The following is a 120,985-nucleotide window of genomic DNA, read 5'->3' as shown; positions in this document are numbered from 1 at the left end:
CGGAAGTCGGAAGGGTCGGGCGGAAGCAGAACTTGAGAAGGCCCCAGGCCGGGCGGGACACGTGAGGAGCTGGCGCTGCGCTGCGTTCGCGGGGGTCGGGTGAGGGCTCGGCGCCCGGCCCTGCCCCAGTCGAGGCGGGTCTGCCCTTCGGAGAGGGCGTGTCAGTCTTCGCCTGCGGGGACGACCTAACCTAGAGGACGTGAGGGGAGCCTTTCTTCCTGCACGAGGTGCCTTCTGCGTCCGCAGACTTCTAGGAGAGGACCTTGTCTGCCCCCACCTGATGCAACCTAGAAAATGAACTTCCAGTGTCTTCGGGCAGAGACGATGTCTTGCTACGCATAAAGCGCCTAGAACGTTACCAGACTCAAGGAATTTGGCATCCTGTAGTTTTCTTTGTACCCCCCAGCGCCGGGCACACAGTAGGCCCACCTGTGTCACCGAGTGTCTCGAAGCACGCGTTCTTTCTCTCGCTGCCAAAATTGGAATCAAGCCACTACCTGAAGACACCCCCATCTAATTAACTTTTCCCCACTTTTTCCACCCCAGCAACACAATAACCAGAAAACTCTTGGATATCTGACCTTGATTTGAACCTGTTTTCCCTCACTTGAACTTTTTTCCTTATTCATGAGACTCTAAAGGAAATGTACATGATTGATAGAACTATGGATAATGGGGGTTTTCTTTTGTGGAAATAAAACAGACATCACAAGAATGTGAACTTCAAACCTTGACCTCTTTAGAAGTTTTATTTTAACTAAGGCAGCCAGCACAGTAGTCTTTTTTTTTTTTTTTTTTTTTTTTTTTTTTTTTAATATGTTGCAATTAAACTGGAAGCAAGTCAATCAATACCTTTTTTGTTGTTTTGTTAGCAGTACATCTGGTTGGGGTTTTTGGTTTGGTTTGATTTGGTTTGGTTTGGGCACCATGGATTGAACCCAGAGAGGTTTATCCACCGAGCCACATCCCCTGCGCCCCCTCCTTTTTTTTTGGTTGTTGTTGTTCTTGTTGTTTCTTTTTTAAAGGTCTCCTAAATTGCTTAGGGCTTCCCTTAATTGCTGAGGGGAGCTTTGAATTTGTGATCCTTTCACCTCAACTTCCCAAGATGCTGGGCCAGCATTACAACTAGTTTTTAAGGAAATTATAGGAGAAATAAACACCGAAATTACCCATAATCTGCTCAAATTGTTCACATGAAGGGTAAACACCTAGGAAAACTTGGAGAATGATTAAACCAGGAGTCTCCAATAGCCTAATTGAAATTACACTACATTAATTTACTAGTCTAGGCAAAAATGGTCCTTGGCAAACACTTGGAAATTAAGAAATCCGAGATCAGTTAAAGAGATTGAGGAAATGTGATATTCTTTTAAATCCACAGTTGTAAGTCCCTTTAAAAATTAACTCAAAGGAGTTGGCTGCACCATAGCAAATGCCTATAATCCCAACAACTTGCAGGGCTGAAGCAGGAGGATCCAAAGTTCTAGGCCAGCCTGAGCAACTTAGCAAGACCCTGTCTGAAAATAAAATTGGAAAAAAGGCTGGGGATTGTAGCTTAGTGGTAGAAAACCCTGGGTTCAGTCCTCAGTACTGCGAAAAAATAAAAATTAAGCCAAAGGAATAGCTAGGTTCTGTGGTACATGCCTGTCCCAAAGGGAGTCTGAGGCAGGAGGATTGCAAGTTCTAGGTCAGCCTCAGCAATTTAGTAAGGCCCTATCTCAAATTTTTAAAAAGGATTGGGGATACAGCTTGGTGGTAGAGCATCCCTGGATTCAACAGACAACCCCCCCACCTCCCCACCCACATTAACTCAAGGAAAGAAGGGCCATAATAGAAATACAACCAATCTTCTTTGACTTTAGATGATTTAACATATCTTTTTAAAAAATTTGTTGTTGTAGATGGAAACAATACAATTATTTTTATGTGATACTGATGATGGAACCCAGTGCCTCATGCATGCGAGACGAGTGCTCTTTCCTCTGAGCCACAACCTCAACCCCAACAGTTATATCTTTAACCAAGCTCCCAGAATTCAATCATAGGCCCAAATTCCAGGTAGATGGGAAGAAAAAAAGAGTTAAATATGAAGGCCTGAAGCTGACATGGCTGAATTTGGTTTCATTTAAGGCTGAGAAAGCTCAAGTTTTAATCTAGTATCATTGCAAAAATTGAAGTTTTATTGATACATAATTTACATATCATGAAATTCACCTATTTTGTGTATGACTCAATGATGCTCAGTAAATTTGTAGTCTTACAACCATTGCCACTAATCTCAAAACATATCATCACCCCCAAAGACTCTTCATGCCCATTTGCAGTTTCTCCTGGATTCCATCTTCAGCCCAAGGCAACCACTAATCTGCTTTCTCTATGTATATTCATTTGTGTATTCTAGACATTTCATGAAAATGGAATCTTACAACAAATGGCCTTTGGTGTCTGCTGCCTTTCACTTAGCATCATGTTTTTGAGTTTTAATAACAACATGTCTTATGTGTCATTCCTATCATTGCTGAATAGTATTCTATTACTGGATATATTCAATTCATTTTGTGTCTCTGCTTCCCAGTTGACAGACATTTTGATGGTTTCAGGTTTGGGGCATTTATTCAATGCTGCTGTGAATATCTGTCTTCATGTGGACGTTTTCATTTCTCTTGGATAGGTTCCTACAGATGGAATTACTGACTTCTGGAGCAAACTACTTATTTCTACCTTTTTTTTTTTTTTAATTGGGGAGTGAACACTGAAGTGCTTAACCACTGAGCCACATCCCCGGCCTTTTATTTTTTATTTTGAGACAGGGCCTCACTAAGTTGCTGAGACTAGCTTTGAATTTGCAATCCTCCTGCCTCATCCTCCCAGGTCACTGGGATTATAGGCATGCATCACAGTGCCCAGCTCCCAGTTAACTCTATTTTAAACACTCCCTTCTTCTTCATGGAGAGAGGATCATCAACTAAAAACAATGAATATCTTTTGGTTGTTGATGTTGTTGTTGTTGACAGACCTTTATTTTATAATAATATTTTATTATTTATACTCGCAGTGCTGAGAATCGAACCCTGTACCTTACACATGGTAGGCAAGTGCTCTACCATTGAGCGACCCCAGCCCCAATGAATATCTTTTATTGCAAACTCTTCACCTCAAATCTAGATAGCTGAGAATTATTTAACAGCAACTTTGTATCAAGGGGCTTTAGCTTGGGCTGGGGAGGTGGCTCAAGCAGTAAGCGCTCACCTGGCATGCGCAGGGCGCTGGGTTCCATCCTCAGCACCACATACAAATAAAATAAAGATGTTGTGTCCACCAAAAACTAGAGAATAAATATTTTAAAATTCTCTCTCTCTCTCTCTCTCTCTCTCTCCCTTTAAAAAAAGGGGGGGGGGGCTTTAGCTTTACATTAAAATATCAGAGTGGGCTGAGGTGTATGTAGCTCAATGATAGAGCTTCTGATTAGCATACACAGGCCCTGGGTTCAATCCCAACACCAAGGGAAAAAGAAAGAAAATGTCAGGCTCACATTGTAGCTCAGTGGTAGAGCGCTGCTTGCTTAGCATAGGTCAGGCTCTGGGTTTGATTCTCAGCACTGCATTAAAAAACAAATAAATAAAGGTTAAGTTTTTTAGAAAGGGGGAAAAGGGAGAGAGGAAAATGCCAGAGTAATGCAGCTTAAAATAAATAATGTCGAGGCAATCATCTAAGATAATCCCAAATGCTCCTTGCCTGCTGGTGTTTAGACCCTGTGAAATAATTGCCACTCAAAGAAGAGCTACACATTATGACTCCTTTCTAACTAAAACTTGGGGAAATTATGACTTTCATTTCTAAAATTCAGGCACAAAAAGACTATGGCAACTGTCCTTCCTTAACTCACCTGCTTTAGGGAAAGCAAGCTGCCAAGTTGTGAGCTCACCCAGGGAAAGGCCCACAGGGAACTGAGGTCTCCAACCAAGAGTGAGGACCTGCTGACTACCAACAGCCATGTGAGTGAGCCTAGAAACCAAGCATTCCCCACTCAAGCTTCCATCTGATTACAGCTCTGGCCTACATTTTTTTTTCCCTTAAGACTTTTAGTTGTAGATGGACACAATACCTTTATTTTGTTTATTGAGTGTTTATTTAGTTTTACATGGTGCTGGGGATCGAACCCAGGGCCTCACACATGCTAGGCAAGCACTCTACCACTGAGCTACAACCCCAGCGCCCCAGGCCTACATTTTATTCAGCTTTCTTAGAGACCTTGAGCTACAGACACTCAGTTAAGCCAATAACCCTCATATTGTTTTATGCTGTTAAATTGTGGGGCAATTTATTTTGCAGCAATAGATTACTAATACAATGACCAATAAAAGTGTTTTCCCTTTGATTTCTAAGTATATTTAGAGAGGTTTGGGTTGGGGTTGGGGGGGGACATTAGGGATTGAACCCATATGGGGGTGCTTTATCACTGAGCTATACTGCCAGCTGTTTTCATGTATTTTTTATTATTTTTTTTTTTATTTTGGGGGTACCTGGTATTGAACTAAGGACCATTCAACCACTGAGCCACATCCCCAGCCCTATTTTGTATTTTATTTAGAGACAGGTCTTACTGAGTTGCTTATTGCCTCACATTTTGCTGAGGCTGGCTTTGAACTGGCAATCCTCCTGCCTCAGCCTCCCAAGCCACTGGGATTATAGGCATGCTACTGCACTGGACCCTTTTTATTTCTTATTTTGAGACAGGGTCTTGCTAATTTCCCAAAGCTAGCCTCAAACTTGCAATCTTCCTGCCTCATCCTCCTGAGTCACCGGGAGCACAGGCAAGAGCTATTGTAGCTGACTGCATTTATAGTTCTTTAAGGACAAATACTGGAGTCAGGAATTAATATCATAGAGTTAAAATGGGTTTTCAGGCAACTATTAAAACTAACAAGTAGGGCTGGGGATGTGGCTCAAGTGGTAATGCACTCGCCTGGCATGCGCGGGGCACCAGGTTCGATCCTCAGCACTACATAAAAATAAAAATAAAGATGTTGTATCCACAGAAAACTGAAAAATAAATACTAAAAAATTCTCTCTCTCTTCTCTCTCTCTTTAAAAGAAAAACAACTAACAAGTGTCTTTGAAGAGTTATCATCAAAAAATGATGAATAATGTCCTAAAAGAGTTCTGATATTAAGAAGTATTGCTGGCATTTAAACCTTAATAACAACTATGACCAATCAATATTTCAGAAATGGGAAAAAAGTCTCAAGTGAGAAAGCATATAGAGAAAGACTTTCAGAGTTGGGATTTAGTACTGTGAATTCTTTGCTTGATATGTGATTTTCAGTGACCCTTCAATAAGCCACTGGCCCTTTTATTAGCCTGTTATTTTTTTTCTTTCTCTCTTTTTTCCATCCTTTCTTTCTGTTAGCCTGTTAATTTTCTTCACTTTAATGATTAATCAAGTCTCTAGATTTTGAGATGACAAATGGATGGAGCCACATGCAAGGCAAAATGCAAAGAGTGATTTGCTGTCACTAACTACAATAGCACATGTCACATGACCTGATATTCCCAGCAATTCATTTTTCTGCAATCATTTCTTTTCAACTTGCTTCATTTCATCGTGTTTAATGTATGATGATACATTATTCAGTCAATGCTCTTGATTTCACTTTCAAAAAGCATGAAAATTAATTCAAATCAAAACTAACTTGCACCCCTAAAATTCCATCCTCTTCAAGTTTTTGTAAAGACCAATCCTCATTTAAAAAAAAAAAAAAAAAAAAGAGCAGATGGAATTTTCAAAATGGGACCATAGCCAATTAAACCAATGGATTTTTCTAACCATGGTTTTTCAGAATTCTTAGAGGCTAATCTATTTGTAGACACTCCAGGAATCCCAAAAGGCTGAAAGCAATAAAAAAGAAAGTATATGGGGTGGGGGCTTCCAGGGAGGCATTATTTATACACCTTGTGTGCAAAGTAACAAGTTTCTCAGCTTTGAAAAATCTGAGGGGGTATGGCAAAATAGAATACAGCAACAGTATTTGAAAAGCCTTTAAATGAGCCATTCCCCCCAAATAAGCATATTTCTGGTTGTTAAGTTGCTCGTTTTGTTTTACCTTGTGGGATGGAATAATGATGCAGTGAAATTATTCACAAGGCATAAGCTGGATGCCAGCTGAAATAGACATAGAAGAAAGAATTCTTTATTTTTCATTGGAAATACTTGTGCTGTGCAGAGCCAGAAATTTAAAGAAACTCAGCCTTTTGTTTTTTTCTCCTTCTCCCCTTTTTGTTTTTATTCACTCCCTTTTCTTGGTGAATTTTGTGGACATCAGTTGTTTGAGGGCCACAGATTTATGGAAAGATGAAGATTTGAAGTTCGTACCATTTGGAGAACGCAAGAAGCAATTTAAAATGGATGTGTGCAGCACCAGTGACAGCTGAACTGGCCATGAGCAAGGGATCATGTTTGTTTGCTATAGAATACCATGAGTCTTACAATGGAACCGCAGAGGAGACGGATATAATTAATAGTGACATGGTGATCCTAGAATAGGGACCTGGCTTCTTTTTATGGAGCTGAATCAGATACAGATGTAACAATATTCACTGTCTTACCCCTATTTCCAAAAATATATCTTTTTCCCTAAGGAAGACCAGGGATAGAGAATGATAATAAGAACTGCAGCCTTTATAAAGCATCCACTATGTGCCAACTATATTCTGAGTGCTTTCTACACAATAACTTGGTTGTTTAATCCTCAAAACAACCTGCTGATTCTCACTGGAGAATCATTGTTTCAAGAGGAAAGGAATGCAAATGTCAGATTATGGTTAGCAGCCAGGTATGCTGCTTGTAATAATTGTGAAATATATATAGTCTTTTTCATGATTTCCTGGCATGCAAATCCTGAAATCCTTGGAATCTCCAAAGTGATTAGTGACTTTTTTCTGCAAATGAATGAACTGATCAAATCCCCTGTTCTGGTCTCTTTCATATTCCAAATAGGCTATGGCCTCGAAGACTTGCCTTGTGTCAGCTGGGGTCATAGGACTAGACATAGTTCTCTAATATCCAGTGGACTAGCCTGGGCTTATTTACATGATGGTGGGCCGCCAGTTCCCAAGAGCAGCAAGAAAAGGCAAGCCCCATGCACAGGCACTTTACAGGTCTTTTCTTGTGTCAATTTTTCTAATGTCACATTAACCAAAACAAAACAAATGACCAAGCCCAGAACTGTGGAGTAGGAAAAATAGGATTCTACTCCTTGATGGGTCACAGTTGCAAAATCACTTTTCAAAGGGAGTAAAGACCCAGGCATGGTGGAATACATCTGTAATCCCAGCGGCTCAGGAGCCTGGGGCAGGAGGATTAAGAGTTCAAGGCCAGGGCTGGGGATGTGGCTCAAGTGGTAGCGCACTCGCCTGGCATGCATGTGGCCCGGGTTCGATTCTCAGCACCACGTACAAACAAGGATGTTGTGTCCGCCGATAACTAAAAAATAAATATCAAAAAATTCTCTCTCTCTCTCACTCTCTCTTTAGGGAAAAAAAAAAAAAAGAGTTCAAGGCCAGGGCTGGGGATGTGGCTCAAGCGGTAGCGAGCTTGCCTGGCAGCGTGCGGCCTGGGTTCGATCCTCAGCACCACATACAATCAAAGATGTTGTGTCTGCCAAGAACTAAAAAATAAATATTAAAAAATTCTCTCTCTCAAAAAAAAAAATATAAAAGAGTTCAAGGCCAGCCTCAGCCTTTTAGCAAGGTCATAAGCAACTCAGCAACTCAGCAAGACCCTGTCTCTAAATAAAATATATAAAGAGGCTGGGGATGTGTCTCAGAGTTTAAGCACTCTGGGTTCAATCCCTGGTACCAAAAAAAAAAAAAAAAAAAAAAAAGCGGGGTTGGGGGGGAGTAAAGAATTAGTCATCTTTTTCTATAATCATCACAATTAGAGATGGAGAAGTTGAATATCAGTACCAAAAAAAAAGTTTTTAACAAGATGCCTTGCAAAATCCTGAAGAAAGCTGAGAAATCTCCTTTTAGCTATATGATGACTTCCAAAACTTTTGGTCATTTCATTCAAGGCTACTAGAACCATCTGGTGAAAATGGTATGAGCAAAAGTTTCTGCAGAGCTAGTTGTTCAGAAATGCAAATACATGGGGAGGCAGTTGTAGCTTGGTGGAGTGCTTGCCTAGCACATGTGAGGCACTGGGTTCCATCCTCAGCACCACATGAAAATAGATAAATAAAATGAAGCTATTGTTTCCATCTACAACTAAAAAAACAAAAAAGAAAAAGAAAAACAAGAACGAAAGAAATGCAAATGCATGACCCTGGGAAAGTTGTTCCTCATTGTTCATCAATGGTGAGAACCTAGTTGGATATTCTAAAGGGACCTTTCAGAGGTTACAGGAACATGAAAGAACTGGGCAAATGCTGGATGGCCCATGCCCTGCTTGTAAAGGTAAGATAAAGAAGATGGCTGGGCTGTATCTCGGTGGTGGTGGTAGAGTATGTGCTTATCCTGTGCAAGACCCTGCATTCAGTCACTAGCACTGCCAAACAAAAGATTAGGAAACAGAGATGAAAAGGTATAGAGAGCTTTCATCCAGATTTTGGCCTGGTCTGTGAATCTATGGTTTTCACTTTTGTTCCTCAGAGTCCTGAGCATACCCTTTGATCTCGTTTTATGGGGCAATATTATTACACCACTTTACAAATACACCATTGATTTCAGGCTGACCTTAAATCTTTCCTTTCCCCAACTCCTTGAAGGGCATTCATGGTTAGCAGAATGCTCAGCAATACTAGATTTGAAGAGGGAGGGAATCTTATAAGGTGCTTGAAAATATTCAAATAAATGAAGGTCTAAAAGAGAGGAAGGAGAGAAAATAAGGCAAATGAATGAAAAGAAGATATTTCCTAAGTATGACTTTTTTTCTTATTCTTTCTTTCTTTCTTTCTTTTTTTTTTGGAGCTTTCTTTGCTCATATTAAGTAAGTGCTCTACCACTGAACTACATCCCCAGCCCTTTTTATTTTTTTGTTTTGAAACCAGGTTTCAAAAGTTGCACAGACTGGGCTGGGGATATAGCACAGATGGTTGGGTGCTTGCCTTGCATGCAGAAGGTCCTGGGCTCAATCTCCAGCACCACAAAAAAAAAAAAAAAAAAAAGTTGCATGGACTGGCCTTGAACTTGTGATCCTCCTGCCTCCTGCCTCAGTCCCTGGAGTTGCTGGAATTACAGTCATACACATCACACCCAGCTAACTAATTTTTTTTTTTAAGTAAAACTAGCAATAGGACTTGGGTGTGGCTCAGTAGTAGAGCATTTGGGTAGCCTGAATGGGGCCCTTGGTCACAGAAGCACATTTTTTTTTTCTTTTTCTTTCTTTCTTTCTTTCTTTTTTTTTTTTTTTTTTTTTGTGTGTGTGTGTGTGTGTGGTGCAGGGGTTTGAACCTATGGCCTTGTGAATGCAAGGGAAGCACTCTACCAACTCCCCAGCCCCAGAAGCACATTTTTTTAAAAAACAACAATTAAAATCACATTGTGTTTATCTATTGTGTGAATTATTGAATAGATATAATACAATATTATACAGCCTTAAAAAAAGAAAATTCTGACACATGCTACATCATGGATTTGCCTTTCAGACATCATGCTAAGTGAAATAAACCAGAAACAAAAGGACAAATATTCTGATTCTGCTCATATGAGGTCCTTAGAGTAGTTGAATCCATAGCCATAAAGTTTAATGATGGTTACAGAGGTAAGAGAAAGGGGAGAGTGGGGAAATAGAGTTTAATGGGTACAATTTCTGTTTAGGGTGATGTCAGAGTTTTGGAAATAGTCATAATGCAACCCATTAGGAGTTGCACAACATTGTGCTTGTCACTGAACTGTACATTTAACTATGTCTGGGTTGATGAGGAAGCTTAGATGGTGGAGCACTTCCCCAGCATGCAGAAAGTCTGGGTTCAATCCCCAGAACCACAATAAGTTTAAAATGATCAATTTTCTGAATACCACAATAGGAAGGTAGCAATCAAAATAAACTCCTAACAGATGCCCTTGGAAAGAAGATGGCTGGGCTGTATCTCAGTGGTGGTGGTAGAGTATATGCTTATCCTGTGCAAGACCCTGCGTTCAGTCACTAGCACTGCCAAACAAAAGATTAGGAGATTAGATTAGATTCTTTATCAAGCCCTAAGGGGTTCAGATTCACAGAAATGGACTTCATATGAAAGTTGTTGATGTTTGTACACATGCTCACAGGACTTATTTACTATCTATATCCTGTCATGTCTCTTCTACCAAAGGACACCCCTAGTGCCCCTCTTCTCTAATGGGTCACTCTCCCTAGCCAAGCAACATGCTATATAGCTCTCATTGTTACAGGTGTCATCCTGTCTCCTGTCCACCCCACCTTCTGTACCACCACTTCCTTTCCCATGATGTCCTCCATAGAGCAGAGACTTTTCTGCCCCATCTCCCCTTCCTCCAAGCCCATTCTCACCTGGATCCCCACCACTTCAAGGAAATAACTTCATGTAGTGGCTGCCCCGCTGAAAAATCCAGTTGCCAATTCTCAGTTGTCATCTTGCTGGATTTATCAGCAGCCTCTGTGCATGTTGATCATTGCCTCCTCTGGAGATACTTTCAGCACCTGGTTCCCTGGCCATATCTCCTTTCTTAGTCCCCTTACTAGTTTCTCCTCTCCCTGACCTCTTGGGGTGAGCACCCTCCTCATGTGCACTCCATCTATATTCCCTGGATAGTCTCCCTCTCAATCCCATGGCTTCCAGAACTACACATTCCCTGAAAACTCCCCATCATTTCCTCCAGCTCTGACTCCTGGTGGACTCTCAGATGCCTAGTTGGCATCTTCCATTGAAATTGATAACAGATCTCTCAAACTTACTGTGTGACCAGAGCTCAACTCTATAGTCTTTCCAGCTTCCCCTACTTCAGAACATTCAACCTCCAGTCTTCCATTTGCTCAATCAAACAACACCTAGACTTGCACTGGTCTCTCTCTCTCACTCCCCACCTACACAATCAGCAAGTACAATTGGCTTGACCTTCAACTATATCTAGAATGAGCTACTGCTCACCTCCATGACCATCAGCCCAATCCAAGCCACCACTGTCTCCTAACACCTCTCCCTGCTTCCAGTCTTACCCCCCAGTAAGTCTATTTTTTAAACAGTATGCAGAGCAATCCTTTTCAATACAAGTCAGCATTTCAGGTTCCTCTCCTGAAAACCTTTGAATGGCTCTCATGTCAGAATAAATGTCACACATCTTAACATGCATAACTGAATATCAGGCCCTTCCCTACTCCACTCTTCTTGCTTCTTTCACCTCAGACACCCTGGTTTTCTCAATTCCCTTTTCCAACATACCTAGAACAATCCCAACTCAGGGCCTTTGCACTTGCTTCTCCCTCTGCCTACAATGCCCTTTCCCCAGGTATTCACATACTTACTACTTCACTTCTGCCAGGTCTTTGGTCTCATTTTAGATGCCTCTTACTGGGCAGTCATCCCTGAGTACATACTATATACAATAGCATCCTCCTCACCACTCCATATCCCATAACCTCTTTCTTCTTCTGCCTCCTCCTCCTCCTCCTCCTCTTCAGGCTGGGGATTGATCTCAGGGCCTTATACATGCTAAACACACATTCTACCACTAAGCCACCCCCCAGCTGCATCAATCTTCTTAATACTATTTATCACTATGAAGTATGTGGTAGTTTCTTTGTTTATTGCCTGTAAGAACCACAAGGGCAGGAACTTTATTGTTTGTAGTTGCAAAGCCTAGAACAGAACAGTGTCTGACACTCAGCTACTTTTTACTTAGAAATGTTTTAAGTAAATTAATGAATATTTAAATTAGCAAATTTTACATGATGTGTATGTGAGGTATGTGTGTGTGTGTGTGTGTGTGTGTGTGTAAGTGTGTGTGTGCGTTTTAAATGCACTCCTGGTAAACAGGGGGAGTGACTGACAAGGTCAAATCTGTGTCTACCTGCCTTTATAAATATAGATAGCACAAAGAGTTTAATGGCAATGGACCCAGAAATATATATCAATGTATTGATATCAATCTATCTTTATGCCTATAGATAGATGTCTATTTATACCTATATAATATAGAGATAGGCAGATAAATACAGATGGAGATAGGTATAAGTCCATTGCCATGAAAATCTTCTGATTATGTTCAAATTAATATGAATACATGTAATAGGCTGGCCTTTGCCTATTTTCCTTTCTTTCTATTTTATTCAGTTGAAACAAGGAGATAAGAAATCTTTTTTTCTTTTTTCTTTTTGTACCAGGATTGAATCCAGGGGCACTTTACCACTTTACCACATCCCCAGCCCTTTTTATTTTTGATTTTGAGATAGGGTCTTACTAAGTCACTTAGAGCTTCCCTAAGTCTGAGGCTAGCCTTGAACTCATGACCCTCCTGCCTCAGCCACCTGAATCATTGGGATTGCAAGCATAGGCCACCATGCCTGGTGAGATCACAGTTCTTTTTACTTCCTGATAGTGATTTAGGTACCTGGCTCAACATTGTCAGTAAGGATTTCCACTGTCTACCAGTATATGGAGAAACTGGAACTTTCCTTCATTGCTGGTGGAAATATAAAATGGTATAGCCCTTGTGGAAAATAGTTTGGCATTTCCTCAAAAAGTTAAATGTAGGTGACTAGGGCTATAGCTAAGTAGCAGAGCACTTGCCTAGCATGTGTAAGGCACTGGATTCTATCCTTAGCACCACATAAAAATAAATAAAATAAAGGCATGTTGTCCATCTACAACTACAATAAAATAAAATAAAATAAATGTAGGGCTGGGAGTGTAGCTCAGTGGTAGAGTGCTTCTCTAGCAAGTGGGAGGCCCTGGCTTGATGTCCTACACTATACACATACAGAATTAGCCAGATACATGGCACATACCTATAATTCCAGCAACTCAGGAGACTGAGGCAGGAGGATAACAAGTTGAAAGCCAGCTTCAGCAATTTAGCAAGGCCCTAGGCAACTCAGACTCAAAATAAATCTCACAACAAAAAATAAGAAGGACTGGGATGGGCTGGGTACAGTGGCTCATGCCTATAATCCCAGCAGTTCAGGAGGCTGAAGCCAGAGGATCCTAAGTTGAAAGCCAGCCTCAGCAACTTAGGGAGGCCCCTCACAATTTAGCAAGGCCTTCTCAAAATTAAAAAAAAAAAAAAAAGGGCTGGGTTCAGTCCCTAGTACAAAAAAAAAAAAAAAAGTTAAATCTAGAATTATTACCTTGTGATCCAACAATTTAACTCCTAGTTATATAACCCCCAAATTTAAAACAGGCACTCAAAATAATACTTGTAAGTACATGTTCATAGCAACCCTATTCACAATAGCCAAAAGGTTAAATAAGCCAAATAATAGACATTAATGGATGAATGGGTAAACAAAATATGGTCTACCCATGCAAAAGATTATTATTTAGCCATAGAAGGAATTACTGATAACATATTACCATGGATGAACCTCACATACATAATGCCAAGAAAAAGAAGCCTAACACCAAAAGTTTTATCTTGTGTGATTCCATTTATATACAATATCCAGAACCAACAAATTCATAAAGCCAGAAAGTAGATCGATGGTTGCCAGAGGCTCAGGAGGAGGGGAGGATAGGGAGTGTAGTACATCTCATCATTTCCTTTCAGATGATGAGATATTTAGGGAGTAGATAGAGGCAGCTATACCACATGGTGAATGCACTAAGTGTGGTGGAATTTTTCACTTACAAGTGGTTAATTTTATGTATGTTATATGCATTTTATTTCAATTAAAACAACAACAACTGGGGCTGAGGTTGTGGCTCAGCAGTAGAGCGCTCGCCTAGCATGTGTGAGACCGTGGGTTCGATCCTCAGCACCACATAAGAATAAATAAATAATATAAAGGTATTGTGTCCAACTACAACTAAAAAATAAAAAATATTTTTAAAAAACCCTGTATCTTGGCTTCATGTTAGAGCCTTCTTTAATTAGTATGACCTTGACTTTCATTATGAAATGGCACTTTTTGCAAAGGCTCAATGATAAAAAGGATTATTGTGCCTCTTTGGAGGACACAGTTACAAAATTTCTAGGGAAGAGGGGGACAAAACAACATTTGAAGTCAGAAATGAAACTCCATTATTATTATTATTATTATTATCCTCCTCATCCTCCTCCTTCTTCTTCTTCTTTATATATACTATTAAAAATCTGGGATTTAATTAAGGGTTAAATTTAGCTCCTATTCCTTTGAAGCCTCTTCCCTGCCTGTTGCTGCTCCAGCGTTCACCTCATTGTGGGTTCCTCGCCAGCATCCGGTTTTCCTTTCTCCAGGAACTCCCACTTCATTCAGACATCCCTTTCTCCCACGCAGCCCTGAGCCTCAGCGGAAGCCAAGCCCAGTCCCAGCCCCAGCAGAGGCTGATCCTAGGATAATCCACTCTCTCTATTAGTTCTTGGTTCTGGAGCAGCTACATGCCCCAAATCTGATGAATTGAGGGGAAGGCTCATTTCAAAAAAGATGTCCCTCAGTAACCCCTGGCTTCCATCCTGACCAATTTGGCAATCCAGGTAACAAATGTCATGAGGCAGGGCTCTTTTTTTTTTTTTTTTCCAAATGGAACAAAAGCCAAGGACAAACAAGCTGAGGAATGCTGTGGGGCTCAAACAATGTCCCTCTCTATCTCTTGGCTCTGTTATCATCTGGGTTGACATCACTACAGACGGGTCCTGAAGATGGCTTCAGGCCTTCATTCTGACTGCTTTGGCAATCCCAGGAGATAGAGCTTGAGAGAGTTCTAGGGTTAAAACTATGGAACCAGCCTAGGTGTCCATCAGTGGATGAATGGATAAAGATGTATATACATCATGGAGTTTTATTCAGCAATAAACAATGAAATTATATCATTGGCAGGAAAATGGATGGAACTTGAGAACATTATGTTAAGAAAAATAAGGCAAACTCATAAGGTCAAAAGCTGCCTGTTTTCTTTCATATATGAAAGCTAGAGAGAAAAAAGGAAAAGCAAGGTATGTGTTGAGGGGTATCTCATGAAAATCTAAGGGATATCAATAAAGTAGAGGAAAGGGATGGGAGGTGGGGAGAGGGGACATACTAGGGAATGATACTAGCCAGATTATTTGTTGTATTGTGTGCATGTATGAATATGTAACAACAAATCCCACCATTATGTGTAACTACAATGCACCAGTAAAAAATAGAGGGAAAAAAGTTCTAGACTAATGGTCACTGGGTAAGACTGTGACCCATGATTATTTCCAGAGCAGGAGGCCCTGCAAACCAAGAAACAGGGAAAGGCAATTCCCCAAAGGAAAACTGCACTTAGGAGAAAGGAGGAGAAAGCAATCAGCACTTATCTCTGCTGGATTTCTGTGTCCCTATGAACATGGTCAAGTGTCCCCCAACCAATTAATAAGCCTCCCTTGAGCCCCTGCAGACCATTCTCCTTCCTCCTGCTGCCAATCTCCTGGTCTACAACTGCTGCCCCTGCTGCCCAACTTTTTTGCCTTCTTTTGTCCTGGGTAAGAAGGTGTCCAGCCTGTCACTTCACTCAGAGTGCTCTGGCAGTCGTCACCAATGACCTAAGGCAGGGGCCTTTCTTCTGTTGCTATCCTGGTTAGTCTCTCTGCCCCATGTTGAACCACTGACCACCTGGAGAAGGCCTGCCTGCCAAGGGGAGAGTAAGGCCACACAGGACAACTGTCCCTGAGGTCACCTAGATGAGACTGATCTCATGACCTACTGGCCACATCTCAGGTGGCCTTTTGTCTCTTTTACTCCCACCCCAGCTCCCACCTGAGCCCTCCTGTCATCTAACATCTACACTCTGTTCCTGGATACATGTTGCCTTGACCACACTTTACAGTGATAAATCCCCATATCTTTTCTGGTCTTAGCTCCTGGACCCACCTGCCTGCTGTTCACTCCCACCTGGACATCCTGCAGAACCTTTAGACCCTGTGTGTCCAGAATTTCATCCCTTATCCTCTTCTTAGCCAGGACGACATCCCAAGGTAAGACTGCCCTGGGTTGAATGCCAGTCCTACTCACTGCTAGCGAGCTGACCATGGGCAAGTTACTTCAACAAAGCCTCACTGGTCATCTGGCCTTTGGTTCCCATTTACCCTATCTCCACCTTCCCTACTCCTGACTGCAGCAGGGTTCTCTCTCTTGCTTTTTTTTTTTTGAAACCAGGGATTGAACTTAACCACTGAGCCACAATTCCAGCCTTTTTTTTGTATTTTATTTAGAGACAGGGTCTAACTGAGTTGCTTAGTGTTTCATCATTGCTGAGGCTGGCTTTGAACTTTGGTTCTTCCTGTCTCAGCCTCTGGAGCTGCTGGAATTACAAGTGTATGCTATTGTGCCCAGCTGTACCAGGGTTCTCTAAGACACCCATCAAATTGGGCCACCCATACAGGTGTCTCGCTTCCCTACCCTGCATGGGATGGGACATATGGGGTGAGGAACACAATCTTCATAACCCGACCCTATTTCCTTCCCACACCCTACCTTACCTGTATGAGTTTCCTGTGACTATTGTAACTAATTGTCATGAAGCCGGTGGATTAAATCCACATGAATGCGTTACCATTTTACTCGAACACATGACATCTACATTCAGGAATCCCTGGTCATTCTTGGGTGCTCCAAGGACTTCCTCCTCTCTGCCTTTGCTTTTGTAGTTCCCTCTGCCAGATGACCCACCCCACTCCTTTCAGCCCTTTTTACTCTAACTTAAAAACAGCATAAATCGCCTTTTTCTTTTATATTTTTCCTTGATCCCTACAACAGGGTAGGATTCAGTGTACCCTTTCTTGGGTCCCCAGAGCAGGGAGCTTCATGATATTGAATTCTAGTGACTGGTTTACATTGTGAAGTTTTGGGAGTAGGGATTTGGTAGGGTACATAAAATATTTCCTAAATCCAACAGCAGTTCATGAAATCTAAGTTCTTGTCATTCACTTTTTTTTCCCCCCTGTGCTGGGGATCAGAACCCAGGACCTCGTGCTTACCAGGCAAGTGCCCCACCTCTGAGCTATACCCCTACCCCTTACTAAGACTCTTTTAAGATCCAGTTTGTAGGGGCTGGGGATGTGGCTCAAGCGGTAGCGCGCTCGCCTGGCATGCGTGCGGTCCAGGTTTGATCCTCAGCACCAAATACAAACAAAGATGTTGTTTGTGTCTACCACCAAGAACTAAAAAATAAATATTTAAAAATTCTTAAAAAAAAAAGATCCAGTTTGTAGTGGGATGGGTTTATTGGGGATGTCAGTTGTTTCCTCTGCCTGGCCCAGCATCCCTTATACTTTGTTTGTAGAGCAGCTGTTTTCCTTCTCTGGAGAGCTCCTCAGCCCCACCACAGTTGCCCTAAAGGCCATAGCACTGGCTCTGATTCATGACATAGATCTGGCCAGTCAGAGCCAGAGTGATTGTCCCAGATGAAGACATGGGTTCATCAGACTGGGTTAAGCACAACTATCCTGGGATTGAACGTGGAGGCTAGAGGGAGAAGGTGACAGTGAGCTGGGTTGAGGAGACATGAAGCTCTGTCCCTTCTCTGCACTGACCACCTGGAGAAGGTCTGCCTGCCAAGGGGAGAGTAAGGCCACACAGGAAAAAACATGGAGCTCTGGGGGTTAGTGAATTAGGCAGATATAGGACAACTGTCCCTAAAGTCAGGTCCACCCTGGACATCCCTTTATGAGAGCCGAGTGACACCCTTCCTCTTCTGCCAGTTGAGTTGGATTTCTGATGCTCATACCTGAATGAGTCTTGACTAATACAGGTTTTAACTTTTCAAGAATGTATGGTAGAGGCTGAGATAGAAGGATGATGAGTTCAAAGCCAGCCTCAGCAAAAGGGAGGCACTAGGGCTGGGGATGTGGCTCAGTGGTCAAGTACCCCTGAGTTCAATCTGTGGTACCAAAAATAAGAAAAGAATGTATAGTAGAAGCTAAGCATGGGGCATGCATCTGTAGTCACAGTGACTCTGGAGACTGAGGCAGGAGGAATGTAATTTCAAAGCCAGCCTTAGCAACATAGCAAGACCCTGTCTCAAAATAAAATACAAAAGAGGCTGCAGATATGGCTCAGTGGTTAAACACTCTAGGTTCAATCCCTAGCTCAGTGGTGTGTGCCTGCAGTCCCAGCTACTTGAAGGCTGAGACACAAGGATCGCTTGAACCCAGAAGTTCTTGGCCAGCCTGAGCAACTCAGCAAGATCCTGTATCTTGGGGATAAAAAAAAAGGGGGGGGGGGCGGAATTTATAGTCTAATATTCTGTACATTGTAGAAACCCAGCAATGAAGACTTATTGACTTTCAAATGACATATAAGCTAAGACCTAAAGGAAGATAAGGCCCTGTTCATCCAAAGGAGTCAGGAGGGTTATCCAGGCAAAAAGAACATGCAGCAAGGTCTTGAGACAGGAAAGAGCTTGGAAAGTCAAAACCCGATGTTACCGTTTGCACTTCCACAAAATTCATATGTTATCATCCTATCCCACAGTACCTCAAAATGTGATGTGACTGGAGATAGGGTTTTCACAGTGGCTATTGAGTTAAAATGAGGTTCTTTTTTTTTTTTTTTTTTTTTTTTTTTTTTGTATCAGGGATTGAATTCAAGGGCACTCGACTACTGAGCCAAAATAGGGCTGGGGAACCCTATTTTGTATATTATTTAGAGACAGGGTCTTACTGAGTTGCTTAGTGTCTCACCATTTCTGAGGCTGGCTTTGAACTTGGGATCCTCCTGTCTCAGCCTCCCCAGATGCTGGGATCATAGGCATGTGCCACTGTACCTGACTAAAATGAGGTTCTTAGGATGGGCCCTAACCCAAAGTGACTGGTATCCTTATAAAAAAGGGGAAACAGACATACACACCCAAAGGGACACCATGTGAACACTGAGACAGAAACCAGGGCAATGTGGCCACAAACCAAACACCACCAGAGAGTGGTGGCAAACACCAGAAGGGAAGAAATGCCTGGAACAGATTCTCATTCATAGTCCTCAGAAGGAGCTAACCCTACCAACCTTAATCTCACACTTCTAGTCTCCAGAACCTAAGGGCAATTCATTTCTGTTGTCTGAGCTACCCAGGTTATGCTACTTTGTTACAGCAGCCTGAGCAAACTGATACACCAGGAGAGAGGGAGGGAGTGGAGGATGGGGTTAGAGAGAGGGTCAAGGCCAGTTCACATATGACCTTGCAGGCTGAAGCAAGACTATGGATTTTACTTTCAAGGTCTTGGAAAACTGTTGATTGATTTTATAGCTTTGGTAAGATGGGTCGAGATACCATGTACAGAATGATCTGGAGATGGGAAGAAGTAACAGAAGGACCAGCAAGGACACCACTGCAGTGGTCCAGGTGAGATGAGATGGTGGCTTGGGTTAGGTGGCACCAGTAGAGGGGGAGAAGATAGATTGAGCAACTGGACAGATTAGGATGGTTCTTATTCTGAGGCAGAATACCAGAGCTGAGGGAGGGGGTTAGTTTTGTGGGGACGGATGAAACAATTCCTTTTCATCATATGAAGTTTGGGATGTATGTGATACATCCCAGCAGAAACCTCAAGTGAGCAGATGGGCAGACCTGCGCATCTGGAGCTCAGAGGAGGGCCTCGGCTAAGAGAGGAGCCTGGAGACCTGGCAACTGCAAACTAGACTTTCATTTCCACAGGAATTAGTGATTCACCTGGGAGAGGAGGCCCCGACTGGGCCAGAGAATCTCCTATCTTGGGCCTGTGGAGCTGAGAATGATGCATGATCACTGCTAGATGAGGAAAAACGAGGCCAGTGAGCCAGACTAGTCCAGGAGGAGGGAGCATGCCTGAGGGAGGCGTGCCTGAGGAGGGAGCAGGTTTAGTGGATGAATAGGAGTTGACCAGGGGAAGAGAGCGTCTGTCAGAAAGAAGAGAAGTATGAAGATCACAAGATTAGTTTCCATGGGCTCCATCACAATGAACTGCCAACTGGATGGCCTCAAAGGATAGAAATTTATTTGCTTATAGTTCCAAGGCCCCAAGCAAGGTCCTTGTGGTGCTAGCAATCCTTGTTGTACCTGGTGTATAGATGCATCACTCCAGTTCTGCCTCTGGCACCACACATTCTCCTTGTGTTTGGCTTCTATTCTCAAAAGGATGCCATAATGGATGAAGGGTCCTCCCTATTCCAGTATGGCCTCAAACAATTATAACTGCAACAACCCTATTTCCAAATAAGGTCCCATTCTGAAGTTCTGGGAAGGATGTCAATGGGATGGTTCAATCCAGCATATCCAGAGCGAAGGAAGATGAAGTCTGTACTCCATAAAAGTGCACAAGGCTGGGGAGGTTGAAGCCTAGTCAAGGGGACAATAGACAGGAGAGGGCTCATGGGGAGGCGACCTTCAAAGTCACTTCCAATTCTACACTGAGAGCATCTATGTTCACGGAGCCTTGGAATATTGGTTTCTTAGAAATGACATCTTAAGGGGCTGGGGCTGTGGCTCAGTGGTAGAGGGCCTGCCTTGCACGTGTGAGGCCCTGGGTTCGATCCTCAGCACCACATGAAAATACATATATAAAGATTAGAAAAAAAAGAAAGAAATGACATCTTAAACCAGGTGCAGTTGTAAGTATCTGTAATCCCAGAGACTCAGGAGGTTGAGGCAGGAGGATTGCAAGTTCAAGACTAGCCTCAGGCACTTAGATCTTGTCTCTAAATAAACAATTTAAAAGGGCTGGGGATATAGCTCAGTGTTAGAGTGTCCATGGGTTCATTCCCCAGTACAACAACAGACAAAAAGAAGAAAAGAAATGCCACCTTAGTTTGTGTCACTGAACACGTCCATGTAGATTCTAGAACAAGAACCTGGGCTTTATTCAGTGAGCGACAGGGCAAAGCTGGACCAGAACAAAGAATTGTGCTTGGAAATGGAAAAAATTATTTGTAAGGAACTTGAAACGTGTTGCTTTAAAATGGGGTGGAAAACTGCAGCCTGCTTGAAGGCAGATTGTTTATGTAAATAAAGTTTTATTGGCACACAGCCATGCCTATTTGTTTGCATATTGTCTGTGATTGCTTTTGTGCTACAATGGCTGAGACCATATGGCCTGCAAAGCCTAAAATAATTATTCTGGACCTTTGTCTTAGTTTTTTGTTCAGACTGCTATCATAAAATACCCCAAATTGGGGGTTGGGGATTTAGCTCAGTGGTAGAGTGCTTGACTAGCATGCATGAGCACCACATAAAAATAAACAAATAAAATAAAGGCATTCTGTCCATCTACAACAACAACAACAACTATCTATTATCTATCTATCTATCTATCTATCTATCTATCTATCTATCTATCTATATTTCCATCCCAAATTGGGGAGCTTATAAACAACAGATGTATTGTTCAGAGTTCTGGAGGCTGGGAAGTCTAATATTTGGTACTGCCTAGTTCATAGATGGCACCTTCTTTGTCCTGATGTAGTAGAAGAGGCAAGGCTGTTTTCTGGGGTCTCTTTCGTAAGGGCACAAATCAGTTCCTGAGGGCTCCACTCATGACCAGTCTCCTCCCCAAGGCCCCATCTCCTGATACAATCACTCTGAGGGCTAGGTTTCAACATTTGAGTTCTGTGAGGGCACAAACATTCAGACCATAGCAACCTTTAACAAAATATTTGCTGCTGCATGGAGAAAAGGATGGAGGGTTATTGTTAAATTGGGACTAAATTTTTCAGTATGGAATGTTGAGTACGTCCTAGAGTCAGAAGCCCGAGAATGTACTTAATGTCTCTGAACTATACGCTTCAAAAGGTTAAGACAGTAAATTTTATGTGTTTTATCTCAATAAATATAAAAAATAACAGATAAGTCATCAAGCTATAAACAAAAACAAGGGCTGGGGTTGTGGCTCAGCGGTAGAGCACTCGCCTAGCATGTGCAAGGAGGCCCTGAATTCATTTTCCAGCACCACATAAAAATAAATTTAAAAAATAAAGATATTATGTCCAACTACAACTAAAATATAAATATTAAAAAAAAAAAAAAACAAGTCAAGAAACAACCTGGATGTTTCCACCAACCCCAGACTGTGGTATCAAAATTCTTACAATCTTTTCCAATCCTTTTAAATCCTTTGAAAGATTTGCTTTAAGTTGAACTTCCAATTCACAAGAAACTCTGACCTTACCTTAACAAACACACACAACACACAAAAGATTAAAAGTTTGCCAACTCCACCTTCAAAAGGGCTCGGTTCAGTAGCTCATGCTGGTAATCTCAGCAACTCAGGAGGCCGAGGCAGGAGGATCCCAAATTCAGAGCCAGCCTCAGCAATTTAGCGAGGTCTTAAGCAACTCAGTGAGACCCTCTCTAAATAAAATATAAAAAAGGGATGGGGCTCAATGGTTAAGGCTCCTAGGTTCAATCCATGGTACCAAAAAAAGAAAAAAGAAAGAAAGAAGTAAAAGGCTAAATAAGTTATATCCGAATGGGGACACATGCTTACAAGTAATTTTTAATGCAATAGGGAAAAAAATGTGATGTACTATAAGGTGAAAAAAAAAAAAATCAGGAGACAGTATGTTCGAATATCTGGCAAATCCAAGATCAAGACTCTGGCAGATTTAGTGTCTAGGTAGTGATTACACAGGTATATTCAAAGGTCAAAATTCATCAAACTCAGGGCTGGAATTGTAGTTCAATGATAGAGCACTTGTCTAGCACGTGGGAGGCACTGTGTTTGATCCTCAGTACTACATAAAAATAAACAAATAAAATAAAGGTATTATGTCCATCTACAACTGAAAAAAAAAAAAGCTTTTTTAAAAAAGCAACTCATCAAACTGACTGGGTGCTGTGGCACACACCTATAATCCTAGCAACTATGAGGCTGAGGCAGGAGATTGCAAGTTTGAGGCCAGCCTTAGCAACTTAGTGAGACCCTGACTCAAAATTTTAAACGAGGGGGCTGGGACGTGCCTCAGTGGTTAAGTGCCCTTGGGTTCAATCTCCATTAGTAAAAAAACAAAACAAAACAATAAACCCTGCATGTTATTGTAAATTATATCTCAAAAATAAAAACATCATAAATAACTTCAACTAAAAAAACCAAAAAATCAAAACATAAAACCAAATTATTTTGTACTATTTCTTATAATACTTTAGAATGTATCACTGTAAATAGGATAAATGGAAATCAGTAGAGAAGTACGTGATATAACACGAAATTGGTGTTAAATCATATCATAGTATGATTTGACTTGTTATATTGAAAAAATTCTTGCAACATGTTTGCAAGTAGACACAGCACTGCTTTGCACTAGCCAAATGAATTCTACCTTGTAATATCCCCCAGTTGTTTGTAAGGACTATGTTCTAGGCTGTCTCCGTCCTCTATTTATTCTGTAATAAACTGAAGTCTCAATTAAGCTGATCCCTCCGAATCTGATTTCTAGTTAGCCTGTTTATGTTCTTTTGACCATACCTCTGGGGCAGTAACAGAGTCTACATTCGCAAAGACAGAACTCCTTACAGTCTGGATAGCTTTGTTCTGAAGGAACTCTTCCAGCTGAAGAAGTACCTTGGTTCCTATCAGGTTCTGTAGAAGAGAAAATGACTGCTATGGACTGGGCCCCACATCCCCCAGGGTGTAGGGACCTGAACACCCCATTGAAATGGTGATTTTGCAAAGCCAGCCCCTCCGGTACAGTGGAGGAAGCACTGGGGCTATTTCCTTGTGCCTTATTCATCTTCAGTGCTATCCCAGGCCCTGTTGAAGTGGGAGAGAGGACAGAGAAGTGGGGAAGGTGTATGGGGCCCTCTAACTCCCACAAAAGTGACCTTAACTCAATGCTCTCTGCCTTTTCCAGAGGACAACAAAATAGGAATAGGCTGCATATGCTTTCTCCAGGTGATTATAACCATGAAATCCTCACCTAAGTAAATTCTTAATCACTAATGGGAAGCGTCCTTCCCATTCCTAAGTCCCAGAGTGAGGGGAGGCAATAGAGTGGAGTGGGGCTGAGCCCATGTTTGGGGATCAGATGAGGCTGAGATGAGCACTGCCTTTATCACTTATCAGCTAGGTGACCTGAGTCAGTGCTGGTCACATCAGGCGACCTGTCCCCACTGAGCTTTGGTTTCCTGGTGTTTAAGATGGGATGCCTGTACCAAGTCCATAGGGCCACAAGACTGGATGAATGAGCTGTGCCTAGCACAGTGACTGCGGCTGGTTGAGGAGGAATTCTGCTAACGTGAGCTGGCCTTGGCATTGAACGTACCACAGGATGGGACTTGCTTCCATTTCTACTTATCAGCAAGTGCAAGGTGTTTCTAACTGTCAGCATTGGGGTTCTACAAAATACAGGAGGAATTTGAGGCCTGCCTCTCTGGGTTACCTAGTTAGGGTAACCAGTACTGGGAAAAAAAAGGTCTCTTACAGGAACATGCTAGACTTTTCCACATCACAGGAACTCACAGTAACCCCACAGGGCTCTTTAGTGTTAATTATGTTCCTTCCCACAAGAATCTTATCTCAGAAGGTGAAAAGAAAACTGTTTTTAAGGAGTTAGCCTGTGAACCATAAAAATAAATAAATAAATAAATAGAAAGCTAAAGGAGAAAAGAGTGGGGGCTTGGTGTGGGTTATCTCTTTCAGGATTGTTTTTTTTTTTTTTTCCTCCAAAACTAGTAGGATATTCTTACTGACAACTGTAAGAGGCAGAAGAGCTGTAGGGAGAAGAGAACCCAGGTAACAAAGGAAAGAGGACTGGAACAAGCTTTGGTGTGACTCCCACCAAACAGAGCCAGTGCCAAAGTGCAGAATTGGAAGCAGCAAGAAATCTCTCATAGACTTTTAGGAAAGATTCTGGGCCACAGCACGGGGCCTCCTCTGTCTGGGCCAGGAGAATTCTGGCAGCAGCCCCCGGCCCAGACTTGTTCCTACATAATTGAAGTCGAATGTGCAGGGGGGAGGGTGGACCTAGGAAGCCTTCCTGCTCTTCCAGACTGCAGAATCTTCAGCATCCTGCAGTTGGCCCTGTTTGGGATCAAAGCCAGTTAGTGTTGATTTTTTGCAGCATGGAAACAAATGCAATGAAGCTGTTTTCCTGAGGCCTGCATTTTGCAAGGAGGAGTTTAATTTTTTTCCCTCCCAAGGACAGGTGGAGGGGGGAACAGTGGGGGAACATGACGTGGCTCTTGTATTGCTGGCATTTTTGCAAACCATTTTGGGATTGTAGCTTCCACATGAGCGTAAAGGAATCAGATGTGTGGGTACAGCTTCAGCTAAGCAGTGTCTGTCACCAAAGAAAAATTCTTTAAAAAATGCTGCTGGAAGAGGCCGTGCATGATAAGTTACAATTTGGTTGCTCTCTGTTGGAGTGCTTCCAAGAGAAAACTCTCCATATTCCTCCTAAAATTTTCCGCTGACTCTTCTCCACTTCCAGGCCTTTCTCTGTGATCTGTTCTCCTGCCCCAGAAATTAGTCGGTGCTCCTTCTTTTCAGTCAGCACTCAAGTCCTTTGGTGTTAAGCATTATGTTAATGCTGTAAAGTGACACCCGGTAAATTTCTCAAGTTGTGGGAACACCTCATTCTTTCATAGGGAACTTGACTAATCCAGGGCCCAGGGGAAAGTCTGAACCATGCCTTTTGGGCCATCACCAAAGCCTTGAGAATTTAGAATTGAGAATCCATGCAATTGGGAGGGTGGTGGTGGTGTGTGTGTGTGCACATGCGCGTGTGTTGAGAGGGTGTCTCTGGGCTTTATTGTTTTGTGGGTTGGTTTTTTTTTTTTTTTTTTTTTTTTGATGCTAGGAATCACACACACTCTAGTACTAAGTTACATCCTCAGGCCCAGGGTGCTGTTTTTTTTTTTTTTTCCTGGTGGTACTGGGTATTGAACCCAGGTGCGCTTTACCACTGAACTACATCCTCACTTTTTTTTTTTTTTTTTTTAATTTAACCTTTAGAGCCAGGCCCAGTGGCGCAGGCTGTAATCCCAGTATTGGGAGGCTGAGGCAGGAGGATCACAAGTTCAAAGACAGCTTCAACAATAGCAAGGCGCTAGGGGCTGGGGATGTGGCTAAAGTGGTAGCGAGCTCACCTGGCATGTGCAAGGCACTGGGTTCGATCCTCAGCACCACATAAAAATAAATAAATAAAGATATTGTGTCCACCTTAAACAAAAAAAATAGCAAGGCGCTAAGCAACACAGTGAGACCCTGTCTCTAAATACAATATAGGGCTGGGGATATGGCTCAGTGGTCAAGTACCCCTGAGTTCAATCCCCAATACCTGCCCCCCTCACCAAAGAAAGACTTTAACCTTTATTTTTTTATTTTTATGTGGTGCTGAGGATTGAACCCAAGACCCCACCTGTGCTAGGCAAGTGCTTTACCACTGAGCTACAACCCCAGCCCTCCTCAGCTCTATTTTGAGACAGGGACTCACTAAGTTGCTGAGGCTGGCATTGAACTTGCAATCCTCCTTCTTCAGCTTCCCAAGTAGCTGGGATGACAGGTATGGACCACTGGACCCAGCAGGGCTCTTAATTTTTACATGAGGAAATAAAAGGTACCAAGGATATTTGGTTTGGAAACTGTTGCTTCTGAGCAAGATGTCTCCATGAAGTCAGGTCAAAACTGGTTCTCCTATTCCACATTTATGCTCAATGCTACATGTTTATTTTTATCAACTGGAAAAAAGTGCACCCAGCTGGGGCTGTGGCTGTGGTTCAGCGGTAGCCTACTTGCCTGGCATGTGGAGGCACTGAATTGAATTCTCAGCACCACAGCACCTCGTATAAGTAAATAAAGGTTTATCATCAACTTAAAAAAAAGTGCACCATTGGCTGCATTATACTAGTGTAGATTTATTCTGGGTCTTGTAAGCCTTCATGCTGCAGATTTCACTCTGACTTCCCCACCTGGACTAACCTCCCTGCATTAATTTCCAAGCAATCTCAGGCTGAATCTGAATGGAGTCTTGGGTCAGGGGATTTAGACAAAGTCTGAAAAGAAACAAAGCAGCTTTAGTTCACTTAGTGAGCTTGGTAATTAGCCTTGGAGTAACAAATGTTATCTGTACCAGCGTAGTTCTGTGCCAAGTACCAAATCCCCATTTCCCAAAGACTCCAGTGAGAAGTTTTTGACCTAAAGCAGTTCAACGTTAGGCCCCAAAGACTGTGATCATCTTGTGTGAAAAAGATTGTTCATCTCTTCCTTTCAGGCAGCAAGAGGGCAAAATCCAGATCAAGAATCTACTGCAGAACTGCTTTCATGTTCTCCTGAGCTTCCAGAATTAGAGAGACTACTCAATGTTCATGAAAATAAACTGGTTACGATGATTCTGAAATAGCGTTGGCTATTGAAGGACTTTCAAAATTAATGCCTGATAGAGCCTAAGTATGAGCCTACTGGGCACAGCAATGAAGCTTCAGAGATGTCAGGTGAAGGAGGATTATCCTTGAAAAATGAAGAGGATGGGAAGGAGTTGAATATGATGTTAGTCAGGATAAACAGACCACAACCAGTCTCCCCCAGTGAAAAATAGAAGGTGGCTTATGTAACCTCCCCTAATATACAAGTGCAAATGTTTTTTGCTTGCTCCAGGAATACCCCATATGGAACAGCATTTCAGGAAACCAGGTTCACATTATAGATGGGGAGGAGTCACTTGGCCTTGGCACTAAACTCCTAATTCCTGAAGGGAAGGTCATTCTATCACTGCTTCCCTTTCACTTCACATTTTTAACTTTAAAAAAGTAACATCTGGGGCTGGGGCTTGCCTAGCTTGTGTGAGGCACTGGGTTCAATCCTCAGCACCACATAAAAATAAATAAAGGCATTCTGTCCATCTACAAATATAATTTTTTTTTCTTTTAAAGTCTTCTCTGCTTGGTAGAACCACTAGGCAGATATTCCCATCTTAAGATTTTTTATAGGCAAGATTGAAAGTGGAGCTGGGGTGTAGCTCAGTGGTAGAACATTTGTTTTAGCAATGCAGAAGGTCCCATGTTCTATCTCCAGCAGCGCCACCAAAAAAAAAAAAAAAAAGGAGGGGGGGTCTGGCCAGCAGCAGAAGCCTGCCACAGAATACTCAGTAGCATCCTAAGATTGATGAAAGTAATGGCTAGATATAAGTGACTTAGATGTCCCCCTCCACTATTTTTTATTTATTTTTGATACCAGGGATTGAACCCAGAAGCACTTAACCACTGAGTCATTTCTCCAGCCCTTTTTTATATTTTATTTTTAGACAGGTCTTGAAGAGTTGCTTAGGGCCTTGCTAAGTAGCTGGGGCTGACTTTGAACTTGGGATCTTCCTGCCTCAGCCTCTTAAATCACTGGGATTATAGCCACGCACCACCACACCCGGCTCCCCTGCACTATTAAGAAGCAAAAATTGGCTAAATTTGGTGGTGCATGCCTGTAATCCCAGTGACTCAGGAGGCTGAAGCAGGAAGATTGTAAGTTCCAGGTAAGCCAGGGAAGCTTACCAAGACCCTGTCTCAAAAAGGGGGTGGGGGACTGTGGATATAGCTCAGTGGTGAAGCACTACTGGATTCAATCCCTGGTATCAAAAAATAAAAATATATGTATAAAGTAATAAGAAGCAGAAATTTATTCTCCAGAGTCTTAATTTCCCTTCTGCTGCCAAGAGAGCAGGAATGCAGAAGACCATTAGGCAGTAGTGAATTCAGCTTTTATCCCAGAGAAAATAAAATGGTTTTCTCCAAATGTGAAATGACTCTTTCCTTTTTTATATAAGCCTATAGACTTCATCACACTAGCAAAATACGCCACCAGCCTAAGCAACATGGCACCACGTATCATGGCCAAATCATATATAGTACTTGAGAGTGTGCCTACTAACTGCACCAGAAGAGGATTCCAAACAATGATGGAAGGTTGCTCCTTCATGATTTTCCAGTTCTCACACTCCTGGCTGACTGTCTACCTAAGTTTCTCAGCCCTTTGATTGACAGCAGCTTTGCTTGGAAGTTGTAGTTGCTTCAAGTGCTTTATATTACCCAGTGTCCTAAAGAGTCACATTTGTGAGTGTTTAAAAAAAAAAAAAAAAAAATCTCAGCTTTAAGGCCTGTAAAAGTCTCAGGTTAAAAAATCAATTTCTTTTTGTTTACAAAAGAGTTATGTGTCTGGGTCTTCCCCTACTTCAAGCCTTCAAATTCAGATAATTTCCCCTAATCTATATTTGGTTTGGCTTTTTTATTCTTTTCTTTTTTTCAGGTACTGGAGATTGAACACAGAGGTGCTTTACCACTGAGCTACAACTCAAGCCCTTATTAGAGTCTCATTAAATTGCCCAGGCTGGCTTCAAACTTGTGATCCTCCTGCTTTAGCATTCTGAGTAGCTGGGATGACAGGTGCATGTTACCATGCCAGCTTAGGTTCCTCCTACTTTTTGTTGGTTTGGGGAGCTATAGGAAAGAGGCTGAAAAGATGGATAATCCAGCTGCTCACTATCCTGTCAGAGTTGATTTTTATGCTTATCTCTAAATCCAGGCCATTGACTTTCTTGATTAGATATGTGCTCCTAAGCAAATGTCAGAGACACAAACTTCACACAGCATAATAATTTCAAAGTTTGGTTATTTTAATGCAATTTCACTGTTCAAGGTAGTATGGGTAAATTAAGTCGTTCATTTCTACCCTGAAGAGAACACTAACAGCTCCTGTCTTATCTAATTGTCATAACTCTTCAACCTTCTTTTAAAATAACATTTTCTGTACATATCTTGATAAGATTCCCCCCCACCCTGGAACATTTCTTTTAAACCTTCAAGTAGTTTGGGGACCTTTGCCTGTTTGCTCATTCCTCTGGGCACAGCCTTCCAGAACATTTGTCCCACCTGTGCTGAAAACCCGCAGCTCTCCCAGCTGGAAGCTGGGCCGCGTGATGGAGGCGATCATAATGAAATGAGGAGCAAGCTTTGTAAACTACTTCTTAATTAGTATGCTACAATCCACCCCAGCTTCTGCAAGGTCAGACATGCAAGACAAGTACTTGGCCAAAACAGCAGGATTCTAACTAGTGTAAAAATAGATTTTAAATAAAATAGAATCTCTATAGGAAAGACAATTAGGTTATGCTTTACATTCCCACTCTTGCTTTAAGATATCTGTATATTAATTAAAGTCCAAGAAGGACTTATAGCATTAGCATTGGTCTGCCCTAAGTAAAAATTAAGAATGTTTGACTAAGTACATTCATTTTGCAAAGTTACAGTTAAGGGTTTTTTTTTTTTTTTTGGTGGAGGGGGGAAGAGGGAATGCTGCAGCATATCCCCCAAAATGGATGGTGATTAGCAACACAGCTGATGTATTAACAACACCTAGGACCATTTAAGTCAAAGGGGATGAGGCCCAATCACAGCCTAAAAAATAATTATGCAATGTGACAATTTAAAACCTTTGGCTAATTATAAAGCAGGAAACAAAACCCATCATTTAACAATATGCCTTGTTAACATGTCCAGCTCCCTCTTCTAGAAGCTAAATTCCAACACGGGTCTCGCTTCAGCTTCACTCAATTATGGCATGTCACGAATTATCTTGTTTCTGGTTCTAGAGAAAGTACACAACCCCTCTTCAGTCCATAACAAGCATTACATGACTTTTAAAGGGGGCTCTGTTGAAATTCAAATTTTAGGATTTAGTAACAGCCTTTGGTTATATCTTGAAAGCATAATTGAAAATCTGCCCAAGCTCCCTCTAGCTGCAACCTGAACATGAATTCGGATCTTTTGTAAACATTCAGAAAAAACTGATCCCAGCAAAATACACAATTAGCTAGTCAGAGGCCTCATTCTATGTTTTCACATGGATGATAAATCTCCTCTCTTATTCTTGCTAGATACTAGGAAACCACTCTGAGATTTAGATCTTGAATACTCATTAAGCCTCTTTCTTATTTGAGGTGCATAATGATGTGTGGAGTCACCAGAAATAAACTAAGTGGAACTGCCACCATTTTTCCTACACTATGTCTACTCAATCTGTCCTGGGTTGTTTTTCCTGGCTAGCTGTAGGGCAAGAAGAGATGGCTGCTGGTGACAAGCCACTGCCTGGCTTACAACCCAGCCCATCTTCATATAACATTCAAACAATTCTTCAATTCCCCAGAGGAAGGGAGGGATGGCAATGATATGAGGCTGGAGCTAGGGAATTTTCCTAGCTCCTCAGTAGCCAATGGGAGCCTGCCTTTAAAGCAGCTGCTATCAGCTCTGGGAGGTTTAGCGCTAGGTAACATTACCTTTGAGGTTATGAAAAAACTTCACATCTTAAAACTACCCTACAGCTAAACATCAAATACTCCAACTCAATAAATACAACAGAAAAATGCACAGCAGAGTTGGGGCATCTACCAAGCAGGAAGGCAAAATGGTCATTAGAATGTCTGAGGTTAGTGAACTCTTACCCACCTTTGAAAACACTGTTCAGGTGCATCTGCTCTCTCAGCACCCTCTACATTCACTATGCCACACTAGCAAATGAAAGATCCAAACGACTGTGGCTTGATCCTTACTTGTACTTATTAGGGCCCACCCTCCCATTTAGCCAAAGGTCCCAGCACACCCTTCAGTGCCAGGGAGAACAGTCTCAGGGATGTTGTTTTTCTGAAGATCACTTGCCCCTCTTGCTTCGACCCTTCCTGGAGGGCAGCTTCCCACTGCCCCCTGAAGAGGAGGGGCTGGAGGTGGAGGCCATGGCAATGTTGATCTGTCCTTCCTGTATTTCCTGCCGGGTCTCAGCAGGTAGATGGCTGATCTGCTGCTGAGTCTCAAGGTAGAACATGACATCACGCAGCTGCTCCTGGATCTCGGTGATCTGAAGGTCTTTTTGGTCACAGGTCTCCTTCAACAACCTTTCCTCCTCCTTTAGCTTGTTCTGCAGGAGGACCTGGTTGGCCCGCAAACACTTATTCATTTCCTGCTCCTCCTGGAGCTCAGTTGTGAGTTTGGCCACTTTCGTGTTTAGCTGAGTGCACCTTTTGCAAAACAAAGACAAAAGCACATCTTTTCATTTGCTGACACAGTCGCCTTTTTACTCTGGGATTGAACAGCAGGCCACGACCTCAGAATCCATTTTAGAGCAGTCTCCCCCTCCCTCCTCTGCTGAGGGAGACTGGTTTGCTGCCACTGTAATCAGCTAGGCAAAGAAAGAATTTTGCTCTTGTTAACCCAGGTGTAGCTTCCAGCCAATTTTTAAGCATCTGAAATTTTTCAGTAGCAGAAACTTGTGTGACTCATGGTAAAAATGCTTCTGTCAGTCCATAGTTAAATGGATGCCTCAAAGAGAATAGCTATAATAAAGAAGTTGTGAGGAAAAGTGACATTCTTGGAGAGTCAATTGCTCTGACCTCACTGCATTTCTGGAGGAGAAAAAAAGATGCTTATTCTAACCAAAGGGTTTTCCAGAAATGGGAATTCCCTATTCTTAATGCCCAATCTTACTCATAAGTAAAGAATTACAAATGAAAACACCATTTGAGATACCATTTTTATGTTTCAGAGTGCTAAAGAGCTCACTGGAAAAGAGGCACACCTACCGATGAATGGATAAAGAAAATGTGGTGCACATATATAATGGACTATTACTCAGCCTTAAAGAACAATGAAATTATGACATTTGCAGGTAAATGGATGGAAATAGAGAATATCATGCCAAGTGAAGTAAGGAATCCCAAAAAACCAAAGGCTGAATGTTTTCTCTGATAAGTGGATGCTGATTTGTAGTGGGGGGTGGGTGGTTATGGAAGAATGAAGGAACTTTGGATTGTGCAGAGGGGAATGAGGGGAGTGCTGGGGTAGTGGGGATGGGAAGGAAGGTAGAATGAGAGACATTATTATCCTATATACATGTATGATTACACTACTGGTGTGACTCTGCACCACATACAGCCAGAGGAACGAGAAGTTGTGCTACATTTGTGTACAGTATGTCAAAATGCATTCTACTGCCACGCATAGCTAATTAGAACAAATTAAAAAATTTACAGGGGCTGGGGATGTGGCTCAAGTGGTAGCGCGCTCGCCTGGCATGCGTTCGGCCCGGGTTCGATTCTCAGCACCACATACAAACAAAGATGTTGTGTCCGCCGATAACTAAAAAAAAAAAAAAAAATCAAAAAATTCATTCTCTCTCTCTCTCTCTCTCTCTCTCTCTCTCTCTCTCTCTCTCCTCTCTCAAAAAAAAAAAAAAAATTTACAAAAAAAAAGCACACCAACATGTTGACACTGGAGTGTAAATTGGTATAGACTTTTTGGAAGTCAATTCTCTTAAAAAAAAAAAAAAAAAAAAAGCCGAATGCAGTGGCCCATGCCTGTAATGCCAGGGGCCCACACCAATAATCCCAGTGGCTCAGGAGGCTAAAACAGGAGAATCGAGAGTTCAAAGCCAGCCTCAGCAAAAGGGAGGCACTAAGCAACTCAGTGAGACCCTGTCTCTAAATAAAATACAAAACAGGGCTGGGGATGTGGCTCGGTGTTCGAGTGTCCCTGAGTTTAATCTCTGGTACCAAAAAACAACAACAGAAAGTTACAGCCGAGCACAGTAGTGCTTACCTCTAATTTCAGCAACTTGGGAGGCTGAGGCAGGAAGATCATTAAATTTGAGGCCAGCCTGGACAACTCTATCAATAGGGAACTGGTTAAAATTATTATAGTGTATCCATACAATGTAAATCATGCAACTGTTAACAATGATCAGAATAGATCTAAATATGCTAGTATGAAATGTTTCCAAAAAAGAATATTTCACCAAAGAGAATATCTGCAGTACTGTTTTTATAGAAAAAAGATAATGTGCCAGGCATGGTGGCAAACCCCTATTATCCCAGTGGCTTGGGAGGCTGAGGCACAAGGATTGCAGGTTCAAAGCTGGCCTCAGCAATTTAGCAAGACTGTAAGCAATGTAGAGACCCTGTCTTGAAATAAAAAATAAAAATGTCTGGGGATGTAGCTAAGTGGTAAAGTGCCCTTGGGTTTAATCTCCACTATTAAAAAACAAATACAAACAAACAAGTTACCACTTACTAGGATCCAGGAAGTGAAAAGAGCATCTAGTTTTAACTAATTCTTTTAACTCAGCTCAATTTGTTAGGATATTGAAAGTGGAAGAATATTTAAAAATTTCTATTAATATTGCAGTGTTGTTTTTATAGGGGTTTAAAAAATTTGGTGAGAGAGTTTCTGTTTGGGGTAATGAAAAATTCTGGAAGCATAGGGATGGTAGTGGCTTTGCAACATTGAAAGTACACCTAGTGCTACTGAATTTATACTTAGAAATGTTAAAATGGCACATCCTGTGTTCCATATAAATTTTTCTACAACAAGAAGAAACTATTAGAAAATGTTTTTTAACAGTAGAAGAAAATGGGTGAAGAGTATTAGGAAATCTTGATGCTACTATATTTGCAGTCTTTCTATTATTCTAAAATTATTCCAAAATAATGTTAAAGAAAAAAAATACTTTTTCTCCCTATGGTACTAGGGATTGAATCTAGGACCTTGTGCATGCTAGGCAAGTGCTCTATTGCTGAGCTATATCCCCAGCTTCCCAAACTAACTATCTATCTATCCATCTATCTATCTTATATAATCAGACATTTGGTATTGAGGATTGAACCCAGTGCCTTACACATGCTAGGCAAGAACAGTACCACTGAGCAACAGCCCCAAACCCCCAAACAATACTTTTTTTTTTTTTTTAACATTTATTTTTTTGGTGTAGATGGACACAACACAATGCCTTTATTTTTATGTGGTGCTGAGGATCAAATTCGAGTCCAACCCGTGCTAGGCAAGTGCTCTACCGCTGAGCCACAATCCCAGGCCCAAATAATACTTTTTAAGGACCAATTATCCCCCTTAAATGTATGTTTTATCTATTTGTATGAACACAAAAAATCCATTCACTTCCAAAGTGAATATAACCTAAATCAGAAAGATAATTTTAATCAGTAACAACTATCTTCTTAAATGAGAGTGGCCACACTAGTCATTTGGCTCCTTGCTCTATTTTCAACCTCTTTGGCTAAAGCCAACGACATCTCTGGCTTAGATATAGACTCCTTCCTAACTTCCAGTTTTATCAACCATGGTTCATAGCAGCTGCAGGCCCTGAACCAAGGAAACTCCTTCCTACCAACAAAAATGAAAGCCATCTGCCACGCTGCAAGATGCAGATGGCAGGGGGCCATCCACCTCAGGTGAAACAATGCATTTTTTAGTAAATAAGGAGTCACAGTAAATTTGCTCCACTTATAGGAAAACTCTTGAAAACCTGGTGATGTACACATTTGAAAATGAAGGTGCTCCCAAAAGAATGAAGGGAATCATCTGTTGACAGGGCATGTTACCATAAAGTGGCTAATTTGAATAACAGACCAACTATACCTACTTCCTTTCCACAGACTGCTTTTCTTTCAGGAGATCATTGAGTCTGTGCTCCAGATTATCACACTTCTCAATCGTTTCTTTAAATTTGGTCTTCATGTTGTTAATCTGAAAGAGCAAAGAGGGATCATGCTAAATTGTGTGGTCCTTGGACTACTGCCACAATTTTCCCCAATTATCAGTGTATGATTTTGACACACCAAATCTAGAAAAGGTGAGGTAATCATTTGAAAGCATATCTGGGAGCTAGGGTTGTAGCTCAGTGGTAGAGCACTTGCCTAGCATGTGAAGCACAGGGTTTGATTCTTAGCAATGCTTATAAACAAATAAAATAAAGGTCTGTCAACAACTTAAAAAAAAAGATAAATATATCCATATGTATATATAGAAAGCATTTCTGTAACAAGAATGAAAATTGTGAGAAATTCTTTTTTTGCTTACTGTTCCTCAACACTAATGAAGAAGGGATCAGAAGTTGCTAAATGTCGTGAAACTGTTAGAAGGTGACCAGCAAGTTTCAGGCCCTAGAGTAGGAGTTGGTTCACCAGAGGGCAGAGTAGGCCTCCCATTATTAATCACTCCCCATTATTTTTCCCTCCTGTGCTTACGTTTCAAAAGTTATAATAATCCCCTGGTTCTAATTGTTTGGTCTTATCTCCACCCCCGGCCCCAAACTATTACTTTTCTCACATACCAGGAAGCTCTATGAAACACAAAGTCCATGTTTGAGAGGGTATTTATAAAGACAATATATGTTTAGAGAACTAAGTCATATGACATAGTTTTATTTTTAAAAGAGAATTTAAAAATTTTGGTGTATTAGATAGCAGTAATCCTAGCTAAGAGTGTACTGGAGACCAACTAGACTGGCTCAGCGTAAAGGCCAACAGACCTAGAAACTGCCTCAACTCCACTGTTGAAGGACACTGGGAAAAGAATAGGTGGGAAGGGGAAAGGAGAGGCTGAGTGGACCATGAGGTAATAATAAGATCTGAAAGTGACCGAGATTTGAAATTCTTTGATTTATTTATTGTATATAAACAGACATTTGGTGTTCAGGATTGAACCCAGTGCCTTATACATGCTAGGCAAAAACTGTACCACTGAGCAACAGCCCCAATCCCCCCCAACAATGCTTTTTAAGGACCAATTATCCCCCTTAAATGTGGTCAAGGCACTGGCTATGTGTTCCATAGGTAGTATCTCATTTATTGTTCACAACAAACCAATGCCATAGATAAGGTACCTTTGACAGATACTAAGGCTCAGAGAAAGATGAGGCAATATGCCCAAGGTCACTTAGCTTGATGGTGGTGAATCCAGTCTATGACCAAGCCTGATCCAAAGCCAAGTTCTAAAACTCTTTCTGTACACTAGAGGCCAAAGTTGTACTGCAGAGAAGACATGACCTCTGCGCCATATCTGAATCCTTAGCAGACCCTGCGTTATGATGCATGTGAGATTGATCATGCAGGAGAAATCAACCTTTCTTTCTTTTTTCCTTTTTTTGGTACTGGGGATTGAACCTCTCATGGAAGTTAACCAGTGAGTCACATCCCCAACCCTTTACATACAAATATATATATATTTTTAAAGTCGTCAATGGACCTTTATTTATTTATATGTGGTGCTGAGAATCAAACCTAGTGCCTCACATGTGCTAGGCAAGTGCTCTCTCTACCACTGAGCCACAACCCCTTCTCTCCCCAACCCTTTTTATTTTTTATTTTGAGACAGGGTCCTACTAGTTAAGTAGGGACTCACTAAGTTGCAGACAGAGGCTGCCCTTGAACACTCAATCCTCCTGCCTCAGCTTCTAGAGTTAAGGGGATTACAGGCATATGCTTCTGCATATGCTCTCTTTCTAAACATTTTCATAAGCCTAGTTGGTCTCTAATAGCATTGCCCTTTTAAAAAAATAATTGTTTTGTAGCAATTAACTTTATAGCCAATTTCTTTAATTTAAAAGAATATGGAACAGGGCTGGGGATGTGGCTCAAGCGGCAGCGCGCTCATCTAGCATGCGTGCGGCCCAGGTTCAATCCTCAGCACCACATACAAACAAAGATGTTGGGGCTGGGGATGTGGCTCAAGCGGTAGCGCGCTCGCCTGGCATGCGTGCGGCCCGGGTTCGATCCTCAGCACCACATACAAACAAAGATGTTGTGTCCACCAAATAAATAAATAAATATTAAAAAAAAAAAAAAAAAAAAAAAACCAAAGATGTTGTGCCCGCCGAGAACTGAAAAATAAATATTAAAAAAAAATTCTCTCTCTCTCTCTCTAAAAATAAATAAATAAAAATAAAGACTCTCAGTTGATTGTTAAAAAAAAAAGAATACGGAAGGGGCGGCTGGGGTGTGGCTCAGCAGTAGAGTGCTTGCCTCCCATGTGTGAGGCACTGGGTTCGATCCTCAGCACCACATAAAAGTAAATAAAAAAAAATAAATAAAGATACTGTGTTCATGTATAACTAAAAAATATTTTTAAAAAAATAAAAATAGCTTTAAAATTGCCCTAATTTTATTTTGGTATTAATTTGCTCTTCAATGTTATGTTGAAATCAGAAACTATTACATTGTTTTCCCATTTACTCCTAAACTCACTCTTCAGTGAAGTTGGAAAGGACAAAAATTACTATAGAAAGGAATCAAACTGTATGTTTTGGTCAGAGAAAATGCTTAAGCCAAACACATTTAAATCAAGATGAAAAATGAGGTAAATCTAGCTGGCTGCAGTGGTACACTCCTGTAATCCCTGTAATTCTAGTGACTTGGGGGGCTGAGGCAGAAGAATCACAAGTTCAAGGCCAGCCTCAGCAATTTAGTGAGGCCCTAATCCACTCACAATTTAGTGAGTCCCTATCTCAAGAAATAATAATAATAAATAAAAAGAATTGGGGATGAAAATCAATGTTAAAGCACCCCAGGATTCATTCCTCAGTGCCAAGGGGGGAAAAAAAAAGATAACTCTGAAGAGGCTTTTAATGTTGCTAAAGATGGATGTTCCAAAGGTTTGTTAGTGCCTTTAAACCATTTCCAAGCGCTAGACCACAGTAAGAAACAGTGAATAGATATAGACATGAAACAAAAACGAGTTTCACCAAATAATGTGATATACTCTAAACACTTTATATCTACCATATTCTATGCAATAAAAATGCCAGCTGTGATCCACTATATTCATTTCAGAATCCACAACTGGAAAAATACTGATTTAAATGGAGCTAGAGGTTCAAACAAAAAAGAGTCATCTTTAGGGAATTTGCCTGTACTGCTCACTATTGTGTTTTTCATATGTGAGTCCTTCCTGTGAGTCCATAATGTGACCCCTTGAAAACTAAGAACCTTCAAGTGGATATAAGCTTTATTTTCTAGATTCGGCTCACATGCTATAGTAATGGCACTGCCTCAGGCACTAGGGAAGAAACAGAATTTATTTACTTATTTATTTTTTTGGTACTGAGGATTGAACCCAGGTTGCTTAACCACTGAGCTACATCCTCAGCCCTTTTTTATATTTTATAAAGGGCCTCACTGAATTACTAAGTGCCTCACTAAGTTGCTGAGGCTGGCTTTGAATTTGCAATCCTCCTGTTTCAGCCTCTCAAAGCTGCTGGGATTATAGGTGTGCACCACCATGGCCAGCAAGAAACAATACTTACGACTAAAATCCATGATGAATTTCAACCTCGATCACTCCCTTCTTGACATGGATTTTTTTTTTTCTTTGTAGCACTGGGGATTGAATTCAGACTCTGCCACTGAGATACATTCCCAGCCATTTGTTGTTGTTGTTTGGAGATAGGGTCTCACTAAGTTGCCTAGTCTGGCCTGGAACTTCCAATCCTCCTGCCTCAGCTTCCCAAGTAGCTGGGATGATAAGTGTGCACAACTACACCTGGCAACATGAACATTTTATGAGCCTCCCAAACAAGAATCTGTCAGTGTAGCCCAGAGTCCAGGTCACTGTTCTCACTACATTCTCTAATGCTGAGGGTGCTAATGGATAGAAGAATGGCTAAATAAAGGACAGTGGCAGGACAATAGGCTTGTATTAGCCATGAACTTATGGATAAATGACATTTGTTATCAGAAAACAAAAGTATCCTTCAAGCCCTGTGTACTTTGACTTGGAGTTGCCCTGGCCTCTGTTTACCTAAAAGTAAATTTAAGCAAGTTTCAGTGCTTCCTCTCCCTGCCCCAACCTGCTTTCACTGACATGTTTTAGAAAATGAAGTCAATCCTGAAGAATCTCAAAGGGCAGAGAGATTCCTGAGCTGAGTTCTCAAAGGTCTGCATGAAAGATTTGAGGTGGTCACGCTGCTGCATCCCATAGAAAACCCCATTAGTGAGGCTGCAGAAGCACTGCCAACATGCCTCCCTGTGAGTCCATAATGTGACACCAAGGGCTCTGCCTCCACTCCCACGCGTGCTTCAATCAAGCCCTATTCAGAATTACAAAGTCGAGTGACCTCAAGTGCCTCTGGAAAGGCACTTGCACTGACTGGAAGGTTCTTGTAAGAATTTTGACAATAACTTTAGATCATTTTAAAGTTGGTGTTAAGCATTATTATTATTATTCTAAAAGAACCCTATTTCTCTCATTTATAGGCAGACCCAGAAAGTGGGGCCCACGGGCCTAGCATAACAAGAGCTTAGACCCTGGCCACGGGTCTGCAATCCTAGCCACCAAAGACATGGGCTCCAGGCCTGGCTCTGGAGGCCCAGGTAAGGGTGGTGACTCACCAAGTCACTAAGTAATCATTAGAAATGTCAAAAAAAGTCTTGGGTTGGGGATATAGCTCAGTTGGTAAAGTGCATGACTCACATGCACAAGGTCCTGGGTTCCATCCCAAGCACCACAAAAGAAAAAGAAAAAAGAAAAATGTCAAAGGTCTTTATTTAATACAAAGGGATATACTGAATTACAGACCCTGTCCCTAAGTCCAGAGAATGGTTCCTAGAGCCCTAATTATATAGAAACTCTCATGGTTCTTCAAATTACCTCATTTGAAACTCTCAGGATTCTTTGTACATGCTAGAAATAGAGGGAAAATCAAGCCGGGAGGGGTCTGAGTCCTCTACCCAGCTTTTCACCCAAACCACACCACTTTTCTCTTTCACATCATGAAATAACTGAATGGCATATTTTTTAAAAAATTAATTGCTTTTTTTTAAAAAAACAATTATACTTAATGAATTTAAAAAAAATTTTTTTTAAATTTATTTTTTAGTTTCTCGGCAGACACAATATCTTTATTTGTATGTGGTGCTGAGGATTGAACCCAGGCTGCAGGCATGCCAGGCGAGCTCGCTACTGCCACATCCCCAGCCCATTAATTGCTTTTTGACATGGGATCCTTCTATGTTGCCTAGTCTGGCCTCATGTGACCCTCTTTTCTCAGTCTCCCAAGTAGCTGAGACTACAGGCTTGAGCTGAATGGCATCTTTTTTGATTTTTGTTTTTGCAGTAGTGGAGTTTGAATTCAGGGCTTCACACATGGTAGGCAAGCTCTGAGCTACACGCCTGGTCTTTTTTTTTTTTCAGTTGCTGACAGACCTTTATTTATTTATTAACTTATATGTGGTGCCAAGAATCAAACCCAGTGCCTCACACATGCTAGGCAAGCGCTCTACCACTGAGCCACAACCTCAGCCCAAGACTGGTCTTTTTTGTTTATTTTGAGATAGATCTTGCTAAGCTGCCAATGCAGGCCTCAAATGTACAATCCTTCTGCCTCAGTCTCCCAAGTAGCTGGGTGTGTGCCAGCATGCCTGGTTTGGATGGCATCTTTATTTTGTTAAAATCTGGAAACCACTGACCCAGCCCAATATCCTGCCAGGATGACCCCTGAAACTCTTTAACATCTCTGCCCAATTTTATTTCCTTTAATTTAGAAGAGCTTAATACCATCTTGTAGCCTCAGAAGTTCAAAGCTGCTCTCAAAGACAGCTGTTCCCAAGTTGACAAACCAACTGGCTGACTCAAATTACAAGCCCTCATATACATACCTTATGTTTGTAACAGAACTGCATAAACTGCTTGAAAATTACAATCCTTTAAGCACAAGGTTTCTTTCTTTTCTTTTCTTTTTTTTTTTGTAGTTGTAGATGGACAGCATGCCTTTGTTTTGTTTCATTTTTATGTGGTGCTAAGGATTGAACCCAGTGCCTGACACATACTAGGCAAGTGCTCTGCCACTGAGCTCAGCCTCAGCACCCCCAAGGTTTCTTTTTAGAGGCAAAACTGTTCTCTACCATTTATCAGACTCAGAAGGAAGATTCTAACAACTCCTTTCCCCCTGCCCTCTGCTTCCCACCCACCATAAGACTGCCCTGCCAGATGGCACTTCAGCAGTCACCAAACGAGACAGACTTACTTCCTCTGCTGTGTCCTTCTCTATCCGCACTATCTTGTTTTCCCAATAGATTCGCTGAGATTCCAGCTGGCTTGTTAGTAAATATGAATACTAGAAATAGAGAGTAAACAACAAAATGTAAGTCATTGCTGTCAGTCTCTGAAATCCAATTAAAACCTGACTTTGAATGATCAATAGAATAAAAGTAACCATCAGAATGTAGTGGTTTTGGTTTGTTGTTGAGGTGCTGATAATTGAAGCCAGGGCCTTGCACATACTAGGTAAGTGCTCTACCACTCAATCCCAGTTATACATGGATACTGTGGTGGTGCTGAGGATCGAACCCAGGGTCTCATACGTGTGAGGCGAGCACTCTATCACTGAGCCACAACCCTAGCCCCCCAGCAAGTTTTTTTTTTTTGGTATAGGGATTGAACCCGGGGCACTTTAACATGGAGCCATATGTCACATTCCCAGCCCTTTTAATTTTAAGTTTTGAGCAGAGACTCACTAAGTTACTGAGTCTGGCCTTGAACTTGTGATTCTCCTGCCAGTCTCTCAAGTAGCTGGGATTAAAGGCACATGCCACCATGCCCAGCTTTGTTGTTTGTTTGAAAAAGGTCTTGCTTTGCCACCCAGGCTGTTATCAAACTCATGGCTCAGAGCTCAAGGGATCCTCCCACCTTGGTCTCCCAAGTAGCTGAGGTTACAAGCATATACCACTGTGGCAGGCTCATAAAATGTATATTACTTTTGGTTTCCACTCTTTCCAACAGGTGCTGTACCAGGAGTCACAGAGATGACAATTATACTTTGTTTTCCTGGAACTTGTAACCCAGTTGGGAGAAATGTATATTATAGAAACTTATTCTGGTCCAGCTGACTTTAAGAAGAATCACAATGGGTTTAAATCTACGTACAACTCAGGGATAGGAGTACAGCTCAGTGGCAGAGCATATGCTTAGCATGCATGAGGCCGGGGTTCCATCTCCCATACCACATACACACACACATAAAAATCTATATATAACTCAAAGCAAACCATCCATTAATCAGCCCTTTGGTTAACTGCCTCCACTTGGCTTTCTCAGTGCATGCCTTAGCATTAATAGCTCTTATGACACTAGTATTTAGTCCCCGGTTTACCTGCCTGCTGCCGGACTAGACTATGGACTCTCTCAAAGTAAGAACTATATCTTTTTCTCTAACTCCAGAACCTGGTGCGTGCTGGATGTCAAGAAACATTTGCTACATGATGGCATGAATAAATGAACAGTGCTGTGTAACTACAGGGAAGGGACAGATAGTGTATAACAGTAGCATTTGGTAGGACTTCTGAGAGAAACCAAGATTTTGAGAGGGCTCTTGACAGAAAGGAGACAGATAAATAGAGATCTGATTGCAGAGACCTGCTGGGCCAAGAGAGTGCTGTGGCTGATCAGAGTCTCTTCAGCAATAAAGAAGTGACACCCAGGAGGCTGGAGTACAGAATACAGAGAGATAGGGCCTGTGGAAGCTTGTGGGTATCATGTTGAGAAATATGGGCAAAGGGGACTCTAAGGCCAAGCACTGGCAAAATCAAATCTCCATTTTGGAATACTACTCTAGAATCAGAATGGATCTAAACATGTTTGTAGGCTAGAGAGAAAGGATGATTAAAGAACACCTGTGCCACTAGAATATATGCTCTGTGAAGGCAGGGAGTTGGTTCAGTGCTGCAGTCACAGCATGGGACATAGTGGCTCCAAGGTAGTAGCCTTTGATAAAACAATCTTCCTTTCTTCTCTCTTTTTTTTTTTGAAATTTTATTTTTTTGTGGGGCTAGAGATGGAACCCAGGGCCTCAAGCGTGCAAGGCAAATGTTCTACCATTCAGCTACACCACCTACCCAATAAATATTTCCTGAGTAAACAAAATGTGTGTAACATAGTTAACGTGGAAGAGCCATTCTAAAAACTTAAAGGAGATTTGATCTTTTCTCTATCAGTGTAGTAATTTATTGATAGCAATACTGTTCTTATTTTGGACCATTTTGTTGAAGCCATCAGATCTTTAAAGATCTATAGATAAGTGAGTTTTCAAATGTCCATTTCCTCTGAAGGTTAAGGTATTTGTTTTGTTATTTATTTCTGGGGGCAGGCTGGGGTTGTAGCTCAGTGGTAGGTAGAGTGCTTGCCTAGCATGTGTGAGGCTAGGTAAACTGAGTTTGCTCCTCAGCATCGCATAAAAAAAAATAAAGTCCATCTACGACTAAAAAAATAAAAATAAAAAATGGGGGGGGGGGGGGCTAGGGTTGTGGCTCAGAGGTAGAACACTTGCCTAGCATGCGTGAGGCTCTAGGTTTGATCCTCAGCACCACATAAAAATAAAATAAAGATATTGTGTCTACCTACAACTAAAAAATAAATATCCATTAAAAAAAAAAATCTTTTTTTTTTTTTTGGCATTTACACAAAATGGAACTCATGTTGAAATTTCTCCTAACTTAAAATAGACTTTATACTATAATAACTTTATGGTGGATGGAATTTACTACTATGGAGAAAAACTAGATCGTACTAATTTTGTTATTTCATGTATACGAATACTCAGAAAATGGCTTTAAGCATATCAGCCTCTAATTCATAAAATATATACTTTGAGTCAACATTTAAACATCCAAGCCTCTAAAGCATAAAACCCCAGCCCAATGTGTACAAAAACACTTCTGGGGATGGAAAGATACTAATGGATTATTCTCATTCTGATCAAGTCTGTTCAGTTTCCAGCTGCTACTGTGATGCCAAAAGAACATTCTAATTTTCAGTTTATTGCAGCTACAAAAGATAACCAAGATTGTTTAAATTAACTAACCTGAACTGGAGACAACTAGGAATGTCACTTGAAAATAATAAGGCATAGTGAAGCTTAAACTTTCAATAAAGAAAAACAGATGTGCAGAGCACAGTGTTGCCTGCAATTGTGGAGGCTGAGGGAGGAGGATCACATGTTCAAAGCCAACCTCAGCAACTTGGCAAGGCCCTAGGTAATGTAGCAAGACCCTGTCTCAAAATAATTTCTTTCTTTCCTTTTTTTTAAAAAAAAGGGCTGGGATGTAGCTCAGTGGTTAAGTATCATTGGGTTCAATCCCTGCTACTCAAAACAAGAACAAAAACAGATGGTATAAAAATATTTTAACCCTTCATAGCAATGATAGAAGTTAAAAAAAAAAAAGAAGTTTACATGCAAAATAAACAGCAAAAATTAAAAAGTCAAACAACCCTTCCAGTTGGAATAGTAAGAAGCAGTAGGAATAGGTACTAAGTAGTAGCTGATAGGCATCTTACCTCTAACTGTAAGGCATCTATTTTCTCCTCCTGGCAAGTGTCACCCTCACATTCATACTGTACTATTTTTCCATCTGTTTTACTTGCAACCAGTCGATGGACATAATTATCTAAAGAAAAGAAATTAGTCAACCAATGTGGGTTCCTTCAAAATGAAAAAGGTCTCCATATACTTTTAACTGAAAAAAAATTTTTTTACAAGTCTATGTGAAATGTCTTGTAATATTTTTTAAAAAACTGGATTAAATCATTTGAATTTTAAAAAAAGGGCAAGAGTGGAAGTAGAAACTCCCCTTATAATGTGCAACTGAGGCCACTCCTGAGAAATGGAGCCCACAGGGCACCATGAAGAGTTTTTACAACAGCTGACAGGAAGATGATGCTTCAAGCTGTGAGAGAAAGTGGAGAGATTCTGAAGAAAAATGTCTCCTTAGAGAATAGATCCAAATTAGAAAATCAGAGTGGTGCTCACCTCCAGCATAGTCCCAGACTCGATGGTTAGTGAGCTGCATGGCATATGTGTGCTGTGTCTCTTCAAAGTGCTTATAAGCATGTCGACTGACATATCGCCCACATCCTATGTGCCCGCAAATTAAACAAATCCACAAATTCTGCCAAGGAAGAGGTAAGATCTTAGTTAAATAAAAATACATGAATTAGCCCATTTGGGATGGGAAGGGGCTGATACAGAATGAGATTTAGAGTCATTCCTACAGGAATTTTGGATAAATATGTTTAAAAATGCAACAATCCAGAATGCTTTTATGGGTCAATCATTTTCTCTGATTTCTATGGAATTTTATGTAAACAGCAAAATAAAATTCACAATTTGTCAATAAACGGCCAAGTCTTTTAAAAAAAAAAAACACAATAATAGCATGAAGTATTTTTGCTTAGAAGTCACGTATTTGAGACTCATTTAAATTTTTTGTGTGTGTGTCAAAAAGACTTTAAGCCACACTGGGTAGAAGAAAATTCCAGGCAAATAAAGCTGTATTCATCATTCTTTTCCATAATCCATTACTTACTTCCTGAACACCACACTCAAAACACTTATTTTCTTCTACTGGCTCTGGTGTTTGACAGTACCGGCAAACAGGACACCTATCCGGGATGCAGAAAGATAATGGTACAGATTAGACACAAAAGATGGCAGTAACAAAAGTCAAGAACTGGATTATGTCTTCCTCACTGAGATGCTAAATTATCACTTTCCTGTTATTATTTTTATTATTTGTACATTTATATATGACTTTTTAAAAATATTTATTTTTTTAGTTTTAGGTGGATACAATATTTTTATATTTTGTGGTGCTGAGGACCGAACCCAGGCCTCACAGATGCTAGGTGAGGACTCTACCACTTGAGCCACAACCCCAGCCCCTATATATGACTTTTTTAAAAGTATTTTTTTAGTGTAGACAGACATAATATCTTTATTTACTTATATATTATGTGGTGCTGAGGATTGAACACAGTGCCTCACATGTGTGAGGCAAGCTCTGCCCCTGAGCTACAGCCACAGCCCCTGTATATGACTTTATTATTCTTTAAAAAAAATTTTTTTTTTGTAATTGTAGGTAGACAGCATGTCTTTATTTTATTTTTTGGGTGGGGTGGGGTGCTGGGGATCGAACCAAGGGCCTTATGCTGTGAGGCAAGCACTTTAGCAACTGAGCTATATCCCCAGCCCTTACATGTCTTTATTTTATGTGCTTCTCTTTGTATGTGGTGCTGAGGACTGAACCCAGAGCCTTACACATGCTAGGCAAGTGCTCTGCCACTGAGCCGCAGCCCCAGCCCCAGCCCCATGATATTATTTACAAGTCCTTTTTTTTTTTTAATACACTTTTTTTAGTTGTCAATGGATCTTTATTTTACTTATATGCAGTGCTGAAATTGAACCCAGTACCTCCCACATGCTAGGCAAGTGCTCTGTCACTGAGCCACAACCCCAGCCTTAACAAATCCTTGTCATCTTATGACACTTAACTCACCAAATCTTCAAGACCACAAGGTCAATGTTATTATTATCATCAATGTTTCACAGACAAGTAAGCTGAAATTTAGAGAGGTTGAGTAACTTGTCCCAAAACCATAAAAAATGAAGGAACAGAAAAACAAACCCCAAAGACATCACTTAAAAATAACCATATTTTGAGCTATTCTCAATCAAAATGGACATAATTATCTAATTATTATACAAAATTTTGATAAAGCAGAGGAAGAGGGAGAAATTTTGATCTGCCTCATAGCCTTTTCTTTTTCTTCTTCTTTTTTTTTGGTACTGAGGACTGATCCAGGGGTACTTAACCACTGAGCCACACCCCAGCCCTTTTATTAAAGTTTTATTTTGAGACAAGGTTTCACTAAGTTGCTGAGGCTGGCTTTGAACTTGTATTCCTCCTACCTCAACTTCCCAAGTCTCTGGGATCACAGACAAAAAACCCCTGCTATACCACCGGCTGGCCTGTTTTTAATATTTTTAAAAATATTATATATATATAAGTATACACACACACACACATACACATATATTTTTTTAATGAGATCTTTGAGGAGTCTCTCCCAGACACGACAACCTTCCCTCCATAACCACCCACCCCTGAATCCTTGTCCAGGTTCTGGTCAGAGAACTAGTTCTGACCCTGCCTCTTACAAGCAGTCCATACCACCAGTCAGGGTACCAGCTCTACCCTCCAATCTTCACTTTGAATTAGGTGCACTTATATAATGTATGACTGAGGCCTCTCCTAGGAAATGGAGCCCTCAGGGCACTTATATACATGTGGAAGCCCCCTACTCTGTGCTTCCTTGGCAAGGACCTGAATTTGGCTCCTTCCCATCAACACCCAGCACTGTACTAAGTATATGCCAAGGCTCAAATAAAACCCATTCACAGGCTAGGGTTTTGGTTCCATGGTAGAGTGCTCACCTAGCATGCATGAGGCACTGGTTCAATCCTCAGCACCACATAAAAATAAAGACATTGTGTCCACCTAAAACTAAAAAATAAATATTAAAAAAAAAACATTCACTAAATGAGCTGCATGCTTTTGAAAGTAGGTACCTGCCTCACACCCCGCAAGGCAGACACAGCAGAGAACAAGCCAAGTGAGGTCCTTGCTCTGGGAAGCTGGCACTCTCCTTCTAACCTCGAGGCCACTTGTAGGTGAACAGGGATTCCTGTGGACTTTCATCCCTCCTAACTTCTGACCTTGGGAGTGTGATCTTTCCTTTCCCATGTACAATCCCCCACGCCCACTGTGTTTTCTTGCTCCTGCTTGTCACCTGGTTAACTCCTACCTAATGTGAGAGTGCCTCCAATCATAATGCTGAACATTGCACCTTTGTAACAGCTATTAAGGCTGTGATTTCACACTTAATTGTGTGATTACTTGATTTTCTATTTTTCCCTCTGAACTGGGACACCCATGAGGCCAGAAGCTAATATAAAGCTTCTAGTTAAGTCCTACAGTGCAGTTTGCAAAGGGACCAACCACCCTCCATTTAATAACAGGCGGGAGAAAAGGTCCAGGTGCCAACTCAGTTCTTTGAAGCATGTTACCCACAACTTAGGTCTCCTGTGCCTGGGGAATTAGGATACATAGGTGTGTGCCTATAGAAGTTGACTGCTATTCTGACTAGCTATCAAGCTATTAATAGCAGCATAAAGCTAAATATAAGGTTGTTATAGTCTGGTTGATAAGAAAGTGAAATAGTAGATATCAAACACAGGCCATAGAAGAGACTGCAGACCTACATTCAATTTTTCCCCCCAGTACTAGGGATAAATCCCAGGGTCTTGGGCATGCTAGGCAAGTATTCTGCCACTGAGCCATACCCCCAACTCATGACAGGTTTCACCTTAACAAAAGAGTCTCAAAGCCAAACTCTGCATTTCTTCCTACCCCCATTCCATCTCTCAGAAGGAATGAAGAGCTCATGCTGCTCTGGGAAACTGCACAAGGATTCAGAATCAGTATCCTCACTAAGAAGGACTTCCTCAAGAATGTGGATTCCCAGTGAACAGAGGAAAGAAGGCGAAAATTGGTAGTCTCTTATGGTGAAAGTTTGGTAGAGTCAAACACTTGGAGTGGTTCATTCTTTGTGGTGCTATTTTTAATTTTGGGGAAGGGTCATAATGGACTCTGATACAGTAGGGAATAGCCCTTGCACTCACGTTGTGTCATCCCAGCGCTGCAGACATTGGCTGTGGAAGCTGTGGTTGCATAAGGTGGTGAGGATGCCATTCACAGACTCGTCCATACGTTCCAGACACACGGTGCACTTGGGGAGCTCAGTCAGGTCCATCACAGGGAGGCTGGCACCCTGCAGGAAAACATCCCACTCTGTCCTTCAGCCATTATTCCATGACTTTTTTTTTTTTTTTTTGTGGTACTGGGGATTAACCCAGAGGTGCTTAACCACTGAAGCACATCTCCAGTCCTCTTTATTTTTAGAGAATTTTTTAATATTTATTTTTTAGTTTTCGGTGGACACACATCTTTATTTTATTTTTATATGGTGCTGAGGATCAAACCCAGCACCCTGTGCATGCCAGGCAAGCGCGCTACTGCTTAAGCCACATCCCCAGCCCCCCTCTTTATTTTTTTGAGACAGGATTTCACTAAGTTGCTTAGGGCCTTGCTAAGTTGCTGGGGCTGGCTTTGAATCTGTGATCCTCCTGTCTCAGTTTCCCAAGTCACTGAGATTAAAGGCACGTGCCACCACACTCAGCTATGTTTTCTAAAACAGTTTTCCTGGGCTGGAAAACTGCACTTGCCTCGCATGTGTTTTCAAAAATGTTTTCAACATTATTGTTCTGTGCAAATAATTTAAAGTGGTAAAATTTTCACTCACTAATTCATTCAACAAACACTAGTGGAATACGGTTTACATTCTCTGTACTGTGCTGGGCACTTGGAACACTGGTGAAGACAGCAGACATGAATCCCTGCCCTTGTGGAGCTGGCTTTCCAGGAAGGGAGACTGCTGCCAAAACCTTAACACATGGAACCAGATTCCTAGCTCAAGCTCCAAAAGTCTATGACCAAAATACCCAAAGGGATAAAAGCAGAAAAGCAATGGATCTGAAGACTTTTCCAGAGTAAATTATAACTTAACACTTTCTACTTAGTGATGATAGTATCAATAGCACTGACTTAATTTATTTATGCATTTAACACATACTTCTTGAGTCCTTGCTATATGTGCCAGACATTGTTCAAGGTGTGGAACATTGGTAACCAAAACCAAATACAGTATGCCCCCCAAAACAGCCATTTCTTGTCCTTGTAGATCTTAGAACAGACAAAAATTTTAAAAAGTACAGGGAGGGCTGGGGATGTGGCTCAAGCGGTAGCGTGCTTGCCTGGCATGCATGTGGCCCGGGTTCGATCCTCAGCACCACATACAAACAAAGATGTTGTGTCCGCCGAAAACTAAAAAATAAAAATATATATAAAAAAAAATAAAATAAAAAGTACAGGGAGCTTAGAGGGGGCATGACCATAAGGCTGTACTCAGGCCCTCCCAGCCAGAACATGAGCAGCAATTATTGAGACCAGGGTGGGAGGCATACATACGCATGAGGACAAATGGAGAAAAAGCACATTCATTTACAGTCTCTGAAGAACAGATGCTTACAGGGACTCTCTCAAGGTAGTCATGTTCAGTTATGGAAAAGAATCTTAAAAAGCAGGCCTTGTGCATCACTTGACTCAAGGGAAGCCCAATTTTATCACTCATTAAATTTTATTTCTCCTAATCTAATGATAGAATAATCTACCCAGAAGTTATTTCCATCTATCTGATTTCAGGTAAAAACACTTTAAGGTTTACTTTATTTGTTTGTTTTGGGGTACTGGGGGTTGAACTTGGGGATACTCAACCTCTGAGCCACATCCCCAGCCCTATATTAAATTTTTTATATTTTATTTAGAGACAAGGGTCTCACTGAGCTGCTTAGTGCCCTCACTTTTGCTGAGGCTGGCTTTGAATTCATGATCCTCCTGCCTCAGCTTCCTGAAGCACTGAGATTATAGGCGTGTACCACTGTATCTGGCAAGAATTACTTTAAAAGAAGGAAAATCTTTGAAACATCAGAGCTAAATTTGCTGTTTTATAAAAATGATTTGAGGGAAACATTGCAGGACAGGTTCCCATAGAAAATGACAGATCAGAGCAGTTATAAATTGCTATAGAAACAGAATAAGAATTAGGAAAGGGATTAGAGTTAATACTTGAAACAAACAAAATGTTTCTTCTTGACTCTAGGAAATGTGAACCACCTGCCTTAGCCTCCCAAACTGCTGGGATTATAGGCATGTGCCACTGCACCTGGCATAAATTCTCTATCTTAAAGGGGCTTTTACTATATTCATATGGCTGAGCAACCATCACCACTATCTAAATTTAGAACATTTCCATCACCCCAAAAAGAACCCCTTACCTGTTGGCAGTCGCTTCCCATTCTTTCCCCCAGGCCCTGGTGACCACTTATCTATCTTCTATCTGTGCTGTTTGGATTGCTCTGGACATTTCCACAAACTGCTTAACTTCTGATTTCATACCAGTCTGCTACATTAAAGATAACAAGTATTCAAACTTACATCTTCAGATTTCAGCACTTCAGCCCTTTCCACATAGACCAGTTGGCAAACATCATCTTCGATTGAGTTGAACTGACGACCATTGCATGCCATATAAAAACTATCTGCATCAGCCTATGTGCACCAATGGGAATAAGGAAAAAAATTAAGAGAAATATACTGAAAGTTGATTTATATTCAAAATGCATGGCTTCAATCATACTCATCAACTTTTTTTCTCCCTGTTTTCTTTTGGTACTGGGAATTGAACCCAGAGATGTTCACCAGTGAGCTACATCCTCAGCCTTTTTTATTTTTTGGGACAGGGTATTGCTAATTTGCTAAGTCTGGCCTTTAACTTGCTATCCTCCTGCCTTAGCCTCCTGAGCAGCTGTAATTACAGGTGTACACCATTGCACCCACTCCTAATTAGGTTCTTAAAGCTTATGGTACTTAGGAGCTACTTAGGAGAGAAAAGCAATCACTAGAAATAGCATCTACTGGAGCAGGCTGGTAAGCCAGACAAACTCTGCAGATCAATATTCTACAATCCGACAGTGTTTCCTGGGCTACATAAGAGTTTGTACTTGAACTGGAAGAAGGTACTAAAGCACAATAAGCTGACAGCTAGAACAATTTTAATATTCAACCAGCAACAGTCAACATTTCCCTTCATAGTTTTGTCACATGCACCAACTGAGATAAAACATTTCTGCAGAGATTGGAATGAAATCATAAGTGATGATTGTTTTGGAAGAACTCTTTTATTTCTTTCTTCTTTTTTTAAATCTTTATTTTATTTATTTATTTTTATGTGGTGCTGAGGATCAAACCCAGGGACTCACATGTGCTAGGCGAGCGCTCTGCCACTGAGCCACAATCCCAGCCCCTCTTTTATTTCTTAAAGTCAGTATTCATGTTAAATAATGAAGGACCATTACAGGATGAAAATAATCCTTTTCTTCAATAAAACAAATACTACATCAGAGTTGGATAAGGATCCATCTGGAGTGTCCAATACCAGAGGCCAAACTCTTGGTGAAGGTCAAGAGATTCAAGAAGAACCAATCATAGGGTTCTGAATCCCACAGCCACTGTAGACTTCTCCAATGGCTTTTAATTCCACTCCGATGATGTAATTCAATTGTAGGGTTTTGATTATTTATGCTTTCTTAATATGCTTTGTTTATGCTTTCTCAACACACTCTACTGAGCCAAGCAGCTGAAGAAGGATGACCAATTCTGAATGCAGTAGTTTTATTGGAGGTGGGAGGAGAGCTCTCCTGAAGGAAACTTCAAAATGTGTAAATCCAGTTGTTGGAAAATAAATCTCCTTAATCCTAAGCAGCAAACCAACAGTGGCTTCCTTTCCTCTTTGGGAAAAACAGCCTTTTTGTGAAACATTACTGGGTAAGTAAGTAGCACAGGGAACTCAGGATTCATGTACTGAGGGGACGTTCTGCCTGGAACTCAGGCTCAGCTCATGTCTTCACAGCCTCCAACACCATCAGGAACTGGTTGCAGTTGCTGAGGAAAAGACCCCATCAGATCTGGAGCTCTGTAAATGCTCACTAAGCTATGAGGCTTCCTCAGTGGAAGGGCAGAAGCATGTGAAAAAACCATTCAACACCAAGTACTCCTTTCTTAGAGGAGCTGATAATATACCAAAGAAACATCCTTTTTTTGGAAATGATAACATCTATAAACAGCCAAGATTTCTAATTTGAACACACTAGTGTCTTCTTTAAAATTTCAGTATTAGGACCAGGTGTGGGAATGCACACCTGTAATCCTGCGACTGGGGGTGCTGAAGTAGGAGGATCACAACTTTGAGGCTATCCTCAACAATATAGAGACCCTGTCTCAAAATAAAAAATAAAAAGGGCTGGAGATATAGCTTGGTGGTAGAGTGGCCCTGGGTTCAATCCCTAGTACTATCAACAAAACAAAACAAAACCTCATTCTTAGGGATGGGGATTTAGATCAATCGGTGAGGCAATGGGTTCAATTCTCAGTATTGCAAAAGAAAAAAACTTCAGTATTAGAAATATAGCTTTGTTTAAATATTTACTGAACACCTACTGTGTGCCAGGCTCTGTTATGCACTGGAAAGAGAATATAAAACAAAGTACACGTGGTTTCTATTTCAACCCATTATCAAAATGCACAAAGGCTCACTGGAGAACACAGAAGAAACAACTCTTTTAATTAAATTAAAATGTTTGCACTGCAGAGAATCAAAAATTTAAAGGAACCCAGCTTTTGTTTTTTTCTAGTCTCTCTTTTTTATTTATTGGTCTCTTGAGAATAAACTCAGAAAAAGACAAATCCATTATGATTAGGTTCCTTTTCTGTCACAGTGATCAGTTACAGTGTTGAGAATACATGTTTCTTCTAAAAGGAATAGCTACCTAGGCTGTGTTAACTAAGCACGCCAGTGAAAATGAGCCAATACACTATAGAGAGGTTATCTGTCCTTTCCTTATCATCAAGAACAATAAAATTGAACTCCTTCCTGATTTTTATGTCCTAATGAATTAAAAATTCTTTATCAGTCAGTCATGGTAGCACATGCCTATAATCCCAGTTACTCAGGAGGCTGAGGCAGGAGTATTGCAAATTTGAGGCCAGCCTGGATAACTTAGCAAGACCCTGTCTCAAATATAAAAGGATGTAAGCCGAATGCAGTGGCACACACTTATAATAATAGTAGCTCGGGAGGCTGAAGCAGGAGAACTGCAAGTTCAAAGCCAGCTCCAGCAAAAAACGAGGCACTAAGCAACTCAGTGAGCTCCTCTTGTCTCTAAATAAAAAAATACAAAATAGAGATGTGTCCCAGCGGTCAAGTGCCCCTGGGTTCAACCCCCAGTACAAAACCCTAAAAAAAAAAAGGATGTAGCTCAGTGGTAGAGCACCCCTGGGTTCAACTGTTCAATTCCTTTCCTTGTTTCACCAAAAAAAAAGAAAAAAAGGAAAGAAAGAGGTTACAGGGCTGGGATTGTGGCTTAGCAGTAGAGCCCTTGCCTAGCATGTGTGAGGTCCTGGGTTTGATCCTCAGCACCACATAAAAATAAATAAATAAAAACAAAGGTATTGTGTGTAACTAAAAGAAATAAATATTAAAAAAGAAAGAAAGAGGTTACAAAAGATACAGGGAAGGTTTATGAGTTCTTATTAAAAATTAATTACCTGGTGAGAAAAAGAATGGAATAAGAATGTAGAGGGTGCCCAAGCTATGGAGTCAGGGTGCTTGGGTTTGAATCCTAACTCTGACACTATGTGTCCAACTTTGGGAAGTGACTTAGGGGTGCCTGTTTCCTCAACTACAAAATTTGAAAGTACCAACACCTCATGGCACTGCTGAGAGGATTTGAGATAATGCATGGAAAGCACTTAAGAGAGTCTGGTATCTAGTACATGCTCAACAGTTGGTGGCTAATGAATCTATTATTAGATTCTCCAGTATTAATTTAACAACTTCAAGTCTTATAGCAAGATGGTGTTATTAGGTCTTAGAAAGTTCTTGATAATTTTGTTTTCTTTCTTTCTTTGTTTTGATAGGATGGGTCTTGATAGATGACAGGGTTCTGACCCAAGATGAGATGAACAGTAAATAGTACAACTATGATACCAAGGTAAAGGGCTCTAAGAAGAAGGAGCAGTAAGCTGTTTCGCACACTTAGAAAATATTGGTTAACTGAGCAATCTGCATTTGGTCAAAAGATAGAAGAAGTGGGGCTGGTGGGTAGCAGTGGTAGAGTACTTGCCTTGCATGTGCATGGCTCTGGGCTTAGACCCCAGTATTGCAAAGAAAAAAAAAAAAAGACAGAAGTGGAAAGGATAGTGCAGATGTATAAAGAAAATCTACTAACAATAATAGAAAATATCCGAAATATTATCTGCACATTAAATGGATGGCAGGAAATTTGTAGGTTTACTAAATAAATGTTAGTGTAGTTTACTTAAATGTAGGTTAGTGTTACAGATTTATTAGACTCCCTGAAAAGCCTAAACATTTTTTCCCTATGTACATTTGTAACTCTTTGTATAACTTGCTGATTACCTTTGGAGAAACATAACTGAAATAACTAAAATATTGTTATTATACAAAGGCTTGTGAGCCAGGTGCAGTGGCACACATCCATAATCTTAACAACTTGGGAGGCTGAAAAAGGAGGATCATAGTGGAGGCCAGCATCAGCAATTTAGCGAGGCCCTACACAAAGTAGTGAGACCCTACCTCAAACTAAAAAAATTAAAAGGGCTGGGGATGTGCCTCAGAAGTAAAGCAGCCCTGGGTTCAGTCCCTAATAAAAAATAAATAAATAAAAAAGTCAGACCTGTAAATAGTGACTGTCTCTATTCCCCACACCTTCATTATTCTCCTACTAGAAGAGGAATTTGTCCTAGTGATTCAAAGTGAATCCATCCCTACTCAGTCATTTATTTTTATCTGTGTAATCCTGGGCAAATGACTAATCTCTTTCTGAAGTTGGCTGCTTCATCTGTGAAACAAAGAACAGGATCACTCTACCTTGAAGGGTTACAGTGAAGATTAAATGAGATGATACTCTGCTGAGCACTGAGCACAGTGAACAATACAAAACAAAAGCCACTGTTTTCTATTATGACCATTATTATTACATGTACTACCAGGTTTAATTAGTTTAAGGTGCCACTTTCCCAGCTTCCAAAGCTCCTCAGACTTCAGAAGGCCTGATGACAGTCTGTAATATCAGGTAAATGCTTTTCCATACTTCATGGGAACTGTAAAGTCTACAGGAAGTTGAAACACTTTTTAAACATCTCTCTCAATGGTGGGATACTTTGTAAAGATTAAACAGCCTGTACCTTCTTGTACATAGAACTCCACAACTGAGGGGCCCAGGCAACATGTACAAACATAATTCAAATTTCTCTTAATTTCCTCCACATGCTCACTGGATGGCTGCCACTGATCTCAACTCTGAAGCTCTGTAATGAGGAAAGAGATGGCAAATGGCCCTTGTGTCATGCGCTCTCTTTCACCTACAAACTCTAGTGACCAGTCAGAGAGGAAATTGCAATTGACCCTATAAACCCACTCATTTCTTTGTTAATCAGCAAGCTGTAAGTATTTGGGACAAATTCAGGAAGGCTATTTATCAATGAGGCGAGAGGTTTTGTTTGTTTGTGGGTTTGCAGTGCCAGGGACTGAACCCAAAGGCTCTCTATTTCTGAGCCCTTTTTATTTTTGATTATGAGACAAGATCTCATTAAATTGCCTAGGCTGCTGGCCTTGAACTTGTGACCCTCCTGACTCAATGAAATTTATAGGTGTGTGTCACTGCAGCTGGCTGAGAAGTTAACTTTTGAAAAACCTGCCTTTCAAAATCTAATGTAAACAAAACAAACAAAAACCTAGTAAAATTCCAATGGAAAAATACAAAAAGCTATTAAAAAGAGAAACAACTGAGTGAATCTAAAGATCACCTTTTAATAACCTGAATAATACCTAAAGCTTACCTCATTTTTATATTCACATACAAATATGCATGTTTATAGGGATGAATACGCAAAACCAAGAGAATATCTTCTAACATCTTTAGAACTGAGGTACATAGAAAGTGCTATTTAAGTGAAATGAAGCGAATGGCAAAACCCTCCTACACCAAATAGCATCTATTACAATGCATAAGCACTTTTAAAAACTGAAAATATCCTCATTTGTTCTGTGTTTGTCTCTATTGTAATATTGTCAAAGAGCACCTTGTAAAAAAGAAAATGAAAGAAATAAGGTAATAGCAAATAATACAATAGTGTCAATTTCAAACGTTTGGGAACTACTGCTTTACTGGAATAGTTACTACTGCATAAACAACCAAAAACCTAAATTTCATATCCAATCAGATGCATAAAAAACTCAGGGTATCAATTACAATGGTATTTCTGCCAATGAATTTAGAAAGACATCTACAGTTACAATACCCTCAAAGATATGTAAGTCAAGAACCTTAAGTGAAAAATGTTGTAAATCACACACAGCTAGTATCATACAGTTTCAAAAACACAAGTTTTTGTGGCAAAGAGATTTTTAATATCTTAACTTTTACCTGTGCACTAAACTTTATCAGCACCATATATTGATTTGGAGTAGAGTCTCTGATGATTTTCATTTGTTCAATTACTTCATTAAATGGGGCGACAAACTTCATAAGGTCATGACTGGTCATTGTAGCAGGGACTGTGAGAATACACAGCATGGCACTGCGCCTCACATCTTCTTTTAAGGAGGTCATCTTACTAATAAGACAATAATTAAACTGTCTTGAATAGATGAGGTATAGTTAGTTCGGATAACACTAATTTGACAACTTATGTCCAAGAAAATAGGAAGAAATAAAACTCGTAATATTTTAAAAATAAATTTAAATAGCTTGTCATTTTACTTAAAAATATACACTAGATGAGTAATACAAAATCCCCTAAATGTATCTATAGTGGATGTTAAGGCAAGTTTATTAAGTTATTTTATATGTATATACATACACATATATATACACAACCACATATATATGTGTATATATATCCCCCCACCAAAATTTTCAATCTTTAGTTAAAGGCCTGTTATGGTTAAAATGTGCCTTAGGGAAAGTCAGTTCATCTTTTATTCTAATTGGTTTTTGAAAAATAGTCTGTTACTGGGTAACTTAAAAGTACAACTCTAACAAACTTTTCTCAAAATGTCTAGAGGAAAAATAGAGCTCTAAATCTAAAAGAGAACTCTAAACCACAAGGATATTACAGAAAGTGTTGCTGGGAAGGACAAGTTGGAAGGGAGGGGAATGAAAAACTTCCCACAATGCAATTTGCTTTTGAAATGCTACAAACTCACTTGACAGCTGTGATCCAAAATGGCTACTTGAGTATTTGCTGTTTTCCCAGGAGGGACCTGGCAAACAAGTTAAGATAAGGATAGCCTTTAAGACATTAATTACCAATTATCAGCCGGGTGAGATGGTGCACACCTATAATCCCAGCTACTTGGGAGGCTAAGGCAGGAGGATAGTAAGATGGAGGCCAGCCTCAGCAATTTAGTGAGAACCTGTCTCAAAATAAAAAATAAAGAGGGCTGAGGATGTACTCAGTGGTACAGTATCTCTGGGTTCAATCCCCAGTACTACTACAAAAAAAAAAAAAAAACAATCAAACAAACAAAAAAACCCTCACAAAATCAAACCACCAACTCCTACCAATTATCCAATAAGCTGATGGTCTAGTTTGTGAAATATCTAGCCAAAGGCTTCCTTCCCTTGGGCCTCCAGCAAGGTTTGTTTATACCAAATACCACAGAAAAAAATTTTTTAAAAAGTAATAAATATGAGGATTAGTTAACTGACTTCTTAGTTCTTCCTTCTTCCTTTCAATCCTCCAATCATCATCCATGACTAACCACTAAGACAATATTTTCCAAGGTATTTTATTAAGTGTTCCTACACATTTCTTTTTGTGAGAAAAGCCTTGACCCTATCCACAAGATCAACCAAATGTAAAACATCTAAGATTTCCCTAACACACAATACATTAAAGTACTACCTTTTTGAAGCTTAAAATATCTACTGCCTCCCTTCTGGCTAAGAGTTTTCTCTATCCCAAGGCAAAAAACAAACCTACCCAAAAGAAAAAGATTTTTCTTTTTTTCTTACTTTGTCTTATATAGGTGCATAATCCCATGAACTATTTCAACAGAAGGATTTCCACTGAAGAATGAAATCTGGTCTGGAAGCTGTTTGGATGGAGAATCAGGAGCTGCATTTATGCAATCTTTACTTTGATCTCTACTTCTCTGCACAGTGAGGGATGCTTCTGAAGACTTCTTTTCTTCCATTGCATCTTTTACCTCATCTTTCACAAATCAAAAATTAGCAGATTACAAACAGTTGGAAATATGCTAAATAATTCTAACTGGTTAAAATTTCAAGTTAGAACACTAAACTCTGACATAGAAAATATAATATACTGCATTAAGAACTATGTTCACAGAAAGCCAAATGTGGGCATATCCCAACTTTAAAGTTCATTAACACCCTCAGAAACTGGAGGATGGCTTTTACATCCAGCAGTACCATAACACAAGCAGACATCTTCCATCACACACTCCTGAGTGGGACAAACATTCAGGGCTATTTTGTTTGAAAAACCAAACCTCCCAGTTCTGACCATCCCCATGCCTGAAATGCAGAACATATCCACTCCCTCAGTTGGAATGAGCTGGCAGAGCAGGGGAGGAACAATATGCTTATCTGGATGCACTTATGATCTATTGCTAACTTAAGTGGAAAGATGCTCTCCTCCACCAATGAGGGTTGCAAATATGGCTTGTTAGGGTTTTTTTTTTTTTTTTGAGATAAGGTGTTGTTATGTTGCCCACGTTGTCTTTGAGCTCCTGGGGTTAAGTGATCCTCCTGCTTCAGTCCTCCAAGTGGCTGGGGCAATAGGCATGTCCAATGCATGACCAGATTAATTTAGAAGAAACATTTAGAGATGCTGAAATGTGCCTTAATGACCTCATGTAAAAGCACGCAAGCAGTAAAAAGATAAAAGTATGCTCCAGGTTAACATTATGGGTTCACAAAACACATATAAAACAAGTAACTGGAAGCTCACATTACAAAAGAGTCCAGAGTTTCTGAAAATATACCTGGGTTGGACTTCATAGTCTCAATGATTACATCTGTCATTTCCCGGCGGCCAAGGTGCTGATGAATGATTGTTGCTTTTTCCCCTGGTGACTTCCCTTCTAAACAGGCAATAGCTGAAGCAAGTGTCTTCTTTTTGATCTCCTCATTAGACATTTCCCCAGCTATAGAATATATGAATAATATCTGAACATAAAACAAGCTCCTCTCCATTCTCAATATCCCAGTCAATAAGTTTTCCTTTTCTTTCTGCTGCTCTCCCCTAAGATGCCTTTTCAGTATCCATCTCACTCACCTCTGGGACTCCAGCAGTCAGCAAACAGTCAATAAGCTACCACTAACATAAATTCACAAATGAAGGGTTGTTTTGGTAGAATCAGGCATTTTAATGTTGATCAACAAGAGTCAGCTTCAGAGACGGTTCAACAACGACTATGTTTAGATGAACTAACATTTTAGTAACTGGTTAAACTGACCCTGGATTCAGCTTAAATTTCAAAATCTTTAGAGGTCTTGGTGGTATTAGGGATTAAATCTGCACCCTTGCACGTGCTAGGCAGACACTCTGCCACTGAGCTTCATCCCTATTCATCCCCCCTTTTAAATTTTAATTTGAGTTATCCAGGCTGGCCTGAAACTTGTAATCCTGTCTCAGCCTCCGTAGTTTCCGGGATCACAGGCACGTGCCACTGTACTGGGCTAGAGATCTCTTTTTAAACATCCTGGGTCACTGACATGCTATGGATCAAACCACGTAAATCTATCATTTCTATCTTAATGAAACACATAAACGAGAAAAGGAATTTGGTGTCTCGACTAAAATAAGCTCTGTGAGTGCAGGGACAAGGCTTATCCTGCCCATCACTGTACTTTGTGTCCAGCACACAAGGAGAGTTCTCTAAATATATGTTAAATAAACAACTACACAATTGACTCACGCAGATGTCTGTGTGGCAAATTCCAATTTGGTTGGCTTTCAGAACTAAGGGGTCACTTTTAGCCTTTAAAAGGTCCTAGTAGGAAAGGGGATATAGCTCAGTGGGAAGGTGCCTGCCTAGCATGATGTGGCCAGTACCACCAAAAAAAAAAAAAAAAAAAAAGAAAAGAAAAAAGAAAGAAAAGAAAGAGAGAGAGAATTAATTAATTAATTAAAACAAAAAATCCTCATAACCTTGAATTAAAACATATTCATCTGAGGCCAGGCACGGTGGCCCACGCCTATAATCCCAGCAGCTCCGGAGGCTAAGACAGAAGGATCAAGAGTTCAAAGCCAGCCTCAGCAATTGCAAGGCACAAAATAACTCAGTGAGACCCTGTCTTTAAAACACAAAACAGGGCTGGGGATATGGCTCAGTGGTCAAGTACCCCTGAGTTCAATCCCTGGTGCCCCACAAAAAAACATATTCATCTGAAACCAGCCTGGGCAACATAGTGAAATCCTGTCTCAAGAAAATAAAAAATAAAAAATCACAGTCATCTTTAACTTGCAGCTCCAAAGTTGACATACTTGGAGTAGTTTTCAATGATGACATCCTTACTTGCCCTACTCCCATATTCTTGTGAATTTTCTTGTTTCTCCTTACCTTTGCAGAATTTATCACAGTTATAAACCTACTTTATAAACCTCCTTACCTTTGCAGAATTTATCACAGTTATAAACCTACTTTATAAAAAGAAGTTATAAACCTTCTTTACTTATTTAATTATCTGTCTCCCCCATGAAACTGCTGGTGCATTTCAGCAGAGACCATATCCGATTCTGCCCAAAACCTAAGCTCCAGCCATTATTGAGCATTTAATAAATATCTCTTGAACGAATGTTGTTATTAGGTAATCTTTTGAGGACCCAGGAACAGAGCATAGCTGCATTCCCCACTAAGATGGCATGTGCTGGGGTTGAAGGGCTCATTCTTCAGTCCAACTCTCAGGGTTGGAATCCCAGTTTCACCACTTACATGTACCTTTAGGCAAATTATTTAATCACTGGGCCTCAGTTTCCTTATAAAAGGTCCAAACTATCCATCTGCCTTAAGGTTGTTGCCGAGGTCATTAAAGAAGAGGATGCACACAGGTTTCCAGTGCAGTGCTTGGATATAGGAAGTGCTCGAATTTTATTTACTAGGATTATCGTCATGAGGCACCTCAGGGAAAAGGAACAGTTTAATTAAACCAGGGACCATCAGAGTCGTTGGGGACCTAGTCCCTGCTTTCACGAAGCCTAGAGAAAAGCATGTGAGACAAATGTATCACTAGACTCAGGCGGGACGGAGAAGGAGACGTGCTAGGTGAAAGCCCTCGGGAAGGCACGGGAGGAAGGGCCCAGGAAGGATTTCACATCTAGAGATGACATCTGGGAAGGCCTCCTAAAGATGGATAGAATAAGAGGATCCCAACCACCTCTCGCTTCTGCTTGAGGCAGAAGCCCTCGCCACGGCCTGTCCCTGGACCCATGTTTCGAGAAGGCGAAACCCGGGGCCCAATCCCGGCCACAGGTAAGGCGGTGCGGCACTGGGACTCACCCGCGGCGCTGAAGCCGAAGCCAGCGGGAACGGCCGAGTGTTCCGCGAGCTCCAGTCGGATGACAACCAGTGACACACTCATAGGGCAGGCGCTGGCCGGCGAGAGCTCCGGCGGGCTCAGACCAGGCTGGGAGGCGAACGGAGAGGCCGAGCGGCCCGGGGCCGGCAGCGCCGCCGCTGCCTCAGCAGCACCAGTCCCTCGCGCAGCCTTTGGAGCCACAACAACCTGCACTTCCGCCTCTCGGCCGCCGTCTCTGACCCGCGGGGTCACGCATGCGTACACAGCGCACGCTCCGATTGGGCGAGGTGGCGTGGGGGCGGGCCTGAGTGCTTCTGGACTGGAGCTCCGGGAGGTCGGAGAGGAAAGACAGGTTTGCGTTTGCTGGCGTGGCACCCCCGGAGAAGCCCAGCGGTGGGTTTGCGCCCAGGCCCCGATTAACCTCTACCTGTCCGAGAGGCTTCGTCTTCAGCCCACCTCGGCTGGCTAGTGCCCGGCTCCGCGAGATCTCGAATTGAAACCCGCGCTATGCTGAGGGTTTTTGCGTTTGATCTCTCTCTCCAACCCTAGGAAGGGTTGCTTTGTGTCAGGCCCACTTTACAGATCCGTACGCTGAGGCTCAGAGAGGTGATTCCTATCCCATGCCTTCGCAGATGTTTCCAGAAAGCCTAGACACTGTTGGGGGCCCTCGGGATACATGGGTGAATGGAGCAATCACGGTGTCTACTTAGGCAGTTGACCTTCATCACTAGTTGTGTGATCTTTGAACTAATCGTTGTAGAAATTTGGGCTAATATTCTTAAGTGGTTGTGAGAATGAAATGAAATGATGTGTATAGAGATAACGGTAGCGTTCTTTTAGAATGTCAGATTGCTCTTAGAATATAGATATTGACAAATTACAATTGATGCATACATGGCATATACATGACAGGATGCTGCTCTAGGTATATGATATGAGCATATATAAGATGTGTCACAGTCATCCTGGACGTGTCTAGGTATATGGATTTTCTATATATGTATAACACCATCACATGATATATCCATATATGTAACTTGTGACTACACCCCCCACTTGATATATCCATATATATAACTTGTGACTACATCCTACGGAATGTCTCATACCCTCTTTAAATCAGTCTCTCAGCCTCTGCACTTTTGACATTCTTTGAGGGTGTTGTAAATGCGTATCCTGGACATTGTAGGATGTTTAGAAGCATCCCTGTCTCTGGCCTGGTCCACCAGATGCCAGTAGCACTCTTCCCCTGTGGTGATCACCAGAAATGTGTCCAGATATTGCCAAATGTCCCCTGGGGCCCAAATCACCCTCTATTGAAAATCACTGGTTTATGTGAAAGTGCTTAAACATGTACAAATACATGAGACTTTATGTGAACTTTTTTGGATGTGATAGTACTGGATAACTTTTTTTGTGTGTGTGTGATGGTTTTGGGGATTGAACCCAGGGCCTTGCACGTGCAAAAACATGCACTATACTACTGAGGCACCCCCCAACAGCCTAAGTTATAGATAACATTTACTGGTGTGCTAGGTACTAATGAGTGCTTTTCCTATTTTATCTAATGCAAAGATAATTTTGTGAGATAGGTACTATAATTGTCCTCATTTTACAGAGAGGGAACATGAGGAACCCCTCTCTCCAACCCTAGGAAGGGTTGCTTTGTGTCAGGCCACTTTACAGAGTCAGGTGTTCAGGATCTCACACTTAGTAAGTGGCAGAGCTAGAATTTGAATGGAACATATCTATTTCAAGAGCCCAAACTTAATTTCTTTACTAAAATATTGTCTTAATGTGTAATAACAAACACTGTGTGTCTATTCACAAAAACAAGTAGCAAATCTATACTACGCCAATCTCAGAGAAACGCAGGGAGGATATGACAAATATTCCTTGTGGTTTATAAGATTCCAGTTCCAGAGAACTAAAATTTTCAGCCAGAAATGTCCAAGTTGGATACATTATAGTACTTTGTGACTGCCAACCACTAAGACTGTCCCTAGCTTTTTCCTATTTTCTGATATATTCAGCTTATACATGTTTACTTTGTGCAGTTGTGCCAGGGCAGTGGGGTAGGTTGTTGATAGGCAAAAGAAAGTACCCAGAGATAGCATGTGAGACATGTAAATTATTGGGGAAAGTGTATGAGAGTTCAGCAACTGCTTCACAAGGAGTTCAATAGCAATATGCTGAACAGATAACACATGTCCCTCAACATGTTTCACCAAGCAGCGGCTCCTCTACCTCATGATGTTCTATCCAATGACAGCCAGCTGACCAAGTGACATGTATCCTTTCCACAGTACCCTCAGTTCCATGTCTATTGCTACTGAGAGGAGTTTTATGTGTTAGGCTGCAAAAACAGTAACATCATTGGTATTAGCTTGCTTAGTTTATATCCCAAGGAACAGATGTCCTGGAATACAGGAAAGAAAGTAGCTTTCTACAGATAACACTAACTTGCCTTAGTTTCTAGTGGGCCTGAGAGAAAGCCATTGTCCTTCAAGATCATATTATTTGAACTTTCCAGCCTAGGCTTGCTCTCCTGGTTCTCTTAACATGGCTAAGTTTTTGGGAATAGAAAGGGTGCATTCAGGGACATGGTGTTTTTACTTTTCCCTTTTCTTTAAAGTAATGAAATGCATCCTTCTAACTCTTTTATGTAAGCATCTGCTCTTGTCTAGAAAGGCCTCAGGGGATGGATGTATACAAAGATGAATAAGATAGTCCTTGTCTTAAGGGAGCTTACAATTATAGGAACAGATAGAAATGAAAACAATTCCTGAATAATGGAGTAAGTGTTCTACTAAAGAAGCTTCTGTAAGGAGATAAATCTAAAGCTGTGATGAATTAACAAATGGAAATTCATGAGGTACAGCCCAGGAAGGTGTTCTAGTCAGCACAGGACATGGCGAGGTACGGAGGGATGAGAACTTAACAGCACTTTTTGCTCTGAAGAGAGCGTTCTTGGCAAGTAGTTACAACAGAACTGTCATCTAAAGGCGGAGGATTAAGAAAGCTGCCTCTGGGGAGCATCGCCCACATGTCCATTAGCAGGAGAGTGTGGAGGACAGTTACTTCAGTTAGGAATTATTGAAGTTGGCCCTTCAGGCCCCAGAGACACTTTTCATCTCTCTCTCTCTCTCTTTTATATATATATTTTTTTATTTGTAGAAGGACACAATCCCTTTAAATAATTAATTAATTTTTATGTGGTGCTGAAGATTGAACCCAGTGCCTCACACGTGCTAGGCAAGCACTCTACTACTGAGCCACTACCCCAGCCCTCATCTCTCTTAAACCCTTGCAAAGACATATTTACATGTTTATGAGCCTATAAATAAATTTATCTTTGTATCATAAATGTTGGCATTGGCATAGAAACGTAAGTAAAACCAAAAATGTGGAGATCATCCTCAAAGTTTTTATATTTTGAAAATTACTCCAAATTCAGCAAATTTCCAATGCCCAAGAAGCATATTATGTCATTTTCAAGATTTACTGTTTATGATTCCTTTTTTGATTTTTTATTTTATAATATTTATTTTTTAGGTATAGTTGGACACAATGTCTTTATTTTATTTATTTATTTTTTTAATGTGGTGCTGAGGATCGAACCCAGGGCCTCGCACATACTAGGCGAGCGCTCTCCCACTGAGCTACAACCCCAGCCCCAATTCCTTTTTTTAGATGCTTACTTAGGTTTTTGGCTCTTTAAGGTTGAGGCCAGCCTAAGCAACCTAGTGAAACCATGTCAGAATATGCAGATTTAAAAATAGCTGGGGATATAGCTCAGTGGTACAGCACTTGCTTAGCAGACACAGGCCCTGGCTTCAGTCCCATAAAATTGTGAGTTAGCTTGCCAACCTGATTGGCTCTAACCTGGTTTTTAAAAAACTCTATTTTGTGTGTGTATGTGTCTACTAGGGGTCAAACCCAAGGCCTTCTGTGTGCTATGCATACTCTTTTTTTTTTTTTAAGTTGTAGTTGGACATTTATTTACTTATTATTTTTGTGTGGTGCTGAGGATCAAACCCAGTGCCTTACATGTATTAGACGAGATCTGTACTGCTGAGCCACAACCCCAGCCCCATATGCATACTCTTTACCACTAAACCACATCCTCAGACACTCTTGCTCCACCTTTTAAAAAATATTTTTAGTTGTAGATGGAAACAATAATTTTATTTATTTATTTTTATATCTTTATTTTATTATTATGTGGTGCTGAGGATCAAACCCAGTGCCTCACGCTTGCCAAGAGAGACGCTACTACTTGAGCCACATCCCCAGCCCCAATAATTTTATTTATTTCTTTATGTGGTGCTTTGATATTTGAACCCAATGCCTCACATATGTTAGACAAGTCTACCACTGAGCCACAACCCCAGCTCTCCTTTTTTTGAGATGGGCCCAGGCTGGACTCAAACTCCTGCACTCAAGTGATCCTTCTGTCTCAGCCTCTTGAGTAGGTGGGACTGTATAGGTGAGTGCACTCCACTCTGCCAAAAGCCTTGTTTTTGTGGCATTTTTGGAGATCGAGCCCAGGTTTCAAGCATACTAGGCAAACACTCTCTCACTTATTTAACAGCTGCAGCCCTTTTTTATTTTTTATTTTGAGACAGGGTCTTGCTAAGTTGCCCCGCCTGACTTTGAACTTGGAATTTTTCTGCCTCAACCTCCTGAGTTGCTTGGATTGCAGGTGTGTGCCACCATGATCAGTAGAAAGGCTTTTCAACTATAGAAAGCACATAAAAAGTTTAATGATTTTCAAGAGAAGAATAAAAGTTGGGAGTTCCCCCAGTTTTTTATTTCAAACTTATAGAAAATGTGAAAGAAAAGAAAATCATCTCCCATATACTTTTTAAAATACCTTTATTTTATTTCTGTTTATTTTTATGTGTTGTTGGGGATTGAACCCAGTGCCTCTTGCATGCTAGACAAGTGCTCTACCACTGAGCCACAAACTGGGACCTCCCATATACTTTTTAATCTAGATTCATCATTAACATTAATCTCAGTTCATGTGAATATAGGAATATATGCATGTATCAACATACATGCATATATGTATGCGGTTCTTGAACCTTTGTGTGGGGAGGTTTGTGTGTGCGTGTGCGTGCGTGCGCACGCGTGTGTGATACATGCCAGGGATGGAACCCAGGGCCACATGTATTCTAAGTCAACTCTCCACCACTGAACTTTTCCCCAAACCTTTTGAAGGTGATTTTAGAAAAGAGGCAATGGGGAATCATTAGGAGGCTAGGTCAGTGATCTGTATGAGAAATGATGTTTTGATGATGTGATGGTGACATCCTAAGTAGTAGTAGAGGGAGGTACAGGATGTCTTGGGAGAATACAGGAAAGACCGGTAAACTGCAACCCAGGGGACCATTTGGAATTAGCAGGAAATTGGTGCCAAGTATTTCAGATCAAGGGAGCAATATATGCAAAGACAGGCAGGAGGTGAATATAGTATGTTTAAGAAAACTGCATGTGGATACTTGTGTTGGCTTCTCCCTGGTTGAGGTGAAACAACAGGGTGAATTGAATTGCTGCAGATTGGAGGGAAGCAGATCTTAGGGGGCCTTTAAAACCAGGTTAAGGAACTGAAAGTTTGCCTTAAGGGCAATAGAGACTCACTGAAGTTTTTAAATGGGATTAAGATGTGATCGGATTTGCAGTTCTGAAAGATTATTCTGACAAATGAAGAATGAATTGGTAAGAGGTTTGAAAAGAGGCAGAGGGAGCAGTTAAGATCCACAGACAGAGGGCTGGGGATATAGCTCAGTTTTTAGAGTGCTTGCCTTGCATGCACAAGGCCCTCGGTTCAATCCCCGGCACAAAAAAAAAAAAAAAAATCATGGACAGGCAGAATGATGACAGTGAGAAAGGGAAGAAGGGAAGGAGTGGAATTGACAATATCAATGCGCTAGCAGAAGAACTGCTAGCAGAAGAACTGCTAGCCAAGGCAACTGGCCTTGCCATGGCTAAGTTGAGATGGCAGAAATTCAGGGCTGAATCTCACTTTTTAGCTTGGGCAGCTGGGTGGGATGATGGAGCCATTTGGTGGGCAGTCAGGGAGGGAGGAGACACTGAGATCAATTATTGATGTGGTTTTTGAGACACTTGTTGATCAGTTGGCAATGTCTAATTGGCATTCCTAAGCTCCAGGGCAGGGGCCTGCATAGAAGTAGTGAGGTCAAGCTGTGCCCTGTGCCTTTTTCTCACACAGCCTGAGCTCAACATGTGCATAAAGAGGCTTTTCCAGTCCTCCTGTCTCCCCTGGACATGGAGAGCAGCTTTCATGAAGTCCATGCAGTGCAGGCAGCAGAGGACCCACCGATGGACTCATTCTGGGGGTGGCACCTACAGAGCGGTGATTTTTGACATGGGTGGAGTTCTCATTCCTTCTCCAGCCAATGTAGCTGCAGGTGAGCTTTTCATTCTTTTTCACATGGGGGCTGAAAAATGTACGGTGAGAGGGGATAGGGGAGACACATCTGGGCAGCAGCATATCCCAGAGGGCAATGCACTGGCCCTTGAATCAAATTCCAAGCACTACTTAGTGGCTGAGTGTCTTGGGCAAATTGTTCAACTTCTCTGAGTCTTTAGTTTTTTCATCATTAAATTCAGATTAATAATGGTACCTACCTCCTTGAGATTTGAGGAAGAGTTAAATGAAATAATCCACTGGCATAGCACAGAGTGCTCAGCTCATCCCTTGTTCTCAGTAAACAACAAGCTGCCATGGTTATTGTAGTTTTGATGAGAATTTAACTACCTTTTCCTGGGAACAGTACTACTGAAATCTTGAATGCTGAATGAAATTCCCCGGTGGATCACAACCTTTTCTGCTACCTCCCTTACAGTGTTAACTTTTGTTTCTCAAGCCTTCCCTGGTTTTCCTTCTTTCTCCTCTCTGTTCAACTTACATTAATTAGTTCAGTTTGGGTTTCAAGTTTTAGAAATCCTAACAAAACAGGAACTGAAACAAGATAGAAGTTTCATTCTTTCTTTCTTTCTTTTTTTTTTTGTTCACAAAAGCCCAGGTATATGTCTGGGACTGGGATGCAGTTCTGTAGCATTAGGAACTCTGGCACTGGCTCTCACTTACTATCTCACTCTGTCAGTGTGTGTGGTACTGGGGATAAACCCATGTCCTGAGCATGTTAGGCAAGTGTTACACCACTGAGCCACACTCCCAATCCAGGTTTGGCTCTTTTAATATTCTCTTCATCTCCTAAATGACCTTGAATTTGTGATCCTCCTGCTTCAGCCTCCCAAATAGCTGGGATTATATGTGTGTGCTACCACGCCTAATTTTTTTTTTTTTTTGTGTGTGTGTGTGTATGTGTGGTTCTAGGGCTTGACCCCAAGGCCTACACGTGCTAGGCAAGTGCTCTGTGATTAATCTACTGTCCCAGCTTAAATCTTACATACTTTTTTTTTTTTTTTTGAGAGAGAGTGAGAAAGAGGGAGAGAGAGAGAGAGAATTTTTTTTTTAATATTTATTCTTTAGTCTTCGGCGGACACAACATCTCTGTCTGTATGTGGTGCTGAGAATCGAACCCAGGCTGCACGCATTCCAGGCGAGCGCGCTACCGCTTGAGCCACATCCCCAGCCCATTAAATCTTACATACTTTTAAAAAAATTTTTTTTTGTAGTTTAGATGGACAGAATTCCTTTACTTTATTTGTTTATTGTTATGTGGTGTTGAGGATTGAACCCAGTGCCTCATGCATGCTAGGCAAGCACTCTGCCACTGAGCTATAACCCCAGCCCAAATATTACATCTTAAACCAGGTATGGTAGCAGGCACCTATAATCCCAGTGGCTTGGGAGGCTAAGGCAGGAATATCACGAATTTGAGGCCAGGCTCTAATTTAGCAAGGCTCTAAGCAACTTGTGGAGACTTTGTCTCAAAATAAAAATAAAAAGCCAGTTTTCATAACTGACTAGAAGAACTGAAACTGGATATGATGTGGCTCTGGGAAATTAGTCAATTTCCATATGCAAAGAGGATATTTGAGCCTTACTGAACTAGTTGGAAACTTTTCCCTCAGTCTAGACCCAGCCCTTCTCCTTCATGTAGAATGCCAGTACCTGTACACCAGCAAAGTGCTGTTGCTCTGTGATTAATGCCCTTGAGTTTGATACCTGGTACCACCCACCCCATCCCCCGCCAATTAAAAAAAAGAAAAATTATACTTACATTTTTTTTTAACATTTAAGATGGTGGTTAGTCAACTCTGGCCCTTGGGTCAAATTACCTGTCATCCAAGAATGACTTTTACCTTTTGAAATAATTGGAAGATATCAAAACAATACTCAATATTTTGCCAAGTGTGATGGTACACATCTATAATCCAAGATACTCAGGAGGCTGAGGTAGGAGGATCACAAGTTCAAAGCCAGCCTGAGTAACTTGGTGAAACCATGTCTCAAATTAAAAATTTATAAAGGGACTGGGAGTGTAGCTCAGTGATAAGAGTGCTTTGCAAAGTATGCATAGGCCCTGGATTTAATCTCCAATACTGCAAAATATTTGTTGGCCCTTATTCTAGTTTATACATTTTAAAATCTCACACATACTGTGTGAGATTTATAGACACATTCAGTGTCTATAAAAATGAATTTCTTTTGGAATATAGCCAGACCATTCATTATCCCTGGCTGCTTTTGCCCTATAATGGCTGGGTTGAGTAACCTCAACAGGAACTTTTATGGCCCTCAAGCCCTAAAACATTTGCTGTCTGGCTGTTGGAGAAAGCTTGCCACTTCAATTTGAACTATTTGATTGCTATGAAATTAATATGCACATGACAGAAAAATTCTCTTTAACATTGTATTCAGGGAGCATAATGATAAATCAGACTTTTTCATTTTTGCTACGGTTCTATCTCTTTTTTTTTTCTGTTGTTTTATATTCATTTCCCTGATTGTCAGTGGGGTTGAGCCTTTTATGGTGTGTGTGTGTGTGTGTGTGTGTGTGTGTGTATTTTTTGGTACTGGAGATTGAACTCAGGGGCCCTAGACCCCTAAGCCACATCTGCAGCCCTATTTTGTATTTTATTTAGAGACAGAGTCTCACTGAGTTGCTTAGCATCTCGCTTTTGTTGAGGCTGGCTTTGAACTCAGGATCCTCCTGCTTTAGCCTCCTGAGCTGCTGGGATTACAGGTATGTACCACCATGCCTGGCATATTTTAGTATATTTATTGCTCACTTGGTTCTATTTTTCTATGAATTGTTCATTTTTCTTGTTGATTTGCAATAATGACTTTTCGTCAATTACATTGCTTGTAAATATTTTTCCCTTCTGTGGTGTGTGTTGATTTTATTTGCAATGTTCTTTGCCATACCAAACTTTTGTTCTGTTTGTTCTTTTTTTTTTTCTTTCTTTCTTCTTTCAGTGTTGGGAATTGAATCCAGGACACACTAGGCAAGTGCTCTTGTACAACTGTATGTCCCTTTATTTTTTGTTTTATTATACAAAATTAATTTTTTTTGTTTTATTTTGAGGCAGGGTCTTTCTAAATTGCCCAGGCTGACCTCGAACTTAGGCTTCTCTTGTCTCAGCTTCTCCAGTCACTGAGATTACAGGTGTATGCCACCTTGCACAGCCTGTGTTTTTTCTTTATGGCTTGAGCTTTTTGAGCCTTGGATAAACTCTTTTTTTCAAGTTCATGAACATATTTTATGTTATTTTCTAAATTTAAAGTGTTGTGTATTTTATCTATTGGGAATTTATTTTAAAGTTATTTATTTTTTTGTACTCCTGAGCACTGTACCAGTGAACAACATCCCCAGCCCTGCTTTTTTTTTTTTTTTTTTTTTTTTTTGGAGCCACAGTTTCATTAAGTTGCTTAGAGCCTTGCTAAGTTGTTGAGGCTGGACTCAAACTTGCAATCCTCTTGCCTTAGCCTCCCAAGTTACTGGGATTACAGGAATGTACCACCACACCCAGTTTGGGAATTTATTTTTGTGATGTGTAAAATTGGGATTTATTTTAATGGTTTTCCATATTAAAATTCAGTTATGTCACTCTCGTTTATTGAATTCTTAGTGCTAAAAGAGAATAAAATGCAAAGGAGGGCTGGCATTGTGGCTTAGTAATAGAACGCTTGCCTAGCATGTTTGAGGTACTGGGTTTGAGTCTCAGCACTGCATGTAAACAAATAAAATAAAAGTCTGTTAACAACTAAAACATATTTTTAAAAATACTCAAAGGAAACTTCCTGTGCTACCTTTACTCTTACCCAGCAGGTTCTTGCCTTCTGTGGGTATCACTGTGAACATATTGTGTGTGTGTGTGTGTGTGTGTGTGGTGCTGGGGATCGAACCCAGGTCCTTGTGCATGCAAGGCAAGCACTCTACCAACTGAGTTATATCCCTAGCCCACTGTGAATATATTCTTGTTTATCCTTTAAAAATTTTCATGTGTCTGTCTAGCTACACATTGACATATAAGGGTATGTGTGAAACATGTATATGTGCACACATGCATTGGATCATGTTCTGCAGACTATTCTGTACCTTTTTTTTTTTTTTGGCAGTAGTTATTTTGCCAATTTATTTCTTCCTTTTTTTTTTTTTTAATGGTGCTGAGGATCAAACCAGGGCCTCATTCATACAAAGTACAACATACACTACCACTGAACTACAGCCCTAGCCTTTTGCAGCTTTTTCATATCAGTAGGCATAGGTCTAGTTCAAGGGTTAGCAAACTCTTTCTATAAAGGGCTATATAGACTATGCATTTTGTAAGCCATACTGACTGTGTCATAACTACTCACCTCTGCAATAGTGAGAAAGTATCAGTAGACAATAGTAAAGGAATAAGTGTGCTTGTGTTCCAATAAAACTTTATTTACAGAAACAGGAGGGCTGAGAGTGTAGCCCAGAGGTATAGCATTTACCTAACATGCATAAGATTCTGGGTTCAATCCCTAGCACCACAGTAAACCAAAAATAAACCAAAAACAAGCAGGAGATTGATTTGGGCCCCAAAGACCTATTTGTCGACCCTTAGATTATACATTTTAACATCTCACACATACCATGTGGTATTCCTTAGGTGGATTTACCCTAATTGATTTAATAAGCCCTTTATTAATATACATTTAACCTTCCATTTCTTTTTTATTAAAAGCAGTTCTGCACAAACAGCCTTGTTATCATTGTGTATTTTTCTAAATATATCTGGAAGAAATTCCTGGAAGTGAAATTACTGTATCGAATATAGGCACATTTAAAATATTGGCAGAAATTGCCAAATTGCTCTCCATAGAGGTTATACTTGTTTATGCTTTTTCAGCAATATGTGAAGGTGCTGACTTCCCCACACACTTGCCAAGTCTGAGGCTGTGAAAAAGGCCATGCAGTTTAGCTCTAAAATTACAGAAATATTTTTGGATTGATAGGTTTTGTTTTGTTTTGTTTTGTACTAGAGATTGAACCCAGGAGTGCTTTACCACTGAGCTACATCCCCATCCCTTTTTATTTTGAAACAGGGTCTGGCTAAGTTGCCCAGGCTGACCTGAAACTTGTGATCCTCCTGCCTCAGTCTCCCGAATTGCTGGGATGACAGGCATGTACCATGACACCTGGATCTATATTGAGTTTTTAAAGTCTTACTGTTCTCAAAGGACATAATGATATCATTATCATTGGTTATTTCTGAAAAATAAGATTGCTTGTCATTTTACTTTTTTCTTTTGCAATATTAGGAAATGGACCTGGAGCACTTTACCTCTAAGCTATGTCCCAGCCCTTTTTTAATTTTGTATTTGGGGACAGTGTTTTGCCAGGTTGCTGAAGTTGGCAGTGAATTTTCAATCCTTCTGACTTTGCCTCCCAAGTTGTTGGGGGTTTTGTGCCACTGTGCCTCACTCTTTTTTTCATTTTATAACTTTTTATGTTGTCTTAGATATTTTTAATGCACAAGTACTACTTTATTAGGAAAAAAAAAAGACAGTGTCTTCATTTCAAAATACACATGTTGGCTGGGGATGTGGCTTAAGCGGTAGCGCGCTTGCCTGGCATGCGTGCGGCCCGGGTTCGATCCTCAGCACCACATACAAACAAAGATATTGTGCCCACCGAAAACTAAAAAAAAATAAATATTACAATTCTCTCTCTCTCTCTCTCTCTTTAAAAAAAAATACACATATTGCCCCCTGTATTACTTAGAAACAGAAAACCTCATAGGAGAAAAAACAACACTTATTAAAATGTTCCCAGTACTACACAAATGCTGATTCATCTACTGCCTTTCCTCTTTGTGAGCAGAAATTTTCTTATTTATTCCACAAATACAGTTTCATCCAAAGTGACTGATTCAGTGTATCACCTACATTGCTGTAAAGAATTACTCTAGCTTACAAAATGAAGAGTTGGGTTTGGGTTGCTGTCCAAATCTGGTTTGTTCCTATGTATACTTCTTTAGATGTGCTAGGACCAGGTAAATAACCCGGTAAATAACCTAATGTGTATGGTCCAGCCAGTGAGAGACCAAAAAAGAGAATCTATGCTGTCTTCAGGGTCATCTCAAGTGGTAAGGACCTGAGGCTCAGCAGCACTGTGTTCTCTGTCATATAAATTAGTATCTCTTCCTTCAAAGGTCCAAGGTTGAGATTTTGTATCTTTGGTGCTGGTTTCAACCCAGGGCCTCATGCATGCTAGGCAAATGCTCTACCATTGAGCTTCATCCCCAGCCGTCTAAGGTTGAAGTTTTAATATTTCGTATATTTCTCTAAATTACAGATAATATTTACATAGGCATCAGAGTGATACCATAGGAACTGGTATGATAATTCCCCTGAACTCCAGCCATTATTCGATGTATTTCACTGTTGTATATTCTATTTATAGAATGGGAGGTACAGAATCGTATTCCTTCTGGAACTGTATTAAAAGCTCTCATCAAAGGTGGAGAAAATGGACCCTGGATGACATTTATGAGAGGAGAGATAACAACAGAGGATTTCTTAAAAGAATTTGGGAGACTTTGCTTTGAAATAGTAAGTGGAATATATACCTGCATTTCTTTTCATTATTTTTGCCTTGAAGAGCAATTGGCAATACTCATCTATAACTTGATTAAACTGAAAATAAAGTGAAAACCTAATAACCCATCATGTTTTAATCTACTTAGTCTGTCCCTAGGTACTTGATTTTAACTTCATATATGAATAAGTAAAAACATTCTTTACTCTAAACCCCTCCAGCAGATATTGAAACAGGAGCCATCCACATAATGACTTTGATCCAAAAGCTTATTAGAATGATAATTATTTTTTTTAAATATTTTTTTACCCCTAAAAAAATGAGCCATGGGATCATGGCTCAGCAACAGAGCACTTTCCTCACACATATGGGATACTGGGCTCAATCCTCAGCACCTCATAAAAATAAATAAATAAAATAAAGGTATTGTGTCCACCTACAACTAAAATTAAAAAAATTTTTTTTAGTTGTAGAGGGATATACAATATCTTTCTTTATTAATTTATTTTTATATGGTGCTGAGGATCAAACCAGTGCCTTACACATGTTAGGCAAGTGCTTTACCACTGAGCTACAGCCCCAGCCCCTAGAATAATAATATTGACCATTTTCTGTGTGCAGTGCTTTGTCCTAAGCCTTTTATTTGCATGAAGTCATGTAACTTTCACAGTAGCTGTACTAAAATATAATAGTAAGAGCAGTTCTGTGGTTGGATGGTGGTGAGCACAGCAGTGCCCCTGAACTGGACACTTAGGATGGCTAAAATGGCCAATTGGATGCTATACATTTTTCCCACAATTTAAAAAAAAATACAAAGACTGAGACTTATAAGCATTATGCTAAGTAAAAGAGGCTAGTCAAGAAAGATGGCATGTTATTTGATTCCATTTCTATGCATGTCCTGAATACTCAAAGCTATAGAGAAAGCAGATTAGTGGTTTTCTAGGACTAGGGGTGTTGGAGGAAAGTGAGGAGTGACTTTTTTTAATATTTATTTTTTAATTGTAGTTGGACACAATACCTTTATTTTATTTTTTGTTGTTACATGTTGCTAATGATCAAACCCAGGGCCCCGTACGTGATAGGCAAATGCTCTGCTACTGAGCCACAACCCCAGCTTGAGGAGTGATTCTTTTTGTGTGTGTGTGGTGCTGGGGATTGAACTCAGAACCTTATGTATGTGAGGCAAGCACTCTACCAACTGAGCTATATCCCCAGCCCCCCACGAGTGATTCTTAATGCGAATGAGTTTCTCTTTAGGGTAATGAAATATTCTATGTAAGGCACTGGGTTCAATCCTCAGCACTGAATAAAAATAAGTAAATAAATAAAATAAAGGCATTGGGTCCACATATAACCAAAAAATTTTTTAAATAAATAAATTGCATTTAACTGGCATGGTGGTACACTCCTGTAATCTGTGCAAGTGAAGAGACTGAGGCAGAAGGATCACAAGTTCAAGGCCAACCTTGGCAACTTAGCAAGACTCTATCAGAATAAAAGTTTAAAAAAAGGGGGGCTGGGGTTGTGGCTCAATGGTAGAGTACTTGCCTAGCACTTAGGAGGCACTGGATTTGAGCCTCAGCACCACATAAAAAATTAGTAAACAAAATAAAGGCATTGTGTCCATGTACAACTAATAAATAAAAAGTTAAAAAAAGGGCTGGGGATGTGGCTCAGTGGTAGAGGGCACCTGGGTTCAATCCCCAGTACCATACATACATACATAAATACTTATAATACACATTCATTTGTAGACAGGCATACAAAGGCTTAGGCAAGAGGATTGCTTTGAGCCCAGGAGTTTGAGATCATCCTAGGCAACATAGCAACATTGCTGTCTCAAAAAAAAAAAAAACCAACAACAACAACAACAACAACAAAAAAAGCCAGGCATGGTGGGCACACCTGTATTCCCAGCAACCCTGAGGGTATAGCTCAGTGGTAGAATGCTTGCCTAGCTCATGTGGTATGAAAAAGGGCTGAGGATGTGGTTCAGTGGTTAAGCATCTCTGGGTTCAAGCCCCTGTACCACCCATCCCCACCAAAAAAAAAAAAAAAAAAAACACCACCACCAAAAACTCCCATACAGAGTTCCAAAGAGGAGCTGAACAATTCAGTTCCTTCAGGCAGCAATTAAATGAACTGGGCTCTATCAACCACGGAGCCATAAGAAGCCAGGAATCAGTATTTTTTTCCTGTGGGTCATGCATGGCTCTCACTCTTCCTGACCACTGGTTCTCCCCTCCTCTCCTGTTCACAGTCAGAGACCTCCGTGCCCGTGGACTCGTTTTTCTCTCTGCTGACAAGTAAGCAAGTGGCGAAGCAGTTCCCAGTGATGACTGAGGCCATCTCTCAAATTCGATCAAAAGGCCTTCAGACCGCGGTCTTGAGCAATAATTTTCGTCTTCCCAATGGGAAAAGTTTTTTGCCTGTGGACCAGAAACAGTTTGACGTGGTAAGCTTGAGGATTCAAACCAAGGGAAGCATAGTCCGTGCTCTTGCTTCAGGGTGCAACATTGGGTCTCCAACCTGAGTTAGGTTCAGATGTAATAGGTTGAAATGGGGTTTTAAAAATTTCACTATGCTCTTAGCAAGGCCAAACATTTGTGGAGTTTCAATCTGTAGGGCCAGGTGGTGATATATGCTGTAATCCCAACGATTTAGGAGGCTGAGGCAGGAGAATTGAGTTCCAGGACTTTTCTGGGCAATGTATCGAGGCCTGAAGCAACTTAGTGAGACCCTGTCTCAAACTCTGAAATTAAAAGGCTGGGGATGTGACTCAGTGGTGGAGCTCCCCTGGGTTCAACACCAAAAAGAAGAAGAAGAAACTTCTGCTTTAAAGACCCCCTTTACATTCCCACTTGGAACTTTAGGCTGACCTTAACACAGTCCTTTGTGTCCCCCACACATCTTAATGGGTCTGTTGGCCTCTTTTCTTCTAAGACCATCTATATTGTCCTCTGTTTTTGTGATTTTAATTCCTACATCAGTGCTGTCCAATAAAACTCAATTGCCTTCCCTGGACTCATTTACTCCCCTACTAAATTGCATGTTATTTGCACCATATGCATATCCCAGCCTTTAATGCCTGTGATATAATTTTAACATGTTTGGCTATATTTGGATTTTTGTGTTTGTTTGTTTATTTTGTTATTATTATTTTTTGCAGTGCTGTGGATTAAGGCCAGGGCCTGTGTGTGCTAGGCAAGTGCTGTACCACTGAGCTACATCCCCAGCTGTTTTTATTTTTATTTTATTATTTTTTTATATATATATATTTATTTTTTGTGAACACAACATCTTTGTTTGTATGTGGTGCTAAGAATCGAACCTAGGCCGCACCCATGCTAGGCGAGCGTGCTACCCCTTGAGCCACATCCCCAGCCCCGCCAGCTGTTTTTAAATTTGCATTTTCTGACAGGGTTTCACTAGGTTGCACAGGCTGACCTCAACCTTGTGATCTTCCTACCTCAGCCTCCCAAGTAGCTAGGATTAGAGGCATGCACCACTTTGTGCCTGGCTATATTTTTGTACCCTTTAAATGCTTATTTATGTCTTAAAACCAACAGCAGCATAACTCCAAAGTCCAGAGTGGCAGCAAGTCTTTCAGGGCCTTCCAGAGTTGTGATGGCTCAGGAGGCCCCTTCCTGCTGGCCCATTCTCTGTGGATAACCCAAGTCAGTGCCATAGCGAAGCATCTCACCAAATACCATGAGAATCATGGAAGGCTCTAGAACCCACTGGAGGAAATTTCTCTGATAATTCGAGTATTGTATATTTCACCAGTAGAGTCCCTTTCTGTTTCTTTCCATTCTTGGAAGAGATATTGTGGTTTGACTCTAGAAAGTGGTATGTTCCCTGCCTCTAGTCTATTCCTCTGTGTATTTTTACCCTTCATTGGAAAGGTGAGATTAAAGATTTTCAACTCTGTGTTCCATCAGCATGGCCTGGGAGTTTGTGAAGACACAGGTCCCTTTCCCTGGAGATTGTTGTTAGGGGTGTCTGAGTGGGATCTTGGCATGTTTATTTATGAAAAGTTCCACAAGAGATTCTACTGTGCAGTCATGTGTTTCAGTCCCTGAGACATGATGAGGATTCTGTTTGTGATTTCTCCTGTTACATGGCCTCCAGTACTATGGGTAAAATGTACTTTTGGGGGAAATTGTAAAATGCTCTATAAATATGACATTAGCAAGTGCCTTGTTATTTTGGAACTCACTTAAGTTTCACAATAACCACTAGGATAGGTAAGATGGCTATTATTGTTCCCATTTTACTGATGATTAAACTAAGGCCATTTGGTTGTAAAGGCCATAGTGAAGAAATTTGGTTTCTTGAGTTTGGCCCCCCAGGTTGTAACCCAGAATTTTTTAATTACTCAACTTACCCAAACAATGTCATTTTAATATTCTAACACTCCTAAGTTGTTGTAATGCATCTCAACTGTCCCCCTTCTGTTTTTTCTTAAAAAATACACCAGCATGCTTGTGAAAGCTATACCTTTAGGGCCATTGCTCTCTTCTGTCCCCCCTCAGGTGGTGGAATCCTGCCTGGAAGGTATCTGTAAGCCAGACCCCAGGATATACCAGCTGTGCTTGGCGCGGCTTGGCCTACAGCCCTCTGAGTCCATCTTTCTTGACGATCTGGGCCCAAATCTAAAAGCAGCTGCCAGCCTTGGTATTCACACCATTAAGGTAAGCATCATCAGTTTTTGAATGCCCTACCATGTACCAAGAATTAGTGCAAGCACTTTATGCCATCTTTTTACACTTGCAGCTATAGCTTTCCGTAGTGGCTCCAGGCTTCCCCCTTATTTCCATAGTCATCATTTTTTAAAATCAGTTATGTAATCTGTGTGACTAGTTGCTTGTTTTGTTAGCAGGGAGCAAGACAGACATGTACAAAGAAGACAGTTTGAGCACAGAGATGTGAAGGAGATGCAAGACAAACTAAGACGTCTGGGGTGGTGTTCATACTGTCTGAGTAATCTTTTCTAGGTGGGGGGCCAGCAGCTACCAGCCACATGGGTCTCCCCAGGTCATGATGTGAAGCATAGAAGCCATACTATAGCAGGGGAATGGCCAGCTTTCTACATTTAATTTCCATCACGAAGCTGACACAGAGAGGGACACAGCAGATGCTGCAGCCATAGTCTTCTGTCTTCTTGGCACAAAGTAGACTGTGAACTCAACCAGCACTCTTCCATGCAGGTAGAAAGTTCAAGGTAGAAGCCAGGCATGGTAGCGCATGCCTATAATCCCAGCAGCTTGGAGGCTGAGGCAGGAGGATTGTGAGTTCAAAGCCAACCTCATGGGCTGGGACTGTGGCTCAGTGGCAGGGCATTTGACTAGCACGTCTGAGGTGCTGAGTTTGATCCGCAGCATCACATAAAAATAATCAAATAAAATAAAGGCATGCTGTCCATCTACAACTATCAAAAAAAATTTTTAAAAAAAGCCAGCCTCAGCAATGACAAAGCGCTAGGCATCCCAGTGAGACACTGTCTCTAAATAAAATACAAAATAGGGCTGGGGATGTGGCTCAGTGGTTGAGTGCCCCTGAGTTCAATTTCCAGCACCCAAAAAAGAAAAAAGAAAGTGCAAGGTAGAGCCAGGCCTGGTGGTGCATGCTTGTAATTCCAAACTTGCGAGCTAAAGCAGGAGAATCGCAAATTCAAAGCCAAACTTAGCAATTTGGTGAGACCTTGTCTCAAATAAGAAATTTTCAAAAAGGCTGAGTTGTAGTGCTGTGGATAAGCACCCCAAGTTCAATTTCCAACCACAAAAAAGAAAGAAATGAAATAAAAAAGAAAAAAAGACAAGTTAAGTACAATGTGGTCAGGAATTAAATGGAAGAAGAGACTCATTCTGGTTCCTTGTTAGCTGAATGTCCTGGCTGCTTGGATATTATTTCCCACTGAAGAACTACCCTCGTAGGGGGCAGAGAAGAGGCAGGGTTGATGGTGGCACATGGTGGGTATTCTCTCTGAAACCAGGTTGATGACCCAGCGGCTGCAGTGAAGGAGTTGGAAGCTCTCCTGGGGTTTCCATTGAGTGTGGGTATTCCCAACACTCGTCCTGTGAGGAAGAACATGGAAATTCCAAAAGATGCCTTGAACAAGTACCTCAAGGGCTTGCTGGGGACCCAGACCACAGGTATGGAATATTTTATGTTTGGGTGACTCTTCAAGACAAGGCTCTCAGTCTGGTTCTCACTTTCAAACCTTGATGAACACACTGGCAACAGAGAATCAATGTGGAGAGGAAAATAGCCAAGTGGCCTGGCGTGTCCAAGTGCTGTTTTTAGTTTTGTTTGGGTAGAAGTCTTGATCATCCACCTGAGAGTTTCACATAGCAGCATTCACCTGCCAGCAGCCAGCAAGGAGCAGGGAACTTGGGAGTACATATGTGCACAGGGGGGTTATTGTTGTTAATTTTTTGAAACAACAGCCTGTTTTGTGAAGGTGATTTACAAGCTTCGTGACTTGAAGAAGTGACAGGTTGACTCCACCTCTTCAAAGGCCTGTCTCTTGATCCTTACATTTCACCTTCAGCAATACAGGAACCTCGTGGGCTTTTGAAGAAATTTCTATTTGGTGATAAAATTTGCTTCACCCAGTGGATCCTCAGAAAAGGCTTTTATTTCTGGAGTTCCACATCAGGTCAACGACTGGATTCTTGGTAGTGTTTCCACAATGCTGAAGGACTTGTTGTGATCAGGCCAGCTAACTCAGGCCAACTCCTGTATGAGCCTGCTCTCCTGACCAAGTAAAGTAATACATGTCCAAAGGTTCATCTTGCTGTCAAGCTAATTGGGTTCACCTGCCTGTGAAGGAGCCACAAAACTCACCTGGTGGGGTGGGGAAGTGCATCTCCAGAAAGCAGCTTTGGCTGAAGGTGAAGGCCTCTGCTTAGATCCTTTCAGCTGTCTCTCCGGAGTCAGTTGTGGCTTGGCCAAATACAGGCAAGGGACACCACAAGGGCACTTTTTTTCTTAGGCCTAAAGCATTCCATTTGCCTGATGGGTTGCCATGACTGTGCTTGTGGTTAATAAACAAAACTAAAGTGCTTTTGTTCACGGGGCAGGAGTTGGCAAGAAGGAGAGAACTGGACACCCGTACAAAGTGAGAAAAGATTATGGTGTCAAGTGAGTGGCCTTTGCCACACTGTAGTGGCCTATGATTCTGGAACCCCACTGGCAGGGTGAGCCAAGGGCTGAGTTGTTGTGGCACCAGGGGAAGGTGATTTTCTTGTCCCGCCTCCCAGAGTGGGAGGATCTGGATCCCCGTTCAAAACTCATTAGAAAGAAGGAATCTTTGGGCTGGGGTTGTGGCTCAGCCGTAAAGCATTTGCCTAGCATGTGTGAGGCACAGGGTTCGATTCTCAGCACCACATATAAATAAATAAATTAATTAAATAATGGTCTATCAACAACTGAAAAAATATTAAAAAAAAATAAAGAAAGAAAGAAGGAATCTTTGAGCCAGGTGCACATCTGTAATCCCAGGAGCTTGGGAAGCAGAGGCAGAAGGATGTCAAGTTCAAGGCAAGCCTCAGCAATTTAGCAAGGTCCTAAGCAACTTAGTGAGATCCTATCACAAAAATAAACAAAATTGGAGATGGAGTCGTAGCTCAATGGTAGAGTGCTTGCCTAGCACAAGTGAGGGCCTGGGTTCGATCCTTAGCACCCCACAAAAATAAATAAAGACATTGCATCCATGTGCAAGTCAAAAAAATTTTTAATTGATTAATTAATTTGGGCTGAGGCTATAGCTCAGTGATAGAGCACTTGCCTAGCAAATGTGAGGCACTGGGTTTAATTCTCAGCACCACATAAAAATAAATAAATAAATAAACAAAATAAAGGTATTGTGTCCATCTACAACTAAAAAAAAAAATAATAATAAAATAATGCAATAAAAAAAGTTTAAGAAAGGGCTGGGGAAGCCCAGAGGTAAAGTACCCTTGGGTTTAATCCCCAGTAACAGGAAAAAAAAGAAGAGGAAAAACAATATCTGTGCAAACCTGGGCTCCAGATCCTGTTGGAATGCTCTGTTTTCTAACTCGCAGGCCCGTTGGAGCTTCTTCAGTTTGATCATGGGCAGTCAAACCCGACTTACTACATCAGGCTGCCCAGTCATCAGCTGGTTCTGAGGAAGAAGCCACCAGGGACTCTCCTTCCATCTGCCCATGCCATAGAGAGGGAGTTCAGGTAAATTCTTAGGGGCTAGGGTGGGGGTGGCACCATGCACGAGTTCAGCCCTAAGACATAGATTAGCTTCTATAAGAGAGCTTTAAGACATTTACAACTGCTGCTATGAATCTCCACCGTATTTCAAATAAGGATATGCAATCTAATTTGTTTTGTTTTGTTTTTGTTTTGAGGCAAATCTTGCTATGTTGCCCTGGTGGTCCTTAATTCCTGAGCTCAAGCAATCCTCCTGCCTCAGCCTCCTGAATACCTAATTTTTTAAAAAAATATTTATTTTTTAGTTATAGGTGGACACAATATCTTTATTTTTATGTGCTGCTGAGAATCAAATCCAATACCTCACACATGCTAGGCGAGCACTCTTACCTTTGAGCCATAACCCTAGCCCCTGAGTACCTAATTTTTAAAAAAATATTTTTTAAGTTGTAGGCGGACACAATACCTTTATTTTATTTATTTATTATTATGTGGTGCTGAAGATTGAACCCAGTGCCTCACCCATGCTAGGTGAACGCTCTACCACTGAGCCACAACCCCAGCCCCTGAGTACCTGATTTTATTTATAAGCTTATATTTTCTTTTCTATAACCATATCTGTAGGAGGCTACACTCTTTTAGAACCTCTAAAAGAAAAAAAGTCAAGGTCAAGATAGTTTTTCATCTTGCCCTTTTTTTGTGGCGCTGAGAATTGAACCCAGGGCTTTGTGCATGTTAGACAAACTCTTTACATCCCTGTTCTGTCTTATGGACTTTTTTTTTTCCTTCCTTACCAGAGGTTTAATCCAGGTGTGTTTTACTACTGAGCTCCATCTCCAGCTCTTCGAAATTTTTTTTCTAATTTTTTTTATTTTAAGACAAGCTCTTACTAAATTGCTTAGGGCCCCACTAAATTGCTGAGGCTGGCCTTGAACTTGTGATCTTTCTGTCTCAGCCTCCTGGGTTACTGGGATTATGGGTGTACACTGCCCTTCCTGGCATAAGGACTTTTTTTTTTTTTTTAAAGAGAGAGGGAGAGAGAGAGAGAGAGAATTTTTTAATATTTATTTTTTAGTTATCGGCGGACACAACATCTTTGTTTTGTATGTGGTGCTGAGGATCAAACCCGGGCCGCACGCACATCCCCAGCCCCTGGCATAAGGACTTTTAAGTAAAGATTGAAATCTTTAAGACCCTTAGTGTTTTTTTTTTTTTTGTACTGGAGATTGTACCCAGGGGCACTTAACCACTGAGCCACATCCCCAACCCTTTTTCATAATTTACTTAGAGACAGGTCTTGCTAATTTGCTGAGGCTGGCCTTGAATTTGCCATCCTCCTGCCTCAGCCTGCTGAGCCACTGAGATTACAGGCATGCACCACTATGCCCCACTCAAGACCTTTAGTCTTAAAATCAATACATTAAGCTGAGTTTGGTGGTACATGCCCATAAATAATCTCAGTTACTTGGGAGATTGAGGAGGGCTACAGAGGCCAGGCTCTGCAACTTAATGAGACCCTGTCTCAAAATTAAAAAAAAAAAAATTTAAAAGGTCTGAGAATGTGGCTCAGTGGTAGGTAGAGCTTCCCTGGGTTTAATCCCTAGTAACAGGGGAAAATTGAACATTAGTGGGGTTTTGGCCAAAACAAGCATGGCAATGAGTTGATAACCATCAGAGCTGGATGATGGGTACATAACGGTTTATTATACAAATCACTCTACTTTTTGGTTTTTTTTTTTTGGACTGAGGATTAAACCAGGGGATGCTTTACCACTTAGCTACTTGCTCAGTCCTTTTAATTTTTAATTTTTATTTTGAGACAGGGCCTTGCTAAGTTGTTGAGGGTCTTGCTAAGTTGCCAAGGTTGGCCTTGAACTTGTGGTCCTCCTGTCTTGGCCTCCTGAGTTGCTGGGATTGTAACCACCACTCCTAGCCAAAGTGCTCTAGTTATGTATATGTTTAAAATTTTCGAGTATAAAATGTTTATGAGAATAAAGATATTATAACCATCCCAAGTAAAATAGATTGTTTGCATAGAGGAACATTTAAACAAACAAGTTTGAAACAAATCTAGCTCCAAATCAATTAGAGAATTAATCAAACCATGAATGAGCTCTAGAGTGACTGGAAAATTTTTGTCCTGTTCTTCCTTCTCACTGGCAGCCCATTATGTTCTACAAAAGGAGTCCCAGAGTCATGCAGGAGAATGTGACTCTTGGCCGCCCTCCTTCAACCTCCAGGTTGTTTTCTATCTTTCTTCTTCACTTTTGGGATCTTAGAATATGACTTGTCCAGGTGTTGTGAGGACTGCTGACTGATGATTATGAAGGCTTAGGGGTTCCTCAGAGGAGAAAAGCTGTAGCTCTTTCTAAGCATTTATATAGATGCTCCCATGTAATACCAGGTGTGTGTTTGTAGACAGAAGCCAAAGCTGTAAAACTGCTGTTCTCTTTTCTGTGCCCAAATTCTCTCTAACCAATCCCAGAGGTACCAAGGAACTTTGGAGTAATAGAACAACATTGAAAATATCTAGGCATGCTGGGTGCAGTAGTGCATGCTTGTAATCCCAGCGGCTCAGAAGACTGAGGCAAGAGGATCCTGAGTTCAAAGTCAGCCTCAGTAATTTAGTGAGGCCCTAAGCAACACAGTGAGACCCTGTAAAAAGGACTGGGAATGTGGCTCAGTAGTTGAGTACCCCTGGGTTCAATACCCAGTACTTAAAAAAAAAAAAAAAATCCAGACACACATGGAATTTCCATTGTGTTAAAAAATAAACCATATTTGAAGATAAAACAATGCAGTACCTGCTTATATATTTGAAATATTCTGGAAAGTATTATGATACAATTCATTAAAAGCCTCAGAGTATTCATACTTGAAGATTTAATAATTTCGGGTTGGGGTTGTGGCTCAGGGGTAGAGCGCTCACCTAGCACATTCGAGGCCCTGGGTTCGATCCTCAGCACCACACAGAGATGAATGGATGAAATGAGGGTATTATATTCAACTACAACTTAAAAAATAAAATAATAAATAAATACAGTGTAAAAAAGATTTAATAATTTCAATTTTTGATACCTAAATGACTAATTCTAAATAGGAAAAAAATCTTTATGCATGAATACCCTCACCATAGTGTTGTTTGTTTGTTTCTTTTCTTTCTTTTTTTTTTTTTTCCTTTGTGGTGCTGGGGATTGAACCCAGGGCCCTGTGCATGTGAGGCAAGCACTCTACCAACTGAGCCACATCCCCAGGCCCATAAGTGTTGTGTTTTTATTTATTTATTTATTTATTTATATGTGGTGCTGAGGATCAAACACAGTGCCTCACATGTGCAAGGCAGGCGTTCTACCACTGAGCTACAGCCCTAGCCCCCATAGTGTTGTTTCTAATAATAAAAATTTTGAAATCCCCTTGGGGTAGAATAATCAGGAAATGATTATGTAAACCTCAATATATCTACTTGTTTCTAAAACAGTAATAGGAGTAGCTAACATTTGTAGAATGTTTAGTACTTACCAGGTGCTATAAGCAATGCTTAAATGAAAGCATTCTCCCAATTCTGACTTGATGCGATCATGATCCCCACTTTATAGCTGAGAAAAGCGAGATATAAAAAGGTAAAGGGCACACACAGGGCACACACTGGTTAAAGGAGTGGTAGAATCTGACTGGATAGCCAGACACTGGGATTCTTTTTTTTTTTTTTTGAAAGAGTGAGAGAGAGTGAGAAAGAGGGAGAGAGAGAGAGAGAGAATTTTAATATTTATTTTTTAGTATTTGGCGGACACAACATCTTTGTCTGTATGTGGTGCTGAGGATCGAACCCAGGCCGCACGCATGCCAGGCGAGAACACTACTGCTTGAGCCACATCCCCAGCCCCCAGACACTGGGATTCTATAGCCTAATTTAAAAAAAAAATGTTATGTATTATTATTATTTATTTATTTGTGATACTGGGGATTGAACCCAGGAGCACTTTACTGCCCAGCTACATCTCCAGTCCTTTTTACTTTTTATTTTGAGGCAGAGCCTCACAGAGTTGCTGAGAGTCTCACTAAGTTGCTGAAGTTGGCCTTGAATTTGCAAAACTCCTCCCTCAGCCTCCTAAGTAGCTGGGATTACAGGTGTGTGCCATCACACCTGGCTCTATAATATTAGTGATTATGCTGCTATTATACCCAATTAAACATGCTTATAATAATAGAAAAATGTATATGACAAAAGTTAGGAGAATAAAGACAAATACAAGTGTATCATTTTTTAAAGACATGCATAGGAAAAAAATACTGGAAATGAACACTTTAAAATGTTAACCATAGTCATGTTTGGGTAGCCTGTTAGTATTCTTCACTTGCACAGAACCCACCTAGCTTTACTTAAGCATTCAAGAAAAAAAAATAGGGAGGATGCTATGATAAAACATTTGATTTCATAATTTAAATCTTTCAGCCATGGCTGGGTCCAGGGGCTCAAATAATGGCACCAGGACCCACGTGTTCTTTCTCTCTCCATCTCTGGTTTTTTCTTTCCTTGAGATCCCCAGTGTATGTTTCTGCATATCTCCTGAGACTGACTCATGGCCCATTTTGTGTCAGAGGTCTATCTCTGGACTATTCTGTGACTGGGAGGTGCATTGACTAGACTGGTTATGTCTTGATCTTGTGCCCATCTCTAAAACCTGGGTTTGAGTCAGTCTCACTTAGACCCTGTGGACTGAAAATGGGGAGGACATTTCCCAAAGAAAAGTCTATGAAAAAGCAAAAGGGGACTGGATACCAGGTGGGCAGTAAAAGCAGCCAGTTAATGATAAGACTATGGGTAATTATCTTTCTTTTAAAATTAAAAATTTTCATATAGTTTATGGAATTCACCAGTAGATCCTTTAGAGCTAGGAGTTTTGGAGAAAGTTTTAAAATATTAATTCAACTTAATAAACAGAGTTATTCAAATATCTCATTTCATCTCTTTTTAGTTTTGATTAGTTATAATTTCTAAGGAATTTCTTCACTTAATCTAAGTTGTCATAGTTATTGCTCATAATGTTCCTTTATTATCCTTTTAATTTGTATAGAATTTGTGGTGATATCCCCTCTTTATCATTTCTGATATTGATCTGTACTTTGTATCTCTCTCAAATCAGTCTAGCTAGATATTTATCAATTGTCTTGATATTTCCAAATAACTTTTATTTAGTTTTGTTAACTTTTCCTGTTGTCTCTTTTCTATTCCATTTTATTTCTTCTCTTTATTCCTTTATAGCTAATTACTCCAGGTTTATTTTACCTTCTTTTTAAAAAAAATTTTTTTAGACGTTGATGGACTTTTATTTTATTCATTTATCTATATGTGGTGCTGAGAATTGAACCCAGTGCCTCACACATGCTAGGCAAGCACTTTACCACTGAGCCACAACTCCAACCTATTTTTAACTTCTTGAGGTATAATCTTAGATCATTTACTTAAAATCGTTTCTAATAAAAGCATTTAAAGTTATTTCTAAGTACTTCATTGGGTACATCTTACAAATTTGATTTATTATTATTATTATTATTATTATTATTATTATTACAGTTGAAATGTTTTTCTGATCTCTCTTGTTATTTCTTCTATATCTCATGGTTTAATTATAAATGTATTAATTTTGCAATATATGTTTTTATCTAGATATAAGTTCCTAGTTTTATTCTAACAAAGTGTGAGAAATACTCCTTTTGATTTCAATATTTATTGAAACTTATTGAGATTTATTTTACAGACCAGCATGTGAAAATAATACATGTTCTGCAATTGCTGACCAAATGTTCTAGAAATGCCAATCGGGTCAAGTTTGTCAATAATTTTCAGATCTATGTCTTTAGATGAATCTGATTTTGTTGGCCTATCTGATTACTGACAGAGGGTGATAAATCTCAGCTGAGTGGGTTTGTGCATTTTCATTTTATGTATTTGAAGTTCTGTTAGGCACGTGTGCACTTAGGACTATAACATCTTCCCAATGCATCATTCTAAAATGTTCCTCCGTGTCTCTGGTAATTCTCTTGTCTTAAAAATAATTTCATCTGATATTCAAGTATGCCACTTTCTTATGTTTACCAGTTACACAGTACTAATATTTCCATCCTTCCATTTCCAACCTACCTATGTTTTATGTTTCAAGTATGTCTTTTGTAGACCTCATATAGTTAGGTTATGTTTTTCTATGCACCCTGACAACTTCTGTCTTTTTTTAAGTTTTTTTTTTTTTTTTTTAAGTTGTTGATAAACCTTTATTTTATTTATTTATATGTGGTGCTAAGAATCAAACCCAGTGCCTCACATATGTCAGGCAAGTACACTACCACTGAGCCACAACCTCAGCAACTTCTTTTTATTGCAACGTTTTACCTATCAAATTTAAGGTAATTATTGATTTGTTTGATTTAGGTCTATAATTTCACTAATTGGTTTCTGTTCATTCTGCCTGTTTTGTTTGTTTTGGTCTTTTTTTTTTTTTTCTGCAAAAGGCTTATTATCCCAGAAGGAGGGCCCCCTGGGGCTCACATCCCAATAATATAAATTTCCAGAGAATTGTTTTAGTCTTATTATTTACTTCTGGGTCATTTGATTTTTTTTTTTTTTTTTTTTTTTTTTTTAGTTTTAGGTGGTCACAACATCTTTATTTTATTTTTATGTGGTGTTGAGGATTGAACCCAGCACACCGCACGTGCCAGGCGAGCGCGCTACTGCTTGAGCCACATCCCCAGCCCCATTTGTGTGTGTGTGTGTGTGTTGCTGGGATTGAATCCAGAACCTCATACATGCTAGGCAAGCGCTCAATCACTGAGCCACACCCCATCCCCAATGTACCATTTCTTAAATCAGAAAACTAAATTCAAGAAAATGAGCCGATTGTGCTCATTTTTATTTGTTCTGCAGGATAATGAAAGCCCTTGCAAAAGCTGGAGTGCCAGTCCCCAGAGTTCTTGACCTCTGTGAAGATTCAAGGTAAAGTTCAAATGTATTTTTGCCATTTCAAATTCAGACTACAGGAGAGAAAGCCTATTTACTAACTCAGATGCCAGTCTGTTAAATACAAATAAATTTTGGGTCAGAGTAAAAAGAAACTATACAGCAGACTCCCTCAGAAGTCCAGATCTTGAAGCTATCCTGAAAGAAGAAGACACGTCTGCTCTTATGGGGATTGATAGCAAATAGCTTTTTTTAGCTTTTAAAAAATATATATCCATCTTGTTTCATGTTGCTCTTTTTTAATTAAATTTTCATTGTGGTCTTTCCAATCTGTTTAAAACTGCTTTGTAACATGCTTTTTGAGTCTCTTTCTTTTTTCCCAACTTTTACATTGTGAAAATTTTGAAAAATAAAATAGAAAATTTGGGAGGAGAAAAAATAACGTCCACTTATTTATACTTCATCTAGATTAAAATGTTAAAATTATCCACATTTGCTCTCTGCATGTGGAGGTAGATATGTGTATGTGCATGTGTATATGTATTTTCTTTATTTGTACGTATGGAATGTTTTTTTGTCTGAACCTTTTGAAGTAAGTTGTAGATAGTATGCATCTCTTAAGAATAAAGATGCTAAGGGGCTGGGGCTGTAGCTCATGATAGAGCACCTACCTTGCTCATGTGAGCACTGGATCTGATCCTTGGCACCACATAAAAATAAATAAATGAAAGGCTGGGGATATAGCTTAGTTGGTAGAGTGCTTGCCGCACATGCAAAAGGCCCTGGGTTCAATCCCCAGCACCACAAAAATAAATAAATAAATAATAAATAAGTGAAGATATTGTGTCCATCTACAACTAAAAATTTTTTTTAAATAAAAAAGAAATGTACAGATGAAGAATTAATTATAAAAAAAATAATAAAGATGCTTTCTTTCGGGGCTGGGGTTGTAGCTCAGTGGTAGAGCGCTTGTCTCACACATGTGAGACCCTGGGTTCAATCCTCAGCACCACATAAAAAATAAATGAGTGAAATAAAGGTATTGTGTCCAACTACAACTATAAAATAAATATTTTTTTAAATGCTTTTTTTCCAACCAGAGCTAAGAGAGGAATCATCCACAAAAGGCTGGTTCCACGATGCCCTGAAGACCTCAAAATCTGAGGATGCTCAAGTGCCTTGTGTGGAATGGCATGGCATTTGCATATGACCTCTACACATCTCCTTTTTGTTTTTATTTTTAACTCATCTTTAGGTTACTTATAGTATGTCATTTTACATAGCATCTAATTATTTACGTGGCACACTATGTCAGGGCTATGGAATCAGTTGTTACACTATATTGTCTAGGGAATAGTGACTAGGAAAATCTCTGTACATACTCAATATAGATGTATATTTTTCCCCCAAATAATTTTGACCAATAGTTCGTTAGTTCCATTTATGCAAAACCCATAGATCTAGAGAGCTGGCTGTACTTTAATATTATTTAATATCTTTTTAGTCTGTGTTCAAATTTCCTTAGTTATCCCATGGATATATTTTATGACAGTTTTTCAAATCAGAACAAACACTTAAAATGATGAAATTTTCAAAACTACTTTTTACAGTAGTAAACTGATTTTTAGTAATGATTAACAAATGGCTTGATGAACTATCAGTGGGTTATTGCGCTACTATCAGGCAGGATATGTGCCATTCGGACCACCAAATAATGGTGAAAATAGCATCAATAACAAGAAGGGATACACATTGACCCTTCACTGGACCCAGACACCATACCAGACACTCTGTGTATTTGTTCCTTTAGTTCTTAGAACTACCTTTGTATGTGTGCGCTACTGGCAGCCCTATATTTTTATTGTTATTTTGAGACAGCGTCTCACTAGGTTGCTCAGGCTGGCTGTGAACTTGCAATCCTCCTGCCTCAGCCTCCTGAGTTGCTGGGATTGCAGGTGTGTGCCACCGTGCCAAGCCTTAAAGTAACCCTTGAAAGTGGATATGTTTTACAGATTAGCAACAACAAAGCTCAGAGAGGTTTAGTAAGATTCTTAGGGTCACACTATTAGTAAAGTACAGAGAGGTAGGATTTAATTCTGGTTCTTTTTTCTTTTTCTTTTTTAGTTGTATATAGACACGATATCTTTATTTATTTATATTATGTGGTGCTGAGGATCAAACCCAGTGCCTCACATGTGCTAGGCAAGCGCTCTACCACTGAGCTACAACTCCAGCCCTTAGGCTGGTTCTTTATGACCCCAAAGCCTCCTCTCTCAACCATGCTGCTTTATGTATTATCACATTTAAGCCCATTCCAATGACTTCTACAGATGGGCCTAAAAGAACAGGTGTGTGTGCGCATGTGGGTGTGTTTGGGAAGAGTTACTTCTAACACCTGTACTTAGGTTCAAAAGAAAAAGGAAATGTGCAGTATGTAAATATGCATATATCCTTTATGTCCAGTATTTTGGGTCTGAGCTCTTCCCCAGCAATCCACATTCCGTCTGTGCTCAGAAACTGTAGGAGCAGCTTTGTGGCTGATAGCCCACCACATTATGCATTGGGTCCCTGAAGCTCATCTCTGTCCATCCCAGTGTCATCGGCACTCCCTTCTATCTGATGGAGTACTGCCCAGGCCTCATCTACAAAGACCCCTCTCTACCAGGCTTGGAGCCCAGCCAGAGGCAAGCCATATACACTGCCATGAACAGAGTCCTGTGCAAAATTCACAGTGTGGACCTCCAGGCTGCAGGCCTTGACGACTACGGGAAGCAAGGTAAGCAGGTGCCACATGGATCTGAATGGTTTGTTAACAACCAAGTGTTTGCTGAACATGAGAAGGACTTTAAAATTTAGGTTCATCCTTTTTTTTTTTGTTTATATAGAGCACCTACCTTGCAGGAGGGGATGGAGCCCAGGCCTTGTGTATGCAAGGCAAGTGCTGTACCACTGAGCCACATCCCCAGGGCCACCACCCCAGCTCCTTTTTTATTTTTTATTTTGAGACATGTTCTCACTAAATTGCCCAGGCTGGCCTCTCACTTGTGATCTTCCTGCCTCCTGAGTATCTGGGATTGCAGGTGTGTGCCCCCACACCCAACATGTTCTCCTTTTCACCTATTTTCTTCATTGATCTTTTTAACAAGGATAGATTTTTAAAATGTCATTATGCCAAGATATTACATTTGTATATTTTGTTTCTGCTTTTTAATTTTTTTTTTTTTTTAGTTTTAGGTGGACATACAATATCTGCTTTATTTATTTTTGTGTGTTGCTGAGGATCAAACCCAGTGCCTCACATGCACGAGGCACGCGCTCTACCACTGACCTACTGCCCCAGCCCTTGTTTCTGCTTTTTAAAAAAATGTTTATTTATTTTATTTTAGTTGTAGTTGAACACAATACCTTTATTTATTTCTTTTTATGTGATGCTGAGGATTGAAACTAGGGCCTTGCAGGTGCTAGGCGAGTACTCTAGCACTGAGCCATAACCCAGCTCTACTTTTTTTAAAAAAAAAAATTTTTTTAGTTGTAGATGGACACGATACCTTTATTTTGTTTGTTTATTTTTATATGGTGCCAGAATATGAACCCAGTGCCTCACATATGCTAGGGAAGTGCTCTACCATTGAGCCGTAACCCCAGCCCATCTACTTTTTTTGTGTGTATGAGAATTCCAGTTTCTTCTCATTCTTGCCAGCATTTGATATTATCAAGTTTTATTTTATTTATTTATTTATTTTTTTTGAGATGAGGTCTTGCTGTGTTGCCCAGGCTGGCCTTGAATTCATAGGCTGGAGTGATCCTTTTGCCTCAGTATCTGAGATCATAGGCACACGCCACTGTACCCAGAAGACTTAGATATTTTATGTTTCCAAAAGCTCTAGGAAAACCATCTCAAGATAAGGAAAGTAAGGTACAGAAAGATTAAGAACTGTCCTGAGATCACACAGCTTGTAGATGGCAGACCTGAGATTTAGCTCTGGCAGTCTGGCTCTGGAGTTTCTGCTCTTAAGTCACCTACCCGCTGTCTTTTAAAGGCTATTAGAAAATGCACAAGATCTCAAAGAGGGCTGGGGATCAGGCTTGGAGGCCATGTGGCAGGGAACAGTGCCCAGACTACCCTGAACCAGCCAGAATGGCTGGTGGTTTCCATGTAGAGCCAGCAGGAGCATCATGTGGCAAATTCTCCAGTCATAGGAAGGTGTTCAGAGACACCACGGCCGTAGAGCATTTCCAAGGGGTTCACTGCATTGGATAATTTTCAAAACCTTTGGTGGTTATTGAAATGGCACACCACACTCTGATTTTCTTTCCCTTAGGGGACTACCTTCCTCGCCAGGTGCAAACCTGGACTAAGCAGTACCGAGCTGCAGAAACCAGCACCATCCCAGCGATGGAGAGGCTCATCCAGTGGCTGCCTGTCCATCTTCCTAGCCAACAGAGGACCACAGTGGTGCATGGGGACTTCAGGTAGACACTATTGCCAGGGGTGTGAATATTAGATGTGAAAAGTGATGGGCAGGGCACTGGAAGGGGGAAATGGAGCAATTGATCTTAGCCCAGTCCATGGATAATAACTATTCCTGTTACAGAGTTCCTTCCCCTTTTAAAAATTTTTTTTGTAGTTATAGATGGACAGAATTTTATTTTTTAATGTGGTGTTAAGGATCGAACCCAGTGCCTTACATGTGCTAGGCAAGCACTCTGCCACCGAGCTACAGTCCCAGTTCCTCCCTTTTAAGGTAGGGTTTCTCAGGCTTACTTACACTCTGACATTTTGGGTTGAACATTCCTTTGCCAGGCGGGGGGGGGGGCGGGCTGCTCTACATTGTAGAATAGCAAGCATCATCCCTGGCTTCTCCTTGCTAGATGCCGGTAGCACTTCCCCCACCAAGTTGTAGCCACCAAAAAAATGCCTACAGACAAAGTCCCATGAATCCCAAGTGGGCAGCATCACTTTGGGAGGAGAACCTCTGCTGGAAGGTCAAGCAGGGCAAGGGTGCTTCTTGCCTCCCATGAGGTAGGGATGGACATTCACCTGGGTGTGGAGGGAGAGGAGGAAAGGGAGTGATGTGGTGCCTTGGGGTACACGCCACGCCTGTCACCTGGCTGACACTGTAAGTCAAGTGTACCTTGCATCTGGATGTGTGTCCAGCTTTGATTACTGTTTTTGCTGCCAACACAGCCCTTGAGGCACTTGGTAGTTTTCTGTTTTCTGTTTCCCAGCAGCACCTGCAAACATGATTTTGATACACATGTCTTATTTGGGCCCCTGATCCATTTGATAGTTTTCTTTCCCTTCCTGGGAAGTTGTGCCTCGTATTTTACTTATTTATTTTTGGGGGATAAAACTCAGGGACGGCTTCATTCATACTAAGCATGAACTTAACCCCAAGCCACAACCTAAGCACCTTTGTGCCTGTTATTGACAAGGCTAAATAGGCTAAATATAAAGACATTACCTCACTTTCCATGTCAGATTGGCTTTTCTTGGCCTGCTGGACCTGTGTCATTTACTTTTAACTCCTTTCTTTAGCCACCTTTGGTGATCCCCTGGATCTGAGTAGAAGCTGAGCTTTGTCTACATCACAGGGTCATCCATAGGAATAGGGTCTGTTTGCTCTTGCATGTGTCTCTGACGGACTGGACCAAATAATGTCCTCATATCACCTTGAGCTTGAACTGAGTTGCTATTGACCCCCTTTTCTATCTTCTTCCTCCACTTAGGATGGCAAGTAGCACCTTGCCATATGGCACACTTCTTGCCAATGATGCAACCTATCCCTTTTGGTGGGGAAAAGTAGCAGGTGTCCTTTGTGCCACTAGCCCACAACAGCCCCATGGACCTTGCCTTTAACTCTCTTTGCATTTCAAATGTTCACAAATGGGATTTGCTTTTTTTAAAACTTTTTTTTTATAGTTGTAGATGTACAGAATGCCTTTATTTTTATGTGGTGCTAAGGATCAAACCCAGTGCTTCATACATGCTAAGCAAGTGCTCTACCACTGAGCTATAGCCCCAGCCCTGATTTATTTATTTTTAAATGGTCCTTTTTTTTCCTAAATATTTATTTTTTAGTTGCAGTTGGACACAATGCCTTTATTTTTCTAATTTTTTTTTTTTTTTTTTTTTTTTTTTGTGGTGCTGAGGATAGAACCCAGGGCCTCGCCTGTGCTAGGCAAGCGCTCCACTGCGGAGCCACAACCCCAGCCCCATAGTGGTACTTTTTAAAATAACTTTATTTTATTTTATTTTTTATGTGGTGCTGAGGATGGAATCCAGTGCCTCACACATGCTAGGCAAGTGCTCTACCACTGGGCTACAGCCCCAGCCCCCACCAATATGATTTAAGTGCAGCAGCAGGCAGGAGACATCCAGTGGTGGTCTGAGAACCACCTTCCTTAGCTGGAGTAAAGTATGAGGGTCATTTTTTTAAATATATATTTTTAGTTGTTGATAGATCTTTATTTATTTATACATGGTGCTGAGAATCAAACCCAGTGCCTCACACATGCGAGGCAAGTGTGCTATCATTGAGCCCCAGCCCCAATCCGATGAGGGTCATTTATGATGACACTTTCCAGAAAGGCATCCTGTTATTTCAGAGAGCATGCTGACACTTACTGATGAACAATTACTCACACATATTTCTATCTGTTGGTAGGTGGAAGAACATTTCTTGTTCGGAACAGGTGCTAGTGGGAGCATAAACTGGTGCAATTACTTTGAAAATAGCCAGTAATGTAGAAGATGGGGACAAGGCCACAAGCTGTAATTCCTCTTCTAGAGGAGTATTTGCACCTGTGTACCAGGAGGCTCAGCAAAAGCATTAAGTTTTGCTCATGCTTTTAATTGTAACACATGATAAACCATGTTTGGTGGTATATTAGAGTTCAGTATATAAACTAATTTAAGTAATCACACATAAATCATCATAAGTAGATTCAAAAAGATAATGCTGGATAGAAAAAATACAGTGTGATATCACATGCAAATTAAAAGGCTTAAAGAATGCCAGGTATGACTTATAAGTACAGGCATAGCGAAGAGAAATATTGAAATATCTCAAATTCATACATACCAACTTCAAGATGACAGTTCTCTTTGAGAATGGTGGGGAGCTAAGGAGGGAGGCCTGATGTTTCATGTTTTAAAAATTTGAAGGAAATACAACAAAGAAGTACATATAACATCTGTTAACTCTGGAAGATGGGCACATGGATTTTGTTTATCATTCCTTATTATTCTGCATGTTTGGTAAATGAAGCATACATTAGGGCTGGGGTTGGGGCTCAGTGGTAGAGCTCTTGCCTCACATCAATTCTCAGCACCACATATAAATTATAGATGAATAAAATAAAGGTCCATCAACAACTAAAAAAAATAGTGGTAGAGGAACCACTAAGCCTGGAACTCTGGGATGACCATGGTACAGAGTCTGAACTACCTTGGGTCTGCAGGGCCAATGTGCTCCGACTGCTACTGTGGCATACACACTGTTGCAAAGCCAAATGGATGGAAATGGTAACAGGAATTAGTTTGTGCACTCATCTGTGGTCTGGGAACAGGTGACTGGGGGTGGCTCTTAGCAGGACCTGGAGTCATCTGCAAGCTGACCTGTGCTAGGCTTCTGAGCTGCTCTCTGTCCCTGTGGTTTCACCCCAGGCTGGTGATTGCTGGGTAGCTGGACTTTGTATCTGGCAGTGCAGGGATCCAAAGGTGTGTGTTCCAAGAGTAGGGGATGAGAGGAAGCATATCACTCTTCCTGCCTTGGTCTAGCCCCAGGAGTACTTCAGGTTTACTTCTTCCCACTTTATATTTGTTAAAAGCCAGGTGCTTCAGGGGGTGAAAAATTAGACTACCTTTTATGGCAGGAATGTCAAAGAATTTGCTGACCTGTTTTAGAACCATCACAGAGAGGATATAATTACCAGAATCCAGAGAGGGTAGCTATATGGAGAGGGCCACATGGCCTGTGGCCCTTAGCCCCTGTTCAGCTCTCTGTAGGGATGGACTGGGGAATGAGGTGGCAGGACCACTTCTTCTTCTTCTTCTTCTTCTTCTTCTTTTTTTTTTTTTTTTTTTTTTGGTACTGGGTTTTGAATTCAATGGCACTCAACCACTGAGCCACATCCCCAGCCCTATTTTGTATTTTATTTAGAGACAGGGTCTCACTGAGCTGCTTAGTGCCTTGCCATTGCCGATGCTGGCTTTGAACTCATGATTCTCCTGTCTCAGCCGCTTGAGCCACTGGGCCCACTTCTCATTGGCTGGAAGCCACAAAAACAGGGAGCCCCCAGAGGGCAGCTCGGGTTCAACACAGAAAGAGCAGGGAAGGTGGGGAACAAGCCTGGACTTTTTCTGGCCCAGAATATACCAGTTCAGGGATATTCTGACTGTCTGTCCATCCCATCTGTGGCTTTTCAGGCTCGACAACTTGTTGTTTCATCCAGACAAGCCGGAGGTGCTTGCTGTCCTTGACTGGGAGCTTTCTACCTTAGGTGACCCCCTTGCCGATGTGGCCTACAGCTGCCTCGCTCACTACTTGCCACCCAGTTTCCCCATACTGAGAGGTAGGATCTGCTGCTGTGGGCAGATGGGGTGGACCAGCTCCAGCTTTTGGGAGCTTCCTTGGCTGAGGCGAGCCATCGAAGTGTGGACCTGGTGGCTTGCGTAGAAAATGCCACTGGAATGCATTCCTATCACATTTGGGGGAGAATGAGTGTAAGATGCGTGCTAAGTGACAGGGACACCCACAGAGCACTGCTTGTGCTCTCATACAGCTGACTTCTATGGAATTTTTTTTTTCAGTACTAGGGATTGAACCCAGAGGTGCCCTACAGCTGAGCTGCATCACCAGGCCCTTATTTATCTATTTAATTTACCTATTTCTTGAGACAAGGTCTTGCTAAGTTACTGAGGCTGGTCTCAAATTTGCTATCCTCCACCTTCAGCCTCCTGTTGCTGGGATTATAGGCATGCACTACCGTGTCCGATGGACCTGCTTTTTTACACTTAATTGTATACTTTGGACATGTTTGCATGCCGTTAAGTATTTTTGATAGCTTAATTTTTAGTGACAGCATTGGATTTTATCAATAGAATCAACTTAAAAGACATTTAATTTAATTCCTGTTGGGCTACTTAATGTTTCCAATTATTTTATATTTCCTCTTCCCAACCCCACTCCCACAAAAAGGCAGGGAACATCTCTGTACTAACATCTTTGCTTATATATGTTACACTCCTAGGAGCAAGTCCTAAGAAGAGAATATATTGCATACAGCTAAATCACCAACATATCACAAATGACATAAATCAGTGAATTTCTTAACTTGTAGTTATCGGTTTCATAGCTGGTGTAATTGCTTTTCAATGCCATTTTTAGTCAAATGACTAGTAGAGAATAATACACGTCCGCCATGAACTGTAGTTGCAATAGAATCAGAGGCCCCATTTCTTCCTTTACTGAATTTATTAATTTATTCTGAAACCCATTAGTTCCCTGCATGGATTCCTGGGGGAGGAGGAGCCATTAAAGTTTTGAGCTAGTTGTGGTACTAACTTTGAAGAGACAGTGATTTTCAGGATTAAAGCCTGCCTGACCACAGGGGAGTGAAGGCACTGACCACCCAGGAACGGGGATCTTTCCCCTCAGGTGTCAGTGGCTGTGACTTGACTCAGCTGGGAATCCCCACTGCAGAGGAGTACTTCAGGATGTACTGTCATCACATGGGGACTCCTCCTGTGGACTGCTGGAACTTCTATATGGCCTTCTCCTTCTTCCGAGTGGCAGCAATCCTGCAGGGTGTCTACAAGCGGTCACTCACAGGTAATAGGAGGAATCTCAGCCAACACAGCTCTTTCTCAACCACAGAGGTTTTGGGGGACAAGTTTGACCAGAATTTCATAAGATTCAGTAATTCAATCATTCATCATTAAAAAAAATATAAATATATATATATATATATATATATATATATATATATATAAAGTATAATTACATATATTATAATAATATATAATTTAACATATTTTAATTTGTTTGGTACCGGGGTTTGAACCCAGGGACACTTAACCACTGAGCCATGTCCCCACTCCTCCTTTTTTTTTTCCAGTTTTGAAACAGGGTCTCACTAAGTTGCTTAGGGCCTTATTAAGTTGCTGAGGCTGGCTTTGAACTTGCAATCCTCCTGCCTCAGCCTGCCAAACTACTGAGATTATAGGTGTGCACCGCCATGCCTCCCTAATATTTTCTTTAACCTTGCTTCTAATATAAAGTTATTATAGATTTTAAATTTTCTTACTCTTTCTCATTCTGTCTGTCTTTTTTTTTCTGTGCTAGTGATCAAACCTTTGGGCATTGTGTATGCTGGGTAAGGCTTCCACCTCTGAGCTATACTCCTTAGATTTTATTTTTTGTTATTATTTAACAAAGGACTGTCTAGGCCTTTTTTTTTACTTGAGTCAGCCTCTCACTAAGTTGCTAATGGCCTCACTAAGTTGCTGAGGCTGGCTTGGAATTTGTGATCCTCCTGCCTCAGCCTCTCAAGTCACTAGGATTACAGGAGTGTGCCACCGTACCCAGCTTAGATTTTACTTTTTAAGCAATGGGGTCTTGTTATATTGCCCGGTGGCCCCAAACTCTTGGGATTAAGCGTTGCTCCTGCCTCAGCCTCCCAAGTACCTAGGACTAGAGGTACATACCACTGCACCTGGCCTAGTTAGCTATCTTATAAGTATATAATGATATTGTGTGTTTTTTAAAGTCTTTGTCTTTAGACATAAATGAAATATTTATAGATTAAATAATCCAGCGTTTGGGATTTGCTTGAGAGAAATCCGGGACACTGGGGTTGGAATAGGAGGGAATGAACCAGATTGTTGGGACAGTTGTTGGAGGCAAGTGAGAGATACTTTCAAGTTCCTTATACTGTTCTGTCTGTTCTTGTGTATCTTTGAAATTTCTCAAAATTAAAAGTCAAAAATAAAAGGCAGGAGTAACAAACAAAAATAACCTATAACAAAAGTAACCTATCGGCAGGGTTGCGAGTACGAGGACGCCTTCTCAGCTTCCTGGACAGTGCCAAGCTGCTGGCAGCACACTGCTTTCAGCCAGGCTTGCCAGAGTCTTCTGAGAGGGGCAGCCGCAGAAGAGCAAATAGTCATTCATCCATTCACAACTCTGAGCCTCTGTGTGCCAGCACTGTGCCAGGTTGTCCAAAGTCATGAGCAAAACAGTGTGCCGGGAAAGGTAGGCAGGAATCCTTAGAAGTGATACTTTTCTCTCCCTTGGAAATGGTTCTAAGCACCACTCCCCATTTTTATTTTGGTTTTTCAATAAGAGCCAACCCAAAACATTTACTGAAACAGAACTGCTGATTCCTCTGGGGATGAACAGGCCTGACCCCCTATTGACATTTCCTTGCCAGCTGCCAGGTTTTCTCTGACTCTACTCCAGGGGCTTGGGAGAACTGCATAGATTTTGCCCACAAAGAATTCCCCATTTTAGCCGGGCATGGTGTTGTAAGCCTGTAATTCCAGCTGCTCAGGAGGATGAAGCAGGATCACAGGTTTGAGAACAGCCTTTCAAAAAAAAAGAGCTAGGGGTGTAGCCCCTAGGTAGAACATTTACCTAGCATGCAAGAAGTCCAAGGTTTGATCCCCAGTATTGAAAAAAGAAAAAAAATATATATACATATATATATGATCACTGACTTGGCCTCAAGCTGCCACATTTCCAAGATCCTATGAACCATAGTTGTGACTTCAAGCAAACCTGCTTGTCTGCCAGCACACGTAGAGGGCTGTTCTAGGCCTGTAATCCTCTGAGCCTAATCGTACTCTCCCTCCCCTCCCACTGGGAATTGACCCAGACACACTGAGGAAGTGGCTTAGTTTCCTCACATAAAACTGGCAAAATCCATGTTTTTTTTTTTTTTTTTTGTACCACAGTTTGAACTCAGGGGCACTCGACCACTGAGCTACATCCTCAGCCCTATTTTTTATATTTTATTTAGAGACATGGTCTCAATGAATTGCTTAGCATCTCGCTTTTTGCTGAGGTTGGCTTTGAACTCATGATCCTCCTGCCTCAGCCTCACAAACTGCTGGGATTACAGGCATGTGTCACCGTGCCTGGTGAAATCTGTGTTTTGAAAGAATGGATAAAAGTCATATAGTTGGGATCCCAACTATATGAACACAACTATCATTTCTGTCCATTTGTCTTCTGTAATTGTTAAAGTCATTTTTGTTTGTTTGAACAATTGTATATGTTGCTGCCCTGGAAAATTGAAATTTGGGGAGGAATTGTTTGTTTCAAAGGCATATTCTCTCTCTTTCTCTCTCTTCCCGCCCTCATTTCCTGGGGATATCAGATCATTGTTAGATTGAAGAGCAGGAGAGTAACCACAAGATTCAGTCCACACAGCCCACCTACATATCACCTGCTTCCTTAATAAGTGGGTGCAGAAGTTTGAATTTCTTCTAGATGGCTGCTAAAAATCTAGAAAGAAAAAAGTGCTCAAGGCTGCAGCTTAGGTGGATGTTGGTGATGTGATCTCTTCTGCTGGGATTTCATTTGGGAAAATGAACAGGAAGCCCTGGCCTCAGTCACCCCAAGTTCATTTAATGCCTCCCCCAGACAAAGCAGTAGCATCCTGCAGTGAGATCCATATACACAGAAGGAGACTGAGAGTGCACTTTGTGCTCTAATAGAAAATGAAAATCACCTGTAACAGTGGACTGAGGGAAGCATCTTTTCCCGCAGTGTGCCATGTCAAGCTGAGTGGAGAGGAGAGATGCAGCCTCTGACCATGGGTCCTTCCTATGGGCCTGCAGCTCAGGGAAGGGGCTGCTGCTTCTTGACTGATGCCTGGGGCCTAGGTTCACCCCTAGCACCCAGAAGGGTCTCAGTAAGGACCTGTGAGGCCCAGTGGGCCACATGTTCTGCTGTGGAGGAAAGAATGTGGTTCATAACTCGGACAGTGAACACCAAACCTGCCAGGAAGTGGTTCTTTTGAGAACAAACTGTTGACTCAGAAGCCAAAAGTAAACAGGCCTCTGTGAAGAGCCACTTATTGATACAAAGGGAATGAGGGAAACAGTCTTTTGGGGAAATGGAATGCTCATAATAAGATAGGACAGCCAGTTATTGAAACAAAGGAGAAAAAAAAAAGCTCACTGAAGAACAGTGTACACACAAAAGCACGGTGGGTCTCCTAGACGGCACTGAGTGGAGGGGCCATGTGTGTCCTTGGGTGATGTCCTAGAAAAGAGACTAGAGGCCAAGGGCTGGGGAAAGGGTGCAGGGACACTGGGGAAGCTTAGGGGGATGGAAGTTTTCTGTTTCTTGATGGCAGTGGAGGTCACATGGAGGTCACCCCACTATGAGTTCATCACAACTCAAGAGTTGTGCACTAAGGAGGTGCATGTGCATTATGCCTTCATTTTTTACGAATGAGGAGAGAAATCATTAAAAAAAGTGTTGATGTGCATATTAAAAAAAGAGTGAGCTCTGAGGTTCTGGTGCTGATTGTTTACCCAAAGGGCTAGCTACCTGGAACCAGCCATTCCTGCAGTCAGCTGTGACATTCTGTCAGTCCCCTAGCAGAGGTGCTCAGCAGTAATGCAGGATCTCTTATGGCCCAGTGCTGCAGCAGAAGTAGCTGGGGAGATGTTACTGATTGAATTTAGTTTCTTTAGGAAATGAAGAGGTATAGAGCAAGGGATGGCAGACCTGAGTTCAACCTAAAGCTTGAGTAAGCCACTGCCTCCTCTAAGACTCAGTGTCTTTGTCCCCAAAGCATGAATTCATGCCTTGGGAATTGGGTGAGCTTAAATTATTACTAGTGAAACAACCTCTCCGAAATTAAAAGTTCTGAATTTTTCTAGTTCCTGAATTTCCTCATACTGAGAATGGAAGCGAAAAGATTACCCCTGACCTAGGTGGGCACAAAGAAGCTGAAATTGACATGTTCTACGGCTAGCACAAGCTTGCTAAATCTACATGCTTGCATCTCCTGATTTTTGTTTCTTTAAATTGTAAACACTTCCCAACTAGTGTGGTGGTACACACCTATAATCCCAGCAGCTTGGGAGGCTGAGGCAGGAGGATCGCAGGTTTGAAGCCAACCTCAGCAATTTAGCGAGGCTCTAGGCAACCTAGTGAGACCCCCATCTCAAAATAAAAAAATAAAATAAAAAGTTCTGGGGATGTGGCTCAGTGGTTAAGCACCCTTGGGGTCAATCACTGGTGTCAAAAAAAAAAAAAAAAAGTAAACATTTCTATAAACTAGAGAGAAACAGTCCCACTACTTCTACTCAAGTTTGATCAAACTGCATTCAATTCATTTTCCCTTTTTACATTGTTTGTTTATCTTTTGTGTGGACAGCCAAATCAGGGATCCAGGGAGGGTCCCTGACTGGGCTGCCAATAACATTTGCAATGTCTGGTGTGGAGCAAGCGCTCCGCCAGTGCTGGCTGCTGCTGATAGAATAACCTCAGCTCCATATGTCAACATTATTGTTGAAGGGCCATCTGGGAGTAATCATTGCTTTTCTTCCATTCTGCCTAGGTCAAGCAAGCTCAGCAACTGCTGAACAAAGTGGAAAGCTGGCTGAATTTGTAGCTAATCTGGCATGGGATTTTGCAGTCAAAGAAGGGTTCCGGGTTTTCAAAGAGATGCCAGCCTCCAAACCATTAAGAAGGTCCTACCACACGTGGGCTAGCTCACAGTCCCTGCTGAGCCCCAAGGGCAGAAGGAGTTACAGCTCTGTTCCAGGAGCTTCCCCAGCTCATGCCTCAAAGACAGCTCTGGTCATCTCTCCAGAGGGCCTCTCTCCACCGGTCAGAGAGCTGTATGACCGGTTGCAGAGGTTTATGGAGCAGCGTGTATACCCCGTGGAGCCAGAACTGCAGAGACACCAGGCCTCAGCAGATAGATGGAGCCCTTCCCCGCTGATAGAAGATCTCAAGGTGAGGCAGCCTGTGGAAGGAGAATTGCCTAGCCCTTGTTCACGTGGTAGACCCTCATCTGTGCCCTTCCCGGGTGGGGAAGAGACAGGAGGGCTGAGTTGAATTACCTTGGCTCTCCATCATCATCAGAAAGAGCCAGCTCCAGATTATTCACTTTTGGTCCCATGCTCTTGCTGGGTGACCCCTTCACAAGCTGAGATCTTAGGTGTGAAAGAAGAATCCTGGCTGCAGCTTAGAAAGCCAGGCCAGATGGGCTTCTGTTATGTAGGTTTGAATCAAGCAGATCTGAAACAATGAGCACAGTAGTTTGCGAGGCTGAGGCAGCAGGATTGCAAATTCAAGGCTAGCCTGGGCAACCCTGTCTCAAGGTAGAGCACCCTGGGGTTCAATCTCCAGTACCAAAAAAAAAAAAAAAAAAAAAAGGTGATAAAGTTTCTCTGGAAAACCCATGTCAAAGTCACCAGGCCAGTCAATCAATTATAAGCTGTGTTTGATGTTGTCCTACATGAAGGTGAGGCCACTTTAGCTGACAAACGGAAATATTGGCTATTCTTTGTCAAGGCTGACCCTGGATGGTGTTGGCATTGAAGTTGTTTGAGATCTTCAGAAGCACAATGTAAAAATTTTCTAAAAAGATAGCATTGTGCTGTGTGTTTTTTTGTAGTTACAAACTTATTGCAAAATTAAAGAAAGTTCTAAGATGACACATAACATTAAAAAGTAAAGAGTTCTTTAAAATTCTTTGCCCTCTGAGATAATTACTATCAGTGACTTGGTGTACTGTGCTTCCAGCTTTTTCTTTCTATTATATACTGATCCATGATTATTCCTATGTTGTAATAAAATCGTTTTATTCATTCCAGTCTTTTCCCATTTACTCACATGGAAACACATGGAGATCAACCTCCAAGGGCTCTGTAGTGTGGGTGCACCATACTTTGTCTGACCCGTTCCTGGTTACTCAGTTACTCAGAGTGCATTTGAGTGCTAGCCACCAAGGCCAACCCTGGGCTCCAAAACAGCAGAGGACGTTAGGTAGGCAGCTGACAACATGGCCAGGAACATGGAGGAGCAGCCAAGGGAAGGCAGGCCTGGCGGCACGGGAGGCTGCCTGCCTCTTCTCAAGACCTTCGCTTCCCACTTCTCCCTGCCTGCCCCTCTTCTTTCCTTGTTCTAGTTCATCTGCCCTTTTTATCTTGGGTCATTACACTCTGAGCTAATTAACTCATGCACATAGTGAGAAAAGCACATGGGGTGTTCCTGGTGGCCTGGAGAGTGGGGCCCGGGGCCTCCCTGTGGAAACAAGCAGTGCGAATGGTCTACAACCTCCAGTGTTCACGGCCCCCTGCCAGCTTCTCTGTCAGCCCCTTAGAGTCTGTGTTGCCAGGGAGGTGGGTGTTGGCTGGGTGTGGCTGCCTGATCCTGTCCCATCTTCTATTGATATCAGCACCCAGTTTTACCTAGGTTCAATCCTCCTCCCCATTGGAGATAGTCTGGCAGAGCTGTCAGTCAAGATACCAGCCCAGCTCCCTGACAAGGAGTGGGCACATTAGCCAGGCCAAGCCAGCCAGGCTCCCTCCTGGAATTTCTAGCGGGAGCAGGGTTTTCAAGATGGAAAACAGTTGGTGCTTACTCATTCCACAGGAGTGGAGTCCCAGCAGGGCTGCCAATTATCCCATCCTTGTGCTATCCTATAGGTGGCCCAGTTCTTGCCCATTTATGAGCCTCATTCTCTCACCTTCCTGTCTAGTTTGAGAGCCTGGGAGAACCTTCCCACACGATTCCTTTTTTCCTTTAGTTGGTCTCTGTCCATTGCTGGTGTTGCAGGTTAGTAGTCCTAACTGGAGTGGGGGTAGTCACATGGCCATTTTATGCCAGGACCCAGAGATCAAGTCTCTTGCCCAGTCTACCAGCTAGTCATGCTGGGGTTGGGGCTGGGGCTGGGGCTGAGCCGGGACTGACTGAAGGCTCAAACTCCTAACCCCCATCATAGAATTCCTGGCTCCCCAGCCCAGAGCCATATTTAAGAATACAAGTTTCTTGTCTCAAGAACAAATGTTGCAGCCGGACACGGTGGCACACACCTATAATCACAGAGGCTTAGGAGGCTAAGGTTAGAGGATCATGAGTTCAAAGCCAGCCTCCGCTAAAAGCAAGGTGCTAAGCAGCTCATTGAGAACCTGCCTCTAAATAAAACACAAAATAGGACTGGGGATGTGTCTCAGTGATCAAGTACCCTTGAGTTCAGTCCCCCATACCCCCCCAAAAAAAGCATTGCCCTGTCCTTGTTTTCACTTGGGCATCCCCTTGGGTACCTTCCTGTGCATGCACTACCCACACATCTGCAGGCTTACCCGTAGCCAATAGCACTGACAAGTGTCATTGTTTTGGGTTTACAACTGAGTCTTTGACCACCACCTTCTTCCCTCCCCAATCCCCTTCATTGTGTCCCATGAGTCAAAATTGAATACAGTCATTCTCTGTGGTTCCTTGACTCAGTTTTCCCATGATAGGAGAAAGCCAAGGCTGAAGGACTTTGGAACCTTTTCCTACCCTTGGAGACTGATCCTGAGAAAAAATATGGAGCAGGACTGACCAACATGGAGTATGCACATCTGTGTGAAGTCATGGGCATGTCTCTCTATGCTCCGGAGGTACCTTCTCTAAAGTCTCCTGCCCCTGTGCCTCTGGGATGTCTGGTTGAGGGGTATCAATCCAAATGTAAACCCTTTTGGGGGAGGGGGATGACTGCAAACAGCTGGCTGGAGCCTGAGTAAGAAGATGACTGGGGGAAGGTCGTCCAGGGATAATGGGAGCCATGAGAATTTTCAGGCCCTGGCCTTGAACAAGGAAAGGGTCCCTGGCTGGGCTCCAGGGGTCTGAGATTCTCTTTCAAAAATGTTACACATTTGGGCATTTCTGCATCAGAGGGTCTAATGAAGGGGTCCCACTCCACCACTGGTAGGGAACTTGAAGTTTTAGACAAGAACACCAGAGTCACTGATGTGCTCTTTGTCCTTTCAGATATTTAACTGCTCTGCTCCTGACACGGGGAATATGGAGCTCTTGGTGCGCTATGGCACCGAGGAGCAGAAGGCCCGCTGGCTGATTCCTCTGCTAGAGGGCAAGGCGCGCTCCTGCTTCGCCATGACGGAGCCCCAGGTACCCTGCTGGGCCATCCCCACTTGCTGGGCCCCATGTGGCCTCTGCCCACTGGGAATGCAGGTCGCAGGCAGCTCTAATCAGAATGTTCCCACGCAGGTTGCTTCATCAGATGCCACCAACATCGAGGCTTCCATCAGAGAGGAGGATGGCTTCTATGTCCTCAATGGTCACAAGTGGTGGATCTCAGGTATCAGGCCTGCAGCTTGCTTTCCAAGTGTCTGACAGCCAGTCTACGTCCACACACGCATCTCTGGATGCCTGGTCTGGGCCAGCTGCTTTCTCAGTTGACACAAAGGAGGCTGTATCTCTGTGCTCCCAGAAGAGGCACAAAGCCCCCAAACAGGAGGGAGCTGCTCAGTGTGCTGTCTCCAGTGCTGTTCATGGGGACACAGCTTCATAAGGTGACCACACGTGTGGCTGTCTCCCCCACACATGCAAACGTGGCTCTGGGAATCTCTTCACGCTGCCCACTGCCTGTCTGCCTCGAGCAGCTGACCTTGGAGGGCTGGAGGCTACTTCCTGGTGGCTTCCCCTGAGCCCTGGGTCAGTTGTGTCATATCCCAGGGGCCCTTTCTGGAGCAGTGCATCTACCCGGCACTATGGGGGCCTCGCCTCACTGGGTGCTGGCACTTCCCAGAAGGCAGGGTCATTGTCCCCATTCCACAAGGAGGGACTTGGGACTCAGGGTGTGGCCAAAGCCACTGCCTAAAGTTCTACCCCCAGCTGGCAAGTAGGAAATCCTCACTGGAAGATTTGTTGACCCCGAGGCCTGTGCCCAGAGCGTTATCCTATCCATGAAGTCAGAGCAAAGCAGGCAGGTGGGAGGAAGTGGCAGATTTCAGCATCATTTGTCTGTATTTTCAGTTGTAACATGACGCTTTTCAGCATTTGCTTTTACGATGCTGGATTTATGCCTCACTGGGACAAAACCCAGCTTGCTCTTCTTTCTGCTCCAGAGCTGTAGATGCTCCTCTGATGACATGAAGTGCTTGTTGCATCCTGGCCTTGCCTTTCCTGGGCCATGACTGCTTGGGGACAGAGACTTGATGGCCCTGGCATCAGCTGAGGGGACTTGTTCTCTCTCTATTCCCGGCAGGCATCCTGGATCCTCGCTGCCAACTCTGTGTGTTTATGGGAAAAACAGACCCGCAGGCCCCGAGCCACTGGCAGCAGTCTGTGCTCTTGGTTCCCATGGACACCCCAGGGATCAAAGTCATCCGGCCTCTGACAGTGTACGGGCTGGAAGATGCTCCAGGTTAGACAGCCCTGGTGGGTCACCCTTGACTCTGGCTCAGGTCCTTGGGGAACAACATTGGGTGGCCCTTGCTTAAGTTCAGGACTTGCCACATGTAAGGGTCTACTGACATTTGGGCTGCCACGTGGTCCTGCATTTCATTTCCATAATGAATATCAGCCACGTAGCAGATTGAAGATGGGCATGTAAGCAATTTTGTTCCTCTTCAAGGCTTAGAAGTTGAGCAGGAGTCTGTGAGACAGGGAAGGTACTCGGGCAGGGCGGAGACAGGAAGTGTTCTCTGGACCTTCTTTTCTAGGTCCCAGAGTGTACAGCAAGGATCCAGCCGTAGCCCCAGTGAGGTCCTTTCATGGGTGGGGCAGAGTTCTCTCCTAACAATGTTCCCCTCTGACATTTTTGGGGTTACTACATTATTACTCATATGCTAAGGAAGTTTCAGCTTAAGTTTACATCCTTATATTTGTCAAAAAGAAATAGCAAAATATTAATTTGCCATCACAAATCAGTGATACTTTCTCCATCTTTCCGTCCTGTTCTCCCTCCCCATTTAGCCATGACCTGGTTAGAAGTCTCAATATGATGCAGGATGTTGCCAGGAGATAACCCAAACTAAGGCAAGGAATAAACACATTCAAGGAAAACCCAAATGACAATTGTTCAAGGTGGTGCGTCTGTGTCTTTTAGGTGGCCATGGTGAAGTACGATTTGAGCATGTGCGTGTGCCCAGGGAGAACATAGTTCTGGGCCCTGGTCGAGGCTTTGAGATTGCCCAGGGCAGGCTGGGGCCTGGCCGGATCCACCACTGCATGAGACTGATTGGGTTCTCAGAGAGAGCCCTGGCGCTCATGAAGGCCCGTGTGAGTGCCCCCCGAGTGCCCCTCTCTCCCCAACACTGACTCAGAACCACTCAGCTATGCTGTGCTGATAGCTTCAAATCCTGTTTTCTGAGAGCAGACCTAGCAGGTGAAGCATGATGATGCTCTTGCCAAGAAGCTTTGCTTTGCCTCTACTACTTTGCTTCAGCTTGATATTCAGAGCAGAATGGGCCCTGTTCTGCCCAGGTGACCAGAAGTGAAAGGTCAGGCTCTGTGGCAGCTGAGGGCAGAGTTCCCTCATGTTCTGCTGAGACACATTAGTTCCCAGCACTTGGTTAAAATTAGGTGCCAGGGAGAACCCAGGTTGCTGCATCAGGCCTGACCACCCTCCTCCCCAGCAGGTCCAGAAAATAATGTGACCCCTCAAAGGTTGGAAGCCTGTGTAAAAGAGAATTACTGCCAGGGATGAGAATTCACATCAGTGGTAATGATCTCACGAAGATAAGGCAAAACTTTGATACAAAACAAATTCCTCACACAAAATACTACACAAAGAACAGAAGGCATCTTTTATTTATTTATTTATTTATTTATTTGAGGGGTGTGGTACTGGGGATTGATCCCAGGGGGGCCTTACCATTGAGCATATCATCAGTGCCCCTTAAATTTTTTTTTCTTTGTTTTAAGAGAGCCTAAGTTGCCTAGGCTGGATTTGCACTTTAGTCAGCATAACTGACTAAAATGTATTTTGATTACTGTGCAAACTTTCTGTGATTTACAACTTTTTTTTTTTTTTTAATGGAGACAGCTCAGTTCTTTTTTTCTTTGAAAATAAAATACTTGAGGCTGAGGTTGTGGCTCAGCAGTAGAGTGCTGGCCTCACGTGTGCAAGACCCTGGGTTCGATCCTCAGCACCACATAAAAATAAATAAGTAAGTGAAATAAAGGTATTGTGTCCAATTACAAATAAAAAATAAATATTTTTTTTAAAAAATAAATAAAATAAAATACTCCTTCTTGCAGGCTCAGGAATAATACTTCAGCCCCACTTGACATTAAAACTCAGACCAGTCTTCCAGCAGAGCAATTTGGCTTTACATGTCGGAAGTCTTCAGAGTTCACAGCATTTACATGGCAACTCGATTTGGGACCAGGTGCAAGAGAGTAATGAGGAATCTACAAAATATTTGCTATTAGAAGTTTCACCGCAGTACTGATTGTAATGGCAGAATGTTGGGAACACCCTGTAAGGCTAACTTTGGATGACTGGTCACATAAACCATGTGCAGACATGCAACAAAATCCCCAAAGATGCTGTGGAAACCTGCTTCTCAACATAGAAGATGTTTACTGTATACTCTTAAATTTTAAAAGCAGGCTACAATGCACTATAGAGCATGACATGTTTTATAAGAAATGTGAGTGTGCATACAAAAAATCTAGAAAGTCATGCAACAGATATTAACTATAAGTCACTAGATAGTGAGATACTAGGTATTTTTATTTTCTTCTTTTGTCTAAAAATGGATAATTTTTCTGCCATGAGATATATTATTTGTGTAAAAATTACTTCTAGTAAAGATAAACAAGCTAATCAAATGAGAAAAATAAAGAGTATTTATAACATTTCCTGATGCCTTGTAGCCTTCAGATAATCCTTCAGATAAATGCCCCTAGAGGTAAGGAGGCCCCCAGGTGCTGCTCTCAGTGGAGCGATGAGGCGAGGCCATGGCCAGCAGGGGGCGCCATGCCCTGCATGATGTCAGGCTCCACAGTGGCACTCTGCCTCCCATGAGCAGCAGTGAGCCAGCTTCTGGTACAGATCTGAAAGAACTCCTGCCTGCCCAGAGATAAAGGGTTCTTGGAAGTCAGTTGTCCAGCCATGAGGACCTTGGCACACTGTGGTGCCTGGGACGTTGTGGCATCTAGATCTCCCTGAAAATGCCTGTGGCTGGAGAGCTGGCAACCTTCCTGACCTGCTTTTGCCCTCCTCACCTGCCTGCTCCTGTGTGTGCTCCCACCCGCTCTGCAAGCCCCCAACCCGAGCCTCCCAAGAGTATCCTCAGCACAGCATGTCTTCAGCCTGTGTCTCCTATGTCTGCAGGTGAAGTCCCGTGTGGCCTTCGGGAAGCCCCTGGTGGAGCAGGGCACAGTCCTGGCAGACATCGCCCAGTCACGTGTGGAGATCGAGCAGGCCCGGCTGCTGGTGCTGAAAGCTGCCCACCTCATGGATGTGGCAGGAAATAAGGTAGCAGCCAAAGGCTATGGGGGTGGCCCTCACAGAAGACAGGCCCTGAGGCCATGGGGCGGAATCTCATCCAGCTGGCCCAGGAGAAAGAGCTCAGCCTTTTGACATCAATAACTTTACTTCAGCTCTCCGTGGAACTCTTCCGGCAGCTATTCATAAGCAGAAAAGTCTCAGAACTAAATTTTCTGGACTCCCAGGCCATATTGTAGGAGTGGGGCAAAGGAAGAGAGAGCCAGGGAGAGGGGACTCGCTGGCCCTAATCCAAATATAGAATTAGTCAACTCAGAGGCTGATTTCCAAGGGTGACACTATCCATTAGTTAAGGCTTTTGCCCATGGTAGCCAGGAAGGAAGCTTACTTGTCCAGATTTCTGTGGGGGCTTCACCCCTAGTCAAGTGCCTTAGTAATGGAGGGCCGAACAGGCTCACGGTTCTTGATTCTTTGACACTGTAGTGCTAGTTACGCTGGAACCTCCCGGGCACCTCTCTCAAATGCCTGACTCAGGGAAGATCCTTGCAGCTTGGTTCCTTGGACCTCTATCTGGCCTTGGTCAATTGTTGCTTAGATGGAGCTGGCTGTGGTGTGGAACAAGGCTCGTTGGCTTTGCTCCCCCTCAACTGAGTCACTGCACATGCTGACAATCCAGCACAGCCCAGGAACTCTGTTTTGAGTCCTTGTATTTTTGTGAAACAGGTATTCTTCTCAGCAGTCAGTTCTCGCTTCTTTACAACCTTGTCTCCCCTTCCACCCGGTAGGCTGCAGCTTTAGATATTGCCATGATTAAGATGGTTGCCCCGTCGATGGCCTACCGAGTGATCGATCGCGCTATTCAGGTGAGCACAGCTGGTGGGTTTGAACTGCCGGCAGCAGATGCCAACCTTCCTCACCTCTGGCTGACCTGGGTGTACCCAGCAGCCTCCTTGAGCTGCCCACTTGCTGCTATGGGGTGTTCCTCTTCCTCTTCAAAGCAACCCTGTGAGGAGGGGGCTCCTTCCTGCCCCCTTTTCAATAAGAGCAAACAGTCGCCCAGGAAAGTGAAGTGACTTCTAGCTCACTCAGCTGGTGGCCACTGGCCTCAAGTTCCCACGAGCCTGGGTCTTCACAGTGCCAGAGTCCAGCTGCTTCTGCATGTGTGGTCACCTCCTCTCACCCTATTGCCTCACTCCGATGGGGTGTAGCTAGTAGTAGAAGCCACTTACAGCCTAGTGTGACGAATCAGGCATCCAGGGGTTGGCAGTGAGGCCTGCCTGAAGTCTTCTGGAACGTTAGTTTTATCCTATATCATAGGGGATAGTCCTGGAAGGTGGCTGTCAGGCCCAGGCCCTCAGAAACCAGCGCTCACCCCAGGCTTCCTCTCCTTCCCAGGCCTTCGGAGCAGCAGGCCTGAGCAGCGACTATCCCCTGGCTCAGTTCTTTGCGTGGGCCCGAGCACTACGCCTTGCTGACGGCCCTGACGAGGTGCACCGGGCAACAGTGGCCAAGATGGAGCTGAAGCAGCGCACTTAGGCTGCAGGACGCGGGAGCCCATTGTGTCCTGCTGGCATCTGACTTTCTTCCTGGGGTGAACACAGACACTCACTAAAATGTTATTTTGGGGGCTGGAGTTGTGGCTCAGTGGCAGAGCACTTGCCTAACACATGTGAGGCACTGTGTTCAATCCTCAGCAGCACATATAAATAAATAAAATAAAAGGTATTGTGTCCACCTACAACTAAAAAAATATTTTAAAAGAATGTTATTTTGGAAAAGGGCTTTGGGACACAAAAGAATGAGAAGAGATTTCTCTGATAGTTTGTGAACTTTGTGTGTCATGGGAACGGGATTGAGAATCAAGTTGCCCCCCTCAGACTCTGTGCCTCAGTACATCAGCTGCTTCCATCGTACCCTGCCCTGTGCCCTGGATCATGCATGTGGCTTGCTGACTGTCACCCCATAAGTCTCCAGTTGCTGCTGCCTCAGATCACTGCTCACTTCCATGCTCTGTGCTCATATGAACTGTACCACAGGAACTATAGCACTCCAGTGTGTGAGGCCCCTGCAACTCCTTTTCCTCCAGCTGCACTAGTTCCACAGAGCATCTGGGGAAGGGGAGGTGGCAGGGAATGTGCTGTTGCAATTTGGAGAGCAGGATTTCCTCCCTGAGGAGGTGCAAACACATGTCTGATGCTTCTGAGAAGTAGGAGCCCTGAGAGCCAGGTGGCGGTAAGCTATCGACTTTGAGGTCCTGCTCTGCTGATCTCAGGGGCTTGTGCTGTGGGCAAAGCCCCTCCGAGGACAGACAAGGTGGGCAGGGCCATCCCTTCCAATTGTGCATTGCAGACCTGACCTTGGGTGCTGCTTTCCCTAAAGTGCCTGTAAACAGAGCCCACTTGGTGCTTTGAGCATAATGGCTTATTTTAACACTGACATTTTTTTTCCTTTCTCTTCTCTCTCTCTCTCCCTCCTTAGCCTTGGGAGCAGCAAGATTACCCTTCTTATCATCCACAGGAATCAAGTAATTTTGACTTCAGGGATGGTGCCAGAAGACCTAAGAAATGGCTGTCTTTCAAGGCTAAAAATGAATTATAACACCTGATAGGGCATGCCTAGAATGTAGCCTTTGAATCACCTCTTTAAAAGTCCTCTGTTCCCCACAATGGGAATCACAGCCTCTGAGACAGGAGTCCCCTGTGTTTCTCTGTTGCTAGCAAAGCAATAAAACTTTATTTTCCTTTTCCCCAAAACTTTGTCCTCATTATTGGATTGACATTAGGAACAAGGACTGAGCTCTCAGTAACATGCCCATTAGCTCACCTAGGACCTTGCATCCCAAGGAGCAGAGCCATGGGGGCTCGAGAACAGGCTCCCCAACAACGCTAGGCAAGCAGGTCCTTCTCCACCATATATGAGAAGCCTCGTGTTGCTGAAGGAAGGCAAAGTGGAGTTTCAGGTCTGCCTAAGGTCCCCTCAACACCAGCCACCCGCAAAGCATCTTTTGCAAACCCACAGGATACCTGAGTTCTGCCTTGGGCCTCAGGAGGGAGGAGAGCTTTTTATTTTAAAAAAAAGGAAATGGTCATGGCCTGGCATATCATGTTCCTCTGAGGGTAACCTTGCTTGTTTAGTGGAGCTGATGGAGGGACAAAAACAGCAGTCTGCCAGAGTGACCCATGTCTCCCCCAGATGCTTTGCTACAAGTGAGAAGGCAGCTGGGGGCGGCCAGGCAGCACTAAGAACGGATGCTTTCCCAGAATAGCGAGTCCCGGGGATGAGGCCTCCAGCAGCCTCTCGGGCAGGTGTCCAATTCTGTTACATGATTGAGTGAGTGAGCCTTGACTCTGGGCCAGGTTCTGGGTAGGCCTTGGGAAATGTACAGCTGAACAAAATAGGTAAAACTGCTGTCCTTGTAGAACTTCTCAAGTGGGGATGGCAGTAAGTGCCACAGGACTGGTGGGTGATGTGGCAGACATTGCTGAGGGGCTTGGGGACTCAGGAGTGGACCCTTTCTGGAAGAAGCATTGGAATCAAGTGTTGACAAGAAGAAAGAGCAAGAATGCTTCCAGAGGCAGGAGCTCTGAATGCAAAGGCCCTAAGGTCAGCCCACTGTGTGGAGCAGGAAACAGGGTAGGAGGTGCCATTGGGAAAGTTAGGCAGGCTCCTGGCCACATGGGGCCTGTGTGGTGGTGACTCTCAGTGTAACAAAGCCATGAGTATGGGTAGTAATGAAACATGACCCGATTTGGGTTTTTAAAAGATCTTTCCACTCTACAAAGTTCATGAGGATTAAGAGGGAATAAAGGCAATTAGAATGAGTTTGGAGTTCTCTAACACAGCAAAGGGCTCCAAAGCAATCTCCTGCAAAATAACAAAGATAACTGGGTGTGATGACACACACCTATAATCCCACAGCTTGGGAGGTTGAGGCAGGAGGATCACAAATTTTGAGGCCAGCCTCAGCAACCCAGGGAGGTCCTATCTCCAAAAGAAAAAAAATAAAAAGAGGGCTGGGGACATAGCTCAGTTGGTAGAGTGCTTCCTTCACATGAACAAGGCTCTGGGTTCATTCCCAGCACCACCAAAAAATAAATAAATAAAAGAGCTGGGGGTGTAGCTCCCGGAGTTCAATCCCTAATACCCAAAATAAATAAATAACAAAGATAAAATGAAAAGGGAACCCTACCCTGGTCCTGATCTTGTCCTCCCCACCTTCACCAATAGCTAGCCTTTCTGATTTGTCCAACATGGCCATGGTCTTGGTGATATCTTCTCCTTGACTTTCCCAGTGAGGGAAGCAAACATATGGCCTCGAGAGCACACGTGGGCGTGACTGGGCTTGGTTTGGCAACGACTGAGTTTTCTTGGTGGAATCCATCTCAACGTGGTTGGACCTGTCTGGGAAAGGGAACAACACATAATCAGAACAGACTCATTTTTTTTTTCTCATGGTAATATTGTATCCCAAAGCAACTGGGCCAGTGCCCCCGCTCCCCTCTTGGTTCACACTGATTGGCCTGGATTTCCAGCCTCCTCAGAGACTCTGCAATCTCCAGAGCTCCCAGGGACCCACCAAGTCCCAGTCTCTCCAATTCTCCTTCCTCATTCTCTAGGCAACTACCTGCACAGGCTGCCTGAGCTCCCCCAAGCACTGATTTCAGATGCTGATAGATGATTCCAGAACAATCCTGAGAGGCTGAAGGGAGATCAAACTCCAGGGAACCTGCCTGGGTGGGGCCCCTTCGAGGTTGCACCGTGGGGAGTGGTGCTGAAGGAACAGTCTCCAGTGTTCTCTGCCACAAGTGCCCAGTCTTGGAGTGGTTGTCACCACTCAGGGCTTAGAGCTCTTCAGGGATGCCGGTGGGGTGCCAAGGCTTTGTCAGAGCTGGCCACTCTGCAGGCAGGGCTGAAGTGCTGATCGAGCGTCTCTGAGACCCATCTGAACCAGTACTTTGCCTTCTGGCTGCCACACAGGTATAGACTCCTCCCCTCTGCCAACATGCATGAATGTCAGCGCGGACAGAGTGTGGATTCCAGCAACAGCGGACCCAACAGGCGACAATGAGTCAAATTGATTGAGTAGAGAATGGCTTCAAGGAATTTTCTCTCATTAGGTGGATAACATAGTGGTTTAAGTTGTCAAAGATAGATTAAACCGTACCCTACTTAAGGTGGTAAGGGCAGGTTTTAATCAGTAATATGCTACTGCAATTGGGAGGAGGGGCCCCTGTGAGTTGCACTCACTGATTTGTGCAGAGATGACGGGAACCGCAGGGATATGGGGTTGAACAGTTAGGCACATGGAAATTCATACCAAGTGGGGACAGGGTTTGGTCCCTGGGTGCTGTTGAAAGTTAAGAGTCTGAGAGAGGGCTGGGGCTGTAGCTCAGTGGTTAATGCACTTGCCTAGAACATGTGAGGCACTGGGTTTGATCCTCCGCACCACATACAAACAAATAAGTAAAATAAAGGTATTGTGTTCATCAACAACTAAAAATATATTTTCTAAAAAGTTAAAAAAAAAAAGTCTGGGAGACAATGGCTCCTACTTATCTTCAGAATTTTGTTTGCAACAAACAAACTTCTTTTGGCAACTTTGAGCTTTCTCAGGCGGGCACATTCAGTGTTCGTTCAAGCTTCTTCATGTGTTGGGAGTGCAGATTAAGTAATTTCTGCTGATAGTCTACAATTTTTATAGTCCAAGGTTGTGGCCTCACCCTGGGGAGAAGGCTTTAAAGAGCCTGGCTAGGGATTGATCAGAGAGAGAATTTTGAGCCTGGATTTCAGTGGCCCAAATGGTGTGAATCCCACTTCCACTCCAGACAGCTGGGTGCTTTGGGAAGTAGTTTTCCCATCTCTTAGCCTTGGCTTTTTCATTTGAAAAAATGGGGAGAACAGCACTTTCCTTCCAGGGTTGTTTAAGTTTTACGAGGTGACACATGGTTTATCAGAGGCTTGCAATGTGTGCTAGTTAATCCTGTGTGACTGGAATCAGGAGGGGAGCTAAAAGGAGAAGGAGGTGTGCTTAGAGCGTGGGTGCAGTTCTGTATGGCTTCATCAGGGCTGAGAGCCAGCTTAGACCAGCTGACCACAAGGCCTCCCCAAACTTCACATGCAAAGGAATTCCCCTGGGCTGTGATTAAAACAGAATGTGATTCAGCAGTTTTGCCATTTTCCCCCCAGTACTGGGGGTTGAACCTAGGGCTTCACACATGCTAGGCAAGTGCTCTACCACTGAGCCACATTCCCAATCTTTTTAAAAAATATAATAAAATGTGATTAAATATAATTTGGTATATTTTAATGGACTGCATTAAAAGTACATGTTTATCGCATCAATTTTCACAATATGTAAGTTCTTACTGTGTATCTTACAATATGGGGAACATTCTAACAGGTCCTATGAGGACCTTCAAAGATTAACCAGACACTGAACTTACTGTAAAGAGACTTAGATACAGATAACATAAAAAGGGAATGAAGGGCTGGGCTTTTGGCTCAGTGGTTAGAGCACTTGCCTAGCACTTGTGAGGCACTGGGTTCAATCCTCAGCATCACAAATAATAATAATAAACAAATAAAGTTATGGAAAAGTTTTTTTTGTTTTTTTTTTTTTAAAGGAATTTTAAAAAATGATTTAAGCTATCTGTGCAGCATCTTCTTTAGAAATCAGTCATCTCTTCTGATCTTCCAAAGTTTTGGAATTCCTGTATCCAGCAAAGGAAAAGATGATTCATTATGCCTTCCTCTCCAATCACGAAATTCCCTGGCTACATGAGATGTTATTTTTCTCAAAACAACTGCTTTTTTTTTTTGTACCTGAGATTGAAGTCATTGGTACTTAGCCACTAAGCTAAGTACCCAGTCCATTTTTTTTTTAGTTTTGAGATGGGGGTCTCGCTAAATTGCTTAGGGCCTCATTAAGTTGCTGAGGCTGGCTTTGAACTTGTAGTCCTCCTGCCTCAGCCTCCTGAGCCACTGGGATTATAGACGTGCACCATTGTACCTGGCTACAACTGCTTCTGCTAGGTGAATGAGAGAATTTTGGATTCTCACACTGCCCCACCACCTTCTTGAAAAGTCATTCTTATTACCTTATTAAATATATAATATCCTTTTTTTTTTCTGAGTAAAGTTCCTTGTTCCCTCAAGTAATATATCCCAGCTTCTATTGGCTCTGGATCTAGGATAATAGATTTATTTTGCACTTGAAGTTTCAACTGAAAGGTAGGCAAATTTTATGTCCTGCTGAACAGTGTGATATAAAGCAGAGCTTTATATTTTTCTCTTTTACCACATTACATGTTTTGTTATCTCCTTGCTAATGTGATTATGACACTGCATCAGATTAGCGGGTACTTTTTTGATGTGAGGCCAATCAATCAATGGTCAAACATTGCTAAATAGTGCTGGA

General features: G+C 41.9%; 2 protein-coding genes and 1 non-coding gene across 10 annotated transcripts; 1 reads left to right on the top strand and 2 right to left on the bottom strand.

Moving 5' to 3' along the window:
• Window positions 1-29,655: 29,655 nt before the first annotated feature.
• Window positions 29,656-63,188, bottom strand: Brap (BRCA1 associated protein). 3 transcript variants are annotated; one of them, XM_076853363.2, is made up of 12 exons: window positions 62,958-63,188; window positions 60,441-60,602; window positions 59,446-59,644; window positions 57,853-58,042; window positions 51,782-51,895; window positions 49,351-49,499; window positions 46,196-46,271; window positions 45,640-45,778; window positions 45,168-45,277; window positions 41,863-41,952; window positions 35,485-35,588; window positions 29,656-32,071 (listed from the first exon to the last, which is right to left on the bottom strand). In XM_076853363.2, the coding sequence occupies exons 1-12, from the start codon at window positions 63,037-63,039 to the stop codon at window positions 31,708-31,710; spliced, it is 1,779 nt and encodes a 592-aa protein (XP_076709478.1). In that variant the 5' UTR covers window positions 63,040-63,188; the 3' UTR covers window positions 29,656-31,707. The 3 variants fall into 3 exon arrangements, with proteins under 3 accessions (XP_076709478.1, XP_076709339.1, XP_076709415.1); XM_076853224.2 differs by lacking the exon at window positions 41,863-41,952 and having other exon boundaries at window positions 62,958-63,126; XM_076853300.2 differs by lacking the exons at window positions 60,441-60,602; window positions 62,958-63,188 and adding an exon at window positions 58,635-58,691 and having other exon boundaries at window positions 59,446-59,528.
• Window positions 63,189-63,283: 95 nt separating this feature from the next.
• Acad10 (acyl-CoA dehydrogenase family member 10) lies at window positions 63,284-116,315 on the top strand. Of its 6 annotated transcripts, none has more exons than XR_013091161.2 (22): window positions 63,284-63,369; window positions 69,215-69,413; window positions 75,855-76,003; window positions 78,253-78,447; window positions 80,528-80,686; window positions 81,988-82,147; window positions 84,062-84,203; window positions 91,099-91,167; window positions 93,726-93,907; window positions 95,454-95,604; window positions 99,563-99,708; window positions 100,794-100,967; window positions 105,715-106,115; window positions 108,629-108,769; window positions 109,140-109,277; window positions 109,377-109,467; window positions 110,377-110,535; window positions 111,220-111,392; window positions 113,455-113,598; window positions 114,354-114,431; window positions 114,964-115,159; window positions 116,047-116,315. XR_013091161.2 is itself a non-coding variant. In XM_076853431.2 (21 exons), exons 2-21 carry the CDS (start codon window positions 69,227-69,229, stop codon window positions 115,102-115,104), a joined length of 3,180 nt encoding a protein of 1,059 aa, XP_076709546.2. In that variant the 5' UTR covers window positions 63,284-63,369; window positions 69,215-69,226; the 3' UTR covers window positions 115,105-116,032. The 6 variants fall into 6 exon arrangements, 4 of the variants coding, with proteins under 4 accessions (XP_076709546.2, XP_076709758.2, XP_076709842.2 ...); XR_013091158.2 differs by having other exon boundaries at window positions 114,964-115,800; XM_076853431.2 differs by lacking the exon at window positions 116,047-116,315 and having other exon boundaries at window positions 114,964-116,032.
• Trnav-cac (transfer RNA valine (anticodon CAC)) lies at window positions 87,359-87,432 on the bottom strand. The gene has a single exon. It is a non-coding gene; the product is annotated as a tRNA-Val (tRNA).
• Window positions 116,316-120,985: the final 4,670 nt, after the last annotated feature.

Source organism: Callospermophilus lateralis, chromosome 1 (assembly GCF_048772815.1).
Source record: "Callospermophilus lateralis isolate mCalLat2 chromosome 1, mCalLat2.hap1, whole genome shotgun sequence".
NCBI classification, from domain to species: domain Eukaryota; kingdom Metazoa; phylum Chordata; class Mammalia; order Rodentia; family Sciuridae; genus Callospermophilus; species Callospermophilus lateralis.
Note: the sequence above shows the minus strand (reverse complement) of the source record. Positions and strands in the feature narration are given on the sequence as shown.

Excerpts from the sequence above, each read along its gene's own strand:
- Brap (XM_076853363.2), bottom strand. The coding sequence starts at position 63,039 with ATGAGTGTGTCACTGGTTGTCATCCGACTGGAGCTCGCGGAACACTCG. Across the intron at positions 59,645-60,440 it reads GACTATGAAGTCCAACCCAG|ATGAGGTAAAAGATGCAATG; the intron begins GTATATTTTCAG and ends GATTTGTGAAAG. Across the intron at positions 49,500-51,781 it reads AAGTGCTGAAATCTGAAGAT|GGTGCCAGCCTCCCTGTGAT; the intron begins GTAAGTTTGAAT and ends GTTTTCCTGCAG.
- Acad10 (XM_076853431.2), top strand. The coding sequence starts at position 69,227 with ATGTGCATAAAGAGGCTTTTCCAGTCCTCCTGTCTCCCCTGGACATGG. Across the intron at positions 95,605-99,562 it reads GTGGTGCATGGGGACTTCAG|GCTCGACAACTTGTTGTTTC; the intron begins GTAGACACTATT and ends GTGGCTTTTCAG. Across the intron at positions 109,278-109,376 it reads TCGCCATGACGGAGCCCCAG|GTTGCTTCATCAGATGCCAC; the intron begins GTACCCTGCTGG and ends GTTCCCACGCAG.